The 144,179-nt window shown below is 43.6% G+C and overlaps 1 long non-coding RNA gene across 1 annotated transcript; it reads right to left on the reverse strand.

Annotated features, from left to right (window-relative positions):
* Nucleotides 1–1,078: 1,078 nt before the first annotated feature.
* On the reverse strand, nucleotides 1,079–62,434 carry LOC142760898 (uncharacterized). The gene is made up of 4 exons (XR_012883446.1): nucleotides 62,327–62,434; nucleotides 59,427–59,648; nucleotides 2,925–3,094; nucleotides 1,079–1,129 (listed from the first exon to the last, which is right to left on the reverse strand). It is a non-coding gene; the product is annotated as an uncharacterized LOC142760898 (long non-coding RNA).
* Nucleotides 62,435–144,179: the final 81,745 nt, after the last annotated feature.

Genomic DNA, 144,179 nt, shown 5'->3' on the forward strand with positions numbered 1-144,179 from the left:
AGTAATGAGCGGGATCGCGCTCGAGCGTGATCCCACTCGATTAACCCATTAAATGCAGTGGTCAATAGCGACGACTGCATTTAAGTCATTAGTAAGAGGGGGATGACCCCCACTAACAGCACATCGCCCCCCGCAATGCGATCGCGGTGTGCAGATGGTTGCTATGGCAGCCTGGGGGCCTAATGAAGTCCACCAGGTCTGCCATCTTTGTGCTCCTATTATGCTTAATATAAGCCTGTCAGAAAGACGATATACTGCAATACATTAGTAATGCAGTATATAGTGCAAGCGATCCAATGATCGCTGGTTCAAGTCCCCTAGGGGGGACTAGTAAAAAAAGTAAAAATCATTTCAATAAAGTTTTTTTTTCTGTACAAAAAATAAATAAATATTAAAAGATAAAAAAAAAAACTTTTCCCATTTTCCCCCATAAACATTGTAAAAAAATAAATAAACATAGTTGGCATCACCACGTCCATAAAGTCTGAACTATTACAATATATCATTATTTAACCCGCACAGCGTACGCCTTAGCAAAAAATTTTAAACCACCAGAATCTCTGTTTTTTGGTCACCTCATCTAATACAAAAAATGGAATGAAAGTGATCAAAACCCCTCATGTACTCCAAAATGGTGCCATTAAAAATATGCCGATTAATCAACGGAAAAATAATAAAGTTATGGCTCTCAGAATTTTCAGTTAGTTTTTTACTTGTAAAATATAGAAAAAAACTATAGAAATTTGGTATCGCCATAATCGTATTGACCCGTAAAATAAAGTTAACATGTAGTTTTAATTGCACGGTAAAAGCCGCTTACCGTTTTTTAGTACATTATATGATACAATAAATGGTGCCATTAAAAGCTACATCTCGTCCCGCATAAATCAAGCACTCATAGGACTAAATTGACAGAAATATAAAAAAGTTATGGCTTTTGGAAGGTGGGGAGGAAAAAAATGTAATCGAAAATCTGAAAAATGGCTGTGACGGGAAGGGGTTAAAAGCAGGTTTCTGTTCAACCTTTCTCAATAAAATAAGATAACATAAAACTAATATAAATGTTTAATACTGGATACCTTATTATTGTTCCTTTGCATTCTTTATATCTGATGCACGGTCTCTTTTACTAATAAAAAGACAAAAATCTCCAAGTTATTAAATAAAGAACAAAAGGTCCACTGAACAAGAAATAGCCAATATTCATTAAAACCATAATACCAGTTTAAACAAAACACGCACCAGCTGTTCCACCCGAAATTACACTTTCAAAAACAAAGTAAATCACTCTAGAGCCATTAACAAGTAGAACTGAAGGTTTGCTGTCGGAATAACTTACAGTCTGTGTATGAAAGGCTACATCTGCACTATCTGTCTTCTCTCTTTCATGCATAGCTTAATGCAACACTATACAAACATCCAAGGACAAAAACTAAGACTGAATTTAAAGTCATGAAAATATTTCATGGAAACAAGTGCTTTATTCCACCTATATGAACCACCAAACCTACCCAAAGAGGTAAAGAAATGACCTTCACTGCCCTTCATTTTTCTTGGATCTTTAATTCCTCAGTGGCATGTTGAACAATACTTAGATTATATCCACACGTTTTGTGCCCTAGTATACAGTGTTGTGTACAAGAGTATTTGCTGAGAGTGATTCTGAATACTTTGTGGGAGCTGATCCATTTTCTGAGAGGTCTTCTGCTATACTATATCTGTGTGTATACACCCTCCATACTGCAAGAAGCCAATTAATAAACTCCTTTGTGGCAACAACTTTCTCAATATGGATTATTTCCAGAGCTTGAAAGAATAGAAACTGAAACAAGGACTCATCATATGCTGCTTGACAGAGTGCCTTGCATTGATAACTGTCTGCGGATTGTGATCCTGAATAAGCCGCCAATTAGTTAACTCTCAAGGTCTTCATCTCCATCTCCTGTATTGGCAGGTTAGCTTTAATGCCTTGCTGTGCTTAGACTTGTATTAGTGTATGGATAGGTGTATATGTATATACTGTATAGATATAGAAGAGACTCTTATCGAAGACTGCACAGGGTATCATCTGTGGGGCAGAAGATTATAGTTGTAAGACTCAGTTCACACTAGCGTCATAGCTTCCATTTATAATGGAGCCATGACATCTATGCCGCATACGGTCTTTGGATTCTAGCGAATCTCAACCAAATCCATTGACTGGAAACCTAACCCCTGAACGCATAGACAAAACCTCTGAATTCATATGTAAATAGAGCCTGTATCAGTAGATTAGAGGCAAATGATGATATTGCATTTACATTTCGGTATATACTATTATAATATAATGGTGGTGTATTATAGTAGCAGGCATCATGTTATGTAGATGACCGTCCTTATTTAAAAGAGTAATGCCTCATGCACACGACAGTGTGCGCCGGCCGAGTCCCGTCAGTGATCCGTGAAAAGATAGGACATGTCCTATATTTCCACGGATCGGAGAATCGAGTGAGTATTTATAAAGTGAATGGGTCCGTGAAGACTATCGGATGCCAATCAGATGCTGTTAAAAACGGCGCGAGTGGCACATCGGTCGTGTGCAACTGGCATAAGAAGAGAATTTATCAACTTCTCTACTCCAACTGGCGTAGAAAAGTCCAAAAAGTTGCACTTTGCCTAAAAATGTTTTGATTCTGGTCTTTTTACACCGTTCTTGCCACTTTTGTGAAAAGGGGGCATGGCTTCCCAAAAGAAGGCCGGGCCAAAGCAGTCCGACACATTTATTCTAATTTACGCTAAAGAAAATTGGTATAATTATAGTGGAAATCTACGCCAGCTCCTTGCCTGGCCTCGTAACTTGCCCCACCCTGATCAGACTTTCCTCCCAAACACCCACATCGAACAATGAAATAATAATAATAAGACATTTTTTATAAAATGCTCACCTCACTGCTTCTTTTCTCCAGATCCCGTAAGGCTCCCTCAGCTGCGCCGAGCAGCATCAGGACATTTGTATGTGATGCAGCACTGATGACGTTGAGTGCTGTGTCCCATATAAGGCCCTTGCCCTGCTCGGCGGCAGTACCTTCTATGAACCGCAGCATGCCGAAGGAACCTGAGGGGACACGGAGGTGAGAAGAGGACAGTGAGGCAAGTATACTTCTTTTATTTTACAGTATGTTTCGATGGGAAGGGTGGAATGGATAACGCACGGCTGTGGTCGTTTCGCAAAAATTGTGCCGTTCAGTCAACTGAAAGATGCAACACATTTTTTTAAGAGGCGTGTGCCTTCTAATAAATTATTTAATGTGTTGCATCTCACTCCAGCTTTTTTTTTTAAAATATATTTTGAAACGCCAGTCTTAACCAATTCCCCCTAAGATTCTAAAAGTTTTTTTAGACCTAAAAAAAGAAAAGAATGAATGCTGTCATTACAATGGAAAGGGATGATGCCTGATTAACTTAAGAACTCTGTTTTACACCCATTGTTCCAGGAGAAGGTAAAAAAAACCAGGATATCTTAGTTCACTATTCTCCCACCGTTGTAACGCGAATCAGCCATGTCACGGTTTAGTAAGACTGGATCGGAGATTACTAGAATGCGGTCAAGAATGCTCCAGCAGCTCAAGTTGTCCTCTAGGGAACCTATGCAAATCGGGTCAATGAAACCTACACCTTATAAGAGATCTTGTCGTAGAAATTTAGATCTCTATTTGATGACTGGCCTCACCCCAGTAGAAACAAATGCTTGTCTCAAGAAGCAACAGCTGGAAATCTTTAGCGCCTAGAGGAGTCCAGGGAAGCTCATTTACATGCACAGGTATTCCCCAATTCTAGGCTTATCTTTCAACACATTGTCAGGTTACATGGGGTTCCTGAAAATATTCTCAGATCTAGCTTATTTCTAAAGTCTGGAGGGTTTTGATTTCTGCGGTGCTGTCTCTCTAAGCACAAGGCTGAATGTGTATCTTATCTCCCGTTGCCTGAGTTTTCTCAAGAATCTATTAAAGCTTCCCCATTTTTCTGTAATTTTCCATTCCCAAAACAGTCTCTGTCCATTTGAGATCTAGTTGGAGTTTCAATGAAATCTGGATCAATTCAAAGAGAAACACAAGATAGGAAAAGTTCCCCGGGTAATGTTTGGTTAGCCACAAAAAATCTAAAGTTAAAAATTCCCTCTGCAAAATTAGGTCCGAAGCATATAGATCCATACGAAATTTGTAAGATGATCAATTTGACTGCTTTCTGTCTTCAACTCTATGCATCACTGAGAATCTGAATGTTTTCCATAAGTCCCTGCTGAAGCCTTACCAGTCTCCAGCTCACCTGTTAGGAAAACGCCTGTTCCCTTAACATCACCTTGACTACTGTTCTGGCTTCTGGGCGGTTCTGTTTCACTTTAAGCCTATCACTTTTCTCTGTCTTTCTGGCAATTAGGTGTGGGGTCATATTTATATCTGGCTTCCTCCACCTGGTTTTTGCTTGTGATTTTCCTAGTCTTCTGGTGTTCGGATCATGCTCTGACACTCCCTGTTCTCAGGGCCGTATTTGGAGTTGGTGCTGCCTTAGGCACTCTTAGTGCTGACGCCCCTGTTAAAGCAGCCATACCGCCACATGTACTAATTGTTGCAGGCACCTACCATGAGGCGAGTTGAGCCTCTGGCTTCAGGCGGCACACTGCAGGGTCTCAGAGGGGGCGGCATTACAGAGCTGCTGGCCGACGTTTCCACCACTTATTAGCAGCTGCAAGATGTGCTGCCTCCTTAAGAGCACATCCCTCCTGTGCCACCTTAATAACCCCTGACTTCCCCCGCTGCTCTCCACTCTCCTGTCCCTATTGTAATATGATCCTGCACAGGGTCGGGAGGGAGATGGCGGCGAGCAGCACGTGTCTGCACTGCACTGCTGTCGGCATGGAGAAGCTGAGGGTAAATCCTGCCATGGACTCACCACCTCTTCCTGATTTTCTCTGGTGTCTCCCTGCACATTGAGAGAAAATTCCAGCAGCCTGCACAAAAGGTAAGAGTAATGTGTATGTGTAGTGTGTACTGTATGTGTAATGTATGTGTGTGTGTATATATATGTGAGGATGTACTGTATGTGTAGTGTGTACTGTTTGTGTAATGTATGTACTGTATGTGTGTCTAGTGTGTGTATATATATACGAGTATGTAATGTACGTACTGTATGTGTAATGTTTGTGTGTCTAGTGTGTGTGTGTGTGTGTGTATGTATATATATATATATATATATATATATTTGTGTATGTATCAGAGTGTGTATGTACGTACGTACGTACGTACGTACGTACGTACGTACGTACGTACAGTATGGCCTTATGCACATGACCTTTTTTTCTCAGCTGTAATTTATCCGCATAATTGCGGATCCATTCATTTCTATGGCCCTATGCACACGACCGTGGTTTACACTGATCCGTATGGGGGCTGCAAATCCGGACCGCAAAAACTCAAGACAAGTAATTTTACGGTCCGGATTTGCCAATAATGGTGAATTTTCTGCCTGCAAAAAACTCTGTGTGAACATACCCTTAAGGAAAGTTTTGTTGTATTTTTTTTGTGTTTTAAGTTATGAGCCTATTTTTTCTAACTATTTTAATGTTCCCTAATGTAACTGTATTTATTCATATATTTGTACTAATAAAGATGGGGCAGCCATCTTTATTAGCACCTGTGTACGTGTTTCTGCAAGACACATACACGGGTGCTATATGGTGCACCCAGGGCATAGGGTCGGCTCCCATCCCTACTTTCCTATCTCCTACTGGAGTCATTTTAGCTTTGAACTGTGCTCTGTGGCATGTACGGTTCACAGGGACCCACAGTGACCCTCGCTTCTAGGGGAAAGACTGGCGCCATTTTATCTAAGAGTGACAGCCACTGCAGTCATCGCAGGAGTTGTCTGTCAATTGAAATGAATTGCCAGGCCCTGCCTGCTGTGAATGCAGGACCGCCCGACAATTCATTTGAATTGCCGCCTCCTCCTGCCCCACACTCTTACCTAACACTTCAATGTGTGACTGCTAGTTACCCCGGTCACGTAGCTAATACAGGGACTCTTCTGTCACTTCATATGTGCAGGTATTGGATTGTACCCGGCTCTTCCCGTTACCCCTGGTGGCGTTGGGTACCGGGGTAATAATGGGAGGTTAGTGCTAGCCTTTTTACTGGTTAACAGTAAGCCCCAGCCTTAGTAATGGATGCTGTCAATCAGATAGCGTCCATTACACTGGTGGTAATAATGTATTAAAACACATGGACATAAGAAACATTTTTTAAGGCTGGATTCACACGAACGTGGCGTTTTTGCGGACGCAAAAATGTGGCGTTTTGCGCGCGCAAAAATCACTTGCCAGCTCTGTGTGTCATCCGTGTATGATGCGCGGCTGCGTGATTTTCGCGCAGCCGCCATCATAGAGATGATTCTAGCCGACGTCAGTCACTGTCCAGGGTGCTGAAAGAGTTAACTGATCGGCAGTAACTCTTTCAGCACCCTCGACAGTGAGTTCCGATCACCATATCTAGCAACCTGTTAAATAAAAAAAGAGGTTCGTACTTACCGAGAACTTCCCGGCCGTTGCCTTGGTGACGCGTCCTTGGTGACGCGCCCTTGGTGACGCGCCTCTCTTGACATCTGGCCCCACCTCCCTGGATGACGCGGCAGTCCATGTGACCGCTGCAGCCTGTGCTTGGCCTGTGATTGGCTGCAGCTGTCACTTGGACTGAATTGTCATCCCGGGAGGTCAGACTGGAGGAAGAAGCCGGGAGTTATCGGTAAGTTAGACCTTTTTTTTTTTAACACGTTCATGTATATTGTGATCGGAAGTCACTGTCCAGGGTGCTGAAACAGTTTAACTCTTTCAGCACCCTGGACAGTGACTATCTCCTGACGTCGCGTACCGGATATTTTTTTGCCGGGTTCGGCCAAAACTAGTTTGGCCGAACCCGGTGAAGTTCGGTTCGGTTGTCCGCTTTCGCTCTTCTCAAAGACACTCCGTTTGGATGTTTGTAAACAGAAAAGCACGTGGTGCTTTTCTGTTTACATTCATCCTTTTGACAGCTCTTGCGCGAATCACGCAGTTCGCACGGAAGTGCTTACGTGCGGCATGCGTGCTTTTCATGCACCCATTGACTTCAATGGGTGTGTGATGCGTGCAAAACGCCCAAAGAACGGACATGTCGTAACTTTTTTTCAGCGGACTCACGCTGAGCAAAAATCACGGACATGTCTGCACGGCCCCATAGACACATATAGGTCCGTGCAACGCGCGTGCAAATCACGCGCGTTGCACGGACCTTTTTCACGTTCGTCTGAATAAAGCCTAGTTGAAATAAAAACTCCCTCACACAACCCGCTTTCACCATTTTATTTAAAAAAACAAAAAAAAAAAAAACATAGATCATCAAATTAGTCAAATAAATCTACGGAGTAGTCCAAACGGTCCATTGGAACCAACTGGGAAAAAAAAAAAAGTATGAAAAATAAAAAAATATACACTTTCCTTCTCCCCTGCAATGCACTAGAATCTAGAGGTAAAAAAAAAAAATAATAATTCAGACTCTGCTACCTGTCAACTGAAAAGTCTTTCGCCAGAGGGATTTTTTTTTCCACATGGCAGAGTACCAGGTCCCAGGCTCGGGTGAAGCTTTCTTTTACTCCACCATTGGGAAACATTTTTTCCTCTGGTGGAAGATTTTTCCATTGACATGTAGCAGTTCTATAGCGGTGGTGTTAGGGAGGACAAACTCAGCAATTGCACAATGCCCCCAAAATGGGCCGCTACTCTTGGGAAAGTGCTGTGTGCTTGCCTCCAGTCTAAAATGTGCCAGACAGCCCTGGGCCGTTGGCTCCCTGCCCCACCGTTTTCTCTCTTAGACCACAGCCTGGTTTAGGCCTGCGATCTACAACAGTCCAAGAGCACGCTATTGACGTCAGCGGCCTAGCGCGATTACGTCACTGCATCATGCCATCCACGCTGGGCCGCTGAACTCAGCAGAAAGTCAGAACGTCCGGCTGTGGTTACTTGGATAAATTTGTGGGGGCGGGGCACCTTTCTATAGTTCGCTTCAGGTAGCAAAGGAGCTAGGTTCACTCCTGGTTGCAGGTTTTACTTCCCCAATGAATTCAATGGGGAAAAACTGCAACAGAAAACCAGCGATCTCACAGCATAAATTGACATGCTTGCGGATTTTAAAAAAACGCACTGCAGGTCAATTTATGAACGTTTTTTTCGGTGGGTTTTTTATGCAGCATATCCACTCTGCTGCTACTGTGTTATGCTGTAGATTTTTCACAATTAAAGCCGTTGCGGAAAATCTGCAGTGTTACACAACTTGTGAACTGACCCTAAAAGAAATGCTTAGTACTAACCTGTTAACATTCCCACCCCTGCCCCCCATATGAACACTTGGGCCCATTTCCCCTATTATTGATTAAGTCACAGTTTATTTTTTATTTTTTTAAATACTCCCTTCCCGACTGGAGCAAATTATGCCCTGCCGTTTACATCAGTACATTGTCCTACTTTTAAAAATAGGCCAGTGAACTGACGTAACCTTGGATCGCATGATGTAAACTAACCAATGGACAGCTTAGAGCTGCCACTGCTTAGTTTACTGTCACAGACCCAGGAAGGTAAGTATGATAATGGTTTTGCTTTTTTAGATATTAGTGCTACTAATGTTTTTTTTCTTGTGTTTTTTTTTACAGGTTCGGGCATTGGACTACTTTGGATTTGAGGACTATTTTCGATGACAGCTTTTTTATTTTTAATAAAATGGTTAACGAGGGTTATGTGGGGAGTTTTATTTCAATAAAATATTTTTTCTGAGTTGGTGTCTTTTTTAACTTCATTTCTGCTGCCTTAGTAATGGCGGCTGTCTGATAGACAGCGTCCATTACGAAGGCGGGGCTTAGTGTTAACCGGTGAAGAGGCTAACACTAACCCCCTCCATTATTACCCTGGTACCCACCGCCACCAGGGGTGCCGAGAAGAGCCGGGTACAATCCAGTACCCGACCATCTGAAGTGATGGCTGGCACCGGGGCGGCCGCAGGCTGGTATTATTAGGCTGGGAAAGCCCAAAAACAATGGGCCTTCCCATCCTGGTAATGCTAGGCTGCTGCTGCTTTATTGTATTTAGCTGGTTATAAAAATGGGGAGGGACCCCATGTTGTTATTTTCAATTATTATTATTTTATTATTTTTTATTTTTTTTAAAACAACGTAGGGTCCCCCACACTTTTATTAACCAGCCAGATACAATAAAGCAGCCGCAGCCTAGCATTACCAGGGTGGGAAGGCCCACTGTTTTAGGGCTTTCCCAGCCTAATAAAACCAGTCTGCGGCTGCCCCAGTGCCCACCGTCCCTTCAGATGGTCGGGTACTATATAGTACCCGGCTCTTCCCGACACCCCTGGTGGCAATGGGTATCAGGGTAATAATATGGGGTTAGTGTTAGCCTCTTCACCGGCTAACACTAAGCCCAGACTTAGTAATGGACGCTGTCTATCAGACAGACGCCATTACTAAGGCAGTAGTAATAAAGTTAAAAAAAATACAGACACATAGAAAAAATATTTTATTGAAATAATCCGCACAACCCTCATTGACCAATTTATTGGAAATAAAAACGGTCATCGAAGTAGTCCTCTAATCCGACATAGTCCAATGACCGGACCTGTAAAAAAACACACACACAAAAGAAAAAAAAATTTGTAACACTAATAGCTAAAAAAGCAAAACCATTTTAAGGGTATGTTCACAAGGAGTTTTATTCCTTTAGGGATTTTGAGGCAGATCTTGACCAGCCTGCACTCTCTTTTCCGCGTTGTTTTCGGCCGCTGAGGGCAAAAAAACGCTGCGAAAAAAACATTTTCTCTGCCAAAAGTGTTCAGAGATGGAAACACCTGAAGAAAGGGCATGACACTGCTTTTTCCCGCTAGCATTTTATCAGCTCGCGGGGGAAAAAAAAGCCTCCGCCTCCCATTGATTTTAGGAATTTTGAGGCCGATTTTGAATTGACAGTGTTATCAGATTTTTTTTTTTGCCTGCGTTTTTATAAGCCATTGAAGCTTATGCAAAAGACGCAAAAAAGTACTCCAAACGCGCCGCAGGTATTTTCTGCCTCCTATATATTTCAATTGGAGGTCAGAGATGGAAACCACTTGAAGACCATCAGCCCCCCCACTCACAGTAAAATGACCATCAGCCCGTCACTCACAGCAAAATGACCATCAGCCCCCCACTCACAGATGCCCCCTGTAAATAGTGCCACACAGCCCCCTGTAGATAGTGCCACACAGCCCCCTTGTAGGGAGTACCACACAGCCCCCTTGGAGGTAGTGCCACACAGCTCTCTGGTAGGTAGTGCCACACAGACCACCTTGTAGGTAGTACCACACAGACCCCTTGTAGGTAGTGCCACACAGACCCCTTGTAGGTAGTGCCACACAGACCCCTTGTAAGTAGTCCACAGCATTGCCGACACCGGGGATTCCACTCCAAGAGAAGCCCCTGACGTCTCGGTCTATTTATGGACACGAACGCCAGGAGCTTCTCCTGGAGCCGAATCACCAGCCACCACACCGGCAACGCTGTGGATGGGGATTCCGCTTCAGGAGTTGCCCCTGATGTCACTGTCCATATATGGGCAGAGACGTCCAGCGCTACGACCAGGAGCGGAATCCCCGGCCACAGGGGGATTACGCTCCTTCAGGGCAATACAGTGGCGCTATGTACAGGAAGGGGGGTGCTATATACAGGAAGGAGGGGTGCTATCTACAAGAGGGCTGCAAAACATCTCCTCCTCCTCACATGCACTTCGCGCTGTGAGGAGGAGGAGAGAAAGCACCACTGTGACAGAGGTTCAGAGGAGTGTCGCGGCACCCCTGGAGGGTTCTCATAGCACCCCGGGTGGGAACCACTGCATTAGACAATAAGTGATTTATACATACCTGGCCTGAACCTTGTTCGGTGCCCTCCTGCTCTGCCGCCTGTTCCCCACAGCGCTTCTTAGACTATGAGTCTAAGACACGCCCACTGTTCTCGGATTGGCCACAGCTGCTCATGTGGACAGCTCGGGCCAATCCAATAACAGAGAGTTTGTATTACAGTCTGGGGAGCGCTGGAGAAGCGCACCCCCTACCCCTGCCCTGTGAGTGACCTGACCGCTGGTGGCTAAGACCAATCTGTTATCTCTCCAGCAAGGACTGCATTCTATTGAAGTATATTGTTCGGAATTTAGACGATGGTCCATTCTGTCACAGTTGAAAGATGCTGTACTCCGATGCCAATTCCGCCGAGGTCTTTCGGAGACTTTGAAAGATCTCCTTATAAATAACCCTCCGCCCTTGACTCTAGAGGATACCATGACCCTTGCTGTTCGTTTGAACCGACGACTATGTGAGCGCAGAAATGAAAGACCAATTATGGCTGCTCCCCTTCCCTTCGCAGAGAAAACACAAGGGACTGTATTTCTATTGCAGGGACGCTGGTCATGCACTCAAAAACTGTTCCAATCGTCCAGAACGTCCAGTCCGGAAAACTTCAGAGCCTAGATGGTCCCTAGGAATGCCATCTGGGCAGTCAGGTTTTTCACAAATTTTCTGAAAAAATCCATTTGCCTGGTAATGTATGGTTTAATAATGTTTGAATTTCTGGCCAAGATTTTGTAGATTGTGGATCTGCGGCTAATTTTCATAGATTTTCAGGTTGCAAAAAAATTGGCTATCCCCGTTGTTCAGTTGAGTACCCCAGTCAAAGTCTCTGCTATTGATAATACTCCTCTTGCTAAGGGGTCGGTCAAGTTCTTTACTCCGCCTGTTACATTGGAAGTGGATATTTTGCATACTGAACAAATCACTTTCATTATTCTCGAAAATTTGCCCTCTGACATAATATTGGGTATTCCATGGTTGCAGACATATAGCAGATTTGATTAACCCTTTCAGGACCAAGGGTCATCGATACCTCAATGACCAGCCCCATTTTTTTTAAATCTGACATGTGTCAGTTTATGTGGTATTAACTCTGGAATGCTTTTGCCTAGCCAAGCGATTCAGAGATTGTTTTCTTGTGACATATTTTACTTTATGATAGTGGAAAAATTTGGTCGATAAATTCATAGCTTATTTGTGAAAAACACCAAAATTTAAATAAAATTTGCAAAAATTATAATTTTTCTAATTTTAAATGTAATTTACTTGTAAAACAGATAGTAATACCACACAAAATTGTTGCTAATTAACATCCCCCATATGTCTACTTTATATTTGTATTGTTTTTTTGAACATTATTTTATTTTTATAGGACGGAACAGGCTTAGAACTTTAGCAGCAATTACTCACATTTTCAAGAAAATTTCAAAAGGCTGTTTTTACAGGGACCAGTTCAGTTTTGAAGTAGCTTTGAGGGCCTTATGTACTAGATAGACCCCATAAATCACCCAATTTTAAAATCTGCACCCCTCAAAGTATTCAAAACAGCATTCAGAAAGTTTATTAACCCTTTAGGTACTTCACAGGAATTAAAGCAAAGTAGAGGTGACATTTACAAATTATTTTTTTTTTGCAGAAATTCATTTGTAATACATTTTTTTCTGTAACACAGAAGGTTTCACCCAAGAAATGCAACTCAATATTTATTGCCCAGATTCTGCAGTTTTTAGAAATATTCCACATGTGGCTCTAGTGTACTAATGGACTGAAACGCAGGCCTCACAAGCAAAGGAACACCTAGAGGATTTTAGGGTCTCTTTTTTTTTTAGAATATATTTTAGGCACCATGTCAAGTTTGAAGAGGTCTTGTGGTGCCAAAACAGTGGAATCTCACCAAAAGTGTTTTTGGTAACTACACACCTCAAGGAATTTATCTAGGGGTATAGTGAGCATCTTCACCCGACAGGTCTTTTGCTTTATTTATTGGAATATGTCTGTGAAAATGAAAATCTTTTTTTCTGAAAAAATATGAAAAAATTTCATTTTTACAAGGAATAAATAATAAAAAGCACCCCAAAACTTGTAAAGCTATTTCTCACGATTACAAAAATACCCCATATGTGGTAATACACTGCTGTTTGGACCCACGGCAGAGCTCAGAAGGGAGGGAGCGCCATATGGCTTTTGGAGCGCAGATGTTGCTTGGTATTAGTTCTGTTTGGGGTTTTGCTGGTATTTCAGTTTATAATGTGGGGGCATATGTTATCTGTGCGGAGTACATCAGGGCATAATAAGAGGGTATAATAATGTGGTAAATAAATAATAATTCATAGATATGTGGCTGGTGTCGTACTGATAAATCGTGCCTGATCTTATCCGCTTTTGGACACTATGCACAATTTGTGTTGCTATATTCTGAGCGGCAGAACTTTTTTTTATTTTTTTATTCACCGGAGACGTGCGAGGGCTTATTTGTTACGTTACAATCTGTAGTTTTCATTGGTACCATTTAAGGGTACATGTGATTTTTTTATCACTTTTATTTGATTTTTTTGGCAAGCAAAAAAACCCATACATTTTGACAATCTTTTTTGTTCTTTTTTTTTTACAGTAATCACTGTGCGATATAAATGACATTTTACTTTATTCTGCAGGTCGGAATGATTATAGTGATACCATATGTATATATTTTTTTTTATGTTTTGTGGCGTTTGCGCAATAAAATCACTTTTCTATAAAATTATTTATTTTTTGTGTCCCCATATTCTGAGAGCCATATTTTTTTTATTTTTCAGTCATAAAAGCTGTGTAAGGGCTTGTATTTTGCAGGACGGGTTGTAGTTTTTATTGGTATTATTTTGTGGTACATGCAAATTTTTGATCACATTTTATTCTATATTTTGTGAGGGGTGATGACCAAAAAAAATAGTGATGCTAGTATTGTTTTTTAATAATTTTTTTGCGGTGTTCACCGTGCGGGAAAAATAATATTATAGTTTTATAGTTGGGGTCGTTACGAACGAGGTGATACCAAATATGTGTACTTTTTGAAAGTTTTATTTTTTTTCCTATAATTAAAGACTTATAGGAAAAAAAGCATTTTAATGTTTTTGTAACTTATAACTTATTTTTACACTTTTATAAAACATTTTTTATTACTTGTTCTACTTGAAGACCTACAGCACTGATGGCTGCTATAACACATTACACTACCTAGGTAGTGTAACGTGTTATAAACTGTCAGTGTGAAGTTGACAGTCACACTGACAGGAAGCCTATGAGGACCAGCTGGTCCTCATAGGCTTCCGTGAATGGCAGAACAGAGGCTGTTTTATGGCCTCCGGTTTTGCCATGCAACCGACGGCAGCACCCGCAATCTGTCCTCGGGAAAGTTTGTTGCTACAACAAACTTTCCCTGCGATCACATGATCGGGACCTGAACCAATCAGGTCCCGGTCATGTCTCCGGGACCAGAGGCAGGGGTTGACAGCGCAATCCGGGTGTCAGCACTACTCTGAGACACCCAGATCGCGCTTTTAACACCCACTGTGAATTCACATCGGCGCTTCACAGAACCCTTTAAGCGCCGACGTGAATTTACAGTGGGCGGTCAGGAAGCGGTTAATACCGGTGATCATATTCTCTGACAGCCGAACCAATCGGTTTGGCTGTCAGAGAACAGGTTGCTGGGGAGCCGCAGACACTGACCCAGCCGGCGTCCGAGCGCTTTTCACAGCGCTATACCGGCTGGAACAGACATCTGTACATACACGTCCTGGCAGCACGGGGTATGTGCGAAAATGAAGTTTATTTACAGATTTTCGGCATGAAAGGGTTAAGTGGAATTCTAAATGTTATGATTCTTGCATATCTTGGTCTACTACTAATGTATCTTTCAACGCACCATCGTTGACAGAGTGTATTCAAGATTTTGAGGATGTCTTTTCTGAAATTGCTTGTGAATCTCTCCCTCCTCATAGGCTGTACGACTGTCCCATTATAATTCTCCCAAATGCTAAACTGCCCAAGGGGCAGATTTATAATCTTTCTGCTCCGGAAAGACAGGCCATGAAAGATTATATTAAAGACAGTCTCCGTAAGGGTCATATTCGTCTAGAGATTTTTCTTTGTTGAAAAAAAAGATGCTGGTTTAAGACACTGTATCGACTATTGTGAATTTAAATAAGATTGCTGTTAAGAACCAATATCCTCTTCCACTCATCCCGGACCTGTTTAATCAGATCACAGGAGCCAAGTGGTTCTCTAAATTAGATTTACGCGGAGCCTACAATTTGGTTCGTATCCGCAAACGGGATGAGGGGAAGACAGCATTTAATACTCCAGATGGTCGATATGAGTATTTGGTCATGCCTTTTCGTTTAAGTAATGCTCCAGCGGTTTTTAAAAACCTGGTTAATGATATTTTCAGAAATTTTATTGGACGCTTTGTGGTGGTGTATCTGGACAATATTCTTGTGTTTTCTTCTGATTAATCCTCTCATGTTCAACATTTAACACCGTCCTTTAAGTACTGAGGACAAATTTATTGTCTTTACGCGAAATTTGAAAAATTTATTTTCGGAGTTCAGGAAGTTAACTTCTTGGGATATGTGCTGTCTCCTCATGATTTTCGTATGGACTCCGCTGAGGTTCAGGCAATTCTTGATTGGGTTTAACCCACTTTACTAAAAGTTCTGCAGAGGTTCTTGGTTTTGCTAATTATTACCGAAAATGTATTCAGAATTTTTCCTCCATTGCCAAACCTTTGACGGATCTTATGAAAGTGGTGTAAAGGATCTGCCAGGCACAACTTCTGTGTATACTCCCATAGGTAATCAGTCTGCACCTGAGTCTATGTCTCTGAGACTGACTCCATCTTCCACCACTCAGGATGGCAGGCTTAGGAGTGGGAGAGCCTATCACAGCCTGGCCAGACGGAGCTAGCTCCCGCCCTCTGTCTATTTATACCTGCCTTTCCTGTTCCTCCTTTGCTTGTGATTCTTCTCGTGTGGTTTCCTGGCCCAGCTGCAGCTTCTACTATTTGATCCTGCTCCATACTGACCCTGGCTTACTGACTACTCTCCTGCTCTGCGTTTGGTACCTCATGCACTCCTGGTTTGACTCGGCTCGTTCACCACTCTTGTTGCTCACGGTGTTGCCGTGGGCAACTGCCCCATTCCCTTTGCTTTGTGTTCCCTTGTCTGTTTGTCTCGTGCACTTACTGAGCGTAGGGACCACCGCCCAGTTGTACCCCGTCGCCTAGGGCGGGTCGTTGCAAGTTGGTAGGGACAGAGTGACGGGTAGATTAGGGCTCACTTGTCCGTTTCCCTACCCCCATCATAACATAATCACAAGCCCATATACCTAGTCTACCCTGCTCCCTGACACTACTATGGACCCCCTTGAGACCCTGGCCCAGCAAATGCAGGGTCTCTCCCTACAGGTCCAGGCCCTGGCTCAGAGGGTCAACCAGCCTGACGCTACCATGGTAGTGCCCATCACCTCACCTCTTGAAACCTACCTCAAGTTGCCTGACCGGTTCTCTGGGGACCGGAGGACTTTTCTCTCCTTTCAGGAGAGTTGTAGGCTCTACTTTCGCTTAAAGCCTCATTCCTCAGGTTCTGAGAGCCAGCGGGTGGGTATAATTATGTCCCGGCTCCAGGAAGGGCCCCAAGAGTGGGCCTTCTCCTTGGCTCCTGACGCCCCTGAACTTTCCTCCGTTGATCGTTTCTTTTCTGCTCTCATTTATGACGAGACTGACAGGACTGCCTTTGCCGAGAGTCAGCTGATGACCTTACGTCAGGGTAAGAGACCTGTTGAGGAGTATTGTTCTGACTTTAGGAAGTGGTGCGTAGCTTCTCGGTGGAATGACCCTGCCTTAAGGTGCTAGTTTAGGTTGGGTCTGTCGAACGCCCTGAAAGACCTGCTAGTTAGCTATCCCTCTTCTGACTCCCTAGACCAGGTTATGGCTTTAGCGGTACGACTTGACCGACGTCTCAGGGAACGACAGCTTGAATGTTTTTGTGTTTTCCCCTCTGACTCCCCCATGATGCCTCCCGAGGTCCCGTTGCTTCGCTCTTCCACGGAGGACTCGGAGGTACCTATGCAACTCGGGGCCTCCGTGTCCCCCCGACAACGTAGAGAGTTCCGCAGGAAGAATGGTCTCTGCTACTATTGTGGGGATGACAAGCATCAAGTGAACACCTGTCCTAGGCGTAAGAATAAGCAGCCAGAAAACTTCCGCGCCTAAGTGATCATCGGGGAGGTCACTTGGGCGCACAGGTATTTCCCGTAAATATGAAACTTAATAAAATCTTGCTTCCCTTTCAGGTCTCTTTTGGTGGTAGGTCTGCTACCGGCAGTGCCTTCGTGGATTCAGGGTCTTCTGCTAATATCATGTCTGTGGAATTTGCTATGTCTCTAGCTATGCCTTTGATTGATTTGCCTAAACCTGTCCCGGTAGTGGGTATCGACTCCACTCCTCTTGCTAATGGTTATTTTACACAGCATACGCCTGTTTTCGAACTCCTGGTTGGCTCCATGCATTTGGAGCAGTGCTCTGTACTGTTGATGCAGGGATTATTGTCCGATTTGGTTTTAGGCCTTCCCTGGTTGCAGTTGCATAATCCCACGTTTGACTGGAATACTGGGGAGCTTACCAAATGTGGTAATGAATGCTTGACGTCATGTTTTTCTGTTAATTCTATTTCTCCCCCTGAGGAGGTGAACACGCTACCTGAGTTTGTTCAGGACTTCGCTGATGTTTTCTCTAAGGAGGCCTCCTAAGTGTTACCTCCTCATAGAGAATACAATTGCGCTATCGAATTGGTACCAGGAGCTAAGCTTCCTAAGGGTAGGATATTTAATCTTTCTTGCCCCGAACGTGAAGCCATGAGAGAGTATATCCAGGAATGCCTGGCCAAGGGTTACATTCGCCCCTCTACTTCTCCGGTAGGTGCTGGCTTCTTCTTCATAGGGAAGAAGGATGGTGGTCTTAGACCATGCATTGACTACCGTAACTTGAATAAGGTCACTGTAAGGAACCAGTATCCCCTTCCTTTGATTCCTGATCTCTTTAATCAGGTTCAGGGGGCCCAATGGTTCTCTAAGTTTGATCTACGGGGGGCGTATAACCTTATCCGCATCAAAGAGGGGGATGAGTGGTAGACTGCGTTTAACACGCCCGAAGGTCATTTCGAATACCTCGTCATGCCCTTTGGGTTGTGTAATACTCCTGCGGTCTTCCAGAATTTCATAAATGAGATTTTGAGAGATTACCTGGGGGTATTTCTTGTAGTGTACCTTGATGACATACTGGTGTTTTCCAAGGACTGGTCCTCCCACATTGAGCATGTCAGGAAGGTGCTCCAGGTCCTTCGGGAAAACAAACTGTTTGCGAAAACCGAAAAATGTGTGTTTGGGGTACAGGAGATACCATTTTTAGGTCAGATCCTCACTCCTCATGAATTCCGCATGGACCCCGCAGAGGTCCAGGCTGTGGCGGAATGGGTCCAACCTGCCTCCCTGAAGGCGTTACAGTGTTTTTTGGGGTTCGCTAATTATTACAGGAGATTTATTGCTAACTTCTCGGTCATCGCTAAGCCTCTTACGGACCTCACTCGCAAAGGTGCCGATCTCCTCCACTGGCCTCCTGAGGCTGTCCAGGCTTTTGAGGTCCTTAAGAAGTGCTTTATCTCGGCCCCGGTGCTGGTTCAGCCCAACCAAATGGAGCCATTTATCGTGGAAGTTGACGCATCTGAGGTGGGAGTGGGGGCTGTCTTGTCCCAGGGTACCAGGTCCCTCACCCATCTCCGTCTCTGTGCCTACTTCTCCAGGAAGTTTTCGCCTACTGAGAGTAACTACGATATTGGCAACCGCGAACTCTTAGCCATTAAATGGGCATTTGAAGAGTGGCGCCACTTCCTGGACGGGGCTAGGCACCAGGTAACGGTCCTTACCGACCACAAGAATGTGGTTTTCCTAGAATCTGCCCGGAGGCTAAACCCGAGACAAGCTCGATGGGCGCTATTTTTTACCAGATTCAACTTTTTGGTTACCTATAGGGCTGGGTCTAAAAATATTAAGGCCGATGCACTGTCGCGTAGCTTCATGGCCAGCACTCCTTCGGAGGAAGATCCTGCTTGTATTTTGCCTCCTGGTATAATAATTTCTACTAATGATTCTGATTTAGTCTCTGAAATTGCGGCTGATCAAGGTTCAGCTCCCGGGAACCTTCCTGAGGACAAGCTGTTTGTTCCCCTGCAATACCGGCTAAGGGTACTTAGGGAAAATCATGACTCCGCACTATCTGGTCATCCAGGCATCCTGGGTACCAAACACCTCATTGCCAGAAACTATTGGTGGTCTGGGTTGCCTAAAGACGTTAAGGCCTACGTCGCCGCTTGTGAGGTTTGTGCTAGGTCCAAGACTCCCAGGTCCATTCCCCAGATACCTTGGACCCATATCTCCATGGATTTTATCACCGATTTGCCTCCATCTCAAGGCAAGTCGGTGGTGTGGGTGGTAGTAGACCGCTTCAGTAAGATGTGCCACTTTGTGCCCCTCAAGAAACTACCCAACGCCAAGACGTTAGCTACCTTGTTTGTCAAACACATCCTGCGTCTCCATGGGGTCCCTGTCAATATTGTTTCGGACAGAGGGGTACAATTTGTTTCATTGTTTTGGAGAGCCTTCTGTAAAAAGTTGGAGATTGATCTGTCCTTCTCCTCTGCCTTCCATCCTGAAACTAAAGGTCAAACTGAGAGGACTAATCAATCTCTAGAACAATATTTAAGGTGTTTTATCTCTGACTGTCAATATGATTGGGTCTCATTCATTCCCCTCGCCGAATTTTCCCTTAATAACCGGGTCAGTAACTCGTCAGGGGTCTCCCCCTTTTTCTGTAATTTTGGGTTTAATCCACGGTTCTCCTCCGTTTCACCTGGGAGTTCCAACAATCCCGAGGTAGAGGTCGTTCATCGGGAACTGTGCACAGTCTGGGCCCAGGTTCAGAAGAACCTAGAGGCGTCCCAGAGTGTACAAAAAACTCAGGCTGATAGAAGACGTTCTGCTAACCCCTTGTTTGTGGTCGGGGATCTGGTGTGGTTATCGTCTAGGAACTTGCGCCTTAAGGTCCCGTCCAAGAAGTTTGCTCCCCGGTTTATTGGGCCGTATAAGGTCATTGAAGTCCTCAATCCTGTCTCCTTACGACTGGAGTTGCCCCCATCTTTTCGAATACACGACGTGTTTCATGCCTCCCTCCTTAAACGCTGCTCCCCGTCCTTGGCTCCCTCGAGGAAACCTCCTGTTCCCGTTCTCACCCCTGAGGGGGTGGAATTCGAGGTGGCCAAGATTGTTGACAGCAAGATGGTCCAAGGCTCCCTCCAGTACCTGGTCCATTGGAGAGGATACGGGCCTGAGGAGAGGACTTGGGTACCCGCCCAGGATGTTCACGCTGGGGTATTGGTCAGGAAGTTCCACCTTCGTTTCCCCAATAAACCAGGTCCACTTAGAAAGGGTCCGGTGGCCCCTCATAAAAGGGGGGGGGGGTACTGTAAAGGATCTGCCAGGCACAACTTCTGTGTATACTCCCATAGGTAATCAGTCTGCACCTGAGTCTATGTCTCTGAGACTGACTCCATCTTCCACCACTCAGCATGGCAGGCTTAGGAGTGGGAGAGCCTATCGCAGCCTGGCCAGACGGAGCTAGCTGTCTATTTATACCTGCCTTTCCTGTTCCTCCTTTGCTTGTGATTCTTCTCGTGTGGTTTCCTGGCCCAGCTACAGCTTCTACTATTTGATCCTGCTCCATACTGACCCTGGCTTACTGACTACTCTCCTGCTCTGCGTTTGGTACCTCGTGCACTCCTGGTTTGACTCGGCTCGTTCACCACTCTTGTTGCTCACGGTGTTGCCGTGGGCAACTGCCCCATTCCCTTTGCTTTGTGTTCCCTTGTCTGTTTGTCTCGTGCACTTACTGAGCGTAGGGACCGCCGCCCAGTTGTACCCCGTCGCCTAGAGCGGGTCGTTGCAAGTAGGCAGGGACAGAGTGGCGGGTAGATTAGGGCTCACTTGTCCGTTTCCCTACCCCCGTCATAACAAGTGGGTACTGATCTTGTAAATTGGAAGTTTAGTGCGGTCTACTCCTTTGAAACCGTAAAACAGTGATTTATGGAAGCGCCTGTACTTGTTCAACCTGGCCTTCCAAGTCCCTTTATTGTTGAGGTTGATGCCTCAGAAATATGTGTGGGGGCTGTGTTGTCTCAAGGGTCTTCTGTTTTAACTAATTTGCATACCTGTGCTTTTTTTTTCTCGCAAATTTTCTTCCACTGAAAAAAAATATGATGTAGGTAATCGGGAGCTTCTTACTATTAGGAGGGCGTTTGAAGAGTGGGAGCTAGGGAGCTAGACATCAAATGACTGTACTGACTGACCATAAAAACCTGACTTTTTTTAGAATCAGCCGAAAGACTCAATCCTAGACAGGCTAGGTGGGCCTTGTTCTTTACCAAATTTGACTTTATTGTGCCTGGGGCGCAACTTACAGGGGGGCGCCAGCACCGCACAGTCCATGATGCAGCAGTCTGCCTGGAGAGAGGGAGCAGACACACCAGAGCAGAGCACTGCAGAGGACAGGAAAACACAGGACAGTGGTGAGTACAGTGTAAACAATTTAGTGCCTGGGAACACTAGCGTTTCTAAAATCATAAAATAAATTATATTAGTTTATGATTTTAGAAATTCTTGTGTCTCCAGGCACATTCTTTTTGCGGCTGCCGTGACCCCCCCTCGCGGCCCCTCCTCTCCCCCTTGTGACCCCCCCTCGCGGCCCCCCCTCGCCCCCTCCTGACCCCCCTCGCCCCCCCGCGGCCCCCCCTCACGGGACTGCTGTAAGTTTTCCCTCTTCTGGGAGGAGAGGGAGAATAGTAATAGTAGTAGTGGTGGTAATACAAAAACACATTTCTCCATTAAACATATCTATCTATCTGTCTGTCTTTCTATCTATCTCATATCTGTCTATCTGTCTATCTCATATCTATCTATCTATCTATCTATCTATCTATCTATCTATCTATCTATCTATCTATCTATCTATCTATCTATCTATCTATCTGTCTGTCTGTCTGTCTGTCTGTCTGTCTATCTATCTCATATCTATCTATCTATCTATCTATCTATCTATCTATCTATCTATCTATCTATCTATCTATCTATCTATCTATCTATCTATCTATCTATCTATCTATCATCTATCTATCTAGCTATCTGTCTGTCTGTCTGTCTGTCTGTCTGTCTATCTATCTATCTATCCATTCATCCATCCATCTCATATCTATCTATTATCTATCTTTTACCACCCTTCCGTCTCGGATTCAGCAGTACAGTCCCGTATTCCGGGTGGTGTCCCGTTGTCCCGGGCAGCCAGGGGGTATGTCCCGCTGATTGACAGGGATTGTCATTCTGCCCTGCCAATCAGCGCCTTTCATACACGCAAGCGTCGCTATCACGTCATCGTGCTGCTTGCGTCGTTCAACCCCAAATCCAACCAAGGACAACATCTGCATGGAGTTTGTATGTTCTCCCCGTGTTTGCGTGGGTTTCCTCCGGGTACTCCGGTTTCCTCCCACACCCCAAAAACATACCAATAGGGAATTTAGATTGTGAGCCCCAATGGGGACAGTAAAAAAGAGGACCTCTGTACAGCGCTGCGTAATATGTTGGCGCTATATAAGTAACTGAAATAAATAATAATAAATAATAACCCCAGGAGACCTGCGCAGAATAGAGCAGGTCTCCATTGCCGCCAGACGGTGCTGGAACAAGATTGAGTTGAGTTTGTTTCGTTTGTTTTTTTACCCTAATAAAAAAGTGTGTGGCATTACCTACGAGGGGGGGGGGGGGGGCTTTAGCTACAAGGGGAGGGGGTTTTATCTTCAGGGGGGCCTTATCTACATGGGGGGCTTTATCTACGGGGGTGGCTTTATCTACAGGGGGGCTTTATCTATGGGGGGCCTTATCTACGGGGGGGGGGGGCTCTATCTATAGGGGGAATAAATACTGGGGTGGGCTACATGTGAAGCACTATATACTGGGGTGGGCTATATACAGGGGTGGCCTATCTGTGGAGCACTATATACAGGGGTGGGCTATATGTGCAGCACTATATACAGGGGTCGGCTATATCTACAGGGGGGCTATATACAGGGGTTGGCTATATGTGGAGCACTATAAGGGGAGCTATATGTGGTACACTATATACAGGGGTGGGCAATATGCGTTGCACTATCTGCAGGGGGCTCTATGGGGGGCACTATCTACAGGTGGCTCTGGCAAGCACTATCTACACTGGTCATGGTGTATATGTGGGAAACAGTGTATGGTGCTATTATAATTAGAGGTGCAGTGTATGGCACTATTATATTTAGGGGCGTAGTGTGAGGTATAATGAGAACTTTATTTTTGTTTATAGGTGTAGAAATGTTTGAAAAGTGAGAAGCTGAAGACACCTGAGCGGCAAACTGCAGAAATGGGCTGTTGCCGGGAGAAGTCTTAGAGGTCTGGACCGGATGAAGAAAAATAACTAGAATCTGAGACGTCACCGGTGAGTCACTTAAAGAGGCTCTGTCACCACATTATAAGTGCCCTATCTGCTACATAAGGAGATGGGCGCTGTAATGTAGGTGACAGCAGTGTTTTTTATTTAGAAAAACAATCTATTTTTACCACGTTATGAGCGATTTTAGCTTTATGCTAATTCGTTTCTTAATGCCCAGCTGGGCATGTTTTTACTTTAGACCAAGTGAGCGTTGTAAAGAAAAGTGTATGACACTGACCAATCAGTGACCAATCAGCGTCATACACTTCTCTGCATTAATTTACTCCGCGCATAGTAACACTGGGTTGTTCACGCTGTGCTGTCTTATACTGACACATTAACTTTACTGAAGTGCCTTGACAGTGAATAGACATTCCTTCCAGCCAGGACGGGATGTTTATTCACAATCCTGACACTTCGGTAACGTTTGTGTGGGACTTATAGCAGAGCAAGTGTAATCTCGCGAGATCACGCTGTAAATGACAGATTACAGCGAGATTATGCTTGCTCTGCTGTAAGTCCCACACAAACATTACTGAAGTGTCAGGATTGTGACTAAATGTTTTTATGCTTGAGTTACATAAAAAAGAAATTACACATCATTGATTGGTAGGGAAAACAAACATGGAGAGGGGGAAGAAGATGTCGGGAAAGAGGTTTGGGGGGGGCACCAAACTGAATCTTTGCCCCGGGTGCTGGAGAACCTAGCTACGCCTCTGTTGTAACCTACAGACGCTGGTCTAAAAATGTCAGGGTCGACGCATTATCTCAAAAGTTTCTGTTCCTCTCAGGCCCCCGACATTCTTTCTGAACCTATTTTGTCTTAGGGCATAGTGGTTTCTGCAATAACACCTCATCTTGCAACTGAGATTAAAGAATGTCAGCAACTCGCCATGCAAACCATTCCTGCTGGGAAGTTGTTTGTACCTTCTCAGTTCAGATTTAGTTTGCTCAATGAGTTATATGATTCTGTTATGTGTGGTCATCCAGGGATAACTAGTACTAAAAAATAGTCGGCTCTATTGGTGGCCATCTTTGTCTCGTGATGTGAGTTCCTATGTCTCTGCACTCGTGCTAAGACTCCTCTAATTCATCCTATGGTTGAACTACTACCATTGTCTGTTCCACAGAAACCTTGGTCTTTTCTGTCTATGGATTTTATCACCGATTTGCTTCACTCTGAAAGGAAAACTGGCATTTGGGTTGTGGTGGACCGTTTCACTAAAATGTGTCATTTCATTCCATTGCCACAACTTCCCGATTCCAAAACTCTGTCTAAATTATTTATTGATCAAGTGGTTCATCTGCATGTTATTCCGGAAAATATTGTCTCTGATAGAGGTGTGCAACTTGTGGCTAGCTTCTGGAGAGCTTTCTGTAAGAAACTTGGTGTACAGTTATCTTTCTCTTCGGCATTTCACCCTGTGACCAATGGTCAAACCGAGCGTTTTAATCAAACCTTGGAACAATATCTTATGTGTTTTATTGCTGATAACCAGGTTGAATGGGTCTCATATCTTCCTTTAGCAGAGTTTGCTATAAATAATCGCCACCATGTTTCTTTTGATACCTCTGCGTTTTTCTGTAATTATGGTTTTCATCCTCGTTTTAGTTCATTTTCCGCCTCCTCTAGTGATAACCCTGAGGTAGAAGTTGAATCAAATAAACTGTGCACAGTTTAGGCTCAAGTTCAATTGAACCTGAAGAACTCCCAAGTTATTCAAAAGAAAAATGATAATAAAAAACGTACAGTGGGTCCTGTGTTTAATGTGGGTGAAAAAGTGTGGCTTTCTACAAAAAATCTGTTACTGAAAGTACTTTCCCATAAGTTTTCCCCTAAGTTTATTGGTCCATATAAAATTGTTGAAATTATATACCCTGTGTCTTTTCGTCTGGCGCTTCCTCAGTCTTTTAGAATTCATGATGTGTTTCACAAATCTTTTTTCTACCATCTAATACACTCAGGAAACCTCCTCGTCCAGTTCAGTTAGAAGGAGATATGGAGTTTGAGGTTCAGAGGATTGTGGATTCTAGAAGGGTCAGTGGTACTCTACAGTACTTGGTGCACTGGAAGGGGTAGGGGCCAGAAGAACAAACTTGGGTTCCTGCCCATTCAGTACATGCTAGTCGTTTAGTTAAAATTTTTCATTCAAAATTTCCTTTGAAAAATAGGCCGAGATTTAAGGGTCCGGTGGCCCCTCGTAGAAAGGGGGTGCTGTTAGGAAAATGCCTGTTCTCTTAAGATCACCATGACTACCGTTGTACCTTTTGGGCAGTTCTGTTTTACTTTGAGCCTATATCTTTTCTCTGCCTTTCTGCCAATTAAGTTTTTGGGTTGTGTTTATATCTGGCTTCCTCCACCTGGTTTTGCTTGCGATTTTCTTAGTCTTCTCGTGTCCTGATCAAGCTCTGACACTCCCTGTACTTCAGTTTCCAAGAAGTCCAGAAGTCAGACCACAGCTTGTCTCTCATTAACCCCTTGTTTACTGATTTTGATTATCTGCTCCCAGCTGGTTCTGACCTCTGCTGTACCTGATTTTCACTTTCTCTGTTTTGGACTTTCTGATTAACCTCTGGCTGGCTGGTTCCTGTTCAGGTTTGCCTGCATTGCATTTCTTATCCAACACTGAACTCTGCTAAGACAACCTGGGATCCATGCAGCAAAGACCATCCCACCTTGCGGTCGGCTCTGGCGAAAACCTTAGCGTAGCCTTAGACTCTGTCAATCAGAATTGTGATGGATTTGAATTTCCGGTTTTATTTGCATGCTCTCTCCCGGCAGTCTACAGCAGCCTCTGGGAAATCGCTCAACTTGCAATTCCATAACATTACCCTGTCAAACTACATCCTCCTCTTGTCATAGTCGAAGGACATCAGGAATTTTAAATCCAGCGAATTGTGTATTCTAGAATATTTAGTTCATTGGAAGGGATAGGAACCAAAAGGGAGAACTTGGGTACCAGCCAAGTGCATACTGAAAAATTAAGAAATAAATTTTGTATTGAGAAACCCTCAGAAGCCTGGTCCTAAGAGTCAAGTAGCTCCTCGTAGAAGCGGAGGTATTGTAATGTACTTACATTGCCACGATCCAGCGCCATGTCTTTCTACTGACCGCAACAAGATAAAACAAAGATGAAAGCAAACATACTGATTTGTCAGTCTCTAAGACTTTCGGAAGGGTCCCAAAGAGTTGAGCATTAGGTTCCTCTCCTCCTTATCTCCTTAATCTTCCAGCCACAAACTGATCTAATTTGGTCTGCGATAAGGAGGGAGAGACAGAACATTAGAATTATTTTAACTTTTCCATTAGTAATTTTCTATGAAAGTGCTCTTTATTGTTGCTATAACAGAATCCTTTATTCTATAAAGGCTTTCAAATGGACTCTGGCGTATGACTGCCAGGATTGTATACACTGGTGTACTTTATTATCCACTGATGTTGGACAATAAGGCATAACTTTAGATTGTAATCTCTTAGGAGCAGGAACCTCTACTTTTGCCTCATTGTTTGTTCATTTGTTTTGATTACTAGTCATTTTACTTGCGTTACTTCCATTTGTAAAGAACTGTGGAATAAGTTAATATGAAGAAAGATCATCAATCATCATCAGTCCAAATTATCCAGAAGGTAAGAAAAGAGGTTGTGGTCAAGGAACTGTTCAGACATGTCTTCCACTGCAAACGGAGTAATACATTTCTTATGGGTCTCATTTTATACACAAGAACATTTTATGCCTAAATGCTCACTGTTGTTTCAACAAACTTGTTCCCATATTATGGACAATATACTTCATTGACCAAAAGTGATGTCTTCCTATTGCAGAATCGCTATAAATTCCCGGCCACTAGGTGTCGCCCTTCTGTATAACTTGCTACCCATTGCCTGTTGTCAAGATAAATCTGTCTCTAGTAGCAGAGACGCCAAGACGGATAACAGGAAGTGGGGTGTGTCCTTGTAAGCATTCCAGCTCTCCTCCTTCTCATAAGACATGCAGCAATAAAGAGAGGAGGGGTTTTACAGCATGAGCACTCTCCCCAAGGGAGACGCTATGTATCCTGGGAAGTAAGGGAATGGAAGTTTCAGCATGGCTGCTGCTGGCAGAAGGCTGAAGGAAATTACATGCCCCCTAAAACAGAGTGGATGCCAAAAAGGAGAGCAACAAAATCAGCGCATTTTCCGGCTTTATAGGACAGTTAGGAGCTATGAAACAAGTTACAATCGTTTTAGGTCACGAGTGCTGCAAGCCCTTGCTTTTGCTTTAAATAGGAAAATGCCTTACCCAAACTCTTGACCAAAGGTTGCTGCCTTAAATGACATGTGATTTAAGGTGTGTAGACCATGACAATCATCTCGTATTCTTCGATTGTACAGTATTATTATAACCCCTTAAAGTCCAAGCCATTTTTCATTTTCTACTCCCCGCATTCCAAGAGCCATAACTTTTTTATTTTTATGTTGATGAAGTTGTGTGCAGGCTTATTTTTTTGTGGGAGAAATTGTAGTTTTTATTAGCAGCATTTAAAGTACCATATATTGTACTGGGAAACTGAAAAACAAAATTCTTTGTGGGGTGGAATTTGAAAATCTACAATTCCTCCATTGTTTTCTGTGTTTTGTTTTTCTGTCTTTCACCGTGCGGTAAAAACATCAACTTAACTTTATTCTGATGGTCAATATGATTACAGCGATACCAAGTTTCTATAGTTTTTTTTTTATCTTTTACTATCACAAAGAAAAAACAATTTGTTAATAAAATTAATTATTGTTTGTGTTGCCATATTCTGAGAGCTATAACTTTGTGAGGTCTTATTTTTTGCGGGACGAGCTGTAGTTTTTATTGGTATAATTTTTCTGGTACATACGACGTTTTGATCATTTTTTATTACATTTGTTTTTAGCACAGAGGTGACCAAAAAACCGAGATTATGGCGTTTTATTTTTTATTTTATTTTTTTTAAAGCATTTACTGTTCAAGTTAAATAATGTTATATTGTGATAGTTCAGGCTTTACAGATGCTGTGATGCCAATTTTGTGTCTTTTTTTACATTACAAGAAAAATGGAAAAGGGGGGTTTTGAAGATTTATTTGACAATTTTTGACACTTCTTATCAGTCCCCTTAGGGGATTTGAACCACCGATCATCAAATGTATTGCAGTGAATTGTGATTTTTAAAGGCCAGAGGCAGGGCTTAACAGGAGAAGAGCGCCGCAACGGGGTTGGCTGTCGGAGTGGGCCGACCCCTCTTTCTAATGTCTTAGATGACGCGGTCGCTATTAACAGCGGCATCTAAGTGGTTAACCGGCCAGGAGCACAGCGATCTTTGTTTCTAGCCATTAGTGTGAGGTGCCAATTGACACCCGCAGTGTATGGAGCGGGAGCCCACTCCATACTTCAGCCCCCGCAACAGTGTTGTCATGGTGCATTAATACTAAATATTAGTAATTCATTTCATATTTCGTTAAATAAAGCAGGTTTATTAACAGCATGTCCATATGCCCTATTGTTAGTTTGGGTCTTAAAAATAGTCTTGTCACAGTTAAATTTTTCTTCTAGAATCTGAAATGTTCGCTTTAAGAGCACAGCTTCTATAAAATCTCCTGTACAAAACAAAGCTTTACTTTACGTGACCAATGGCCAATGGCCTCACAGCCCCCTGTAGGTAGCACCCCACCATGTTGACAGCGCTACACCCCCTCTCACTGTAGTTAGCTCCATTGGGGCTCCCTCTAGTCGTGGAATCCCCAGGCAGAGCATTGCCGACGCTCGGGCCGGGGATTCCTCTGCTGGAGGAGCCCCTGACGTCACTGTCCATATGTGGACAGTGACGTCAGGGGCTCCTCCAGCAGAGGAATCCCTGACCCGAGCATCGGCAAAGCTCTGGCCAGAGAATCCAGTCTAGGAGCATATATGGGCAGTGACATCAGGGGCTCCTGCAGCAGAGGAATCCCCGGCCAGAGCGTCAGCAGTGCTCTGGCTGGGGATTCCACTCCTAGAGGGAGCCCCAATGGAGCTATCTATAGGGGGTGTGTGTGGGGCAAATCTATAAGGGTGTATGGCACTATCTACAATGGGGTGTGTGTGGCAATATCTACATGTGGATTGTTAAAATAAGCACGAGGAGTAAACTCCCAAATTTACGGTATGTTTAAACCTAGTGGTATTATTATAGTAATGTAGTAGTGTTATAGTAGTTCAAATAACTAATTGATTAACAATAATTTGTATTGTATCAAATTTGAAAGTAATGCGGCCCGTCAACTTCAAATTTTTTATATTTGCGGCCTATTTACCTGGCTGAGTTTGAGACCCCTGCTATAGATGGAATCATCCTGCTTTCTTACTTAGCTATTGACGTTAACTTCTTAAGGACGCAGCCTAGTTTGGGCCTTAACCCCTTAAGGACGCAGCCTAGTTTTGGCCTTAACGCTCAGAGCCCATTTTTCAAATCGGACATATTTCACTTTATGTGGTAATAACGTCGGAATGCTTAAACTTACCCAAGCGATTCTGAGTTTGTTTTCTCGTGACACATTGGGCTTCATGTTCGTGGTAAAATTTAGTCGATATATTCAATGTTTATTGGTGAAAATTTGCAAAATTTAGAGAAAATTTGGAAAAAAATAGCATTTTTCAGAATTGAAATGCATCTGCTTGTAAAACAGACGGTTATACCACCCAAAATAGTTACTAGTTCATATTTCCCATATGTCTACTTTAGATTGGCATCGTTTTTTGAACATTCTTTTATTTTTCTTGGACGTTACAAGGCTTAGAACATAAACAGCAATTTCTCATATTTTTAAGAAAATTTCAAAAGCCTTTTTTTTTAAGGTAACTATTGAGTTCTGAAGTGGCTTTGAGGGGCCTATGTATTAGAAACCCTGATAAAACACCCCATTTTAAAAACTAGACCCCTCAAAGTATTCAAAACAGCATTTAGAAAGTTTTTTAACCCTTCAGGCATTTCACAGGAATTAAAGCAAAGTGGAGGTGAAATTTGCAAATTTAATTTTTCTTGCTGAATTTCAATTTTATTCATTTTTTTCCCTGTAACACAGAAGGTTTTTAACAGAGAAACACTACTAAATATGTATTGTCCAGATTCTGAAGTTTTTAGAAATGTCCCACATGTGGCTCTACTGCGCTCGTGGAATAAAACACAAGCCCTAGAAGGAAAGAAGCACCTAGTGCATTTTGAGGCCTCTTTTTTTATTAGAATATATTTTAGGCAGCATGCCAGGTTTGAAGAGGTGTTGAGGTGCCAAAACAGTAGGAATCCCCCAATAGTGACCCCATTTTGGAAACTACATCCCTCAAGGAATTCATTTATGGTTGTTGTTACCATTTTGACCGCACGTTTTTTTCACAGCACGTATTTGAATTGGGCTGTGAAATGAAAAAAATGTCATTTTTTCCAATAAAATGTCATTTGTGATCAAAATTTCTTATTTTCACAGGGAACAAAATACCCCATTTTGTTTCCCAATTTGTCCTTAGTGTGGCAATACCCCATTTGTGGTGATAAACTGCCGTTTGGGCCCATGGGAGGGCTCAGAAGGAAAGGAGCGCTATGTGTTTGTTGGAGTCCAGATGTTGCTGGATTGGTTTTCGGGTGCCATGTCGCATTTGCAGAGCCTCAGAGGTATCAAAGCAATGGAAACCCACCAGAAGTGACCCCATTTTGGAAACTACACCCCTCAAGGAATTCATTTATGGGTAATGTGATCATTTAGACCCCATAGTTTCTTCACAGAACTTATTTGAATTGGGCTGGGATTTAAAAAAAATATATATTTTTTCCAATAATATGACATTTTAGCTCAAAAATTCTTATTTTCACAAGAAATAAAATACTCAATTTTGTTGCCCAATTTGTCCTGAGTGCGGCAATACCCCATTTGTGGTGATAAACTGCCGTTTGGGTCCATGGGAGGGCTCAGAAGGAAAGGAGCGCTATTTGTTCTTTGGAGTCCAGATTTTGCTGGATTGGTTTTCGGGTGCCATGTCGCATTTGCAGAGCCCCAGAGGTATCAAAACAATAGAAACCAACCACAAATGACCCCATTTTGGAAACGACACCCCTCAAGGAATTCATTTATGGGTGTTGTGACAATTTTGACCCCATAGTTTTTCACAGAACTTATTTGAATTGGGCTGGGAATGAAAACAAAATATTTTTTTTCAAATAATATGTAGTTTTGGCTGAAAATTTCTTATTTTCACAAGAAACAAAATACCCCATTCTGTTGCGCAATTTGTTCTGAGTGCCGCAATACCCCATTTGTGGTGATAAACTGCCGTTTGGGCCCATGGGAGGCTCAGAAGGAAAGGACCACCATTTGGCCTACTGGGGATTTTCTGGTGCGAAGTCATGTATGCAGAAGCACCTGAGGTACCAGTACAGTTGAAACCTGCAAGAAGTGACCCCGTTTTAAAAACTACACCCTTAAGGCATTAATCTAGAGGTGTAGTGAGCATTTTGACCGGAGACCTACACCCCATAAACTGTAATGTGGGTTCTCCCGGGTATGGCAATACCCTACATGTGGCTGTTATCAGCTGCCTGGGCACACAGCAGGGCCCAGAGGGGAAAGACGAGGGGGGATAAGCTGTGCGGAGTGCATCAGGGTAAGTAAAATTGGGGTAAATTATAAACCATGGGATGTATGATAAATTTTAAAACACTCTTTCATACAGAGCTCTGGTTATTCGGGACACGTGTCACATTGATATATTGTGTCATCCCTTATCGCCATCTTATAGCAGACTTTGCACCTCTTTTGACTTTTTCCCTTCTTGCCAGTTTGGGGAACTTCTCCTGGAAAGTGTTGCCGCCCTGGTGCGATGCGTGTGGCCTCGCTTCCAGAAGTACTGGGTGCCCCCCCTTCTTGGTCCCTAAAGATTAGGTTCTTGATAATCACCTCTTGAAATTCCAGGAAAGTTCCCGTCTGGCCTGCACATCGACGTTGCACGTACGCATTGTACAAAGCCATCTGTATGATGTGCCCGGCCTGCTTATTTTACCACACCGCATGGCGCTGTAGGGCTTCAGGATTTGATCTGACAAGTCCATCCCTCCCATGTACCGATTGTAGTCCAGGATGCAGTCTGGTTTGGGGGTGGCCTTTCCTTCATATATCCTAAACCTGTAGGTATACCCTGATGCACTCTCACACAGCTCATACATCTTCACGCCATACCTTGCCCTCTTACCCGGGAGGTACTCGCGGAATTTAACCCTCCCTTTAAAATGTACCAGGGACTCATCAATAGAAATACACTTCTCGGGGGTGTATGCTTGGGAAAACCGGGCACAGAAACGGTCTAATAGGGGTCTCCGTTTATACAAACGGTCAAAACTGGGGTCATCTCGGGGTGGGCACGGCTCAGGATCAGATAACCAAATTGTACACGAGCAGCAATAGTATGAACTCCAAATATATATCTTTTGTTATGTGTCTATAACAGTCAAAGTGACATAAATAACCATAACTATGGACTAGGGAGAACACACATATAACCCCAATATAACCTGGTACTCTGATCATAAATACATTGAGAAACCTATAGAGAAAGAGGTCAAGTACACTCAAAATGATGTATGATAGAAAAAACTTCTTTATTAACAGATACAAGGACAAACAATTAAAAATGAGTCATACAATGTAAAAGAGGGGTCAGCCCATACGGAATACATAAATAGATGGTAGGACATAATGGTAATGAATAACAGGAACCCAAAATCAGTATTGATAGCAATAGCAGGCTTAGTGTATATAGCATATGTATAGCAAACGTAAATAAATAATTAATTATGCAATGCCAATACGTATAAATAAGGTGATTCTCAAATGAGGAACACCATTACCTGGTATTGGAAATTGTGACCAGTGTATATAATTATGCAGTGCTAATACATATAAATAAAGTGATTCTCATATAAAAAACACCATTACCTGGTATTAGAATTTGTGACCAGTGTATATAATTAGTAAAACAGAGCAATATAGCTAAGGCTGATGTAAATAGAAATATAAAGCCTAGATCTTAATACCAGAGCAGCCACATACAGATGAGGGAAAGTAATGGTACGTACCCGGATTCATGTAACCGCATGGGGGAGACGCCAGTCCCGACGCGCGTTTCGGCTGATGCCCCGGACGAAGTCCCCATAAATCACCCCATTTTGAAAACTGCACCCCTCAAAGTATTCAAAACAGCATTTAGAAAGTGTTTTAACCCTTTAGGCGTTTCACAGGAATTAAAGCAAAGTAGAGGTGAAATTTACTAATTTCATTTTTTTTTTCGAAAATTAATTTGTAATACATTTTTTTCTATACCACAGAAGGTTTTACCAGAGAAACGCAACTCAATATTTATTGCCCAGATTCTGCAGATTTTAGAAATATCCCACATGTGGTCCTAGTGTGGTAATGGACTGAGGCACTAGCCTCAGAAGCAAAGGAGCAACTAGTGGATTTTGGGGCCTCCTTTTTTTAGAATCTATTTTAGGTACCATGTCAGGTTTGAATAGGTCTTGTGGTACCAAAACAGTAAAGACCCCCAAAAAGTGACCCCATTTTGGAAACTATACCCCTCAAGGAATTTATCTATGGGTATAGTTAGCATTTTGAACCCACCATTTTTTTGCTAAATTTATTTGAATTAGTATGTGAAGATGAAAATCTACTTTTTTTGTGAAAATTTTTTAAATATTTACAAGGAATAAAGTAGAAAAAACACCCCAACATATGTAAAGCAATTTCTTACGATTATAGCAATACCCCATATGTGGTAATAAACTGCTGTTTGGACCCACAGCAGGCCTCAGAAGGGAAGGAGCACCATTTGGATTTTGGATTTCTGATTTTGCTGGAATAGTTTTCAGTGCCGTGTCACGTTTGCAATGCACTGGAGGGATGAAAACCATGGAAACACCCCAATAGTGACCCCATTTTGGAAACTACACCCCTCAAGGAATTTTTCTAGGGGTAAAGTTAGCATTTTGACCCCACAGTTGTTTTGCTGAAGTCATTGGAATTATTCTGTAAAGGTAAAAATCGACTTTTTTTCTGTAAGAACTTAGAAATTTTTAATTTTTACAAGGAATAAAGGAGCAAAAGCTCCCCAACATTTGTAAAACAATTTCTCCTGATTACGTAAATACCCCATATGTGGTAATAAACTGCTGTTTGGACCCACACCAGGGCTTAGAAGGGAAGGGGCACCATTTGGCTTTTGGAGCTCAAATTTAGCTGGAATAGTTTTTGGGTGTCATGTCGAATTTGCAAAGCCCCTGCGGTACTAAAACAGTGGAAACCTCTCAAAAGTAACCCCATTTGGGAAACTACACCACTTAAGGAATCTATCTAGGGGTATAGTGAGCATTTAGGACCCACACGTCTTTTGCAGAATTTATTAGAATTAGGCCGTGAAAATTAATATCAACATTATTTCCACTAAAATGTTGAATTTTTTCAATTTCACAAAGGATAAAGGAGAAAATGCACCCCAACATTTGTAAAGCAATTTCTCCCGAGTACGGCAATACCCCACATGTGGTCATAAATGTTTTTTCAATAGAAAATAAATTAACCCTTTCCGGACTGATCCATGTTTTGCTTTTTCTTTTTCGTTTTTCCTACCCGCTTTCCGAGAGCCACAACGTCTTTATTTTTCCGTCAATAGAGTGGTGTGGGGGCTTATTTTTTTGCGGGACGAGCTGTCGTTTTTATTGGTACCATTTTTTGGTACATAAGACTTTTTCAGCACTTTTTATAAAAATTTTTGTTAGAGTGAAGGTGACCAAAAAACTGCGATTTTGCCAGCAATACCAATTTTGTGTATTTTTTTATATTTTTTTACATTACTTTAGAGAAAAAATATGAAAAGGGTTTCTTTTTGGACTTTAAATATTTATTTAATTTTTTCCACTAATAATAACTATTTACTTTTGTTTTTACATATTTTATTAGTCCCCATAGGAGACTTGAACCAGCAATCGTTAGATCACTGGTAGAATACACTGCAATACTAATGTATTGCAGTTTATTGTGATTTTTACAGGCTCCTGTAACAGCGCGATCGCTGTTTCTGTCCGTTAGTCCCGGGTATCAGCTGTAATACACAGCTGACACCCGCAGCGTATGGCACGGGCTCAGTGCGTGAGATGCTCCATATATCACCCCCCCACACCACGACATGCTATTAAGTCATGGTGCGCGAAGGGTTTAATTCGCAGCCGATGGTGGAAAGTGAAAATTAAAATTTTCCACTGATGTGCCATTTTAGTGCACTATATGTTGTGCCCAGTTTGTGCCACAAATACCACAAATAAAATATTAACAGGGTTCTCCCGGGTATGGCGATGCCATATCGGTGGACATAAACGGCTGTTTGGGCAGACTGTAGGGCTCAGAAGGGAGGGACGCTATTTGGCTTTTGGAGCGCAGATTTTGCTTGGTAGAAGCTCTGGCGTTTTGCTGGTATTTCAGTTTATAATGTGGGGGCAAATGTAGGCTGGGCAGAGTACATCAGGGGCATAATAAGAGGATATAATAATGGGGTAAATAAATAATAATCCGCAGATATGTGGCCAGTGTTGCACTTATATTATAAATGGCGCCCGATCTTATCCGCTTTTGGAACGCTCTGCACATTATGCATCGCCATAATCTGGGAGCCGGAACTTTTTCTATTTTTTCACCACCGGAGCTGCGTGAGGGCTTATTTGTTGCGGGACAATCTGTAATTTTCATTGGTACCATTTTGGGGTACATGCGATTTTGTTGATCACTTTTTATTCCATTTTTCAGCAAGCAAGGTGACCAAAAACCATAAATTCTGACAATGATTTTTTTTTTTTTTTTATAGCGTTCACCCTGGGCTATAAGTGACCGTTATATTTTATTCTGCGGGTCGGTACGATTACGGCGATACCATATGTATCTAGGTTTTTTTATGTTTTGCAGCGTTTGCGCAATAAAATAACTTATTTAGAAAATAATTTATTTTCTGTGTCACCATATTCTGATAGCCGTAACTTTTTTATTTTTCAGTCAAAAAAGCTGTGTAAGCGCTTGTTTTTTGCGGGATGGGTTGTAGTTTGTATCGGTACAATTTTGGCGTACATGCGACTTTTTGATCACTTTTCATTGTATATTTTGTGAGGGGTGGTGACCAAAAAATAGTGATTCTCGCTTTGTTTTAAATTTTTTTTTTTTGCGGTGTTCACCGTGCGGGAAAAATAATATTCTAGTTTTATAGTTGGGGTCGTTACGAACGGTGTCCGGTTGCCATGGGTACGCTCGCCAGCCCCCGTGATTTCACATGGGGGCTGCCGATCGGCGCTAAACACCTTAATTGTGGCGTTCAAATCGAACGCCGCAATTAAGGGGTTAACTGCCGAAATCAGCGGCGATAGGCCGCTGATCGGCAAAGGGGGAATGCAGGGCAGACGCCATGCACAGTTAACCGCCGCTGCGGTGTAGCGCCGCGCGGCGGTTAACTGTCAAAGCACAGACGTAACTGCACGTCAAGGTGCACGAACTTACTGCACACCTTGACGTACAGTTACGTCAAGGTGCGGGAAGGGGTTAATAATAAAGGACTGATAAGATAAAAAGGGGGATTTTTACTTTTAATACTTTTAAAACTTTTATTTTCTTATTTTTACACATCTTTTTTTCACTTTTTTTTAACTTTATTACTTTGTCCCACTAGGGGAATTGAGGGCAGGAGGCCCTGATCGCTATTCTAATACACTGCACTACATGCGTAGTGCAGTGTATTAGAACTGTCAGCTACTCACTGACAGCAAGCATAGTGGGTCCTGACGTTGTCAGGACCCACTAGGCTTCCGTCTATGGCATAGCCGGACGCCATTGTTTGGTGTCCGGTTGCCATAGTCACCATCGCCGGCCGCTATCGTGTAGCAGGCCGGCGATGGCAGCTTAACCCCTAAAAAGCCGCGATCTCTATAGAACGCGGCTTTTAAGGGGTTAAACAGCGGGGATACAGTGATCGGTCCCCGCTGTAGGAGCTGTGACAGCTGCTGTACGAGACAGCAGCTGTCACAGCTCCTGTATGTGTCGGGAGTACGGCCGAAATGGCCGTTACTCCCGAGGCGTACTATTAGGTCATGGAGCACGAACGATACAGCTGCCATGACCTAATAGTACGTCCAGGAGCGGGAAGGGGTTAAGGCTCAGAGCCCATTTTTCAAATCTGACATATTTCACTTTATGTGGTACTAACGTCGGAATGCTTAAACCTATCCAAGCGATTCTGAGATTGTTTTCTCGTGACACATTGGGCTTTATGTTAGTGGTAAAATTTGGATGATATATTCAGTGCTTATTGGTGAAAAATTGCAAAATTTAGAGAAAATGTATAAAAAATAGCATTTTTCAGAATTTAAATGCATCTGCTTATAAAACAGACGGTTATACTACCTAAAATAGTTACTGGTTCACATTTCCCATATGTCTACTTTAGATTGGCATCGTTTTTTGAACATTCTTTTATTTTTCTTGGACGTTACAAGGCTTAGAACATAAACAGCAATTTCTCATATTTTTAAGAAAATTTCAAAAGCCTTTTTTTAAGGTACCTGTTCAGTTCCGAAGTGGCTTTGAGGGGCCTATGTATTAGAAACCCCTATAAAACACCCCATTTTGAAAACTAGAACCCTCAAAGTATGCAAATCAGTATTTAGAAAGTTTATTTAACCCTTCAGGCGTTTCACAGAAATTAAAGCAAAGTAGAGGTGACTTGCTGAATTTCAATTGTATTCAATTTTTTTCTGTAACACAGAAGGTTTTACTAGAGAAACACTACTAAATATGTATTATCCAGATTCTGCCGTTTTTAGAAATGTCCCACATGTGGCCCTAGTGGCTCGTGGACTAAAACACAAGCCCCAGAAGCAAAGAAGCACCTATTGCATTTTGGGGCCTCTTTTTTATTTGAATATATTTTGAAGAGGTGTTGAGGTGCCAAAACAGTAGGAATCCCCCAATAGTGACCCCATTTTGGAAACTACACCCCTCAAGGAATTCATTTATGGTTGTTGTTACCATTTTGACTGCACAGTTTTTTCACAGCACGTATTTGAATTGGGCTGTGAAATGAAAAAAATGTCATTTTTTCCAATAAAATGTCATTTTTGATAAAAATTTCTTATTTTCACAGGGAACAAAATACCCCATTTTGTTGCCCAATTTCTCCTGAGTGCAGCAATACCCCATTTGTGGTGATAAACTGCCGTTTGGGCCCATGGGTGGCCTCAGAAGGGAAGGAGCGCTGTGTGTTCTTTGGAGTGCAGATTTTGCTGGATTGGTTTTCGGGTGCCATGTCGCATTTGCAGAGCCCCAGAGGTATCAAAGCAATGGAAAACCACCAGAAGTTACCCCATTTTGGAAACGACACCCCTCAAGGAATTCATTTATTGGTGTTGTGACCATTTTGACCCCATAGTTTTTTCACGTATTTGAATTGGGCTGGGAATTGAAACAAAATTAATTTTTTCCAATAATATGTCGTTTTGGCTGAAAATTTCTTATTTTCACAAGAAATAAAATACCCCATTTTGTTGCCCAATTTGTCTTTAGTGCGGCAATGCCCAATTTGTGGTGATAAACTGATGTTTGGGCCCATGGGAGGGCTCAGAAGGAAAGGACCACCATTTGGCCTACTGGGGATTTTCTGGTGCGAAGTCATGTATGCAGAAGCCCCTGAGGTTCCAGTAAAGTTGAAACCCCCAAGTAGTGACCCCGTTTTAAAAACAACACCCCTTAAGGCATTCATCTAGAGGTGTAGTGAGCATTTTGACCGGAGACATACACCCCATAAACTGTAATGTGGGTTCTCACGGGTATGGCAAAACCCTCAATGTGGCTGTTATCAGATGCCTAGGCACACAGTAGGGCTCAGAAGGGTAAGACGAGGGGGGATAAGCTGTCCGGAGTGCATCAGGGTAAGTCAAACTGGGGTAGATTAAAAATCAAGGGATGTATGATACATTTTGTAGCACTCTTTCATACGGAGCCTTAGTTTTTCGGGACACGGGTCACATTGATATATTGTGTCCTACCCTATCCCCCTTTTATAGCAGACTTTGTACCTCTTTTGACCTTTTTCCTTTCTTGCCAGTTTGGGGAACTTCTCCTGGAAAGTGTTGCCCTGGTACGATGCGTGTGGCCCCGCTTCCAGAAGTATTTGGTCCCTAAAAATTTGTTTCTTGATAATAACCTCTTGAAATTCCAGGAAATTTCCCATCTGGCCTGTACATCGACGTAGCACATACGCATTGTACAATGCCATCTGTATGAGGTGCCCGGCCAGCTTCTTATACCACACCGCATGGCGCTGAAGGGCTTCAGGACTTGATCTGACAAGTCCACCCCTCCCATGTACCTATTGTAGTCCAGGATGCAGTCTGGTTTGGGGGTCTCTGTACTGGTACCTCGTACAGTTACATGGGTACTGGTGTGGGCATGTATTGTTGTCAATACAAGGACATCACTCTTGCCCTTGTACTTGACACACAATATGTTGCTGCTGGATTGTGCCCTGCTCTCACCCCTTCTGAGTGTTTGCCCAAGCAGAGTCTTAGGGAGGCCTCTCAGATTTCTTCTAGCAGTGCCGCATGCCGCAGTACTTCTGGACGCGAGGAACTTGAGGAGTGGGACTCCGGTATAAAAATTATCCAGGTAGAGGTGGTAACCCTGGTCCAACAGTGCACCAAATCCCACATAATTTTTGCATTAACTACCAGTAAGGGGGGGGGGGCATTCTGGGGGCGGAGCACTGGTGTCCTTCCCTTCATATATGCTAAATTTGTAGGTATACCCTGATGCACTCGCACAGCTTATACATCTTCACGCCATACCTTGCCCTCTTACACGGCAGGTACTGGCGGAATTGAAGCCTCCCATTAAAATGTACCAAGGACTCATCAATAGAAATACACTTCTCGGGGGTGTATGCTTGGGAAAACCGGGCACTGAAATGGTCTAATAGGGGTCTCCGTTTATACAAATGGTCAAAACTGGGGTCATCTTGGAGTATGTAATGCTCATTAGGAGAAGCAAAGTATTGCCTCATTTTTTTTTTTTAGGTTCCAGTTCAGTTCTGAAGTTACTTTGAGGGGCCTATATATTAGACACCCCTATGAAACACCCCATTTTAGAAACTAGACCCCTCAAAGTATTCACAACAGCATTTAGAAAGTTTATGAACTCTTTAGGTGTTTCACAGGAATTTAGAGCAAAGTAGAGGTGAAATTTACATTTATTACATTTATATTTATTTTTGTCAGAAAATCCTTTTTTTAACATTTTTTTTCATAACACATAAGGTTTTACCAGAGAAACGCAACTTAATACTTATTGCCACCACGTGGGATAAATAATGAAATAATTTTGTAGTTCAGGCCGTTACGGACGCGGCGATACCAATTATGTATAGTTTATTTTATTTATCTATTTTTATTAATAATAAAAGACTGATAAGGGAAAAAGGGGGATTTTTACTTTTATTACTTTTAACCCCTTCCCGCACCTTGGCGTAAATGCACGTCCTGGTGAGCAGTAACTTCGCGCACATGGGCGTGCAGTTACGTCCGCGCTTTAACAGTTAACCGTCGCGTGGCGCTACACCGCAGCGGCGGTTAACTGTGCAGGGTGTCAGCGCTGCTCTCCCCGTTGCCGATCAGTGGCCTGTCGCCACTTAAATCGGCAATTAACCCCTTCGATGCGGTGGTCGATAGCGATCACCACATTGAAGAGGTTTACAGCGGATTGGCAGCCCCCCACATGCATTTGCGGGGGCTGGCGATCCTTATCATGGCAACCAGAGGCCAGACATGACCTTTGGGTTGCCATGTACGGAAGCCTCAGAGGAGCAGCCTCCGGCTGGTCCTCCGATGCTTCCTGTCAGTGTGACAGTTACGTCACAATGACAGTTAGAACACATTACACTACGTGTGTAGTGTAATGTGTTCTAGCAGCGATCAGAGCTGCAAGTCTAAGTGTCCCCTAGTGGGACAAGTAAAAAAACTAAAAAAAAGATAATAAAAATGTTTTTAAAAAGTTTAAAAATAAAAGTTAGAAGTGACATAAACAAAGAATGCTTTTTTTCCTATAATAAGTCTTTTATTGTAGGAAAAAAATTAACACGTTAAAAAAAGTACACATATTTGGTATAACCGCGTTCGTAACGACCCCATCTATAAAACTGTAGTATTATTTTTCCCGCACGGTGAACACCGCGAAAAAAATAAACGAAAACCAGTGCCCGAATCACAATTTTTGGGTTACCAACCCTCCCAAAATATACAATAAAAAGTTATCAAAAAGTCACACGTACGCCAAAATGGTACCAATACAAACTACAACCCGTCCCGCAAAAAACAAGCCCTTACACAGCTTTTTTGACTGAAAAATAAAAAAGTTATCGCTCTCAGAATATGGTGACCCAAAAAATAATTTATTTTATAAATAAGTGATTTTATTGCACAAACGCTGCAAAACATAAAAAAATTATATACATATGGTATCGCCGTAATCGTACCGACCCGCAGAATAAAGTAAAATGGTCATTTATAGCCTAGGGTGAAGGCCATAAAAAAAAGAATAAAAAACATTGTCAGAATTGATGGTTTTTGGTCACCTTGCTTGCCAAAAAATGGAATAAAACGTGATCAAAAAAATTTCTGGTACCCCAAAATGGTACCAATGAAAACTACAGATTGTCCCGCAACGAATAAGCCCTCACACAGCTCCGGTGGAGAAAAAATAAAAAAAGTTCTGTCTCTCAGAATATGGCGATGCAAAATGTGCACAGTGTTCCAAAAGCAGATAAGATCGGGCGCCATTTATCAGTGCAACACCGGCCACATATCTGCGGATTATTATTTATTCACTGCGTTATTATAACCTCTTATTATACCCTGATGTACCCCGCACAGATAACATATGCCCCCACATCATAAACTGAAACACCAGTAAAACCCTAAACAGAACAACTACCAAGCTACATCTGCGCCCCAAAAGCCAAATGGCGCTCCCTTCTGAGCCCTGCAGCGTGCCTAAACACCAGTTTACGTCCACAGATATGGCATCGCCATACCCGGGAGAACCCGGTTAATATTTTATGAGGTATTTGTCTTCAGTGGCACAAACTGGGCATAACATGTAGTGCACTAAAATGGCATATGAGTGGAAAATTGTGATTTTCACTCTGCACCATCCGCTGCACATTAACCCCTTCGCGCACCACGACATAGCATGTCTTAGTGTGGGGGGTGATGTATGGAGCGTCTCACATGAAAAATAAAGAATTTAAAACGGCAAAATCGCTGTTTTTTGGTCACCTTCGCTCTACCTAAAAATGTAATAAAAAGTGCTCAAAAAGTTGTATGTACCAAAAAATGGTACTAATAAAAACGACCGCTCGTCCCTCAATAAATAAGCCCTCATACCGCTCTATTGACTGAAAAATAAAAAAGTTATGGCTCTTGGAACTCGGGGAGGAAAAAACTAAAAAGGAAAAGAAAAAAATGGATCAGTCCAGAAAGGGTTAATTACTTTCTAATGAAAAACCATATATGACCTCATGTGGAGTATAGCCGTACTCGGGAGAAATTGCTTTACAAATGTTGGCCAGATTTTTCCCCCTTTATTCTTTGTGAAATTGAAAAAATGCAACATTTTAGTGGAAGAAATGTTGATATTCATTTTCACGGCCTAATTCTAATAAATCCTGCAAAAGACTTGTGGGGTCTAAATGCCCACTATATCCCTAGATAGATTCTTTAAGTGGTGTAATTTCCACTTTTGGGGGGTTTCCACTGTTTTGGTCCCTCAGGGGCTTTGTAAATGCGACATGACACCCAAAAACCATTTCAGCTAAATTTGAGCTCCAAAAGCCAAATAGCGCTCCTTCCCTTCTGAGCCTTGCTGTGGGTCCAAACAGCAGTTTATTGCCACATATTGCATATTTCCGTAATCGGGAGAAATTGTTTTACAAATGTTGGGTTGCTTTTTCTCCTTTATTCCTTGTAAAAATTAAAAATGGCTACCTTTTTTCAGAAAAAAAGTAGATTTTTACCTTTACAGAATAATTCCAATGAATTCAGCAAAACAACTGTGGGGTCAAAATGCTAACTTTACCCCTAGAAAAATTCCTTGATGAGTGTAGTTTTCAAAATCGGGTCACTTTCCGGGGGTTTCCACTATTTTGTTCCCTCCAGCGCATTTCAAACGCGACACAGCACTGAAAACTATTCCAGCAAAATCAGAATTTCAAAATCCAAATGCTCCTTCCATTCTGAGTCCTGCTGTGGGTCCAAACAGCAGTTTATTACCAAATATGGGGTATTGCTATAATCGGGAGAAATTGCTTTACATATGTTGGGGTGTTTTTTCTCTTTTATTCCTTGAAAAAATTAAACATTTCTACGTTTTTTTCAGAAAAAAAGTAGATTTTCATCTTCACATACTAATTCAAATAAATGTAGCAAAAAAACTGTGGGTTCAAAATACTAACTATACCCCTAGATAAATTCCCTGAGGGGTGTAGTTTCCAATATGAGGTCACTTTTGGTGGTCTTTATTGTTTTGGCCCCACAAGACCTCTTCAAACCTGACATGGTACCTAAAATATATGCTAAAAAAAGGGAGGCCCCAAAATCCACTAGGTGCTCCTTTGCTTCTGAGGCCGGTGTTTCAGTAAATTAGCGCACTAGGGCCACATGTGGGATATTTCTAAAAACTGCAGAATCTGGGCAATAAATAATAAGTTACATTTCTCGGGTAAAACCAACTGTGGTATAGAAAAAAATTTATTACAAATGAATTTTGTAAAAAAAAAAATGAAATTTGTAACTTTCACCTCTACTTTGCTTTAATTCCTGTGAAACGCCTAAAGGGTTAAAACACTTTCTAAATGCTGTTTTGAATACTTTGAGGGGTGCAGTTTTCAAAATGGGGTGATTTATGGGGACTTTCTAATATATAAGGCCCTCAAAGCCACTTCAGAACTGAACTGGTCCTTGTAAAAATCGCCTTTTGAAATTTTCTTGAAAATATGAGAAATCGCTGCTAAAGTTGTAAGTCTTGTAACGTCCTAGAAAAATAAAAGAATGTTAAAAAAACGATGCCAAACTAAAGTAGACATATGGGAAACGTTAACTAGTAACTATTTTGTGTGGTATTACTATCTGTTTTACAAGCAAATACATTTAAATTTAGAAAAATGCAAATTTTTGCAAATTTTCTCCAAATCTTGGTGTTTTTTACAAATAAATATTAAATTTATCAACCAAATTTTTTCACTAACATAAAGTACAATATGTCACGAGAAAACAATCTCAGAATCGCTTGGATAGGTAAAAGCATTCCGGAGTTATTACCACATAAAGTGACACATGTCCGATTTGAAAAATTGGCTTCGTCTTGAAGGCCAAAACAGGCTCAGTCCTGAAGGGGTTAAAACTTTTATTTTCTTATTTTTACATATCTTGTTTTTATTATTTTTTTACTTTATTACTTTGTCCCACTAGGGGACTTGAGGGCAGGAGGCCCTGATCGCTATTCTAATACATTGCACTACATGCGTAGTGCAGTGTATTAGAGCTGTCAGCTACTCACTGACAGCAAGCATAGTGGGTCCTGACTTTGTCAGGACCCACTAGGCTTCTGTCGATGGCATAGCCGGACGCCATTGTTTGGTGTCCGGTTGCCATAGTCACAATCGCCGGACGCTATCGTGTAGCAGGCCGGCGATTGTAGCTTAACCCCTAAAAAGCCACAATCCCTATTGAACGCGGCTTTTAAGGGGTTAATCAGTGGGGACAAAGCGATCGGTCCCCGCTGCAGGAGCTGCGGTAGCTGCTGTACGAGACAGCAGCGGTCACAGCTCCTGTATGTGTCGGGAGGACGGCCGAAATGGCCGTTACTCCCGTGACGTACTATTAGGTCATGGAGCGCGAACGATACAGCTACCATAACCTAATAGTACGTCCAGGAGCGGGAAGGGGTTAATATGAATCCTTTGGAACTCCTAAAGTGAAATGCTTTATTTCTTGTTAAACTTCCACTGGACTCAATTATATAACTATTGTTGATGTTACTGACCACATTAACTCACCTATTGAAATTCCTGTAACTAACTCTAAGGCCTCATGCACACGGCCATGCCCCTAATCACGGGCCGCGATTGTGAGCACCGCAGGCCGCATTTTCGGGCCATGCTCCCTTACAAAGTATGGGAGCACGGCTCGTAAAAAAAGAAAAGTAGGACATGCTCCATAATTCATGGCACAGTCTTACGGCACGGACACCCTTCCATAGTGATACGGAAAGGTGTCCGCGGCCACTAGAACCGGGCGGGTCCGAAATTGTGGTCCGCAAATACGGAGATTTTTTACAGTCTTCTGTATGGGGCCTTAGTACTTGTCCACACGTAGTGGAATTGCTGCGTATTTTCCGTCCGGAATTGCGGACAGAAAATATGCAGCAGAATATAGTAGCAGCAAAGTGGGAGAGATTTAACAAACCTCTTCCAGACGCTGCGTAGAGTTTCCGAACAGAAATTGACCTGTGGTGTGTATTTTTTGTACCGCAGCATGTCAACTCCTGCTGCGGAAAGTGGACTGCGCTTTTCGGAGGAGATGTCACCATCTCCCAACATTGAGAAAAACGAAGCAAAATCTGCACAATTTTCTGCAGTAAAAAACACAGGAAATGGTGCGGTTTTTCCGCAGCGAAAATCATGCTGGTTTATGTGGAATAGCTGCAGAAACTTTCTGCACCATTTCCGTTACTTGTGTACAAGACCTTATAGTTTAATCGCTTTCTGGGGGACCCATTTTGCTGATGAAGACCCCTGCCTCTGTCAAGCTCCTTTGATGCCACAATCCCTATTGATTAAGTCAGGGGACTCAAACTCAGCCAGGTAAAAGGGCCTCACATAAAAAAAAATTGAAGTTGACGGTCCGCATTACTTTCACATTTTATACAATAAAAAATTATTGTTAATCAATTTGTTATTTGAACTACTATAACAATACTACATTACTATAATAATACCGCTAATAATTCCTGAAATTTGCGAGTTAACTCCACGTGCTTATTTTAACAATCCAGTTTTCCAGCTCAAGTGCCACTAAATGCAGTCTGGCTGCTCAGTTGGCAGCGTTTGGCAGACACAATTATGTGAAGATTGGGCAGCCCCTTTTTAGATAGTGCCACAGTGCCCTCTGTAGATAATGCTACAGTGCCCTCTGTAGATAATGCCACAGTGCCCTCTATAGATAATGCCACAGTGCCACCTGTAGATAGTGCCACACCCCCCCACATGTAGCTAGTTCCACACACACCCCTTTGTAAATAGTGCCACACACACCACCTGTAGATATGCCCCACACACCCCCTATATATAGTGCCACCACCCCTATAGAAAGCTCCATTGTGGCTCCCTCTAGGAGTGGAATCTCCAGCCAGAGCATTACTGACAGTGACTTCAATGGCTCCTCCAGCAGAGGAATCCCTGAACATGCTCTGGCTGGGGATTCCCCTTCTAGAGGGAACCCCAATGAAGCTAACTACCGTGAAGGGGGGGGGGGGGTGTAACGCTGTCAACAGGGTGGGGTGTGTGGGGCGCTATCTACAGGGCGGCTGTGTGGCCATTGCTCACCTACCACCAACGATCCAGCAGCACGGGAAGGGGACTGTACCCCTTCAAGACGTCATGAAGGAGAGCCTGGCGCGCTCCTCCTTCAGCCTGCTCTCTCCCAAGATGACATCCTCAGGGGCTGCATTTGGCACGCGGGTCGCGTATTTGAGACCCCTGGTCTACATCATACTTCTTGTCATAATCCACATTACTCACTGCAATGTGCCTAGCTGTATCAGTCTTCATCATCACTTGTACAGTCACTCTTCATGTCAAAATCTATGCCTGTATATACATACCATTCATATCAACTTACTTGTAACCACCTGGTTCAACATTCTTTAACACATTCTTCCATAGCTCTGCTTTTCCTATCAGTTCATGGTCATTCCATTCATCGTTGTCAATTGGTATACAATGAGAATGAAGAATGAAGCATTCTTGTTCTATGAAAGTTTTCCATCTTGAACTATGTAAACAACCTCCCTTTGACATTCCTGCTCGTTATAACATTATGTCACAACCTTCTACCGCCTCCTTTTCTTCTCAACTGGCAAATATATAAACTGCTAGATGTCCACCATCCCTGGGACAGTGTTCACTTGAAAAACTACCCTTTTGGAACTCTTCCTAATACCAGTTCCCAGAACTTGGCATTCTATTCTAGTCAGTACTTTTTATAGTCTTTTCAGTCTCCCTAAAACAACAAGGTAGTAAGATGTCTCTACTAGCCACTATATCAACCGCTAGAGGACCACCGTCCCCCAGAGTTTTCAACTTTTGGAGTTCTACTGTACTACCAGTTCCTAGAATCTGGAATTAATGTAACTTTCTAGCCAGTCCATTTTAGTGTCTTACAATAAGATATACTTTTTTCTGGTCTTTAGTAATCTTTATCATCAAACACAGTACAAACAGAAAGAAACAACCTCTAAACAAGACAAATGCAGTCACATACAGTCAAGCGTTAAAAGAGACAGATTCTGATCACAGTTCGTCACAATCATACCGTTCCGCAGGCTGGAGGCTATGGGACCTAGCTTGGGACAGTCCACCGGCTAATGCCACAGGCACGAGGGATGGGTGAAACAGTTTGTAAGAATCTAAGTTTCTTACCGCGGTTTTGTAGCATCGAGCATCCGGTTAAACTGGCTCGTTGTGGGTCCCGGGTTTTGGCACCAATGACATCTCAGAGTAGCCTAACCTTTGGGAGAGCTAAAGGTACTCTGAGCCTTGACAAAGAGCTTGTAGCGTGAAACGGTCGTTGGCATCCTCCACATCATTACTGACTGAGATCAACCTCAATAAATCTTTTTTATTGCCACTGCGGTGAATGCCTCGTAATTCCTATCTTTCTTCAATCAAGTTACATATACCACTGATGAGCACCCCGCCGGCAACATTTTGACAGCTGTATTCCCATGTGTTCTGAGCCACACAGCGTTTATATGTAGAGACTGTGTCTTTCCCTGCATTGGAGCAGTGCCAGCCCCTTTTTTCTCCACCTACTATTACGCTAAGAATCCAGCCTCTGAGTCCAAATCAGGATATCAATGCATCGGAGAGAAGACACAGACGAGTGCTTCAGTATCTCATCTGTCATTCTCTGTACAACCACGCCCTGTTCGGTTTATTTATACAGGACAAGATTCCCAAAAAAAGATAACATACAAAAGTCAATAGAAGACACACACGATTATAGGTAAAGCTTCATTGCAGAGGTAGCTTAATCTATTTAGGTTTAAGATCACTTATGGTACATACATACATGTTAGACAAAAGAGGGGGTCTGTCAGAAACACCCTGTGCCCCCACCTTTGGAAAAAAGTTAAACTAAACTTTAAACTTTCCTAGGAGTTTTACAGCTCACGTACACACATCTAACAGTCATTACCTCTCTATCTCATTCTCATAGCCTTAATTATACAGGATAAACTACTTAACCCTTTGGTTACTTTCATAACAGTTAGATGGGGGGGTGCAAGGATGGAAAGTTGCGTTACCCCTGGAGGTCTTCTTTAAACTAATCCATCCCCCTTATACTTACATAGCAGCTCACAGTCTTCTCTATGGAGTTTTGCTGCTCTACTAGGATCTGCCTACATGGACATGTGACCTGCAGGTCTTTCAACAGTAACGAGTACTACAAACATAAGGTCATCTGACCTTATGTCTGCAGCTCCTTTTGCAGTACATACACAATGCAGTTTTATCATGGTTGTACAACTGCAATGTACTTCGGGCGGCCATGGACCCCCAGGAGTCTTGGGCCCGGGCGGCCACCCCAAACACCTCTATGATGATCCGCTACTGGTTACATGCATGTAAACAAACACCAGGACTTCCACCGGAGATCTCCGGGGGCACGGATAAGTAAGTATTACTTTTTGGTTTTATTTATTGCATTTGCAGTTAAGATTCTCTGTATAAGTCACGTAAAGTTCATAGTTTCATGTGGCGTAAACATACAGGATGAGAGAGAGAGATAGAGAGAAGCATTCCAAAATCTCTCATGAATGTTTCATTTTGGTATGCCTTATAAAACATTGTGAAAGGGAAAGCTTTCAGTGAGAAATAGAACAGCATTATTGAAGCTTGGGAAACTAAAACCAGTAATGTTGTTTATACCAACTGATAATTGTTGACCTTTTGCTGAGGCCAAAGCTTTTGGCACCACTGGACCTTTTTTCAAATGAAAATGTATTTCTCTTATTCTCATACTAAAATGACTATCTATCTATCTATCTATCTATCTATCTATCTATCTATCTATCTATCTATCTATCTATCTATCTATCTATCTATATATATATATATATATATATATATATATATATATAATGAGATTTTAATATTTATTTTGCATGTGAGAATTCTAAAGAAGACAATTTGGTAATATCCCATTTTGCATTCTTTATGCAATGTTTTATTTTATTTTTTAAATTCAGTTTTTTATTATTATTATTATCAAAGGTAATAAAAGAGCCAAATACAAATTCAAAGCTTAGTGATATACAAGAGCAGCATATAAGCACATGAGAAGAACAATAAAGGTCTAAATGTTATTAAAAGCCAAACAGTTTAGTTGTGCATCTAAAACTGGACTGGTAGAGACCACAAAGAGGGAGTAAGTAGAGGAAGGGGGGGGGGGGTTGGTATGGAAGGTGGGAGGAAATGAAGAAAAGGGGGAGGGGAGGAAAGGGGGTGGGATGGGAAGGGAGGGAAATGGGAACGTTCCTCAGCATCTAATCCTCCCCACACCGAGGGTTACGTTATGACAACAAGGGGATGTACTCAGGTGAGTTCTTGAAGCACACCCAGTGGGACCAGGAACTCACAAATTTGTCATGGGAGTCCCGTATAGAAGCTGTGAGTTCCTCCATGCGTTTCACCTCCTGCATCTTCTGAAACCAAGGGTGCATTGTGGGTGGATCATCTTGTTTCCACAAGGCTGGGATACATGCGCGATCCGTGTTAACTAAATGACGTACCACTGATTTCTTGTATATAGAGATAGGAATGTCACACAGATGAAGCAAGAAGAAGTCAGGTGTCTTGGGGAGCGTGAAGTTGGTGAATTTGTAGGTGACGTGCCAGACATTGTCCAGAAGGCAGCCTGGGGCAGCTCCAAATGGTATGTAAGAGGTCATCTACCTGGGTGCCACATCTCCAACACATGGGGGAGACCTCGGGGGAAAAAATGTGGAGTTTGGAGGGGACTCTGTACCATGTTGTCAGAATCTTAAAGCCGGCTTCCTGAATCATACTCAATTTTGAGGATTGATGTGTCATGGTGTATACTCACCTATGGTGGTCTGCTGTAAAAGTTAGGTTAAGGTCTGATGCCCATTTGGACAATGACTTTATGCAATGTTTAAGGCAAGGGTATCATTTGCTGTAGTGTTGCTAGAATGCAGTAAATGCTCCTAGTTCATATCTTTTTTAAATTTTTAAATTTTACATTTATAACAAAGTACACAGGAATTTTTAATAATTATACAATCCATAAAATAGCAAAAAAAAAACACCTGGACTACCCCAGAAAAAAAAAACACCTGGACTACCCCATAGAAGACCCAAAAGAGGGGGGAAAAAGATTTTGTTTTTAGTTTTCAATTCGATTTCTTTTCTTGCGTGACCCCCATATTGTAACGTCTATGGCCATGGTCCGTCGTTCGGTCGTTAACCTCGACGGCCGTGGCCATGGACATCTTACCTCGCTGCAGCGTCATCCTCCTGGGCTATAAAAAGGGCTCTGTCCTCTTGCTCTTTGCCAGAGGGTTGTTTGTTGTCCTTCGTTTGTTGTGCGTATGGTCTCCCAGTGTCTTCCAGTTTCCCAGTGTACCTTGCTCCTGTATCCCGTATCCTGTTTGCGTACTACCTAATGCTATTGCCGTGCTGTGCTATTGCCGTGCTGTGCTAAGTCTACGCTTGATTGGCTATGCCTCACCTGACGACTTCCTGCCGCCTGGTCCTGGACGTGCCTGCCTCGCTACTGCCTACGATTGCCTCAGGTATCCTCGCTGAACTAATTGAACTCTGTACTTACCTGTTTGGCCAGCTGCCATCCCGCTACGTGGTACGGCCCAGTGGGTCCACACTCCGCATCGTGACACATATTCAGTGGCGTAACTACTGCAGTAGCAGCCATAGTGACTGCTACGGGGCCCGCTAGCCGATACACCCTTCCCCATATGTCCGGTGGGGCCGCTAGCAGCCATAGTGATGCTACAACGGGGCCCGCGCCGCCAAGCCTCTAACATTTATGAGCCGGGCGACATGGTCCCCCTCATGCCCGGAGGCGTCGCTAGCACCGGAGGTGGCCCCGGTGCTAGCGACAGCTACCCCTCTTGCAGTAATTGTACCTGTGTCTATAGCACGCAGGTACAAATACATGCATTAGCTCTGAATGTCCAGGCATGTTTCGCGCCCGAACATTCAGCGCCTTACAATTACGCTTTTTGGCAGGGCAAAATTACTTGCCCTGCCAATCGGCGCCATTCAATTATTACTAGTTATACTACTATTATTATTAGTACTATTATAATCAGGGACACAGTGTATGGCGCTATTGTAGTTAGAGGTGCAGTGTATGGCATTTTATTATAATTAGAGGTGTTGAGAATTTTAACTTTGTTTATAGGTGCAGAAATGTTTTAAAAGTGAGAAGCTGTATACATATGAGCGGCAAACTGCAGAAATGGGTCGTGGCCGGGAGAAATCCATTATAGAGGTCTGGACTGGAGGGAGAAGAAAAGAACTAGAATCTGCCTCTAATCAGCACTGTAGTCACTGCATGATCTGCAGCGAGATGATGGATGGTATGATTTTTTTTGTAAAACAGCATCTCCCAGCATATCCTTACTACTGTTCGGGTCATGCTCGGAGCTGTAGTTTTACGCCATAAAAACCTATACGGCAGGGGTTGCACTAAATTGAGCTGTATTTGTTCTGGTGTTGTATATGTGTACTGCGCTTGGTTCTGGGGCTATATATATGTACCGAGCTTGGTTCTGATGCTGTATTTATGTATGAGCTTGGTTCTGGTGCTGTATATATGTACTGAGCTTTGTTCTGGGGATGTATTTATGTACTGAGCTTTGTTCTGGTGCTGTATATATGTACTGAGCTTTGTTCTGGCTCTGTATATATGTACTGAGCTTGGTTCTGGGGATGTTTATATGTACTGAGTGTAGCGTCCATGGCCACGGGCCGTCGGGTTTACTCACCTCCCGACGCCCGCAGCCATGGATCTGTGAGCGCTTGTCCCCATCTCCTTCCTAGGAGACGCCAGCGCTTACTTCCGCTCTGTTCTGCTGTGTCCCGTAGGGTGCGCACGCACGCTCGTGCCAGGCCTTAAAGGGCCAGCACGCGCACATCCGGAAATCATCATAATCAACGGCCCATGATTTCCTGGTCTATAAGAGGACCCCAGCCCTTCTGATCCTTGCCTGAGCGTTGTTTGTTTTCCCTGTCTGTCTTGCAAATGGTCCCTTAGTGTTTCACATTCCAGTTGTTACCAGTGCCCAGTTACCTGTTCCTGTATCCCGTGCTGTTCTTCTTCCTGTGCCTATTAGTGTTGGAGTCGTGTCACTTCTTTTGTCATCTGCCACGTCCGGAGGAATTCGCCACGTCTGGTGCAACCTGCGGCATCTATGTCATCCGCCACGTCCTGTGTCTTCTGCCACGTCCAGAGGAATTCGCCACGTCTGGCGCAACCTGCGGCATCTGTGACATCTGCCACGTTTGGCCATACATGCTGCACCCATCTCCATCAGTGCCAGAGCTACGGCCACTGTCTGGACTATCCAGGTACCCTTGTGCGGGACTTTGTATTCTGGGGTTCCTGTTGTTTGGTCAGCTGCCTCCCTGCTACGGCGGTGCAGAATAGTGGGTCCACTAACCCGCTCCGTGACACTGAGCTTGGTTCTGGGTATGTGTATATGTACTGATCTTGGTTCTGCTACTGTATTTATGTACTGAGCTTGGTTCTGGGGCTGTATTTATGTACTGATCTTTCTTCTGGTATTGTATATATGTACTGAGCTGTGTTCTAGTGCTGTATATATGTACTGAGCTTGGTTCTGGTACTGTATTTATGTACTGAGCTTGGTTCTTGGGCTGTATTTATGTACTGATCTTTCTTCTGGTATTGTATATATGTACTGAGCTGTGTTCTAGTACTGTATATATGTACTGAGCTTGGTTCTAGTGCTATATTTATGTACTGAGCTTGGTTGTGGTACTGTATATATGTTCTGAGCTTTGTTCTGGTGCTGAGTATATGTACTGAGCTTTGTTCTGCTGCTGTATATTTAAGTATATATAGAATATGTTTATAATGACAAAATTGCAGGAGAGATGGAATTTTTCTCAATTCATTGTATATTTAATGGGAACCTGTCTGGTAGTTTTAACCCCTTGGACCGCCACCATGCGGTAATACATGACCTGACAATATTTCCACTTGTATGTTTTTTTCAGATGCAGCAAAATCCACTTTTAAAATGGTGCACACTATATGTTAATTACTCATTAAAGGGTCATGGGGCGGTGCCGCTATCCTGAAGAGTCACATAGTCCTGCCTCCAAACCCAATTTTCCATGTTTGATTGACACCCCCTGGCTGATATAACTTTCTCGGATGCTCATTGCCTTGTGGCACTATACACAAAGGGGGGCTGTGTGGCACTATACACAAGGGGGAGCTGTGTGGCATTATACACAAGGGGGAGCTGTGTGGCATTATACACAAGGGGGAGCTGTGTGGCACTATACACAAGGCATAGCTGTGTGGCACTATACACAAGGGGGAGCTGTGTGTCACTATACACAAAGGGGAGCTGTGTGGCACTATACACATGGGGGAGCTGTGTGTCACTATATACAAGGGGCTGTGTGGCACTACTAAGGGGGGGCTGTATGGCACTATGTACTAGGGGGGCTGTATGGCACTATTTACAAGTGGGAGGGCTGTGGCTCAATCTACAGGGGGCTGTGTGTGGCGCAATCTACTGGGGTCTGCGTGTGGCACTATCTACTAAGGCCTCATGCACACGACCGTATTTTTTCCCACCCGTAAATACTGGCGTAAATACGTGTCCGGTATCACACGTATTCGACCCGTTTTGCACCAGTATTTATGGACCTGTGCCCGTAAATATGGGTCCGGTGTCACCCGTATTCCACCCGTATTTACGGGCACGTTTTTGGCGGCAAAATAGCACTGCACTAATCGGCAGCCCCTTCTCTCTATCAGTGCAGGATAGAGAGAAGGGACAGCCCTTTCTGTAATAAAAGTTAAAGAAATTCATACTTACCCGGCCGTTGTCTTGGTGACGCATCCAGCCCGACATCCCTGGATGACGCGGCAGTCCATGTGACCGCTGCAGCCTGTGATTGACCTGTGATTGGCTGCAGCGGTCACATGGGCTGAAACGTCATCCAGGGACGGCCAGGACGTCGGGCCGGATGTCGAGAGGGACGCGTCACCAAGGCAACGGCCGGGAGACCGGACTGGAGGAAGCAGGAAGTTCTCGGTAAGTATGAACGTCTTTTATTTTTATTTTTTACAGGTTGCTCTTTATTCTGATCGGTAGTCACTGTCCAGGGTGCTGAAAGAGTTACTGCCGATCAGTTAACTCTTTCAGCTCCCTGGACAGTGACTATTTACTGACGTCGCTTAGCAACGCTGCCGTAATGACGGGTGCACACATGTAGCCACCCGTCATTACGGGAGCTCCATAGACTTCTATGGACTGTCCGTGCCGTTATTACGGCCTGAAATAGGACATGTTCTATCTTTTTCAACGGCACGGGCACCTTCCCGTTAGAAAACGGGAAGGTACCCGTGGCCAATAGAAGTCTATGAGCCCGTTATTACGGGTCTTAATTACGACCCGTAATAACGGGAGTTTTTACGGTCGCGTGCATGAGGCCTAAGGGGAGGGCTGTGTGGCACTATATACAGTGGGATCTGTATAGCGCTATATACAGGGGGGCTTTATGGAGATATCTACAGGCGGGGCTGTATGGCACTATCTACAAGGGGGAGATGGGGGCGCTATCTACAAGTGGGGTGTGACACTTGTAGATAGCGCTGTCTACAGGTGGGCTGTATGGCACATTCTCCAGGAGGCACAATCTATAAGGGGGGCTGCTTGTGGCACCTGGGGGGGCCCAGTCAAGAGTTTGCTATGGGGCCCAGTCTATCCTAGTTATACCCCTGTACTTATTTGTTAAATATAGCACAACCTTCTTTTATAAACTTTATATATACTGCTAGCCTTCTTTAATATAAAGTTTTATTATACTGACTAAGTGGTGGCTCAATTTCCAGTTGTGTATCAGCCAAGTATTTCTGTTCTTGAGAGACTGGCTCTTTCACTAATCATTCAGACTGTGAGCGTCTCAGACAGAGTTTTCAGTGATAACAGAGGCAGAGTGTTCCTTTGAGTTGCCTCTGTTTGAGGAGCCACTTTCAATCAAAATGCTATCGTCTATAGTACAATTTGAAAAGATTCATGAGATAGCAATTGACACATCGCAAGCTTGTAAAGTAAAATAAATTGGTTGGTAGTGGAGAAAAATGGCAGGGGCTTCATTTATTACTCATTTAGGCATTTTGGCACAAAATGTTTACTTCAGTTTCAACACTTTCTGCTTAAGCTGTGTCAGCTGAAGTTATTCTATTGAAAACTAAATAGTGGTAATAATTTGCCACTATTTTATAATGTTTCGCCCTTCCTAGTCTATACATATAGCCGGAAACATGTACTGTAGTTTAAAACTTGTTTTAAAAAATGAGAGTCTGGCAATTAAGATGGTTTTAATAGACAGGGTACAAGGTCTAAAACAATTAAAGGGGTATTCCAGGTGGTAAAAAGAAATCTTGCTGCAAAACATGTAATAAAATGATAAAAACACACATTACTCCCCTGTAATTCTGTTTCCGGATCTTTTTAGGACTCCTGGAAAACCTTGTTAAGGTCTCCTACACACACAGAATCGTTGTAGCACTTTAAACTGCATAAAAAAAACTATTCTAAAAACCCTAGCAAGTTTCAAACGTAATGCATTTTTTATGCCGTTTTTCGTGGCGTTTTTCATGTGGTGTCCTTTTGTGCAGGCTTTTTTCCTGGTGTTTTTGAAGTCCTATAGAGAAACCTATGCGAAAAACGCCCGAAAAAAACAACCCACCATACCCAGAGCATGCTGCATTCCGAAAAAAATGCCACTGACCACAAAATTGCCTCAAAAATGCCACAACCCAAAACGCAGATGTATGTAGTGCATTTGATATTTTACTATAGACTTTAATGTAACATCTGGCCGCAGTTAAAACTGCATGAAAAAACACCACGAAAAAACATTGTGTGTGAATCCAGCCTAAGTCTCTGTTCGCATCACAGTACAGCCCTATATCAGAGATATGTGTCTGAGGGATCTCGATGTATACATCCGCCAAAGGCTCCAATGTATGCCATTGTATAGGCAAACTTGGCTAATAGGCACCCACATAATAAAAACGAATACCACCAGTATACATTTTTATTGTATCTATCTGTATAAAATAACGTAGTCTACAGCAGTGTTCTATACAGCAAAAAGGAGAAGCCCTGTTACAGCCCTGTTAGAAAGGGGAGCCCTGTTACAGATTTTGAATTGAGGTCAAAGAACTTCAAGTTCCCTCTCTGCATATTTTCCATTGGATAAAAAAGTCGAGAGGGTACAATTTGAGTTTTATGGACCAAAGGTGTAACTTGTAGACCCTAGGCCTTAATGCAAAATCTGTAACCCACTAACTATCACTTTTAATTTAGAACATATGGCACAGGAGGACCATTTGGGGCCTGGGTGCAACTGCAACTTCTGCAACCCCAATAGTTAAGCCCCTGGTATGGACTTATGAGAAGCCCTTGATTTCCTTGTCCCAAGATTAACTGCAAGCAGGAATACTATGATGACATCTAAAGAATTAATGCAATTTTTTTTAAAGAGATGTTTTGAAGACCACATAATTTATTAAGCTTTAAAGAGGCTCTGTCACCAGATTTTGCAACCCCTATCTGCTATTGCAGCAGATAGGCGCTGCAATGTAGATTACAGTAACGTTTTTATTTTTAAAAAACGAGCATTTTTGGCCAAGTTATGACCATTTTTGTAGTTATGCAAATGAGGCTTGCAAAAGTCCAAGTGGGTGTGTTTAAAAGTAAAAGTCCAAGTGGGCGTGTATTATGTGTGTTACATCGGGGTGTTTTTAATACTTTTACTAGCTGGGCGCTCTGATGAGAAGTATCATCCACTTCTCTTCAGAACGCCCAGCTTCTGGCAGTGCAGACACAGCGTGTTCTCGAGAGATCACGCTGTGACGTCACTCACAGGTCCTGCATCGTGTCAGACGAGCGAGGACACCGGCACCAGAGGCTTCAGTTGATTCTGCAGCAGCATCGGCGTTAGCAGGTAAGTCGATGTAGCTACTTACCTGCAAACGCTGATGCTGCTGCAGAATCAACTGAAGCCTCTGGTGCCGGTGTCCTCGCTCGTCTGACACGATGCAGGACCTGTGAGTGACGTCACAGCGTGATCTCTCGAGAACACGCTGTGTCTGCACTGCCAGAAGCTGGGCGTTCTGAAGAGAAGTGGATGATACTTCTCATCAGAACGCCCAGCTAGTAAAAGTATTAAAAACGCCCCGATGTACGCACATAATACACGCCCACTTGGACTTTTACTTTTAAACACACCCACTTGGACTTTTGCAAGCCTCATTTGCATAACTACAAAAATGGTCATAACTTGGCCAAAAATGCTCGTTTTTTAAAAATAAAAACGTTACTGTAATCTACATTGCAGCGCCTATCTGCTGCAATAGCAGATAGGGGTTGCAAAATCTGGTGACAGAGCCTCTTTAAAGTCACTAAATCCAACAAAACTTTTTTCATTGCTATTTATGCGCTTGCTTGACTTTTAAAGTGGTCTTTAGCAGACTCACTTCCAGTTCACAGTTCTGAAAGATTCAGACTAGACCCCTTGTGGACTCCAATATTGATTAAGTAGTTATTTATTTGTTTACCATTTACAAGAAATTACCTTTTTTGATTATTTGATGGCTGTTCCATAAGATTATAGTGATGGATGAAGAGATGTGGCCCCAAGAGATGTTCCCTGTTCCAAAGTAATGCTACTATCGTGAAGCTCCCTTTTCACATCAACTGCTGAATAAGGGACTATAACTTGGATCTCTACAATTCCAGGTGATTTGCAAACCGATATAAATGAAGTTCATACACTGGTGCATACTTCTATTGATACCGGTGGAACGGGGTTTAGTTTGTTTGTCTCTAATGCCGTCCCTATATATTCCAGTTCTCCCTACTGCATCTCAGCTTGAGGAGGCTTGTCTTTGTGGCAAGCCATGCTCATCAATTACATAGACAGTTGTTTTGTTACCTGCGTGATGAACAGAGCAGGAGAAATCAAACGTGTTTTATATTTTTTTATAAATAATTGCTCAAGCTGTTTTAAGAATTCCCTACAGACTAGAAGAATTTATTAAAACAGCGCAGGAATATTCTGTAGTATAATTACAGAATTAGAAAGCTGTTAAGTAATGAATACAAATAAAAAGTAAACATAATGTTTGGAAACAAGCACTGAAATATTATAGAGGGACAAAGGAATAAAATAAAACAAAAATAAATTATACTTACAGTCAGAGCACCTGCACATGGTCGTATTACGATTCCGTTTTGTACAGAGCCATAATAGGGCTTCCACAGAAGTGCATCAGCCATCTCCTGTACTTCCGTATTCCTTCAATTTTATATGGAGAGTTTTTCGTGCCATGCCCATCTTACGGCGTAAGTATTGGGGTATAGAAACATTGCACGCACTGATCTGCCGTACAGTCTCTCTGTCTGTGTGTATGAGCCCTGAAATGATTAATAGATTCAGTAATTTTCATATGTATGTAGCCCAGTCTAAAAAAAACACTGATATATGTATATATATATATATATATATATATATATATATATATATATGTCATAAAAATATACAATACAATGCAAATCGTACAATAGAATGTTGCAACAATTATAATAAATCCGAAATTATACAAATTAAAAAAAAAATGTAGTCATGCGCCTTGGCACACAAATTAGTCCACACATTCATACTAACTTGAGTTACTACATTAACCCAGTATGTATGTTTGGATGCACCCTTATAGTTCCTTGTAGTCACTTGTACTTATCTTTTATGTCATTTTATGTAATAGGATATTAAAGTCCAAATATGCAGTGCCTTGCGAGTATTCAACATTGTCAACTGATTTCTCAGGATTACACGACACTTACACACTCTGTTCGACACAGTATTGACATTGTAAACCAGTATGCTTTACAATAAAATTCATTAAAAAAAAACAAAATGACAAACTGAGAGATGCTGCTTGCATAAGCAATGAAGAAGAAGGTATTCCACTGCACTCACTATTCAGTTAAAATACTCTTCTTTATTAAGGCAAGAAAAGGCAGAATGGATGTGGAGCACAGGTCTACGTCCGTTTCGCGTATATACCCACGCTTTCTCAAGGCCTACTAGTACCTGGTAGTAGCAACTTTTAGTTGTTTATTAGAGAAAGTTTCTACCAGCTGTGCACACTGTTTAGCAGTGATTTCCCCCCATTCTTCCTGGCAGATCTGCTCCATGTTGTTCAGGTTGGTTGGATGACTCTTATAGACTGCAACTTTGAATTCGCACCACAGATCCTCATTTGAATTGAGATCTGACTTGACATTGTAAAATATTCGCCTTTTTTTGGGTTTGGCAGCAAAATTCTTTCACTATCCTCCAATATTAATGTAGATGGAATAAACAGTAGTGTAGTTCGTTTTCCTACTGAGATGATTCATATGTGAGTTATCTTCTACGTTTCAGTCTGTTGTCTCATGTGACCACATACTCTCAGCATCCTATATCCTATTATGTGTGGACCCGGTAGCCAGTTTCTCTTTGCATTCCTATGAGAGCTACATTGAGCCTCTTATATGAATGCATAGAGAATGTTCTGTAAGATACTTGTCCTGCTGAAAGGCGAACTTCATCCCAAGCTAGACAGAAGTTGTCATAGAAATTACAGTAAATGCGCAGTGCTATGGTGTCCACACCCCTTTGCTAAGCTCCGGCCACTTTTTCAAATTCTGTCGAGAGCAGGGGAAACACCCCAATTTTTGTAAATTTTGGGCCATTTGCGACATTTCTAGAAAAATGATGTACAAACGTTGCTAACTTTCCTCTCCGTATATATATAAAATGCAATTGTGACACAACAAATAATTCTTAGTATAGTTTTATAGCCTTGATAGGCTTGGACTCATGGAAAACTGCATAATGTTAAGTGCTGGATAGCTCTAGACTAATATATGTTCGGTTAGAAAGGAACTTACATTAATCAGGCAGACACAAAAAGTGACTTAGGCCTCACACGCAAAAGCATATATTATGTCAACAGTATATTAATTCTGTATTTGGAAGGTAAGTCAAAGAGGCTAGTCACACTGCCATATTTTATGTACAGTCCATATTTTGTATCTGCAGTGTATTCTATCTTTGTCTGCAGTGGTAGTTGTTGAATTGCATTGACTGAAACACGTGTGTAATATGGATGAAAAAATAATGAAAAAGCACACCGCATAGAGCTTAAAAAACCTAAAACGTGGAACACAGATTTTTCTGCTGAATTAAATTTAAAAAAAAATGTTGTCATTCTTCATTGGAGGCCATATTAAAGAGATATTCGTCCATTATGGTATCATATGGAGGCACTATATGATTATAAATGAATTGCCCATGGGTCCATAATATGTTTAATTGTTTATATAATTTAGATTTTAGCATTTTGATCTAATCTTTATTGATCTAATCTTTTGTACATTCCGTTTGCTGGGAGTATGATTTTTTTAAACAAAGATGACTTTTAGATCACATGGATTGCTACTATTTCTTGACATTTTGATTTTAAATCCAATATTCAGTATATACATACATACATACATACATACATTTCCTTTTTTAAGTATTAGAAAAACTGCAGCAAATGTTAGCAGCAACCCATATTGTCTGTTATATAGATGCAACATGTAAATAGAAATCTATGTACAGTATGGTCAGTATTTTGTTCATATAGCAGAGCCTAAATAGTTATGCATATGTAAATAATAATTGCCCACAAACCTACAGTTTTGGTCATCAAGTTTTTGGGGACAGATCTTCAACATGGTTTATGTTACAATAAAAGAGAATTACAAATTCCTTGTAAATGTAGCATTCATTTCTTAAATCTATAAAAATCCTTTTAAACAGAGTTAGTGCATCAAGAAGCCTAGAGAAGATACAATATTTGGATAACAAAATATATTATTTCATTCTGCCCACAAAAGTTTCAAAAGTATAATGAGTAAAATCGTCACATACATTTTTATTGCATCCTCACATTGTCTTGTGAACTTGTCAATGAAACACTGTAGCAATAAAATAGGTAGTGGAGTACATCAAAGGAAGGAAAATAGAATACAATACACTCAGCCGGCAAAACAATCTAATATACCTTATCTTCTATATAGTGAGAAATCGATGATCTCAGTTCTCTTTTAGGTCTATCACATGAGGTCCTTGATATGCAGGGCACAGATGAAGAAACCACAGCATTGTCAGCTGTAACTAGGATAAATGTTACCAGGAGCCCAAGAGTGTGGAGCGAATCAAACTTGACTGAATCACTGCAGACTGCGAATTGAACGTCTAAATTACTTCATATCTCAAGGACACTCGTCTTGAACAGAGGTCACAGCTCAAATTGTGTATTCCAACAATAGAAAATAGGGAGTTCATGTGCTGTCAACAAGAATGCAATGCCATCTAGATTTCTAGTTGATATCTAAATATTATGTATGTGCCAGAATATTGCAGGAGGTAAAATGATTTAAATGCCTGTACCTGTTCTTATTGTATTCTTCTTAGCACTTTATTTAGGGTCAAGCTGTAAGATATAAATCAATTCTTAGAACAAAGTGTGGATGGATAATATAATAAACTGAGATAAAAGGTATTCAGAATATACATTTAGATCTCCTATTTAATGCCTAATTTCATAAGATTTTTCTGCACATACCTACAAAATCCTAGTAAATGTATTAATGGTCGATCAAAACAGACAATGAAGGTAGATTTTACTAGAAAGCACGGTCACTGTACTGTATTTCACTGTGGTAATGTATTGTCTGATATCTTAATGTATTCCATGATCCCTACCTACTCATTAAAGGGTTGTTTTTATCTTATCACTAGGACATGTCATAACTGAGACCCCACGATCCTGAGAATGAAGGAGCCGCAGCGCTGATTTAGCGCTGCATCTCCTTTAAGTAAATAGGGTTGGCTGTGTATAGTCTGTGCTGCTGGCGGCTCATAACTCTGCTTTAGGAGACAGAGCGTCCTGCTCGTCTCTATGGCTCCCGTATCCAGAATGGCCACGAGCGTTGGAGAATGTAATGTGATCCTATAGCGCTAGCGGCCGTTCTGAATACGGGAGCCTAGGAGACGAGCAGAATGCTCCATCTCCTAATGCAGAGTTATGAGCCGCCAGCAGCATGGACTATTCACGGTCAAAACTGTAGTTAACCCGTTAGTGGCCATCAATACGCCTTTTCACGGTGGCCACTAAAGGGCTTTATTCTGATACATACGCCTTTTCACTGCGCTGCATCAGAATAAATAAGCGTCGCTGTGAAAAGGAAAAACTCCATACTCTCAGCTACCTCTGGAAGCTGAGGGCTTGGAGCAGCACCGCTCGAGCGGGTGGATCGAAATCCGCCCACTTAGCCCCTTCGGTTCGGCGCTCAATAGCGAGCGCCGCATCTAAGTGGTGCATGCGATCACAGGGTGTCGGTGCTTTCTATGGCAGCCTTAGAAAGGCCCCCAGGTCTGCCTCTAGTTAATGCCTGCTAGGCCATGCCAGAAGCATGACCTAGCAGGTGCCTGTCAGTTTTACACTGACAGGTAATAATACGCTTCAATACAGAAGTATTGCAGTGTATTATAGAAGCGATCACATAGTAAAGTCCCTAGTGGGACTAATAAAAAAGTTGAAAAAAAAGTTCAATAAAGTTAAATAAATAAAAACCCCAAAGAAAAAAAAATGAAAAACACACTTTTTCCCTTTGCTTAATTATGGAAAAAAAAAAGAGTAAAAGTTACACGTATTTGATATCGCTGCATCCGTAACGACCCCAACCATAAAGTTATGTGGTTATTTAACCCGCTCATACCGATGAAAACTACAAGTCATCCCGCAAAAACAAAAGCCCTCATACAGCTGCATTGGCAGAAAAATAAAAAGGTTATGGCTCTTCAAATATGGAGACACAAAAACAAATAATTGAGCAAAAATTTTTTTTTTACTGTGTAAAAGTAGTAAAACATAAGAAAACTATATAAACTTGGTATTGACGCAATCATAACTACCTGCTGAATAAAGTTATTATGTTATTTATATCACACGGTAAATAGCGTAAATTAAGGACGCAAAAATATAGTGGCGAAATTGCTGGTTTTTTTTCTATTACCCCCAAAAAAAGTTAATAAAAAATTGAATCAATAAATTATATGTACCCCAGAATGGTGATATTAAAAAATACAACTTGTCCCGCAAAAAAAAAGTCCTTATACAGTTATGTTGACGCAAAAATAAAAAAGTTATAGCTCTTGGAATGCGATGAAATTTAGACGAGTGTTCCAACAGACACTCACGACAGGAACTTTATCCAGCATCCTAATAAGAAGATGTCATATCGATATATATCGAGGGAGGAGGAATAAAAAACACAGACATTGCTTATATGCTCAAAATGCTCCTCTGAGGTTTATTGCCAAACTCAATTACAATAATATAATTCAAAAGGTGTGTAGGCTTGAGGTTAACCAATCAGAGGCAATGAGACAATAACTGTTACTCAGCCAATGAGATTTCACATCAGGGGGCATATTTCTCTTGGCAAGAATATAATAGATTTGTTCTTTTAAGATGGGGAGTTACAGGGAGTTTCATTCCCGTACGAGAAAGCTTTGTACATCTAAGGTCATAAGAAGAACATAGTTCTGCTTGAGTCTGCAAGAAATAAGTTGTTATCTTTAATCAGAGAGTAAAGGTCATTTTAAAATGAAGGATACATCTCTGCATAATCCGGCCTGCTTTATAATTCACAATGTAATTTAATACAGAGAATATAAGTAAATTGACCATCCATCACAAACCCCCCTTTTTCTCATATTAAATTACAGAATCTATATATTAGGATTATAAACTTCAAACAATACAACTAATAATATACTATCACCAATCTCATGCATTTCCACTCAGATTTTGGGTTTTGGGTCCCATCATTGCATTGACAAGTCCTGTACATTATCATCCTCTTCTGTCTTCTGCTCTTCACTGACTGTCGCCCTTAGGGTAACCCACACAATTGTGGAGTCAGACTGTACGATGGTGTCCAGTGGGGAATTTATTATTACCCACCTCCTGGTCACTAATCTTCTGCTGTAAAACACTTGGATGTTGCTGAGAGGTTCACTCAGGTCTTTGGCCTTTGCTTTACTTTGACAATTGCTGATGTGAGCAGGAATTGGTTTGGTCCTTCTCATCTGTCAGACACCATCTCTTGTTAGTATACATCACCGGGCTTTACACAGCACCTTATACTGTGAGCCTGGTGTGAGTTCCGTCATAGGCGGATTAGTGGAGTTTTATTAGGACTGCCACAAAACCCTCCGCTCATCTATCCTATTCCATCGGCAAGTTGCTTGTGTGCACGGCTGCTTAGAATTTTGACACTGCCGTCAGTTCATGACAAGCATGTTGTATTGGCTCAGGCTGTGTCTGCCACATCTCAGTGATGGAGTTCAACATGCTAAAGTCTTTTAGTTCATGTTTACTGGCACTTGCTGGGAACCCAACCTTTATCAATTGTTAAAATAAATGTTCATCTTGTGATGACAACATCCGCATACACTATAAAAGTTGTTCTAAGTACATACAATAGCAATGACAGGCCCTTAAACTAAATCAAAGAAACTCCTTTATATTAGAAAACGTTTTCTGTCCCACTGGACAGGGCACCTAGAAAATGTGTAGCTACTGGGTACATTTTATTTTGCAATTGGTGTTACTCTTTTAAAGTGAGATTTGTACCTTGATCTGAGCTGATTACCTGTGACAGCTCCTCCCCACAGAAATATTCACAGATACCATATGTTTTATCTGACAAGTATCTCAAACCAATTTTTTTGTAACTTACTCTGAGATTCATATTAACACCCATATACATATTCCTAATATCTTAGGAAGCTAAAAACAACTTGTATTACCTGGGAAGGCCTCTCAAGGTCTCTTCTCTTTGTGGGAGGCGGGTGTGATGATAAGGTTGGCACTGGTCTGCCAGGACTGTTCCGTAGGCAAATCAAACAGCTCTAACAGAATTTAGCACCATCAGCTGTAAAACCTGGGACATACCAATTAGATCTTACCAAATCGATCCTTGAAGTCTTGGGGGCATATGTGAGGTCACATACCATCAATGCAAGTGCCTCGGATGCTACCGGTTTACCTTCCTTTATCCGTCCGCATTCTGTTAGAATCTGGTTTTCACGCCTTCTGCTCCCAGTTGTACACATTCTGTGGAGAACAATCTTTTCATCGCATAATCATTAATTGAACTTAAGATAATTCAATTGAAGAAAAACATTAACAATTACATATTTACATTAAACATTCACATTGGGCCGTAGCTAAAAGTGATACATACAAACAGATTTTTCTTATTTTTATATATACTGCACAGAATTTTATTATCAAACAGCTGGTTCAATGCTCAGAAAAACTAATACTGTGCAATGGGAATCTACTTGCACTGAGAGGTTTATCATTTACAAGTTATAACACTGATACATGCCTCCAATAGTCCAATTCTAAGGCACGCTAATCTAAAACTTTACATAAAACTTAACCTCAGTATTTAATATTCCCACAACACTTCTTGAATACGATTATCAAACAAACGAACTTTGGGATAGCATCTAGAGAGCTCTTGATATCTTATCATTGTACAAATCCCAATTAAATACTTGGGATTGAAGCTATTCCCCTGTCACTACACACAATTTTTGTAGTGGGGGAAATACCAGCAAGGCTTCAGGCCATCCTGAGAGCAGGTCTACACATAAGAGCACATTTTCATACACACCTACCTCGGGTAATTGTATGTTCTGCAGTCGATGGAATGGGTAATCTGGCCGGGGTGCACTTTTTATAGGTACCTTTACTGTTTTACCTATGTCATGCCGTGCGCATGTCATGCAGGCTGCTACAAACTTAGTGGTGGCATTATTGAATCCAGAGACAAGCCAATTTGCTGTTACCTGGCTGCACATACTTTCCTTGCCGGGTTTGTCATCTCTTGCACTCTCTATTGGCTTACCCAATGATCCAACAAAGGTTCCTACTGCCAATGGGCCCATAATCGTGGACGATGCCAAAAGCGTATCTAGATTCAGTGTAAATGTTGGCCGTCTTATCTTTTGCCAGATTACATGCCTCAGCGAGCACCTCCAGCTCTGCTTCTTGAGATGAACCAGAAGGTGGGAGTGGTTTATGGATGAGTTACCTCGTGCATCGTAACTATCGTGTATCTTGTCTTGTACATACTGTATATGATGAAGTATCTCTACATTACAAATTTACATTGGAAACCCATGTTGCATATAGATAGACTATTTCAAAAGGGTGGAGTTTTATTTTTCCGCATTCATCTGATAATCCAGAACACTTGTAAATCCCACCCCCATCAGGTCTTGTAAATACCGGATTAATACAAAAACAAACAAAAATTATTTTACTAAAATCTGGCAGAAAATTAACAATGTTCAGACAATTTTCACATCCTTCCCATCTAAATATGTAAAGACTCATCTGTGAGTGACGTCACCTCGGCCTCGTGTACAGATTTGCTGGAGGGGAGTGATCTGTTACACAATACCTCATATTGAGTGACTACAGTACAGCATACCCAATTGCGTATTTACCGTTCTGGGAAGATTTGGAACCATCTAAACAGAAAAACCTCAAAATCTGGGTTACTCTCTTAGGCTGGGTTCACACAGAGTTTTTTGCAGGAGGAAAATCTGCCTCAAAATTCTGTTTGGAATTTTGAGGCAGATTTTCCTCTGCCTGCACGGCGATTTTCGCTGCGTTTTTCGCCCGTGGCCATTGAGTGCCGCGGGCATAAAACGCAGCGAAATACGCTTTCTCTGCCTCCCATTTATGTCAATGGGAGGTCAGAGGCGTAAATGCCCGAAGATAGGGCATGTGCCTCCTCTTTCCCGGGAGCCGGTTTTTCCGCTCGCAGGAAAAAAATGCCTCCGCCCCCCCATTGAAATCAATGGAAGGCATTTTTGGCCAATTTTTGGCACATTTTCCAACGTCGTTTCTGCGTCAAAAAAAGTGTCAAAAAACTCTGTGTGAACTGGCTCTTACACATTTAATCTGGATTACTCATTAGGGTCTCATACACATTTTGTAGACCTCCTAGAAACAAATTCATTAATTCAAAACAAAACAAAATACAAAACAAAACTCAAAACAAAACAAAATTGTACCGGATCAGTCTCATCACTACTCCCTCCTTTTTGTTCAAAACTACATATCAACATAGTGAAGTTGGGCACTCTAACTGGGGGCACTAGTTTGGTCCCCTGTAATACACAACAGCCCAGAACAAAACTGACTTTCTCCTGACAAAGCTACATCTTATCTTTTAGATACCTTGCAACCATTTACTTTTAAAACATCATACATTTTAAAACATTAAAATAACATTTAGGCAGTGCTATACCAGTTGCCTACAGGTGTAAAAACGAAAAACATTTGTAAGTCTTTATCCAATAAAACAGAGAATAATATATCTGCTAATATTAATTACTGCAAACCAATAAACTGTGTGTGGGCATAGGGAACAATAGGGGTACATAAATTTAAGACCCCATGTCTCAGAATATCTGTACTTTATTTCATTTGCATTAACTTCAAAACATTACAACATTAAATCTTATCATAACACATGAATAATTTGTAACTTTTATCTTTGTTTCTTCATACAGCTGTAACATTTTTACTCACTCTGTAATTACGGACAACAGCGCATGTGTAAAAATAAATCATTCCTTTAAACAGAGGAGAAGAACTGATTACATTAACAACTCTAATTATTTAACCCCATACACAAGACACTAAAAATTCTACACAGTACCGCTGTTAAGAATGAAAGCATGCAATATAGATCTGCTATATTATGGCCACTAGTCTCAAACTTCACACATATTACATTACACACATCTCACACATTGAACAGATGTCACTTCACACCCGTTTACATTCAACCCCCCCCTGTTATGACCCACATTAGTCACTGCAATGTACCTTGCTGCTCTGTATTTTTCACACTTCCTATTAAAATTTACACCTGTATTCAAATATTTCACGCTCACATCGACTTACTTGTAACCACCTGTAATCACTTACTTTGTCATTTTAAATTACGCCTAGTTAACGGAGTTAACTCCTGGCCATCCACCATCCCTTATTAGACTTTCCACAAACCATTCTATTTATCACATGCAAACAATCATCTTACCGGCATCCCAGCCTTTTCAACAATTTTTCTTACAGTGTGTTATTTTGCCTTCACATTCTTCCAACATCACAAGATCCAACTCCCATCACTCTTTAACATTCTTTACAATTACAGCCTCAGCTCGTTTTGCTCATTCCACTATAGTGATGGCCGGGACCCATACCCCATGGCTGTCCTGCATTTTTGTCTCACTTTCTCCTGATCCCATGGTTGGAGAGCAGTAGGGTGATTTCCAGTAAATCCCCCACCACCAGGCAAACTGACATTGTCTGCCGATAGATATCTCAGACCAGTCTATCTAATAGACTGTCTTACCAATACGATATCAAAAGTCGTTCCTCCAGACATTCTAGCAGTGTGGTAACCTTTCCTCTTATCACTCACTGTTTAGACCATCAAGAACAGTTAAAATGCTACAAATGAACAAATTGCAAGAGCAAATTCTTCAACACAATCAACATTCGTGAACCTCCATTGATTGAAGCAGTAGTTGGTCACATTCATTTCTAACATCTACAAACCCCTCGCTGCTGGGGTATAGCTTTTGGTTCATACAGCCAGTGATGTATTTTGGTGATGATTTCTTTAGGGAACCTGGGTGTGAGCCAATATCAATTCTCTTTTAATGTAATTTCTGTAGGTAGTTATACTACTATGACACAGATGGCAATTGTGGTATGTGTCAGGGTTGTTCATTGAACACAGGTTGTTATTTTACTACAGCGGTCAGATGTTATACTACTACACACTTACTTTGGATGTTCTGCTACATCAAGGTCCATGCCGGATTATCAAATGTGTGCTAGAAATCAGTCTGTACTGATTCCTACCTTTTGCCGGTCTGACAATGCATACAACTTGTGTTTTTTTTAAGGACCCTTACACACAGTATTACATGCTGTTAGTGTGCTAAAAGCGTATCATTGGTTATTCAAAACAACATTCAAAGTTTTCCCTATTGCACTGGGTTCTCCATTATCAGGACTTAATCATAGGAGCCTTTGTGGTACTACAGGATATTACTCACAAATATCCAACTTTTCTGTCACCTATGTACAGACAGAATCTCGCCCGACATAATCTCAGAGCAAACGGGCAACAGGATAACTTTTGATCCTTAATGATTTTACACAACAGCTAAATAACAAATGTCACACTACAACAGAGCAGCACATGTTTTTTCCTCACTGTCCAAGCTGCAATCTTTTCATTTCAAAACTTCACATGGAATTTACAACTTCTCACAACCATGCGCTACATCACTACATTCCAAAGGTTGAGGTCATATTTTCTCACAACTTTTTCTGGTTAACAATGTAATTACCGGCAAAAAATCTCTCATGTCTTTCATATCAACAACTCAAGATTTATACATCTCAACAACAACAACTCAAGACCACGTGCGCACCTGCAATCTTTCACCAAACAAAAGGTTTCAACATACCTTTTTGGATCCAGCCTTTCATACCATTACTGGATAAAGTACCCCATCCAGAAGATGTGACGTTATGACAGCTAAATTCTGAGGCTTACTCAATACATGTGTGAATGGTGTAAGAATGAGGCCCCATGCACACGACCGTGCCCGCAATCATGGCCGATTGCGGGCACGGCCGGCCGCCGACTGCCACCCACATTTTTGGGCCGTGCTCCCATACAAAGTATGGGAGCACGGCCCGCAAAATGCAAAAGAACGGACATGTTCCATAATTTTCGGAAACATTTCTACTGCACGGACACCCATCCATAGCGATACGGAAAGGTGTCAGCGTTCAATGGAAGTGAATGGGTCAGTTTTTGAGGACCGCAATTGCGGTCCGCAAAAATTGAGTTTTTTTAAGGTCGTGTGCATGGGGCCTAAGCTCCTTACCTACCATGTTTTTTTAGTTCACAAATGTAAGTCCAACCTCTCGGTGACAGCTATCAGATGAGCAATCTCCCGGGTTTCGGCATCATTACTGTTGTGGAAGTCAATGACTCAAAATATATTAGACTGAAATTTAGACGAGTGTTCCAACAGACACTCACGCCAGGAACTTTATTCAGGATTCTAATCAGGAGATTTCATAACGATATATAATCGAGAGAGGAGGAATAAAACACACAGATGTTTATTGTATGTCCTCTGAGGTTTATTGCCAAACTCAATTACAATAATATCATTCCAAAGGGGTGTAGCCTTGAACTTAACCAATCAGAGGCAATGTGACAATAACTGATTCAGCCAATGAGAATATTGCATTCTCACATCAGGTTTGCAGGTGGCTTATTTCTCTTGGCAAGAATATAATAGATTTGTTCTTATAAGATGGGGAGCTACAGGGATTTTCATTCCCATACAAGAAAGATTTGTACATCTAAGGCCATAAGAAGAACATAGAGATAACATATTTCTTGCAGACTCGAGCAGAACTAAGTAGAGGAAAGGTCATTTTAAAATGACGGATACATCACTGCATAACCCGCCCTAATTCACAATGTAATTTAATACAGAGAATATAAGCAAATTGACCATCCATCACTAGGTGCAATAGCACTGGGTGAGCCGCCGCCAAATTCTCATTTGGGGTGCATTGCAAAGTATGCTCTTTGTATAAATGATGCAGCCTTCTGAACTGACTGTCCAAAAGGGACCATCTATGGCACATTAGTAAGCAATGGCAGTTCTGGGCTTGTATTCCTTATGGCATCAAAATAGATACCTTACAGATTTAACCATCTTTATCTTGATTTTTAACACATTAAATACACAGTTCAAGAAACTTTAACTTTACTTTTTCAATGGCCTTTGTTGTGTGATATCACGCTTCAGCAAGTTATCAGAGTCAAGAAAATCTTGGCTACATCTGTACGTTAAAGTCCCTGCAATAGAATACCTATATATAGACCAATGGTTTGTTAGTTTAATACAGAGCACCAATGTGCTGCTCCCTTATCTAGTTTTGATAAGGGGGCTGATCCATATTCAGTTGAATACAGCTTCTGTTCAGGTGAAGAGAAATGTAATCAACTGAATATTCATAGGCTCCCGTCAAAAAATGTCAATATGGGGGCGAGCTTCTCAATAATTTTCCATCTTTTCTTTCCAGCACGCTGAATAGATATTTTTGGGGCTCTTTTGCATTCAAAAGGTTAATAGCAGCAGTGTTTATAACGAAGAGGCTTAATGGCTGCAAATGACCCCCAGTGTACCAGTACATCAATCGCCTGATGAATCATTAATGCAGTAAGGAAGATTGCTTAGAAGTTGGCCTGCTGCTTGCCAAGAAACTATCAAAAAACTGCATTTTGGCCTCTACCTGACTTGCTTATATTGATTTAAGCTCTTTACCCATTCAAAGCTGAAGAACTATATATTGTATCTTGTGATTAGAGACATGAATAAAACTTTTAAGTAATGTTGATGAATACAAGGCTCAGTGTAGCGAATTCCTTGCCTGCAAAATCGTTTAGTACTTGTTTAAGTAACTTTACAACTCCTGCTCTGCAGATATGATGCGGTGGCTGTATTTGATAGGCCACAATGGAAGAATAAAAAATAATAACCAATTCACAGCAGACATGTTTACATAGTATTGTTTGTTGGCCTAACTTACAGTGTTCACATGTTGCTTGGATTACCTGCAAAGGACCTACACAATGATTCATTTTTTTACCTATTAATCAAACGCTTTTATATAAGAAACAATAGATAAAAGAATAAAAGTGGATCTTATCATGGCTGTCTGCCTGGCCATCACTCCCCGCTCCCGCCGACTTCCAACCGGTCCCAAGAGGCCTCTATGTCTGCGCCATCGCTGTACCATACCCCCTGGCCTCCCGGTTAACAGACTCCACTGCTCTCCTCTTGCTTCTCTGGCAACTCCTAGTGCGCGCACGCTGACCCCTGCTCCTTTAAGTGGCCAGCACGCAACAAAATCCACCCATCATTCCGAGATATATAAGGTACGCTCCCCAATTTCTCTTTGCCTGAGCAATTAGGCTTTATTGTCTAGCCTGCTAGTAGTACTCTCCTATGTTTTCTATTTCGATTATCAGTTACTGGCCCTGGCTGAACTTGACCTCCCCTGCCTGCCGCCTACCCTAATCTCTTGTGTGTTCACCGTGATAACCATCTGTCACCTGCCTTGATCTACACTTTAATTCACACTTTGCATCTGTGTTTTTGTATTCTCTCTTACTTGTCCATGTCAGCCGTTGCCAACGGAGAATACACTGGAGGTAGAAATCTGGAGATTCCAGCGACCAAGTCCACATCTCCATGGAGAGATTTAAGGGTGAAAACCTAGGTTATCGTTAGACTCCGCTCCCCAGTTTAGCCCTACGCCAAATCTGTTGGCAGCACAATGGGTCCAGAACACCCTCTGTTGGCCCTGTGACAGTAACCAATATCTACAGGCCCTGTAAAAGTTACTCAGGCCATGGACCCCGCTGATGTACCCCTGCCTGAATCTTATAACCTGTTCCAAGAACTTTCAAGACAACGTGACCATCAGGAGCAATAGTTTCAGTTGTTGCAGAAGAAGTCTTCTCGCTTATATTCCTTGTTATCTGAAGCTGTGCCTGCTTCATCAGCTGTGGCACATACACCACCACATCAAGCAGCTGCCTAGAGCACTGGTTTACACCTACCGACCCCCTCTTGCTATGAGGTGCATGAGTTTGCTTTTGATAGGGCCAATTTGGCCTACATTTTGTTGCTACTGTTTGGAGAAGCCCTGTCCTAGGCATTGCCTTTATGGGAACAAAACAACTTAATTATGTTTGATGTACAAGCATTCCTGTCCACTTGGCTATTGAGTTATAATAGAATAACAAGGCTCTTATGGCAACTTTTTGGGAAGATCTGGCAGGCTGCATCAAGGATGACAATGTGAAACGGACTGTACACTGGCAGGCACCCACTTTTCAGAAACCTCTAAAAGTGAAAAGTCAATTTCCAAGTGATTGTCTGGTAAGGCTGGGAAACTCCAACGCCTAGCGCAAGTAGATATGTATCCTTCCTTATAAGCCCTTCCCTATATCTCACCATATCCTGAGATGTGTGCAGTGAGATGACCAGCTTTTAAAAAATAAAATAATTTTGTGATACTCTGTTACAAGATGTCTATGCTATATGTGTCTTTGTGTGGCCACCCTCTGTTGTCCCCGTGACAGTCACCAATATCTACGGGCCCTGTGACAGATACACACTTAGGCTGGGTTCACACGAGCACATTAACGTCCGTAATGGACAGACGTATTTCGGCCGGAAGTCCCGGACCGAACTCAGTGCAGGGAGCCGGGCTCCTAGCATCGTAGTTATGTACGACGTTAGGAGTCCCTGCCTCTACGTGGAAGTACTGTCCCGTACTGTAATCATGTTTTCAGTACGGGACAGTAGTTCCACGGAGAGGCAGGGACTCCTAGCATCGTACATAACTACGATGCTAGGAGCCCGGCTCCCTGCACTGAGTTCGGTCCGGGACTTCCGGCCGAAATACGTCCGTCCATTACGGACGTTAATGTGCTCGTGTGAACCCATCCTTACAGTCACTTCCTCCTACTTGACTGAAGGTAAACATTTTTGTTTTCCTCGTTTACAAACTATACAGTAATGTCTGTATTTGCTTTATATGAATACATTGATGTCAAAATTCCATACTTTTGCTCTAAATAATTGTCTATTCAGGTTGGTATGTACTCTTATAGGAATTACCCTACATGAAAGATAGCTTAACCATGGATGTAGATCAACCTTTTAACCCCTTCCCGACATAGCTGGGTAGGGGAAGTATGAAACGAGCTCACGGAGTGAACCCGCTCCATACGATGCGGGTGTCGGCTGTATGTTACAGCCGACACTTCACAGTAACGAGCGGGATCATGCTCGAACGCGATCCCGCTAGTTTCCCCCATTAAATGCCGCGGTAAATAGCGACTGCGGCATTTAAATCGTTAGAAAGAGGGGGCGACCCCCTCTAGCAGCTCATTGCGCCCCCCGCAATGCAATCACGGGGTGGCGATGGTTGCTATGGCAGCCTGGGGGCCTAATAAAGACCCCCCAGGTCTGCCATCTTTGAGCTCCTATTAAAAAAATAAAAAAATATATATATTAAAAGTTAAAAGAAATAAAAATTTCCCCCCTACAGCATTGTAAAAAAACAAATAAACATAATTGGTATCGCCGCATCCGTAAAAGTCTGAACTATTCCAATATATCATTATTTAAATTGCCAAGTTGGGTGATGATGCGAGGGTGTCGGTTTCAGAAATGGCAGCCCTAGTGGATACTGATCTCTTTAACAGCCGGGAGAACAGCCCAGCTAGTAGTCGGCGGGATGGTAATGCAGGTAAGGCCAGACAATTAGTAGTTGTAGGGGATTCTATAATCAGGAAGATGGATAGAATAATTTGTCGCCAAGACCGCCTCAACCGAATGGTTTGCTGTCTCCCTGGTGCCAGGATTCGGCATGTGGTGGAATGGGTGGATAAATTACTGGGAGGGGCTGGTGATGATCCAGCTGTCGTGATCCATGTGGGTACCAACGACAGAATAAATGGTAGGTGGAGGAGACTTAAGAATACTTTTAAAGAACTAGGCTACAAGCTGAAGGGAAGGACCTCCAAGGTTGTATTCTTACGAATATTGCCTGTGCCATGCGCATCACAGGAAAGACAGCGGGAGCTCAGGAAGTTAAATGCATGGCTTAAGTATTGGTGTAGAGGAGAAAGCTTTGGGTTCCTAGAGCACTGGGCTGAATTTTCATTGGGGTACAAACTGTATTCTGCAGATGATTTGCACCTAAAAGGAAGTGGGTCCGCTGTGCTGGGGGAGAGAATTCTAGCTGGGGTGGCTCAGTATTTAAACTAGGGCAGAGGAGGGAGGTCAATGTAGAAAATAAAGGGGTAGTCAGGTTAGAGAGGGGTCACACTATATTGGTGGGGGGAGAAACAGACTGTGGGGAGAGGACTAGACAACAGGATAAGGACATCCTTTTGTTATAAAACAGCAGTGAAAATAAAAATGCCCAAATAATGTAAAATAATCACATTTCTGATAATAAAAGTGAAAAAGTGAAAGGCAAGTTAAAGTGTATGTTCACAAATACCAGAAGTCTAGCAAGCAAAATGTGGGAGCTGGAGGCCTTGATACTGGAAGAAAATATAGATATAGTTTGTGATGCTGAAACATGGCTGGACTCTTCACATGACTGGGCTGTAAATCTATAGGGCTTTACATTGTTTTGGAAAGACAGGACATATAGGAAAGGCGGTGGAATATGTCTGTATGTGAGAAGTGATATGAAGGCGAGTGTGAAAGAGACAATAGTGGGGGAAGATTGTGAGGAGTTTGAAACCTTGAGGGTGGAACTAGAAAGGGAGGTAAACACTGAAAAAAACTTTTGGTGTAATCTATAGACCCCCCAATATAACTGAGGAGATGGAAGTTCAGCTATATAAACAGATGGAGCGGGCTGCACAGGCGGGTACTGTAGTGATAATGGGAGATTTTAATTACCGGGATATTAATTGGCGTCATGGTTCGACTTCAACTGCAAAGGGGAAAAACTTCCTCAACCTGTTGCAGGAAAATTTTATGGGCCAGTTTGTGGAAGACCCGACTAGAGGTAAAGCTCTGTTGGATCTGGTCATTTCTAATAATGCAGAGCTTCTTGGGAATGTCAATGTTCGTGAAAACCTCGGTAACAGTGATCACAATATAGTTACATTTTACCTATACTGTAAAAAACAAACACAGGCTGGGAGGGCAAAAACACTTAATTTTAAGAAAGACAATTTCCCCAGGATGAGGGCTGCAATTCAGGATATAGACTGGGAAGAACTAATGTCAAATAATGGGACAAATGATAAATGGGAGATTTTCAAATCTACTTTGGGTAATTATAGTGCAAAATTTATTCCTATAGGTAACAAGTATAAACGACTAAAATTAAACCCCACATGGCTTACACCTTCTGTAAAAAGGTCAATAAATGACAAAAAAGAGCATTTAAAAAATACAAATCTGAGGGTACATCTGTAGCCTTTTAAATGATAAAGAGCGTAATAGAATCTGTAAAAATGTAATAAAATTAGCAAAAATACAAAATGAAAGGCAGGTGGCCAAGGATAGTAAAACAAATCCCCAAAAATTATTCAAGTATATAAATGCAAAAAAGCCAAGGTCTGAACATGTAGGACCCTTAGATAGTGGTAATGGAGAGTTGGTCACAGGGGATCAAGAGAAGGCTGAGTTATTAAATGGGTTCTTCAGCTCTGTATATACAACAGAAGAAGGAGCAGCTGATGTAGCCGGTGCCAGTGCTGTTAATATATCAGTTGATATACTGAATTGGATGAATGTAGATATGGTCCAAGCTAAATAAAATGAATATGCATAAGGCCCCGGGACCAGATGGGTTACACCCTAGAATTCTTAACCCCTTCCCGACATTTGACGTAAATGTACGTCATGGAAAGCATTGACTTCCCGCAAAATGTCGTACATTTACGTCAAATGTTTGGCACCGGCTCAGAAGCTGAGTCGGTGCCATCATCGTCGGATCTCAGCTGTATCTTACAGCTGACATCCGACTGTAACGGCGGGGACCGAAATTAGCTTTGATCCCCGCCATTAACCCCTTAAGTGCAGCGCTCAAACGCGATCGCTGCACTTAAGGTGTTTGCAGCTCATCGGAGCCCCAGCAATGAAATTGCCGGGGTTCCGGTGGCTGCAATGGCAACCGGAGGCCTAATACTGGCCTCCCGGTCTGCCTAGCACCGAAGCCGGTCAAGATCCGCCCGGCGGCGGAGCCTGATTGGCTTCCGTAGCTGCCGGCAAGATGGCGCCGGGTCAGGAGCTGATCCGGCGTCATCAGCGGTGGAAGTCAGCTGTACTGTACAGCTGACATCCACCTGTAACGGCAGGAACCGGAGCTAGCTCCGATCCCTGCCATTAACCCCTTCGATGCAGCAATCGAAAGCGATTGCTGCATCGTAGCGGTTACTAGCAGATCGCCAGCCCTGAGAGGCAATCGGGACTGGCGACTGCTGTTATGGCAACAGGAGACACAATGGTCTCCTGCTCTGCCATTACGGAAGCCGATTTAGGCCCCGCCGGGAGGCGAAGCCTAATCGGCTTGCTGTCAGTGAATGACTGACAGATCTAATACAATTGCACTACATAGGTAGTGCAATGTATTAGAAAAAAAAATCTGACCGTTGGACCTTCAAGTCCCCTAGTGGGACTTGAGAAAAAGTGTAAAAAAAAATAAAAAAAAGTGTAAAAAAAAGTGCACAAAATAAAAGTTTGAAAACAATAACAGTTTCAAGTAATCAAATAAAACACAATCCCCTTTTACTCTTATCAAGTCCTTTATTATTGAAAAATAATAATAAACCATATGTATTTGATATCGCCACGACCGTAGCGACCTGAGGTATCAAAATATTATATTATTTATTGCACGCGGTGAACAGCGTAAAAAAAAAACGTCAAACACTTTACCAGAGTTTCTGTTTTTTGGTCACTTTGCCCTACAAATATTAGAATAAAAAGTGATCAAAAAGTCGCACGTATCCAAAAATGGTACCTATAAAAACTATAGCTCGTCCCGCAAAAAACAAGCCCTCATACACCTCCGTCGACAAAAAAATTAAAAAGTTATGGTTCTCACAACTTGGCGACAGAAAAAATACATTCTTTTTACAAAAGTAATTCTATTGTGCAAAAAGTTGTAAAACATAAAAAAGTGCTATAAATTAGGTATCGCCGGAATCGTACTGACCCACAGAATAAAGTTAACATGTAATTTATAACGCATGGTGAACGCTGTATACAAAAAAGGAAAAAAGCTGTGCCAGAATTGCGTTTTTTTGTTTACCTGGCATCCCAAAAAATAGGATAAAAGGTGATCAAAAAGTCACATGTACCCCAAAATGGTACCCATAATAACTACAGCTCATCCCGCAACAAACCAGCCCTCATACCGCTACGTCTATGAAAAATAAAATTAGTTATGGCTCCAATAAGTCAGGAAATAAAAAAATATGCAGTTGTGCCCGAGGGGAACATTTCTTCTGTTTCAAGAGGCGATTTATCAAGGACCTAAAATTAGGGAACCAGGAAGGGGAGAGCCCAAACATATCCGCTGGAAGCGACGGTGCCCGTATTATACCAGGACAACACTTTCCCAGCAAAATTCCCCAAACTACAAAAGGTGCGGAGTGTGGTCCAAAAGGTGGATAAGAAATGACACCATTTATCAGTGCGACACTTGCCTGTGCGGAAATTATTGCTTCACAGCGTAACACACATCTATGGATTATTTTTATTTTTTTATACCACCTGACTATTCCCCTTATATACTCCGCCCCGCTTACATGTACCCCCACATTATAAAACACCAGCAATACTCAAACAAATATAGTACCAAGCAAAATCCGCTCTCCAAAAGCCAAATGGTGCTCCCTCAGCTCTGAACCCTACAGCGTCCCCAAACAGCAGTTTCCTTCAACATATATGGCATCGTCATACCCGGGAGAACCCTTTTAACAATTTTTGGGGTGTGTGTCTCCAGCGTCATAAGCTGGGCATGACATATTTGCCACTGAATGGCATATCTAGGGAAAAATATAAATTTTTAATTTGCACCATCCGCAGCGCATTCATTTATGGAAAAGACCTGTGGGGTAAAAATGCTCACTACACCCCTTAATAAATGCCTTGAGGGGTGCAGTTTCCATAGTGGGGGTCACTTATCAGGGTTTTTTTTTTATTATTTCACATCTGAGCCTCTGCAGTTGTGAACAAATACTTTGTAAATCGCCAAATTAGGCCTCCACTCCGCATGGTACTCTTCACTTCTGAGCCCTGTCATATGTCCAGACAAAAGATTAGGGCCACATGTAGGGTGTTTCTAAAACCGGGAAACACCGCATAATAATTAGAGAGCTGTCTTGTTATGGTGGCACAAGCTGGGCACCACATATTGGCATATCTATGGAAAAAAATCCCATTTTCACTCTGCAACATCGAGTGAACACTAATTTCTACAAAACACCTGCAGGGTTAAAATGCTTACTACACCCCTTGGTAAATGCATTGAGGGGTGTAGTTTACAAAATGGGGTCACTTCTGGGGGGTTTCCACTGTTTGGGCCCACAGGCGCCCAGAAAGCAATCCAGCAACATCTGCACTCCAAATGGCGGTCCTTCCCTTCTGAGCCCTGCTGTTTGCCCAAACAGAGGTTTATGACCACATATGGGGTATTGCCGTACTCGGGAGAAATTGCTTTACAAAATGAAAAAATTTGCGCTAAAGCTACGTCTTATTGAAGAAAAAGCACTGTTTTTATTTTCACTGCCTAATTCTAATAAATTCTATGAAACATCTGTGGGGTCAAAATGCTCACTACTCCCCTAGATGAATTCCTCAAGAGGTGTAGTTTCCTAAATGGAGTCCCTTTTTGGGCGTATTCATTGTTTTGTCCCCTCAGGGGCTTTGCAAATGTGACCTGGCCTCCGCGAATCATTCCTGCTAAATGTGATCTCAAAAAGCCAAATAGTGCTCTTTCCATTCTAAGCCCTGCCGTGTGTCCAAACGGCCGTTTATTACCACATGTGGGGTATTGTTTTACTTTTTCTCCTTCAGTCCTTCTGGAAATTATAAAAAATTAGCTAAACCTACATTTTCTTTGAAAAAATTTAGATTGTCATTTTCAGGGCCTACTTCCAATAATTTATGCAAAAAACCTGTTGCGTCAAAATGCTCACTATACCCCTAGATAATTTCCTCAATGGGTGTAGTTTCCAAAATGGGGTCACTTGTGGGGGTTTCCTCTGTTTTATCCCCTCAGGGGCTTTGTAAATGTGACATGGCCTCCGCAAACCATTCCTGCTAAATTTGAGTTCCAAAAGCCAAATGGCGCTCTTTCCCTTCTCAGCCTCGCCGTGTGTCCAAACAGCCGTTTATTACCACATGTGGGGTATTGCTTTACTCGGGAGAAATTTCTTTACAAATTTTATGGTGCTTTTTCTCCTTTAGTCCTTGTGGAAATGAAAAAAAATTAGCTAAACCTACATTTGAAAAAATGTAGATTTTCATTTTCACAGCCTACTTGCAAAAATTTCTGCAAAAAACCTGTGGGGTTAAAATGCTCACTATACCCCTAGATAATTTCCTCAAGGGGTATAGTTTCCAAAATGGGGTCACTTGTTGGGGGTTTCCACTGTTTTGTCACCTCAGGGGCTTTGTAAATGTGACTTGGCCTCCGCAAACCATTCCTGCTAAATGTGTAATCCAAAAGCCAAATAGCGCTCTTTTCCTTCTCAGCCACGCCGTGTCTCCAAACAACCGTTTATTACCACATGTGAGGTATTGTTTTACTCGGGAGAAATTGCTTTACAAATTTTGCGGTGCTTTTTCTCCTTTAGTCCTTGTGGAAATGAGAAAAAAAATCGCTAAACCTACATTTTCTTTGAAGAAATGTTGATTTTAATTTTCACGGCCTACTTCCAATAATTTCTGTAAAAAACCTGTGCGGTCAAAATGCTCACTACACCCCTAGATAATTTCCTTGAGGTGTCTAGTTTCCCAGATGGGGTCATTTTGGGGGATTTTTACTGTTTTGTCACTGCAAGAGCCCTTCAAACCTGACATGGTGCCTAAAATATATTCTAACAAAAATAAGGCCCCAAAATCCACTAGGTGCTCCTTTGCTTCTGAGGCCGGTGCTTCATTCCAGTAGCATGCTACGGCCACATGTGGGATATTTCCTAAAACTGCAGAAACTGGGCAACAAATATTGAGTTGCATTTCTCTGGTAAAACCTTCTGTGTTATAAAAAAAATTGTATTAAAAATTTATTTCTGCAGAAAAATATGAAATTTGAAAATTTCACCTCTACTTTGCTTTAATTCCTGTGAAATGTGTAAAGGGTTAAGACATTTTCTAAGTGCTGTTTTGAATACTTTGAGGGGTGAAGTTTTTAAAATGGGGTGACTTGTTGGTGGTTTCTAATATATAAGGCCTTCGAAAACCACTTCACAACTGAACTGGCCCCTGTAAAAATAGCCTTTTGAAATTTTCTTGAAAATGTGAGAAATTGCTGCTAAAGTTCTAAGCCTTGTGAGGTCATAGAAAAATAAAAGGATGTTCAAAAAACGATGCCAATCTAAAGTAGACATATGGGTGATGTTAATTAGCAACAATTTTGTGTGGTATAACTGCCTGTCATACAAGCAGATACATTTAAATTGAGAAAAATGCTAATTTTTGCAATTTTTCGCTAATTTTTGGTGTTTTTCACAATTAAATACTGAACATATCGAGCAAATTTTGCCAGTAACATAAAGTCCAATGTGTCACGAGAAAACAATCTCAGAATCGCTTGGATAGGTGAAAGCATTCCGGAGTTATTACCACATAAAGTGACACATGTCAGATTTGAAAAATGAGGCTCTGTCAGGAAGGTCAAAAGTGGCTAAAGAGCTTAGTTCAGTTATTTCTATCCCCCTCTTCATAATATTCAGAGAATCTCTAGTGACTGGTATAGTGCCAAGGGACTGGAGCAGGGCAAATGTGATGCCTATTTTCAAAAAGGGTTCTAGGTCTTCCCCGGGTAATTATAGACCAGTAAGCTTAAAATCCATTGTGGGGAAAATGTTTGAGGGGCTATTGAGGGACTATATACAGGATTATGTGACAAAAAATTGTATTATAAGTGACAGCCAGCACGGTTTTACTAAGGACAGAAGTTGTCAAACTAACCTGATTTGTTTTTATGAAGAGGTGAGCAGAAGCCTAGACAGAGGGGCTGTGGATATAATGTTTTTGGACTTTGCAAAGGCATTTGACACTGTCCCTCATAGACGTCTAATGGGTAAATTAAGGACTATAGGTTTAGATAGCATAGTTTGTAATTGGATTGAGAATTGGCTCAAGGACCGTATCCAGAGAGTTGTGGTCAATGATTCCTACTCTGAATGGTCCCTGGTTATAATTGGTGTACCTCAGGGTTCAGTGCCTGGACCGCTATTATTCAACTTATTTATTAATGATATAGAGGATGGGATTGATAGCACTATTTCTATTTTGCAGATGACACCAAGCTATGTAATATAGTTCAGTCTATGTAAGATGTTCGTGAATTGCAAGCGTATTTAAACAAACTAAGTGTTTGGGCATCCAGTTGGCAAATTAAGTTTAATGTAGATAAATGTAAAGTTATGCATCTGGGTACCAACAACCTGCATGCATCATATGTCCTAGGAGGAGCTACACTGGGGGATTCACTTGTTGAAAATGATCTGGGTGTACTTGTATATCATAAACTGAATAACAGCATGCAATGTCAATCAAAGGCCAGCAAGATTTTGTTGTGTATTTAAAAAGGCATGCACTCGCGGGACAGGGATGTAATATTGCCACTTTACAAAGCATTAGTGAGGCCTCATCTATAATATGCAGTTCAGTTCTGGGCTCCAGTTCATAGAAAGGATGCCCTGGAGTTGGAAAAAATACAAAGAAGAGCAACGAAGCTAATAAGGGGCATGGAGAATTTAAGTTATGAGGAAAGATTGAAAGAATTAAACCTATTTAGCCTTGAAAAAAGACGACTAAGGGGGGACATGATTAACTTATATAAATATATTAATGGCACATACAAAAAATATGGTGAAATCCTGTTCCTTGTAAAACCCCCTCAAAAAACAAGGGGGCACTCCCTCCGTCTGGAGAAAAAAAGGTTCAAGCTGCAGAGGCGACAAGGCTTCTTTACAGTGAGAACTGTGAATTTATGGAATAGCCTACCGCAGGAGCTGGTCACAGCAGGGACAGTAGATGGCTTTAAAAAAGGGTTAGATAATTTCCTAGAACAAAAAAATATTAGCTCCTATGTGTAGAAATTTTTCCTTCCCTTTTCCCTTCCCTTGGTTGAACTTGATGGACATGTGTCTTTTTTCAGCCGTACTAACTATGTAACTATGTAACTATGTAACTATGTAACTATGCCAAAGGTACAAATTAACATTTTTCCCTAGATATGCCAATTCATTGTCAAATATGTCGTGCCCAGCTTGTGCCACTGGGGACACACACCTCAAAAATTGTTAAAAGGGTTCTCCCGGGTATGGCGATGCCAAATATGTGGACGTAAACAGCTGTTTGGGCATGCTGTAGGGCTCAGATGGGTGGGAGCGCCATTTGGCTTTTGGAGCGTGGAATTTGCTTGGTAATAGTTTTGTTTGGAGTATCACTGTTGTTTCCGTTTATAATGTGGGGCATATGTGAGCTGGACAGAGTACATCGGGGCATAGTCAGGTGGTATAATAATAAGGTAAAAAAAATAATAAAATAATCCATAGCTGTGTGTTACGCTGTGATCGATCCTTTCTGCACAGGCCGGTGTCGCACTGATAACTGGCGTCCTTCCTTATCCCCCTTTTGGTCCACACTCTGCACCTTTGCAGTTTGGGGAATTTTGCCGGGAAAGTGTTGTCCTGGTATAATACGGACGCCCTCGCTTCCAGCGGATATGGTTGGGCCCTACCCTTCCTGGTTCCCTAATTTTAGTGCCTTGATACATCGCCTTTTGAAACAGAAGAAATGTTCCCCTCGGGCCGGCACAACTGGATATTTTTCTTTCCTGACTTATTGGAGCCTTAACTTATTTTATTTTTTTCATAGACGTAGTGGTATGAGAGCTCTTTTTTACGGGATGAGCTGTAGCTTTTATTGGTACCATATTGGGGTACATGCAACTTTTTGATCACTTGTTATCCTTTTTTTGGGAGGCAAGGTGACAAAAAAACAGCAATTCTGCCATAGTTTTTTTTTTATATATACATATATATATATATATATGCGTTATAAACTACATATTACCTTTATTCTGCGGGTCAGTACAATTCCGGCGATACCTAATTTATAGCACTTTTTTATAACTTTTTGCACAATAAAATTACTTTTGGAAAGAGAATGTATTTCTTCTGTCACGATGTTGTGAGAGCCATAACTTTTAAAATTTTTCGTCGATGGAGCTGTGTGAGGGTTTGTTTTTTGCGAGACAAGCTATAGATTTTATAAGTACCATTTTTGGATACATGCGACTTTTTGATCACTTTTTATTTCAATTTTTGGAAGACGGTGACCAAAAAAACAGTAATTATGGCAGTGTTTTTGTTTTTTGTTTTTTACGGCGTTCACTGCGCTGGCTAAATAACATAATATTTTTATAGTTTAGGTCGTTACGGTCGCAGCGATACCAAATATGTATGGCTTTATTATTTTTTTCAATAATTAATGACTTGATAAGGGAAAAAGGGCGATTGTGTTTTATTTTATTACTTGAAACTTTTATTGTATGTTTTACAACTTTTATTTTTACTTTTTTTACACTTTTTTTTACACTTTTCTTTAGTCCCACTAGGGGACTTGAAGGTCCAACTGTTTGTTTGATGTTCTAATACATTGCACTACCTATGTAGTGCAATGTATTGGTACTGTCAGTTGTTCACTGACAGCAAGCCGATCAGGCTCCGCATCTGGGCGGGGCCTAATCAGCTTACGTAATGGCAGACAGGAGTCCATTGTTAGGGCTCTGTTGCCATAGTAGCAGTCGCCAGCCTTGCCATCGCGTGGCAAGGCTGCCGATTTGCTACAAACCTCTAGGATGCAGCGATCACAATGGATCGCTGCATCGAAGGGGTTAATGCCAGGAATCTGAGCTAGCTCCGGTTCCTGGTGATAGATCGGGGTGTCCGCTGTAACATACAGCGGACACCCACTGCTGTTGACGCCGGCTTAGCTTCTGAGCCGGAAGCTGAGCCGGCGCCATCTTGCCGATGGTACCGGAAGCCTCCTGGGCCCCGCCGACGACGGGGCATAGGAGGATTCCATTACTGGAGGACCGGGAGGTAAGTATAAGCCCTCCGATCGCCTTTGCAGTCACCGGCAAACCAGCGATCACGTTGCTGGGGTGCCGATGGCTATAAACTCCTCACATGCTGCGATCTCTATTGAGCGCAGCATCTGAGGGGTTAATCGGCCGGATCGGATGCTGGTTCCGGTCCTGGCCAATACCTCAGGGTGACAGCTGTAACATACAGCTGTCACCCGGCGGTGATGTCGCTGGCTCGGCTCCTGAGCCAGCTTCATCTCCATGACGTACAGTTACGTGAAAAGGCGGTAAGCCACCAGTTTTAATCACGTAACTGTACGTGATTGGGCGGGAAGGGGTTAACCCCTTAGTGACCAGCCCATTTTAGGCCCTAATGACCAAGCTATTTTATTCGTTTTTCTATAGTCGCATTCAAAGAGCTATAACTTTTTTATTTTTTCGTCTACATAGCTGTATGAGGACTTGTTTTTTGCGGGATTAGTTGTACTTTTTAATAGCACCATTTTAGGGTACATATAATTTTTTTATTAACTTTTATATTTAAAAAAAAACAAAAGCTTTTATTAACTTTTTTTGGGGGGATTATAAAAAAAACCTGAAATTCCACCATTGTTCTATGCGTTTTTAAATTGACGCCGTTCACTGTGCAGCGTAAATAACATCGAGGTCAAGAAATTTATTCTGCACACCTTGATTGTATTCAACAAAGATTTTTATTTCTTAAGGTTAATGCCAGAGGCTATGCGTAACGTTTCGGTCGTGAGACCTTCGTCGGGCACTGAGCCGTGCTGGGGATTGAATCAGCGTAAGAATAGCGTTGGTGGTAGCGCTGCTAGCAATTGAATCTGGCGGCTTACCTCTCTTCAGGGCGCTTGCGTTTTTTTTTTACGGTGTTCACCTTGCGGTTTAAATTACATATTAACTTTATTAATGGAGTCATTACGGCCGCGGCGATACCATATATGTGTACTTTTATTTATTTTTTACACTTTTACTAAATAAAACCACTTTTTATGGAAAAAAATGGTTTTATTTATTTTTTTACTGTAATTTTTATTATTAATCTTTATTTCACATTGATGACTTATTTTATTAGTCCCACTAGGGGACTTTACTGTGCGATCTTCAGATCGCTGCTATAATGCTTTGGTATACTTCGTATACCAGAGCATTATTGCCTGTCAGTGTAAATCTGACAGGCAATCTGTTAGGACGTGCCTAACAGGCGCGTCCTGACAGGCATATGTCCAGGGCAGACCTGGGGGCTTTTATCAAGCCCCCGGCTGCCATGACAACCCATCGGAGACCCGCAATTGCATTTGCGGGCCGTCGATGGGTGACAGAGGGAGCTCACTCCCTCTGTAAACAAGTTAAATGCCGCGGACGCTATTGACGGCGGCATTTAACGGGTTAAACGGCCGCGATCAAAGTAAACTTCGATCGCGGGCGTCGGAGCAGGAGCTCAGCTGTCATCAGACAGCTGGGCCCCGGCTCCAACCTGCACGGGAGACCCGTGCAGGACTTAGACTAGGCTCACGTGAAAAGGCGTCAGCCTAGCCTAAGGCCCCCCGAACGTGAAAAGGCGTATTGTTGGTCACTAAGGGGTTAAACCTAGCGGTATTATTATAGTAATGTAGTGTTGTTTTAGTAATGTAGTACTATTATTATAATTATGTAGTATTGTTATATTAATGTAGTATTATTATGGCAATGTAGTATTATAGTAATGTAGAAGAGGCTGGACGCAGCCCGCAGGGATTAAGGGAAGCCGACATGACCGTCCTGGTAGGGAAAGGGTTAATTAGGTGAGGGAGAGTTGGAGGGAGTTGGAGGGGGGACGGGGAGGAGTTAAGGGGGACGGGGGGCCGTTACTGAGCTTCCCGCTGTTTCTCGGCATTGAGCCGGAAGCAGCGGGAGGAGTAACACAAAAACAGTAAGCTCCCCGTTGCCCGTGCTTCTCAGGATGGCAGAGACTTTAATGTTAGAGCGGCTGCGTGCCGCTGCTGTGCACCACGGTCCCGGATGGCTAGAGGAGACCGTGGCTGCAATAACGAAGATCCCGGACGCCGTTTCGCCACGTCGGGCCCGGCGTTCGGGGTCTGTTGCAAAGGACAGGCTCCCCTCCCCCGGCCCCCTTACAAGCATGGCTATGGCGGCGGGGGGGGAGTCGGCAACAACCGCTCCTGCGCAGAGCAGGCAGAGAGCGTTGCCGGGGGTGACGGCGACGCAGGCCGGGTCGACCCGTCCCTCTCGGCGGTCCCGACCTCCAGAGCGCCTCAGTCCAGAGGCAGTCCCGTGGACACGGCGTCGCAGAGGGAGCCCGATCCCGGACGCTGCAGGCCAGGCAGCTGGGAGGACCGCCCCTTCCCAGGCCCTGCGTCCTGGCAGGAATCCCAGGCCGCGACGGGGTCCGGCGGTAAGCAGGGAGTCGCAGGCTGGGCTCCCTGTCACCCCTCCCCCATCAGATGGAAGATTTGGAGGACAAGGTACGGCCGCCCCGCCTGGTGATGTTCCGGCCAGGGGGCAGGCTTCGTCAGGATCGTCTAGACGGACGCCTAGATCTGCAGCGACATCGAGGCAACAGGTCCGGTCGGAAGTCTGGGTCCCGGCGGTCGGGCGGCAGGTTGCCGGCCCATCGGTCAGCGCGTCCTCATCCCCGTTCCGAAGATGTCGTTGGGATGGACAGTCGTCGGCGAGAGAAGAGCTGGAGGAAGGTGAACTGGACGTGTATCGTCGAGGTCAGGATGGTCCGGCTGACGGGAACACAGCGCCTGTGCAGCCCGGTGAGTGTATAACTCCATCATTGTCTTATCCAGCGATTTTTATGTCGGGTGTCGGCGGGGGGGGCTGCTAGCATTGCATCGGGGGCCGGTAGTGGCGCAGGCGGACGCGACGGAGCGGGTTTGGCAGACTTAGTGGGTTGCTTACGGGAGCTGGTGGGGCGCCTAGACAGGGCCGCGGTGCCGGTAGTAACGGAAGTGTCCCCTGCGGTAGTTTGGGAAGGCCCCAGGGACGTGGGATCGTTACAGGCGCGTCCCGTGATGGCGGTTAGAGAGGCGGTCGTGGTGTCGGTACAGACCGAGGCACAAAAGGATGGCGATCGAGTGCGTATGGATGATCGTGCTCGGGGGGAGGTGTACGTTTGTTTTGAGGGTCCGTTGGGGGCGCATTTAAAGCAGGAGGTGCGCGATCGGATCTGGAAGGACGAATATGTTGACATTTTTTCTCTCTTGCCGCTGGCTAAATTTAATTTGGATAAGAGCAAGCGGGATGAGAGTAAAAAGGACGAGGAGGAACGGCGGCGGTATAGGCTTATCCCGCAGACGTTCGTTAATTGGTCGCAGGCGTTCGCCATATTGGCTAGTGTGATAGGGGAAAAGGCGCCGGAAAATTGTTCGGCGTTGTTTTGTTATTTTGATGCCATTGGGGAGGCTCATAGGGCGTATGGGGGTCAGGCGTGGCTGCGATACGATGAGCAATTCCGTCAGCGGAAGGCGGTTCGGCCGGCGATTCGGTGGGACCAGAAGGATATTGCTCTCTGGTTACGGGTTACGGCTCCGGTTAGGCAGTCCTTTCCCGGGAGCGCCGGCCAGGGAGGCCAGTCTAGTCAGGTTGGACAAAGCGGCGGGGGAAAGGCGGGGTTTTGCTGGCAATTTAATGAAGGTCAGTGCAAGTTCGGGGCCACGTGCAAGTTCAAGCACGTGTGTTCCGAGTGTAATGGTGCATCACACGGGGCGGCAAAATGTCTGCGAAAAAAGAGGTCAGGGAACCAGCACGCGGCTGGTCAAGGGGGTGTCGCCGGTGAGGGTGGAAAAGATGGCCCCCTATCTAAATGAGTATCCGGATAGGGCGGCGGCTAAGTTGCTTTATGAAGGGTTTCGTGTTGGTTTTGTTATTCCTCCGCCTCCTTATGAGGTTCCGGTTACGCGGAGGAATTTAAAATCGGCTTACTTGCATGCGAAAGTCGTGTCGGAAAAGTTGTTAAAAGAAGTTTCGTTGGGCCGCATGTCGGGGCCGTTTGTTGAGTCGCCGGTAAAAGATTTAGTTGTGTCCCCGTTGGGTATTGTCCCTAAACGCGAGCCCGGAAAATTTCGTTTGATTCAACATTTATCGTATCCCAAGGGTTCGTCGGTAAATGACAGGATTGATCACGAGTTGTGCTCCGTAGTTTATACCTCATTGGATAAGGCGGTGGGGTTAGTGCGGGCTGCGGGTCCAGGGGCGCTGCTAGCAAAAACCGACATCGAGGCGGCGTTCAGGTTGTTGCCGGTCCATCCAGAAAGCCAACGGCTGTTGGGTTGTTTTTGGAATGGGGCCTTTTACGTGGATCGGTGCCTTCCGATGGGGTGTTCCCTTTCTTGTGCATACTTCGAGGCGTTTAGTAGCTTCGTGGAGTGGGTAACGAGGGGAGTATCCGGGGTCGACTCGTTGATCCATTACTTAGATGATTTTTTGTGCGTTGGCCCGGGGGGTTCGCCGGTTTGCGGTAATTTGCTTCATGCACTACAGAAGGTGGCGAGGGATTTTGGGATTCCTTTGGCGCCGGAAAAAACGGAGGGCCCGGTAGCGACGATTTGTTTCTTGGGAATCGAAATAGACTCGGTGGCAATGGAGTGTCGTCTCCCGGCGGATAAGTTGGGTGCTTTGAGGCTGGAGGTTCGACGGGCTTGTAGAATGAAGAAAATGACGCTGAGGGAGCTTCAGTCGCTGCTGGGGAAGTTGAATTTCGCCTGCCGGATTATGGCGATGGGGAGGGTGTTTGGTAGGAGGTTGGCGGCGGCAACGGCGGGAGTGCGTGCGCCGCATCATTTTGTGCGGCTCAAGGAGGAGCACCGAGCTGATCTTCAGGTTTGGGATGACTTCTTGGGCCAGTACAATGGTCGCTCGCTATGGATGGCCCCAGCGCAGGATACGAGTGATTTGAATATTTTTACGGATGCGGCTGGGGCGGGTGGTTTTGGAGCTTACGGGGGAGGTCCGTGGTGCGCGGGTCAATGGCCGGCTAGCTGGGTGTCCAGTGGACTCACGCGGAATCTGGCCCTGCTCGAGCTGTTTCCCATCGTGGTGGCGGCTACCATTTGGGGGGACAGGCTCAGGGATAAGAAGGTCCGTTTTTACTGCGACAACATGGGGGTGGTGCTTGCCATTAATAACATCACAGCATCCTCTCCTCCGGTAGTTCAATTGTTGCGACATTTAGTGTTGGTGTGTTTGTCGTTGAACGCGTGGGTGGTGGCGGTGCATGTCCCGGGTGTACGGAATTGTATCGCTGATGCTCTTTCTCGCTCGCAGTGGGACCGGTTTCGGCAATTGGCACCGGGAGCGGAGCGTCTCGGTTTGGCTGGTCCAGAGCATCTTTGGGATCTGGTATCGGTCCCGTAGAGCAGCTGTTACAAAGGTCTTTGGCGCGCACGACGTGGAGTGCTTATGCTGCTTGTTGGAGGCAGTGGGAGGAGTGGGTAAGAGAGTTGGGTGACGTCAATACGGATAGAGACAGGTTGGTGGCACTTTTGTACTGGTTAGGGGACGCCTGGGAGGCGGGGTTTTCAGTAGCGAAGGTGAACCGGTTCATATCTGCGGTGGCGTTTGGGTTTAAGTTGCGGGGCTTTCGGGATGGATCGAAGGAATTTCTGGTATCGCAGGCTTTGAAGGGGTTGCGCCGAGGTAGGGTGGAGGCGGATAGTAGAAGGCCGGTGTCGTTTGCTTTGCTTAGCTCGTTGGGCGGTTCATTAGCATCGGTATGTCGTTCTTCAGATGAAATGGATTTGTTTCGGTTGGCTTTTTCGTTAGCGTTCTTTGGAGCATTTAGAATAGGTGAGTTGGTGTCGCCAAGTACCAAACAGGCAGGGGGGCTGAGATCTGGGGAGGTGAGCTTATTTGCAGATCGGCTGGAGGTATGGTTGCGTCGGTCTAAAACTGACCAAGTAGGGAAGGGTAAACTGATAGTTTTGTTCGCTCTCCCGGGGTCGGTCATGTGCCCAGTAGAGTGCATGCAGGGTTTTACGCAAAACAGGGGGTCTCCAGATTTGCCTTTGTTACGTCATGTGGACGGGTCGTTTTTGTCCAGGTTTCAGTTTGGAGCTGTATTTAAAAAATGTTTGACGGCGGTTGGTGTTGCGGTAGGCTCATATTCATCTCATTCCTTCAGGATTGGCGCAGCAACAGAAGCGGGGCGCTGGGGGTTGGATGATGAGGGGGTGAGGCGTATTGGTCGTTGGGAGTCTAAAAGGTTTAAGTCCTATGTCCGCCCCCATATGTTATGATTTTGGTTGTTTACGCTTTGCAAATGTTATATGGTGGTGCCTAATTGTTTTTTCCGTTTCAGATTCGCCTCCGTGTTTGGTGTGGTTGATGGGTTATTCGTACGTGCACTGGGGGGCTTTGAGGGCGGACGTCCGCCCGGATGGTCGCCAGTTGCGCATTCCGCGACAGGACGCGGTTGTGCATTGGCTGGGTTTTAGAGGTATGTCATGGAGCAGGGTGTTGGCGGAATTCCAGACATATGCGCGGCTTGATAGGGTTCCGGAGGTCTTAGTGTTGCACGTGGGTGGGAATGACTTAGGAGTCCGCCCCTTTCGTGAGTTGGTGCGGGATATCAAACATGATATGTTGTGTTTGTGGGTATCTTATCCCAAGTTGGTGATAGTGTGGTCGGACATAGTCCCAAGAAAGCATTGGCGGTTAGCTAGATCGGTGGAGAGAGTCAATATGGCTCGCATAAAAGTTAACCGGGCGGTGTCCCGTTTTGTGGCAAAGAACGGGGGCATTTGCGTGAGGCATAGGGATTTGGAGTCAGGAGTGGGGAATTTCTGGAGAAGTGACGGGGTTCATCTGACCGAGGTTGGCATTGATCTTTGGAGCTTGGCGATAGCAGAAGGCATAGAAAGGGCGGTGGTGGTGTGGAGGAACTCACAGGCTTAAGGTGGTCAAGGCCTGTTTCGCTGTGGCGGGGGGAGTCCTTGAGGCCAGTCAGTACAAAATGGTGGGGGGGTCGCATCGGGGGTATGCGTCCCCCAAAAAAGGTACATGGTTGAAGACTTCATCGGGTGTTATCCCTTTGAAGTGGTCTTCTGGTAGAAGGTATATCACTTGAAGGCTTCATCGGGTGTTATCCCTTTGAAGTGGACTTCTAGTGGTCGGTATATCACTTGAGGGCTTCATCGGGTGTTATCCCCTTGAAGTGGACTTCTAGTGGTTGGAGCCATCTGCAGAGGTGAACGGTGCTTCCGAGCTGGTTTACGGCTGGAGGTAATTGGTGGTTTGCAGATGGCTAATTCGGTGTGTTCTTAAAAAAGGAATATCTGAAGGGGCTTCAAGGACTTCCTCTGCTCGGGTTAATGTTAACGTTAAATTGTTATTTATGATTCTGACCCATGTTGGGTCATGTGAATTATTAGGAGGAATTCTCTGGTGGATTCCTAACTAGTTATCCGAATGTTTCGGATTTAAATTGTTTTTATAAAACTGTGAAATTAATAAACGGCTGCTGTGGCCATTTCACATCCAACCTCGGTGTCATGTGTCTTTACTAAAGTGGGGGTGGGGGGATAGTATGGTCTAAGGTTAACACACGACTCTACTTAGGCAGGTCAAGAAGAGGCTGGACGCAGCCCGCAGGGATTAAGGGAAGCCGACATGACCGTCCTGGTAGGGAAAGGGTTAATTAGGTGAGGGAGAGTTGGAGGGAGTTGGAGGGGGGACGAGGAGGAGTTAAGGGGGACGGGGGGCCGTTACTGAGCTTCCCGCTGTTTCTCAGCATTGAGCCGGAAGCAGCGGGAGGAGTAACACAAAAGCAGTAAGCTCCCACCCTCCCACCCTTGGTTTGTTACTCCTTAGGTCTTATGTACGTCCGTCTATGAGCGTTGTGTTTTATTTGTGTGCTTATTTAACATGTTTTTCTTTTTTCCGGAGTAGGTTCTGTTGTCATGGCAGCTGGCGGGGGGAGTCCTTGAGGCCAGTCAGTACAAAATGGTGGGGGGGGGTCGCATCGGGGGTATGCGTCCCCCAAAAAAGGTACATGGTTGAAGACTTCATCGGGTGTTATCCCTTTGAAGTGGTCTTCTGGTAGAAGGTATATCACTTGAAGGCTTCATCGGGTGTTATCCCTTTGAAGTGGACTTCTAGTGGTCGGTATATCACTTGAGGGCTTCATCGGGTGTTATCCCCTTGAAGTGGACTTCTAGTGGTTGGAGCCATCTGCAGAGGTGAACGGTGCTTCCGAGCTGGTTTACGGCTGGAGGTAATTGGTGGTTTGCAGATGGCTAATTCGGTGTGTTCTTAAAAAAGGAATATCTGAAGGGGCTTCAAGGACTTCCTCTGCTCGGGTTAATGTTAACGTTAAATTGTTATTTACGATTCTGACCCATGTTGGGTCATGTGAATTATTAGGAGGAATTCTCTGGTGGATTCCTAACTAGTTATCCGAATGTTTCGGATTTAAATTGTTTTTATAAAACTGTGAAATTAATAAACGGCTGCTGTGGCCATTTCACATCCAACCTCGGTGTCATGTGTCTTTACTAAAGTGGGGGTGGGGGGATAGTATGGTCTAAGGTTAACACACGACTCTACTTAGGCAGGTCAAGTATTATTATAGTATTACAGTAATGTAATATTATAGTAATGCAGTATTATAGTAATGTAGTACTATTATAGTAATGTAGTATTAGGCCGGATTCACACGAGCGTGTTTGGTCCGGGATATACCGTCCGCAGGTCGGCCGCATTTCCCGGACAGAGCACAGTGCAGTGAGCCGGGCTCCTAGCATCATCGTTATCTATGACGCTAGGAGTCCCTGCCTCTCCACGGAACTACTGTTCCGTACTGAAAACATGTTTTCAGTACGGGACAGTTTTCCCGCAGCGAGGCAGCGACTCCTAGCGTCATAGATAACGATGACGATAAGAGCCCGGCTCCCTGCAGTGTGCTCAGTCCGGGAAATACTGCCGACATACGGACCGTATATCCTGGACCAAACACGCTTGTGTGAATCCGGCCTTATAGTAACGTAGTATTATAGTAGTGTAGTATTGTTATAGCAGTTCAAATAACTAATTGATTAACAATAATTTTGTATTGTATCAAATTTGAAAGTAATGTGGCCCGTTAACACCTTAACGACGAAGGACAGATATATCCGTCCTATGCAGGATCTGGTTCCCGCATAAAGATGGATATATCCGTCCTTTGATTGCGCGGGTACTACCAGTGTACCCACACGATCAGCAGCAGGAGCATCGCTGTTATACACAGCCTGGTTCCTGCCCCATCTGCCAGAATCAAAATGCCCTCCGATTCCAGCAGCTTAACCCATTAGATACCGCTGTCAATAGCGGCATCTAATGTGTTTGACAGAGGGAAGGAGCTCCGACTGTCTCCCCATCGGCGCCCCCGCAAAGTAATCGTGGGGCCATGTCGAGATTCCATGGCTGCCGGGGGCCTAACAAAGGCAGAGGCATGGCCTAATAGATTGCCTGTCAGTATTACACTGACAGGCAATAATACTAAGTATGACAGGCAATAATACTAAGTATTGTATACCAAAGCATTATATCTGTGATCTAAAGATCGCAAAGTAAAATCCCCTAGTGGGACAAAAAAAAATTAATAAATAATATGTTTAAATAAAGTTTATGAAAAAAAAATAAAAAATACATTACAGTAAAAATAAAACCACTTTTTTCCCCCCAAAAAGTGGTTTTATTTAGTAAAAGTATCAAAACAAATAACACATACACATATAAGGTATCGCCGCGATCATAACGACTGGAACAATACCAATTAGGGCATGCCCACACGTGGCGGATTTCCTCCGCAACTGTCCGCATCAATGCCGCACAGAATCTGCGTTGCAGATTCTGCGGTGGATCTGCCCAAAATGTGCAGTAAATTGATGCGGACTAGCTGCTGCGGACTGCGGTCAAAGTGCTTCCCTTCTCTCTATCAGTGCAGGATAGAGAGAAGGGCCAGCACTTTCCCTAGTGAAAGTAAACGAATTTCATACTTACCGGCCGTTGTCTTGGTGACGCGTCCCTCTTTCGGCATCCAGCCCGACCTCCCTGGATGACGCGGCAGTCCATATGACCGCTGCAGCCTGTGATTGGCTGCAGCCGTCACTTAGACTGAAACGTCATCCTGGGAAGCCGGACTGGAGACAGAAGCAGGGAGTTCTCGGTAAGTATGAACTTCTATTTTTTTTACAGGTTGCTGTATATTGGGATCGGTAGTCACTGTCCAGGGTGCAGAAACAGTTACTGCCGATCGCTTAACTCTTTCAGCACCCTGGACAGTGACTATTTACTGACGTCTCCTAGCAACGCTCCCGTAATTACGAGAGCCCCATTGACTTCCTCAGTCTGGCTGTAGACCTAGAAATACATAGGTCCAGCCAGAATGAAGAAATGTCATGTCAAAAAAGCAAGACGCATCCGCAGCACACATAACATGTGCATGACAGCTGCGGACTTCATTGTGGAAATTAGAATCTCCATTGAAGTCAATGGAGAAATTCCGCCATGAGTCCGCAACCCGTCCGCCACAACTCCGCAACATCCATTGCATGCTGCGGACACCAAATTCCGCACCGCAGCCTATGCTCCGCAGCGGAATTTTCAGCCTCGTCTAAACGAACCCTACTAAATAGAAGTGGAAGTCAATGGAGAAACGGCTCCGCTGCGGATTAACGCTGCGGAGTGTCCGCAGCGGAATTCAAGAGCAATTCCGCCACGTGTGGCTTTGCCCTTAAACTGCCAGATGAAAGGCGTAGAAAAAAACAAAAAAAAACAATGGCAAACATTTTTTTCACCCATTTCCCCCATAAAAATTATTAAATAAAAGTTAATCAATAAGTCCCATGTACCTCATAATCGTACTAATGAAAACTACACCTTGCCTCGCAAAAATCAAGCTCACATACAGCCACATTGACGGAAAAATTAAGAAGTTATGGCTCTTGGAATGCAGCGATGCAGAAAACATGTACATTTTTTCTAAAAGGGTTTTTATTGTGCAAACGTAGGAAAACATATAAAGCCTTTACATATATGGTATCCCCGTAAACGTGCCGACCCATTGAATAAAGGTAACATGTTATTTACGCTGCTTAGTAAACGGCGTAAATTTATAACGTGAAAATCAATGATGGAATAGCGGCTTATTTTAAATTCTCTCCTAAAATAGATTTAATAAAAGTTATTATATGCATCCAAAAATGGTGCAATTGTAAAGTACAACTCGTCCCGAAAAAAACAAGCCCTTATACGGCTATGTCGGCGGAATAAAAAAGTTACGACTGTTGGAATGCGACCGTGAGAAAACAAAAAATAATCCTTGGTCATTAACGCGCAAAATGGCCTGGTCATTAAGGGGTTAGCTTCACATTTTTTTTTTTTTCATATGTGGCCCACTTACCTTGCTTGAGACCCCTGGACTATTCTATCTGTAAAGAACCCTTTCCTAAATTGACATCTGAAATGCCTTTCTTCCACACACTATGAATGTCCTCTGTTTGTTTATAAAGTCCTTTGAAAGAACAAATCATGTTCTAGTTCTCTGTGTTGATCACACATATAATTATACATGTTAAAAAGATCACCTCTAAGGCGTCTTTTTTCCCCACACGGAACAAGGCCATTTAAGCCTTTCATGGTAAGAGACACCTCCCATCCCATTTAATTTCTGAAAATCAGCTCAGTATGCAGAGGACTATCCTGAAGGTCAAATACATATACTGTACTATAAAATATTAATACTTTAATTTTTTGCATTTTTTTCACATCTTGTAACATCTAAGAGCCTGTACACATCAGCGTTGGCTTTCAGTTACGGGGTTCCATCGGAGGTTTACGTCGGGTGAACCCCGTAACGGAAAATCAAACTGAAACCACAGCTTCCGTTTCAGTCACCATTAATATCAATGGTGACGGAAACATTGCTAATGGTTTCCGTTCGTCACCATTCTGACAAATTTCAGTTTTTCAGATGGAATCAATAGTGCAGTCGACTGCATTATTGATTCCGTTGTTAAAACGGAAACCTGCCAGAATGGTGACGAACGGAAACGCTGATGTGAACAGGCCCTAACACAACACACATAAATCATCCAAATGAGGTCTGTTTAATTGTAAAAACAATTGCTTATTTACCTCTTAGTGTAGAGTTTACTGTTTTTGTATTGATGTGGAATGAAGAATATGGATATCATAACATATGTATATACCCATGATCTTACTTTCTTTTACTACCTGCCCAGCAATATACAGTCACTAATCGCAGCATCCCATTGAGCGCTATTATTGAAGTCATGAACGCTTTTTAGGTCCAATGTGCCAAGGAATGGTGTTAAAGATGATCCTAGTAGAAACTGGCCAGCTAGATAATTTTGAGTGATACCATTATTGATAATAATAATACGAAAATGTTGTTTTTGGATTTCCGAAAATATTAGTTCAAATAAAACTAGTGTTCTTTTTCAATTGCAGTTTGACTAATGCCAATATCAAGGGATTACTGGAAAAAAAAGTTGTCATTTTTTTAAAGGAACACTCTGGGCAAAAAGTATACACTGTGTTATTTCTAGTGCAGGTCCTGAGGAAGTGGTGCATGACATAGGGATTTATAGAGCACTAAAGAGAGAAACCCTATATCCTGCACAAAATATTTAGATACAGGGATGGGGCACCTCTTTGATACTAAGGCAAAGTAGCTTGTTGGCACCTCCCCTGCCACCAAGCAACCAGGACACATGCCAAAGAAGCCCCTTTACCTACACCCCAGCATGCACTGCCCCTGGAGGCCCTGCACCGGTGTATCAGTATTAATTTTTGTTTTGGGCGCAGTGTTGGTAATCCCCCTTAGCCATTCATGCATTGATAATACAATTTATATCAACAACTAGACTAATATTGTAGAGTTTAACGTCTCAAAACCACTGGAATGTCTGATAATGGAATTAAGATATTCTAGATAAAGAGGACTTATGCTCTCCCAGCAGTAACACGCTATTGTGAAATTGGTTTATTTATGGAAAAAAGTGATGAGATATGGCTATTCAATCCCGTAGGACTATCATCCAGTACTGTATTTAGAGCCAATGACCGGATTCAAAAAGATTTCTGGATCTCCCAGGGTGGCACCTGATCCCGTCCTTAGCTCAATATAAGGCATATGCACAGGTCATGAGCACAAGTCCTAAGATTGATAATGAAATATAGTTGCTGGACAATAGAATGTAGGGTCTGCTGAAAGGCTATCTTTACAACTGTATAATCCAGGTCTTCGAAGGCTGAAGGTCACAAACATTATATAATGTATTTTCATTATGACCTGTGACAGATGTATTCATTACACATTAGCCGTTCTATCCAGCATAACACCATACGTGTCATATAATATATACATGCTTGGTAAATCTGGTCAAATCTAATATAACATTTTTACTTACCTACTTTTAATTCCAGCATTTTTACCTCACATACAGTGCTCATAAAGAAAATGCTAAAACCAAACAGTAAAAAATTACTACTGTCCTCAGTAACCGCGCTGCTGTTCTAAAGCTAAATATTCTGCTCACTTTATGTTAATCATAATTCATCAGAAGGCAAATATTAAACATTAGCAAGCTGCAGTAAACTGACCGGTATGAATTGAGGTAACTTAGTCGTTTGGGTCCTGATTGGCTGATACATTTATTATATTATTTGAGATGAATTTACATGCTCTCTGTTTTAGTCTGTGCTGCATCTATTTTCCTAAAGTGTGCTCTGCCGTATTTAATTAATATCAGTCAACAGCTGTTAAATGGTATATAGACCTGATGTTCCCCTCATGTATCAACGCACAGGCATGCTGATTTCCCTACCTAAATCTGCACACATTAACAGAAATTGTCCATCTAATGACAGAATGAAAGTTAAACGGAAATAAATGGTACAGAAAGTGCCTCTCTTAATTGAAATATATTCACCGATCAGCCCATCCATTTCACTGCGTGCTTCAAGTACACAACTCAGTCTTTGAATGCAACTACAAAGGAACATCCTTGTTTAATTCTTCATTACAAACTATCTCTAGTCAAAATAATTTGCTTTGTAATTAAAGTAAGAAAAGGGATAACGAACCTTTGGTGAAAGTCTTCTCTTATATTACGGAATTGTATATACACCATACTCTGATGACTAGGAGCAATTTTGGGAAATTAAAAGAATTGTCTAACCAAGATAACCCCTTTTTCAAAAAAATCTGGCTGACAATGAAGTGAAACCCTGAAGTTGCGACTGGCCATATATCACATCTCCCCTGCAGGGAAAATTTTGTGTTACATGTCAGCCAATTTAACGTCAGATAATGTATTAAGTAGCTGCTCTGGATAATAAAATAGTGTCCCCCACGATTTTACCAGCCCTTTAACAGTGTCCTCTCCCTATTAGAGCTTAGGGTATGTTCACACGAGGGCGTCCGTTACGGCTGAAATTACGGGGATGTTTCAGCCTGAAAACATCCCCGTAATATCAGCCGTAACGGCATGTGCAGGCGCTTGAACGCCGCGTCAATTACGGGCGTAATTGGCGCTGCTATTCATTGGAGTCAATGAATAACGGCTCCAATTACGGCCAAAGAAGTGACAGGTCACTTCTTTGACGCGGGTGTCTATTTACGCGCCGTCTTTTGACAGCGGCGCGTAAATTACGCCTCCTGTGAACAGACAAACGTCTGCCTATTGCTTTCAATGGACAGATGTTTGTCAGCGCTATTGAGGCGCTATTTTCGGACGTAATTCGGGGCAAAAACGCCCGAATTACGTCCGTAAATAGGCCGTGTGAACATACCCTTATGGAAAGGACTGAGACAATTTTCTGATATACAAAATAATAATTCCCCAAATTGAGCCTTCATAATAATAAAAAGCAGATATTATTGGAAGTCAGATCTGTATAACGCTATATACAGATTGCAACACTTGAGGTTATGTTCACACTGAGTTTTATGCAGGCTGCCTGGAAAAAACAGCTGTTTTTTTTGAGTGTTTTTTCGCCACACGCGTTTTTTGCCGCGATTCTTTACACGGTTTTTGCTGCGTTTTTTTTTACTTATTTCTTCAGACGGAGGGTATGTTCACACAACCTATTTTCAGCCATTTTTCGGGCCACAAACTCCCCAAAAAACGGCTAAAAATGCGGGGGCTGAATGCCTCAACATCTGCCCATTGATTTCAATGGGAAAAAACGGCGGTCGGTTCAGACGGGGTGTTTTGTGCGCGGCAGTTTTTAAAAACTGTGCATAAAAAAATACCCTGTAAAAAAGAAGTGCATGTCACATCTTGAGCCATTGACTCAATAGAAAAATAGCTCCAAAAACAGCCACAAAAAATGCAAGTTCCTTAAAAAACGGCTGAAAATCAGAGGCTGTTTTCCCTTGAAAACAGCTCTGTATTTTCAGCCGTATTTGGTTAAGCGTGTGAACATAGCCTTTCCCGCCAGTGGGAAAAAAACGCCTCCACCTCCAATTGGAATCAATAGGAGGCAATTTCGGCCATTCAAAAACTGTGTGTGAAGAGGGCCTTAGTGGTTAGATGCATTGCCATTTAAAAAACATAACTCACTATTGGGTTTATGTAGAAAACAAAATATTTGCACGTTAGCAGAGTTAACGGCTTTGGATAATATTTCTTTGTTAGAAGGGTCCCCTTACAATAACCTGATTACAGGGTGTCCTGCTGCTGCAGTGTTGGATAACTAGACCATAGGCCCTGGGCAAACTTGGGCCCCCCTTCTCCACCGCCGCCCTGCCATAACTATTGTTAACACTACATTTTTGTGCAAGCATTAACAAATGGGTGTTACGATTCACCTCTTGAAAGGGCTGTGTCCCTACATTCTAACAGTATCACACTGTGCAGGGACATATCCTCCTGACAAGGGGAATGGTAACACGCATTTTTCTATCAGTCATGGACTGCACAAATACTTCTTGTGAAATACAAGGATTTCCTATAATAAACATGTCAGGAGAGGTGACAGAGTCTCTATAAATCTAGTGTTTCACAGGTGACGACTTCTCAGACTATTCGTTATTTTTTCCTTCTTTTCTTCCCCATCTGGTCCTGACTTCATGACGACTTCTCCTGGCCATGACCCATTTCTGCAGAATTTGCCACTCAGATGTCCTCGGTTCCTCACTTTTCCAACATTTCCACACCTATAAAAGAAGATAAAATTATCATGGTGCCACACACTGTGCCCCTGAATAAAATAGCACCATACACTGCACCCCTGAATAAAATAGTACCAAAGACTGTGCCCCTGAATATAATTGTGTAAAAAACTGTAGAGTAAAGCACCAGATACACACAGTCCCCTGTAGATAGCGCCACACACACACACACACATACCCCTGTAGATAGCGCTACCAGTCCTCCCCCTCTTGTAACTAGTGCCACACAGCCCTCCTTGTATATATTGCCACACAGCCCCCCCTTGTATATAGTGTCACACTGCCCCTTGTATATAGTGCCACTCAGACCACCTTGTATATAGTGCCACACAGACCCCCTTGTATAAAGTGCCACACTGCCCCCCCCCTTGTATATAGTGCCACACTGCCCCCCCTTGTATATAGTAACACACTGCCCCCACTTGTATATAGTGCAACACAGCCGCCCCTTGTATATAGTGCCACATAGCCCTCCCCTTGTATATAGTGCCACATAGCCCCCTTCCCTTGTATATAGTGCCACACTGCCCTCCCCTTGTATATAGTGCCACATAGCCCCCTTACCTTGTATATAGGACCACACATGTAATCCCCCCTGTATATTGCCACACAGCACCCCCCCCCCACAAAAATATTGTACTTAGTTTGCACCGTTCCCGCGATGGACAAAGCACTGCACATCCTCCAGGCAGGACGCCTGCACAGAGAGTCTACCAAATGCCTAACGTGGCCTGCAGCCTATAGTATTAATTTGTATCTGGGTCCTGAGGACGCAGATACAAGTGAATGTGCCTGTCACTAGCACTGGGGTCCCATCCGGTGCTAACGATGCCACCGGGCATGAGGGGGCCTGTGACGCCTGGGAGCCACCCTTATAATGATCTGTGACTGTGTTGATGGGACCACTTGCAAACAGATCTAATTTGTGCGGGAACCTGGAAACAAGTGTTTATTTATCTTGCAGCGCCATCGCAGGGAAAATAAAGCATTACATAATTCTTATTCCAATTAATTTACTGTGTGTGTGTTATACACAGACACAATGGATCCTCCAGAGGTTATATCCACCCTCTGACTAAGGGCTCATGCACACAGCATAAAGGAGCTGTACAGGTTTCCGAGCAATGCAATCCAGATGTATGGAGTCCAATGGAACTTCCCACAATATTTTTTCTGCTAGATTTACACGGAATCCGACAAAGAAACCTACATATGCCTGTGTGTAAGCCCTATTATGGCTCCATAGAAAAAGGAACCATAATACGAGCAAGTTCAAATATATGAGGATCCGGAGCAAACGGCCCTCCTCTATTAACTCTGCATTCTCGAATAGGGTGTTAAAAAAATAAGTTTTCTAATCCACACAATCCCCTTAAGGGCCTTAAGCAACAGCAATGTAACATTTCAGTAACACTATCCTAAAAAAATAAAACTTAGTCTTGCAGTTTCCTGTCTTCCATCAGATCACCTCGGTAAAAGGGTCAACAGACGTTCATTGAAATGTGAAATGCAGTTAGGTCCACTTGGTATACTGGAGAAGTGATTCAGTCAAAAGTAAATTTGTTTTCTAGACCAAATTAAAATCGCTTTTAGAAAAAAAATAAAGCTTTGTGTTGTTACATTACAGACAATTTGATCAAGTTCAGGGGCTGTGTTTGTCGTATTAGGAAACACTGTGAAGTGTCTTACAGGTTATATAAATATTACTCTAATATTACAACACTTGCTCGGTTTTGTAGGCCTGCAGAAGGTTTCCTATACACAGCACTAACAACTATGCAACACTTGGTCGGGGTCTTAAAACCCAAAGGAAATCGACCAAGAATGATGGATGAAGATGTGAAATATATTTGTCACTCCATTGGGAAAGGAATTAATCAAGTGTCAAAACTGCTAAAGACGGCTGGGAAGCCTTGAGAAGGGAACAACCCAATATGCTGAAAACATCCCTGACATCCTGATTATTGCATAGGAGCGTAGACTCAGGGGTATGGAGCTAAGAACAACGCTCCACTTATTCAATCATGGACTGTACATAACGTACAAGCTATAGATGTGTGTAAGGTAAACTGATCATGAGCAAATATTGCAGTTTATATAGTAACATTGAAGTGCAGTGTATAGTATATAAAGATGCCTGCTGTGAGAGCTTTGATAGACATTAGGGGTCTGAGGCAGAGACAGACTGCAAAGGGCCCCTGTGCAAAAAATGTGCCTGGGCCCCCCATAACCTGACCATGCCCCCGCGCATATAAAAATCTATATTGCACATCTTATTACTGGTTTAAAGCACAAGTAACAAACATAAATAATACAAATAATGTTACTGAATAATACCACCACACAATAACCACAGTGACTGAATAATACCACCATACTATTACTGAATAATACCTACACACCATAACCACATAGTGACTGAATAATACCCCCATACTGCTACTAAATAATACCGCCACACCATAACCACAGTGAGTGAATAATACCCCCTAACTGTTACTGAATAATACCGCCATACCATAACCACAAAGTGACTGAATAATACCACCATACTTTTACTGAATAAAACACACTATACAAAGACCAATATTACCACCATATAGTGACCATATAGTGGTAGATGTGCAGTTATACACAGGAGCTCTGCAGACCGTATAAGTGATTACAGCACATTTATATCTAGTGACTCACAAGTGAGGTTTCCTCTGATTAGAGACGTTCACTTTCCCTTTTCTTCTCCATCCAGCTCAGACCACTTTGACGACTTATTCCAGCCACGACTCGTCTCTGCAGAATATGAAACACAGACATGTTGGTTTCTTGCTTTTCCAGCATCCTCCCCACCGATACCCCATCCTCTAAACAAACTAGTAATCCAGAGTACCCCAGATGGTAATAATGATCCCTCATTGCTCGACACAATAAAAGTGCCCCACCAGTAACCATGCCCTTTTTGTGCCCCCACAGTAATAATACCCCCTTTGTGCCACCTTGTATATTTCGCCACAACATCCCCTGTAGATAGCGCCAAACACAGCCCTCCCCTTGTATACTGTGCCATATAGCTCCCCATTTGTAGATAGTGCCACACAGCCCCCGTCTTGTAAATAATGCCACCCAGGCCCCCTTGTATATAGCAACACACAGCTTCCACCTCCCCTTGTATATAGTGTCACACAGCCCCCCTTGAATATAGTGCCACACAGTTCCACCTCCCCTTGTATATAGGGCCACACAGCTCACTCTCCCCTTGTATATAGTGCCGCCCAGCTCCCCCTCCCCTTGTATATAGTGCCACACAGCTCCCCCTCCCCTTGTATATAGTGCCACACAGCCCCCCTCCCCTTGTATATAGTGCTACACAGCCCCCTCCCCTTGTAAATAGTGCCACACAGCTCCTCTCCCCTTGTATATAGCGCCACACAGCTCCCCCTCCCCATGTATATTGCGCCACACAGCTCCCTCCCCCTCTTGTACATAGTGCCACACAGCGATCCCCCCCTGTTTCAGGTAGTGCCACACAGCTTCTCCCCCTCCCCTTGCAAATAGTGTCACACAGCTCCCCCCCTTTACATTGTCACACAGCCCCCCCAAAAAAACAATTCTACTTACCTTGCCCCGTTCCCGCGACGGATGGAGCGCTGCATAGATTCCGGGTGGGACGCTTGCGCATGCCATCATCATGCAGTGACGTCATCATGCCGGCCTGCGCAGAGTCTTTTCAGCGCCTTATAGGCTGCAGACCTAACGTGGCCTGCAGCCTATAGTATTCAATTGTATCTGCATCCTGAGGATGCAGATATAATTGAATGTGGTTGTCGCTAGCACCGGTCGCTAGCACCGGATGCCCAACCCATAAATGTTATATGCCAGGCGGCGCGGGCCTCCTTATGCTTCGGGCATGGGGGCCCAGAGAGGATGGGGTCCCTGTGCCGATCTATGCGCATAGTGTTTAGGGTAGCTGAGCAGGCCCCCACCCCTCCGGGCCCCTGTGCAGCCGAACCGCCTGCACTGGCGTTATATTGCCCCGAATAGGGGTCATGAATGAAAATTAGAGCAAATAATGCTGCAATGTAGATGTGCATGTAAGGTTTGTCTATTGTTTTATTTTTTCACATTTACACTTGGCGGAGAGTTTTCAAATTGTGGGCATTGCTTAAAACGGAGCAGCGGTGGGCTTCATACAGTGGCGTTACTACCGCGGTAGCAGCCATAGCGGCTGCTACGGGGCCCGCGGCTTGAGGGGGCCCGTGCCACCAGCCGACACGCCCCCCATATGCCCGTTATGGCTGCTGCAGCGGTAGCGCCGCTACTATGGGGTCCGCTCGCCGAGCTTCCAACAAGTATGGACCGGGCGACACAGGCCCTCTCATGCCTGTAGGCGTCGCTAGCACAGGAGGGGCCCCGGTGCTAGCGACAGCCAAATACATGCATTAGCGCTAAATGGCTGGGCATCCAGCACCTCACAATGACGCTGATTGGCTAGCGGCGTGATGACATCATCGCGCCGCTTCCATGCTTGAAAGGCGCTGATTGACGGGGCAAGTCATTCTGCCCCGCCAATCAGCATAATTGGACGACGCTCGTTCAGCTCCAGTAGACCTGCTCAGAAGAGAGCAGATCTGCATTGCCAGCGAACAGCATGGGAACGGGATCATGTGAGTATGCAGTGGCGTAACTACCGGGGCCCGCGGCTGCTACGGGGCCCGCGGCATAAAGGGCACGGGCCCCCACCATGGCCGGAGGCTCCGCTAGCAGCCGCTATGGCTGCTACAGCGGGACGCCACTGAACACGACTACGGCAGAGCAGGGAGGTATCTCCCCGCTCTGCCATTAAACAAAAGACATGTATCCCCTATCCACAGGATAGGGGATACATGTGTGATCGCTGGCAGCGATAGGGAGAATGGGGGACTGAAAGTCCCCTGAAGTTCTCTATCACAAACCTCAGACTTCCGGGGTCTGTGTCGGCAGCTCCGTAGAAATGAATGGAGCGCTGGTCGCGCTTGTGCGCATGCGTGACCAGCGCTCCTTTCATTTTTATTGAGCTGGGCAGACGCCGGAAGTCAGAGGTTAGTCATTGAGAACTTGGGGGACTTTCGGTCCCCCCTTCTCCCTATCGCTGCCAGCGATCACACATGTATCCCCTATCCTGTGGAGAGGCGATACATGGCTTTTGTCTTCTCACACTGTAGGTCGCATTTTTTTGGGGGGCTGGGGACGCTGTATGGTGTTCCCTACAGGGGGGGCTGTATGGTGTTCCCTACAGGGGGGGCTGTATAGCATTCCCTACAGGGGGGGACTGTATGGCGTTCCCTACAGGGGGGCTGTATAGCGTTCCCTACAGCGGGGGCTGTATAGCGCTATCCACAGGGGGGGCTGTTTGGCGCTATCTACAGGGGGGCTGTATGGCGCTATCCACAGGGGGGGCTGTAAGGCGTTCCCTACAGGGGGGGCTGTAAGGCGTTCCCTACAGTGGGGCTGTATGGCGTTCCCTACAGTGGGGGCTGTATGGCGTTCCCTACAGGGGGGAGCTGTATGGCGTTCCCTACAGACCCCCCTGTAGGGAACGCCATACAGACCCCCTGCAGATAACGCCATAGAGTCCCTCTGTAGATAACGCCATACAGTCCCCCTGTAGATAACGCCATACAGTCCCCCTGTGGATAACGCCATACAGTCCCCCTGTGGATAGCGCCATACAGCCCCCTGTAGGTAACGCCATACAGCCCCCCTGTAGATAACGCCATACAACCCCCCTGTAGATAGCGCCATACAGCCCCCTCTGTAGATAACGCCATACAGCGCCCTCTGTAGATAGCGCCATACAGCCCCCTGTAGATAATGCCATACAGCCCCCTCTGTAGATATTGCCATACAGCCCCCCTATAGATAGCGCCATACAGCCCCCTCTATAGATAGCGCCATACAGACCCCCCTGTAGATAGCGCCATTCAGCCTCCCTGTAGATAGCGCCATACAGCCCCCCTGCAGATAACTACAGGGGGGGCTGTAAAAAAGGCACGTTCTACAAGGGGGGGTTATGTGACACCCAGGGGAGGGGGAGCCCCAGTCAAAAGTTTGCTATGGGGCCCAGTCTTTCCTAGTTACGCCCCTGTGAGTATGTAAAGGTTTTTTTTTCTCTTAAAACTGAGTGGCATTATCTATAGTGGGGGCTCTATCTACAGGGGGGGACTATATGTGGGGATGTGGAGCACTAGGTACAGGGGGGTCTATATGTGGGCCACTATCTACAGGGGGTCTATATGTGGGGAGGTATCTACAGGGGGTCTATATGTGGGGCACTATATGTGAGACACAATACAGGGGTGGGCTATATGTAAAGCACTATCTATAGGGGAGCTATTTTTAGGGTACTTTCTATAAGGATGGGCTATTTGTGGGACAATATATACAGGGGTGGGTTACCTGTGGGGCACTAGCAACAGGGTGGCTATATGTAGGGCACAGTCTACAGGGGTGGGCTATATGTGGGACACTATATACAGGGGAATCTATATGTGAGACACTATCTAAGGAGGTGGGCTATACGTGGAGCACTATCTATAGGAGAAGCTATATGTAGAACAGCACGGTGACTCAGTGGTTAGCACTATTGCCTTGCAGCTCTGGAGTCCATTTGTGGGCACTATCTACAGAGGGTTGTATGTGGGATACTATCTACAGTGGCTTCTATGTAGGTCACTATCTACAGAGGCTCTGTGTGGATCACTATCTACAGGGGGCACGGTGTGTGTGTGCATGGTACTATTATAATCAGGGACACAGTGTATGGCCCTATTATAGTTAGAGGTGCAGTGTATGGTGCTTTATTATATTTAGAGGTGTTGAGAATTTTAACTTTGTTTATAGGTGCAGAAATGTTTTAAAAGTGAGAAGCTGAAGACATCTTAGCGGAAAACTGCAGAAATGGTTCATGGCCGGTAGAAATCCATCATAGATGTCTGGACCGGAGGGAGAAGAAAATAACTAGAATCTGAGACGTCACCGGTGAGTCACTTAATGTAAATGTTTATTCTGCCTCCAATCAGTATTGTAGTCACTGTGTGATCTGCAGCGAGATGATGGTGGTATGATTTTTTTTTGTGAAACAGCATCTCCCAGCATATCCTCACCATTGTTTGGGCCATGATGGGAGCTGTAGTTTTACTCTGTACAAACCTATACGGCAGGGGTTGCACTAAATTGAGCAGTATTTGTTCTGGTGTTGTATATACAGTATGTACTGATCTTGGTTCTGGTGCTGTATATATGTACTGAGCTTGGTTGTAGTGCTGTATTTATGTACTGAGGTTGGTTCTGGTGCTGTATTTATGTACGGAGGTTGGTTCTGGTGCTGTATATATGTACTGAGCTTTGTTCTGGTGCTGTATATATGTCAGAGCTTGGTTCTAGTGCTGTATTTATGTACTGAGCTTGGTTCTGGTGCTGTATATATGTACTTAGCTTGGTTCTAGCGCTGTATTTATGTACTGAGCTTGGTTGTGGTACTGTATGTATGTCAGAGCTTGGTTCTTGATCTGTAGTTATATAGGATATATTTATAATAACAAAATTGCAGGGAAGATGGAATTGTTCTCAATTCATAGTATATTTAATGTGAATCTGTCAGGTAGTTTTAACCCCTTGAACCGCCACCATGCGGTAATACATGACCTGACAATATTTGCAAACATTCCCTTGTATGTTTTTTTCAGATGCAGCAAAATCCTTAAAATCCACTTTTAAAACGGCGCACACTATATGCTAATTACTCATTAGAGGGTCATGGGGCGGTGCCGCTATCCTGAAGTGTCACATAGTCCTGCCTCCAAACCCACCTTTCCATGTTTGAGTGACATCTCACTAACATATGTTAGTACAGCGACATTTCTGATATTTCTACTTCAGTTCCACTAGAAGACTACAGTGAATTACACTGATCGACTGTGAAAAGTTTCTGTGTTTTCACACAATTAATACTTCATTTTGTCAGGCACTGGTGTTCGGGTGGTCGGTCACCAACGGTTGTCAATATAAAAAAACATCTGTTTTTTTCAACATGGAGCACTGCAAAGGACCTCAGGATTGTGAAGGTAAGTAACATAGTGAGTAGGATTCAGAAAAAATAAACAAATCTAGATCTACCCAATATCCTGAGACAAAAACAACCCTTATGCGGCAGGAGTCAATTTTCGTTCCCCACTCCAACTACGGTGATCAGGATAAATCCAAGGATTAATGCCCCATCCCAAGCAATCTAGTACAGGTCACTTGTAATATTATATCATTCAAGATATGCATTTGGAGCCCTTCTAAAATCTTTCAATGAATTAACATCCTGTTGCAGGAAGTCACTTAGTCTGACTGCTCTTAGGTTAGTTCACATGTTGAATTCAATGGGGAGGTAAAACTCGCAGCAAATAGCAGTTGTTGCATTTTTTTCAGGCTGGTTTGCAGCGATTCCACCGCAAAAAACGCAACTCAGAAAAAAAAAAGTCTGTGTTCCTCCCTCCAGCACGGCCTCCTGGGATAACGTTTCATCCCATGTGACTGCTGCAGGCAATTATAGGCTGTAGCAGCTGTCACATGGGATGAAACGTCATCCCAAGAGGCCGGCCTGGATGACGTCAGAAGGCCAGCCTCTTGGGATGACGCTTCATCCCGTTTGACCGCCGCTGCAGCCAATCACAGGCATCATCCCAGGAGGACGGCCCGCTAGCTAAGTACTGCAGTTTTCCGCTGCGGTTTTTCGCCCTGAATTCCCTGTGGCGCATAGGGCGGATACACTGCATGCTCTTACGCAGCGTATCTGCCCTGTGTGAACTCAGCCTTACAGTAAAGGATTTAATACCTAGAACAAAATGTGAGGACAAATAGTATATCCAGAGAATAAACCACACATAGCACCAATTATGTACCATGAGAATATAAAACGAGCTTTATTATAATACACATAACAACATATTGGCCATCAAATGATAAAAAACGTAGTACACAGAATTTAAAAGGATAGTGAGGAGATACGGCGTAAACCATCCAAATAACATGCTAACACAGTACAAACATCATGTGATGCGGTAAGGTACAGAAATCTACATCCAAAAGAATATATCACAGACCATATTGTAAGAAAAGAGCCATAAATGGACTCCACACCTGATCAAAAAACGCACAATTATACACAAACTGTAAAGTGAAGTGCACAACTAAACTGCATAAGTTTAGACAGGGATGGCCCTACATCAAGGGCTAAAAGAGCTGTACAAACCAGTGGATTGCATGGTGGATCGGACACAGAATATCTCCACGCTAAACGGGGGCGTTTAGCGTGGAGATATTCTGTGTCCGATCCACCATGCAATCCACTGGTTTGTACAGCTCTTTTAGCCCTTGATGTAGGGCCATCCATTTCTAAACTTATGCAGATGTAATAGATGCCCCCTTATTTACAAACTCGGATATAAAAAGACAATTAGACAGACTCTGTACTGTCCATTGATATATCTTATGCATAGTTATTATGTAACCCCTAAACTGTCTTTATTTCCAAACGGAAAAAAAAGCCATACATAGTATTGCTGAGAACTGCAGTCCACCCATTTAATTTATTTGTTATACACTAGTGCCCAAAACTTGACACAAAGGAGTGAATTAATATTTGTTCTACTCCAGTTTTCTGGCATAGGCAAGTTGCAAATGCCTCAAAAGTCACAGTACCGTATGCACAAATTTTTTTTTGACTTTGAGGCATTTGTGCTACTCACGCCACTTTACAAAAAAAGTCGGCAGGGCCTCACGTCTCTTAGTGAATTAGGCACATCTTACTCTAGCACTCTTTAATACTGAAACGCCAGTCCTAATAAATTCCCCCAACATATCTATGTATGGTCCAATGATAGTATATATCCAGCGACTGCTAATTCATATCCAATGCTGAATCACCGCTAATATCACTGACACTATACTTTGGTATAGATCACATATAAACCAGACCATTGAAATTTCTTAACAATCTTGGGGATATTCAGTTTGGATTCCAAGTTTGTATCAAAGGGACTGTTTTATTATTTACATCTATTGTTTGTCATTTTTCAGTAAATAGTACTACTGTGCCTCCAATACCCTTTTAGAATAAATTCATTGGGACTGCTGCAACTTCTACCATCTTCCCTATCCTGGGATTTTTCATTGCTGTCATTTATTACATCAGATCTAAGTAAGTATTGTAAATAATAATTGTATGTCCTGCCTTTCCATCTACTCACAAACCAGAGTTTGCAAAAGAACATTCTGTAAGTCCTTTCACACTCTTCTCTATATATAAGAACAAGAGGTTAACAGATAAAATTCTGTCTGATTTTCCAGGATTTCGTATTATATTAGAACAGCGGATTCCAAATGCTCTGAAGTGCATAGCACTAAAATGTGACCAACATATCCTAACCTGAAGTCTTAAGTTGCCCATACATTTTAGCTGTCAGCCAAACGCTTGTTCCAATTTCCTACAAGAACAAAGGACCAGGCATGTGGAAATCAAACATGTAAATCCTTTTTATGGGGTAATCTGTGGTTAACCCTTATGTGGACTACTATTACTGGTGTTGAAACTATTTTGATATCTGAATATTGGAGGGTAAAAGAGTCATCAGGTCCCGCTCTGCCTGTTATCCTTGGGGTGCCGATCTCATACCATCCATAAATGCAAACAGATCACAACAACTCAGGAACTTCTTGGCGCGAACAAAAATGCTGTTTATTCCATTACATCCATATAACAGTGCAACGTTTCGGGCAGAATAAACTGCCTTTTCAAACATGCTAGAAAAATGCAGTTTATTATGCCAAAACCTTGCCCTGTTATATGGATGCATTGGAATAAACAGCAATTTTTGCCCCAAGAAGTTCCTGTGATGCTGTAATCTATTTGCAATTTTGAGTATTGGAGGGTGTGTAATTGTGTTCCCTATCCACGTTTCCACGAGCACATTCCTCCTGGATGCCATATTTATGGCTACACAGGAGTCTATCTATGAAATGCTGTACCACCTCTTATGTCTTATAACATGTTCCAGCAAAGGGTATATTTCAATGTAGACCATTTGTGGATAATGAAAATGTCACTCTGGTGTTGTACGCTCGTGGCGGTCTAGTGGGGACACAGGAGACCTCTATTGTACGTAATAAAATCATTGCCTATTGTCATATATGTAAAAATGACTTAGGGGTAATGTTTCGACAGATCGAAATAGATAAAATAAATTATTAAACAGAAATCTTTGTGCCCTGAGTTGCACCCTCTGCAGGTGCTGTGTTGCAGTGGCATTCGTTGCCATGGGATACTACACTGGGTAGAGTAGGGACTCACTTGAAAGAGGTTGCCGTGAAGTGGCTATTCGGCTTATTCAGTTTGATCAAAATGTCTACTAAGAACCTCATGGTCATACATTTTATTTTGCTGAGCCGCAATAGATCAAGTAAAACAAGTGGATGTGTGGTCTAGGTTTTCTTTCTCCCCATGGATATATAAATCTTTATCACATTTTACAGAAAACAGATATATTTCATTTCACTAATCCACAATATTTCTACCCTTATTACAATTTTAAAAAAAATAAATAAAAAAATAAAAAAATAAAAAAAATCGAGAACAATAAATCCAGGAGAGATGTTGAGCCTGGATGTTCCACCTACGCAAGTAGAGAGAATGAACCAATGTATGTAGGGTAAATGTTGAAGTGCTGTACACGGATATATAAAAGAGAGGTTTCATTTCAATTTCGGGTGAGAAAGAAGGAAACTATGTATTAATGACCAGTTCCCCTCTAGAGGTACGCCATGGGCCCCACAGCCTTATAAATTTAGAATGTTACCGGTCCTCCCAGCTTGCGAGCTCCTCCTGGTAGACACTTTACTATGTTTTCCTGCTCCACCCAAAAAGGATACTGTCTAAAATCTATTTTGACCTAATCCCATGAAAGGCCCCAAGTAAACCCAGCTATATTCTAGCATGAGAAGAGGAACATAACACAGAATTTATGTAAATTCCACCCACACAGTGCGTTACTTTTTGCTGCAATTTGGCAACAATTTAATAACTAATAAGAGTTGCTGTTTTTATATTCTATTTAATCACAGGATACTAAAAATTTAGTGTCAACTTCAATGAGTAACAGCTACAATGGAAACAATTTTGATCATACACCTGTGTCAATGACATATATGAGGTGTGAAATGTCACTCTAATAAATAATATGTTCTAGTTTCAGCACAACTCTGGTACACCGGACTTTACACTAAAAACATGTGATGATAAACTGTATAGTATTTCAATGACCTGAACACCAGTAACACTAGGAATAGGAATCAAACGTAATGTCTGACATAGTACAAGCAGCTGCACAGAAGTGAGATTATGAAATCACTTGGTCAGGGAAGATGAAGAATCACTGGATAAATGCATGAAGAGATACGTTTTATTTCTGAAAATACAACTTGATTCGAATCCAAACCAGCTTGTGGGAATTTAGCTCAGTTTTCAGCTGTTCTCTATTTGCCAAATTGCAGCATATTGAGTTGGGCTGTGATCAGGGGCGTAACTAGGAAAGACTGGGCCCCATAGCAAACTCTTGACCGAGCCCCCCCCCCTGGTGCCACAAGCAGCCCCCCTTATAAATAGTGCCCCATGTAGAATGTGCCATACAGCCCCCCTGTAGACAGTGCTATATAGCCCCGCCTATAGACAGTGTCACACCCCATTTGTGGATAGCGCCCCCACCTCCCCCTTGTAGATAGTGCCATACAGCCACCTGTAAATATTGCCATAAAGCCCCCACTGTATATAGCGCTCTACAGCTCCCACTGTATATAGTGCCACACAGCCCCCCCCCTAGTAGAATGTGCAGCACTGCCCCCCTTAATAGAAAGTGCCACACACGGACCCATGTAGATTGCGCCACACTCAGCCCCCTGTAGATGGAGCCACAGCCCTCCCCTTGTAAATAGTGCCATACAGTTCCCCCATGTATATAGGGCCACACATCTCCCCCTTGTGTATAGTGCCACACAGCTCCCCCCTGTGTATAGTGCCACACAGCTCTCCCTTGTGTATAGTGCCACACAGCCCCCCTCTTGTGTATAGTGCCACAAGGCAATGGCGCATCCGAGAAAGTTGTATCAGCCAGGGAGATGTCACTCAAACATGGAAAGGTGGGTTTGGAGGCAGGACTATGTGACTCTTCAGGATGGTGGCACTGTCCCATGACCCTCTAATGAGTAATTAGCATATAGTGTGCGCCGTTTTAAAAGTGGATTTTAAGGATTTTGCAGCATCTGAAAAAAACAACCAAGGGAATATTTGGAAATATTATCAAGTCATGTATTACTGCATGGTGGCGGTTTAAGTGGTTAAAACTACCTGACAGATTCCCATTAAATATACAATGAATTGAGAATAATTCCATCTGCCCTGCAATTTTGTTATTATAAATATATCCTATATAAACTACAGATCCAGAACCAAGCTCTGACATATATACAGTACCACAACCAAGCTCAGTACATAAATACAGTACAACAACCAAGATCAGTACATAAATACAGCACTAGAACCAAGCTCAGTACATAAATACAGCACTAGAACCAAGCCCATACATATATACAGCACCAGAACCAACCTCAGTACATAAATACAGCACCAGAACAAACCTCAGTACATAAATACAGCACGATAACCAAGCTCAGTACATATATACAGCACCAGAACAAACCTCAGTACATAAATACAGCACCAGAACCAACCTCAGTACATAAATACATCCCCAGAACCAAGCTCAGTACATATATACACAGAACCAAAACCAATCTCATATGTATATACAGCACCAGAACCAAGCTCAGTACTTACATACAGCATCAGAACAAAGATCAGTACATATATACAACACCAGGACAAATACAGCTCAATTTAGTGCAACCCCTGGCGTATAGGTTTGTACGGCATAAAACTACAGCTCCCAAAATGGCCCGAACAATGGTGCTGTTTCACAAAAAAAAATCATATAATAATCTCGCTGCAGATCATACAGTGACTACAGTGACTACAGTGCTCATTAGAGGCAGAATAAACATTTACATTAAGTGACTCACCGGTGACGTCTCAGATTCTAGTTATTTTCTTCTCCCTCCTGTGCACACATCTATGATGGATTTCTACCGGCCATGACCCATTTCTGCAGTTTTCCGCTCAGATGTCTTCAGCTTCTCACTTTTAAAACATTACTGCAACTATAAACAAAGTTACATTTCTCAACACTTCTTGCACCTCTAACTATAATAGCGCCATACACTGTGTCCCTGATTATAATAGTACCATACACCGTCACACACACACTGTGCCCCCTGTAGATAGTGCCCCTACATATAGCTTCCCCTATAGGTAGTGCTCCATGTATAGCCCACCTCTGTAGACAGTGCCCTACATATAGCCACCCTGTTGCTAGTACCCCACAGGTAACCCACCCCTGTATATAGTGTCCCACATATAGCCAACCCCTATAGAAAGTGACCTAAAAATAGCTCCCCTATAGATAGTGCTCTACATATAGCCCACCCCTGTATAGTGTCTCACATATAGCTCCTCCTGTATATAGTGCCCCACATATAGACCATCCTGTAGATAGTGCCCCAAATATAGAACCCCCGGAGGATAGTGTCCCACATATAGGCCCACATCCCAACATATAGACCCCCCTGTAGATTGTGCGCTACATCCCCACATACAGACCACCCCTGTAGCTAGTGCCCCACATCCCCACATATAGACCCCCCCTGTATATAGTGGCCCACATGTAGACAACCGCCCTGTAGATAGAGCCCCCACTATAGATAATGCCATTAACAGTTTTATGAAAGAAAAAAAAAAAAAATATTTACATACTCACATGATCCCATTCCTGTTCACTGGCAATGCAGATCTGCTCTCTTCTGAGCAGGTCTGCAGGAGTTGAACGAGCGTCGCCCAATGACTTGCCCCGTCCATCAGGGCCTTTCAAGCATGAAAGCGGCGCAATGACATCATCGCGCCGCTAGCCAATCAGCGTCATTGTAAGGAGCTGAATAGTCGGCCATTCAGTGCTAGTGCATGTATTTGGCTGTCGCTAGTACCGGGGCCCCCTCCGGTGCTAGCGACGCCTACAGGCATGAGAGGGCCTGAGCTGCCCGGCCCATAGTTGTTGGAGGCTTGGTGGTGCGGGCCCCATAGTAGCGGCGCTACTGCTGTAGCAGCCGTAACGTCTGCTAGCGGCGCCACCGGGCATATGGGGGGGCGTGTCGGCTGGTGGCACGGGCCCCCTCAAGCCGTGGCCCCCGCTACGGCTGCTACCGCGGTAATTACGCCACTGGCTGTGATGCAGAAAAGACATTATATCACAGAATTTTAAATAGTAAACTCCGCTCTGCTACATTTGTGCATTATACAGTTAGTACAAACCAAAACATAGTAAAACGCATCATATATGGTCTGTACACAAGTATGCATTTTTTTTAAAGTGTACGTCTTGCTGGAGTTACTTTACACAAACTATTAAAGAGCCGTCATTTGTTACATTTTGATTAATTCAATTGTGTTTGCTGTCAATGGGAGTGATACAAACATAGAGGAAGGTAACTGGTTGAACTTCAAATTCTTTATGGTTGCCCAGGATTCCCATCTATAAGCAATAGACAGGTTGGAAGGGAAGCCGCTGGGAATTAAAAAATTCCACTGCCCTCATTGCTCTTTTGAAATTAGCCAAGAGAATCTACTAATAATATATAAGGAATTTCTGGACATACAGTTTACTAATATTATGTAAAGTAACTCCAACTGGACATACTCTTAAGCAAACCGATAATCTCAGCAGCCAAAATGTCAAAACTTTGCGTATGATACCAAATATAATGAGCATGTGAATGTGGATATACCGGAAAGAAATTATTGAAAAGACTAATGAGACAATTTACTATTGGTAATTATGATCATAATCTTATTGGTGATTAAGACCCACTCATAAATTAAGATAAATTTATAATAGATAGTCTAGGAGTTGGCACAAATCTCAGCAGCTCATGGTAAATAAATTGGAGAAGACTCTTCTGTCACCTTGAAAGTGACGGCTCCCTGCTTGTAATCAATCAAATGATTTATACATTCGAAAGTTTTTCTCCCTCTGCCCAGTGACAGTGACAGAGTTCATTTCTTGGGCTTAAGCAGGACACATAGCAAGTATGTCCTGAATTGCTGCAGAAACATAATTACAGAGAAACATCACAATTCTCTTTACACTAACATATATTATGCCCAATACGGCTCTAATTTACTGTAGATCTGTTTTTTTCCCAATGGGCAGTTTAGGGTAACTAAGCGTTAAACAATCTTCTGACATATCACAGTGACATGTCAGATTTTTTGATCGGTGGGGATCAGAACACTGAGATCGCAAACCAATCACTAGAACGAAGCCGCAGAAGCACTTGTGCGAACGGTGAGCTGCTTCCTTTATGATCTGCTTTTTTTCTGAAAGCCAATGTAGCAGTGTATGGGCCCATAGACTTTCTATTGAGTCTGTACACCGTTACATTAGCTTTCAGAGAAAAGCCCATCAAAAACCAAGCGGCTCAGCGCTCCCCCGAGAACTTCTGCCACTTCGTTCTAAGGCCTCGTTTACACGAGCGTGATATACGTCCGTGCGACGCGCGTGCTTTTCACGTGCGTCGTACGGACCTATGTAAGTCTATGGGGGCATGCAGACAGTCCGTGAGGTTTGCTCAGCGTGAGTCTGCCGAAAAAAACTCACGACATGTCCTATATTTGTGTGCTGTTTACGCCTCACGCACCCATTGAAGTGAATGGGTGCGTGAAAATCCCGCAGGTCACACGGAAGCACTTCCGTGCGACCTGCGTGATTCGCGCAACAGCTGTCAAACTCTGAATGTAAACAGAAAAGCACCACGTGCTTTTCTGTTTACAAACATTAAAACGGAGTGTCATAATGATGGCGGCTGCGCGAAAATCTCGCAGCCGCCCATCATACGCTGATGACACATGGAGCTGTTAAGTGCCTTTTGCGCACGCAAAACGCAGCGTTTTTTGCGTGCGCGGCTGCGTGATTTTCGTGCAGCCGCCATCATTATGACACTCCGTTTGGATGTTTGTAAACAGCAAAGCACGTGGTGCTTTTCTGTTTACATTCAGAGTTTGACAGCTGTTGCGCAAATCACGCTCGTCCCACCGAAGTGCTTCCGTGCGACCTGCGTGGTTTTCACGCACCCATTGACTTCAATGGGTGTGTGATGCGCAAACAGCGCACAAAGATAGGACATGTCGTGAGTTTTTTTCAGCGGACTCACGCTGAGCAAAACTCATGGACTGTCTGCATGCCCCCATAGACTAATATAGGTCCGTACGACACGCGTGAAAAGCACGCGCGTCGCATGGACGTATATCACGCTCGTGTAAACAAGGCCTTAATCACAAAAAAATGCAGATTTGTTATAGAGATTTCATCCGTTGCAATTAGTGACAAACATATTAAGATTATAGCTGTCAACTCAAAATAGTGTTTTGCAATATCATATTACTTTCTGTGAAATCTTCTAGATTTCTAGTGTTAACAACATGGGTGTAAGAACTGTGATAGTAGCTGCTATGGGGCACCAAGGCTATGTGCAGGAACACTATTTTTGTGGATTAGAGATGAGCGATTTTATGAAAAGTTCGGTTCGGCTAGTTCGCCGAATTTCACGAAAAAAGTTTGATTCGGACCGAACTAGTTCTGACCGAACCTGTAATTTCCGTGCGCCGAGCATGGTACTGTCCAGGGTGCTGAAAGAGTTAATGGGCTGCACTAACTCTTTCAGCAACCTTGACAGTACCATGCTCGGCGCGCGGAAAATACAATTTTAATGTAATAATAAAAATTAAAAAATACGTTCATACTTACATTCCTCCTGTCCGGCCTCCAGCGATGACGTTTCATCCATGTCGCCGCTCGCTGCAGCCAATCACAGGCTGTAGTGGCGGTCGCGCACGTCACGTGACCGCCTCTGCAGCCAATCACAGGCTGTCGCGGCCTCTGCAACCAATCACAGGCTGCCGCGGCCTCTGCAGCCAATCACAGGCTGCCGCGGCCTCTGCAGCCAATCACAGGCTGCCGCGGTCTCTGCAGCCAATCACAGGCTGTCGCGGCCTCTGCAGCCAATCACAGGCTGCAGCGGCCTCTGCAGCCAATCACACGCTCCTCTCCTGAAATATTCTGTGCTGCTGTGAACTCTGCTCTTACCATTACGTAGCTCTCAGTCTGATACCTCTCCTCCACTCCTGTCCTCAATAACACCTTCACATGATTGGCAAGTCACCACCCCGCACAAGATCCGCACGCTCATCTCCTGAAATACTCTGTGCTGCCTTAAACTCTGTGGACAGGTCAGGATCCTGTTTCTTTTAAATGCTGCTGGGGAACCCGCTCGATTCACTATATAAGGCTGTGCCTCCATCCTCTTCTGCCCCAGTCACTTATTCCCAAGCACTGTAGCGCAGCCTTATATTGTGGATCAAGCGGGTTCCCCAGCAGCATTTAAAAGAAACAGGATCCTGACCTGTCCACAGAGTTTAAGGCAGCACAGAGTATTTCAGGAGATGAGCACGGCCGGGCACGGCCGGCCACGGGCAGCCGGTCGTTTTTCCGAGCCGTGCTCCCATTATAAAGTATAAGAGCACGGCCCGTAAAATAAAAAAATAGAACATGTTCTATCTTTTTAACGGCACGGGCACCTTCCCATGAGAAAACGGGAAGGTACCCGTGGCTAACAGAAGTCTATGGGCCCGCTATTTCGGGTCGTAATTACGACCTGTAATAACGGATGTTTTTACGGTCGTGTACATGAGGCCCCATAATGACGGGTGGCTACATGTGTGCACCCGTCATTACGGCAGCGTTGCTAGGCGACGTCAGTAAATAGTCACTGTCCAGGGTGCTGAAAGAGTTAACTGATCGGCAGTAACTGTTTCAGCACCCTGGACAGTGAATTCCGATCAGAATATAGAGTAACCTGTAAAAAAAAAAAGACGTTCATACTTACCGAGAAATTTCTGCTTCCTCCAGTCCAGTCTCCCGGCCATTGCCTTGGTGACGCGTCCCTCTCGACATTCCTGGATGACGTTACAGCTCATGTGACCGCTGCAGCCAATCACAGGCTGCTGCGGCCTCTGCAGCCAATCACAGGCTGCAGCGGCCTCTGCAGCCAATCACAGGCTGCCGCGTCAGGAAAGAAGGTCGGACTGGAGGAAGAAGAGGGACTCGTCACCAAGACAACGACCGGGTACGTATGAAATGCTTTTTATTTTATTTTTAATCAGCAGCCTCTTTTCTCTATCAGTGATTGATAGAGACAAGTGGCTGCCGATTTGTATAATATTTTTGACCGGGTTCGGTCAAAACGTGTTCGGCCGAACCCGGTGAAGTTCGGATTCGCTGCGAACCGAACTTTTCCCGATGTTTGGACCGAAACCGGGTTCGGTTGTCCAGGTTCGCTCATCTCTAATGGTAATATTTCAGTTGCAAATGGTTTCTTGGTCTCTGTTCCGTAAGGTTTTTTTTTTTGGCGGAAACAATAGCACAGTTGACTGCGCTATTGATTCCGTCCAAAAAGGGAAACCTTACGGAACAGAGACAATCGGAAACTATTTGAGATCAATGGTAATGCAAACGGAAAGCTCTGGTTTCCGTTTGGTTTGCATTCATGGTTTTCCCCTGATGGAAAGGTCTGACGGAACCCGACGCAAATGTGAACACACCCTTACTGTATCAATAATGCAGTCAATTCAGAAGGCGAGGGTTGTTCAGAGAACTGCATCACTGATTTCTAGCGCCTCCAGGAGTGTTCCAAGACCCAAAGCATATGTCCCCCCTCTCACACAAAAAATTATCTATATACATATACAGTTATTAAATCATACCACTATACCACATTAAATATTACCTGCATTCTGTTAATGAACAATACCCCCGTACAGTTACTGAATAATACCTCCACACCATAACCACATAGTGACTGAATAATATCCCCATACTCTTACTGAATAATACCGCCACAACATAACTACATAGTGACTGAATAATACCACCATACTGTTACTGAATAATACCTCTACACCATAACCACATAGTGACGGAATGATACCCCCACACTGTTACTGAATAAAAACCACTATACAAAGACCAAAATTACCACCATGTAGTGACCATATAGTGGTAGATTCCAGTTATACACAGGAGCTCTGCAGATGATATAAGTGATTACAGCACATATATATCTAGTGACTCACAGGTGATGTTTTCCCTGATTAGAGTCGTTCACTTTCCCTTTTTTTCTCTATCCGGCCCAGACCACTGTGACGATTTATTCCAGCCACGACTCATCATTGACACACGGACATGTTGGTTTCTCACTTTTCAAGCATCCTCCCCACCTATACCCCATCCTCTCAACAAACTCGTAATCCACAGTGCCCCAGATGGTATTAATGATCCCTCAGTCCTCGTCACAATAAAAGTGCCCCATCAGTAACCATGCGCTTTTTGTGCCCCCACAGTAATAATGCCCCTTTGTGCCTCCTGTAGATAGCCCCACAGTCCTCCCCTTTATATATAGTGCCACACAACCCCCCCTTAGTAGATAGTGCCACACAGCCCCTCTTGTATATAGAGCCACACAACCCCCTCCCTGGTATATATTGCCACACAGCCCCTTCCTTTTTATACAGTGCTGCACAGCCCCCCTCCCTTGTATATATAGATATATATATATATATTTTTTTTTTTAAATATATATATATATATATATATATATATATATATATAGTGCCACACAGCCCCCCTTGTATATAGAGCCACACAGCCTGCCCTTGTTTATAGTGTCACACAGCGCCCCTTGTATATAGTGCCACACAGCCCCCCTTGTATATAGTGCTACACAGCAATTCCACATCTCTCCTGTTATTGCCACACAGCCCCTTCCTTGTATATAGTGGCATACAGCCCCTCCTTGTATATAGTGCCACACAGCCCCCCCTTGTATATGGTGCCACACAGCACCCTCCCTTGTATGTAGTGCCACACAGGCCCCTCCCTTGTATATAGTGCCACCACTGGCGTAGCTATAGGGGTCGCAGCGGTCGCAATTGCGACTGGGCCCCGAAGCCAGGGGGCCCACGGCCCCCCGCATCACATCAATAAAAAGTTACTATAGTAACTCGGGCCGCGGGCCCCTGTTACTATAGTAACATACTTTACTTACCTTCCTGGTTCCGGATGGCAGCGGAGGTCCTGACGTCAAGCGCTGTGCGCAGCGCATGACGATACAGCGCTATGCGCCGCGCACAGCATCGAGACGACAGAACTCCCGCCGCGGCCGAAGAGGAAGGTAAGGTTAGCCCTGACTGGCGGGGTCCGACTCCCGGGACCCGCCAATCAGCTGTTTTGAAGGGGCCGCAGCACTCGTACGAGAGCTGCTCCCCTTCATTCCTGTCACTTCATTCCGGTCACACTGTGAATCGGTGTCGGCGATTCACAGTGTGAGCGAGTTGTGAAATGAAGGGGCCGCAGCTCTCGTACGAGTGCTGCGGCCCCTTCAAAACAGCTGATTTGCGGGTCCCGAGAGACACATCAGCTATTGATGGCCTATCCTGAGGATAGGCCATCAATGTTTAGGGACTGTACAACCCCTAAGCCTACGATGTAGCAGGCTTAGGGGGCCCATGAGACAGGATCACAGATTGTGTGATCCTGTCTGCTGGGCACTGTATCTAAGCCAATTACATGGTAGGCTTAGATACATGGCCCATGCGTGATCCTGTCTGCTGGGCCCTGTATCTAAGCCAATCACATGGTAGGCTTAGATACATGGCCCATGCGTGATCCTGTCTGCTGGGCCCTGTATCTAAGCCAATCACATGGTAGGCTTAGATACATGGCCCATGTGTGATCCTGTCTGATGGGCCCTGTATATAAGCCTACCACACTGTCGGTTTAGATACAGGGCCCCAGCACACAGTAATCTTATACTGTATAAGATTACTGTCTGCTGGACCCTGTATCTAAGCCTACGTTGTGGTAGGCTTAGATACAGGGTCCCACAGACAGTATCACACATGGGCCCTGTATCTAAGCCTAACACATGTGTTACTAATCACTTTTTGTGTGTTTTCTTACAGGTTCGGTCGTTGGACTACGTCGGATTCCAGGACTACTTCGATGACGGCTTTTTTTTTATTATCAATAAAATGGTTAATGAGGGCTGTGTGTTTTTTTTTTTATTTCAATAAAATATTTTTTCTATGTCTTTGTGTTTTTTTTTTTAAACTATATTACTACCGCCTTAGTAATGGCCGCCGGCTGATTGACCACGTCCATTGCTAAGGCGGGGCTTAGTGTTAGCCGATGCAGAGGCCAACACTAACCCCCTTTATTACCCCGGTACCCACCGCCACCAGGGGTGCTGGGAAGAGCCGGGTACGATGCAGTACCTGACATCTGTAGTGATGGTCGGCCACTGGGGTGGCCGCAGGCTGGTATTATCAGGAGGGGAAAGGCCAGATACAGTGGCCCTTCCTACCCTGGTAATGCTAGGCTGGTGCTGCTTTATTGTATCTGGCTGGTTATAAAAAATGGGGGGGACCCCACGTCATTTAAAAATAAAATAAAATAAAATAAAAAATAATTGCAAAGAACGATGTGGGGTCCCCCCCAATTTTCAGAACCAGCCAGATACAACAAAGCAGCAGCAGGCAGCATTACAAGGGTGGGAAGGGCCACTGTTTTTGGCCTTCCCCAGCCTAATACTACAAGCCTGCGGCCACCCCGGTGCCTGCCCGTCACTGCAGATGGTCGGGTACTGGTTCGTACCCGGCTCTTCCCAGTACCCCTGGTGGCGGTGGGTACTGGGGTAATAATGGGGGTTAGTGTAGCCTCTGCACCGGCTAACATAAGCCCGGCCTTAGTAATGGAGGTTGTCAATCAGCCAGCGGCCATTACTAAGGCGGTGATAATAAAGTTTAAAAAGATACAAGCACATAGAAAAAATATTTTATTGAAATAAAAAAACACAACCCTCATTAACCATTTTATTGAGATTAAAAAAAACGCCGTCATTGAAGTCCTCGTATCCGAAGTCCAACAACCGAACCTGTAAAAAACCACAAACACACAAAAATAATCAGTAACACATAAAGAAGCAAAATTATTATTCTTACCTTTCCTGGGTTCAGCGCTGGAGACGCAATGTCAGCGAGCTGGGCCCTGTATCTAATCCAATCATGTGTTATACTGTCTGCTGGGCCCTGTATCTAATCGTATCTTGTGTGATACTGTCTGCTGGGCCACTGTATCTAATCCTATCATGTGTGATACTGCCTTCTGAGCCACTGTATCTAATCCTATCATGTGTGATACTGTCTGCTGGGCCACTGTATCTAATCCTATCATGTGTGATACTGTCTGCTGAGCCACTGTATCTAATCCTATCCATAGTTTATAGGGTTGTAGTGCTATAGATATGCTATGCTGTCTCCTATACACACTTTTTTTTGGGCGGACACATATGTATTGGGGCTATTTCCCCTGACATTTTAAGTCCTGAGGGTATGTTCACACGGCAGCGTCCGTTACGGCTGAAATTACGGTGCTGTTTTCAGGAGAAAACAGCACCGTAATTTCAGCCGTAATGGCATGTGCAGGCGTCTTTCGCTGCGTCCATTACGGACGTAATTGGAGCTGTTTTTCTATGGAGTCCATGGAAAACGGCTCCATTTACGTCTGAAGAAGTGACAGGCACTTCTTTGACGCGGGCGTCTTTTTTACGCGCCATCTTTTGACAGCGGCGCGTAAAAAAAATGACCGTCGGCACAGAACATCGTAAGAGCCATTCAAATGAATGAGCAGATGTTTGCCAACGCTTTTGAGCCGCATTTTCGGACGTAATTCAATGCTAAAACGCCCGAATTACGTCCGTAAATAGGGTGTGTGAACCCAGCCTTAGTGACGCCGCGGCTGCTAGTGCTGCATTGTTGGGTCACTTAGGAGACCCAGCGATGCAGCTGAAAGCTACGGACCGTCGGCCATGAGAAGTTTGCGGGGGGGGGGGGGGCCCAGTAAGAATTTTTGCATCGGGGCCCATGAGCCTTTAGCTACGCCCCTGAGTGCCACACAGCCCCCCTTTTATATAGTGCCACACAACCCTCTTTGTATATATTGCTACACAGCAATCCCCCCTGTATATTACCACAAAGCCTGCCTCCCTTGTATATAGTGCCACACAGAAACCCCCCTTGTATATAGTGCCACAAAGCAATCCCCCTTGTATATTTCAACACAGTCCCCCTTCCCTTGTATATCTCTGCCAGGGGCAGTCAGTGTAGATAGTCACTATGGCCATTACTTGTGAGGGACTGAAGTTGTTACTTGTAGAGGTTTACGCTGTCGCTTACAGGGGACTGGGACTGATGTCTTTAGGATGCATTTACACATTGCAAAATTGAAGCACATTTTTGCCCAAATAGTATACTAAATGTAAGTGAATGGGGGTTTTCTAACCTTATGACAGTGAAAAAAATCAATGCAGATTTTGGAGTATGCTGCAGAAATAAAAGGTACAGCACGCCTAATGGATTGTAACGGGTGGAACCTGTAACAAAATCTGCATGGGGATTCTCGTGAAAAAAATAATTTCTGCAGCATGTGAACCTACCCTTATAGAGGGCTATACAATGGGGAGGAAACCTCCAGCTCACCAGCTCGCCTCCTGACAGTCCTGCTTCGCCCGGATCTCCGCAACGGTCCACGGTAGGCAATGGTACAAAAAGAAAGGATTTGATCCAGCGCTGCAGTGATGTACTTTAAAAAGGAACGTATTCCCACTTTTATTAGTATCAAAAGACTTGTTTAAAATTTCAATAACAGGCTTGGCGTCAAGGCAGTATTAGGTAGTGAATGAATGAACTCTGAGTGAATGAATGCCATGACTAAGAGCACCAGCCGTGCTTGAAACGCGTAGGCCCATTACACCTACCTAATACTGCCTTGACGCCAAGCCTGTTATTGAAATTTTAAACAAGTCTTTTGATACTAATAAAAGTGGGAATACGTTCCTTTTTAAAGTACATCACTGCAGCGCTGGATCAAATCCTTTCTTTTTGTACCTTATAGAGGGCTGTTGCTGTCACTGTTGTATGTGCTCTGAAAGAGAAGACTAATCTGAATTGACAATAAGATTCTCTTGTGATGTCAAACAACCGAGTGAACCGAGAGACCAAGATTAGAAATAGCACCACTCCTGTCCATTAGCTGAGTCTAGTATTGCAGTCATAACCATTCAGGTGAATAAGGCTGAACTGCAATTAAAGATACAGCCCATGGACAAATGTCGCACTGTTTATGGGGAAAAATCCAGCAAATCCTTTTTTACAAATTTTGGTCAACCCCTTTAGTTCACGTTTGCAATGAGTGGCGTAACTACCGCGGTAGCAGCGATAGCGGCTGCTACGGGGCCGCGGCTTGAGGGGGCCCGTGCCGCTAGCTGACACCACCCCATATGTCCGGTGGCGCCGCTAGCAGCCGTTATGGCTGCTACAGCTGTAGCAACGCTACTACGGGGCCCATGCCGCCGAGCCTCTAACATTTAAGGGGCCGGGCGACATGGACCCCCTCGCGCCGCTTCCGTGCTTCAAAGGCGCTGATTGATGGGGCAAGTCATTCTGCCCTGCCAATCAGCGCCTTTGAACGACGCGTCATTCAGCTCCAGCAGACCTGCTATGAAGACAGCAGGTCTGCATTGCCACCGGACGGCGCAGGAATGGGATCATGTGAGTATGTAAAGTTTTTAGTTTTTTTCTAATAAAACTGTGAGTGGCATTATCTACAGGGGGGTCTATATGTGGGAATGTGGGCCACTGCATACAGGGGGGTCTATATGTGAGGATGTGGGCCACTATATACAGGGGGGTCTATATGTGGGGATGTGGGGCATTATATACAGGGGGGTCTATATGTAGGGATGTGGGGCAATATATAAAGGGAGTCTACATGTGGGGATGTGGGCCACTATATACATGGAGGTCTATATGTGGGGCACTATCTACAGGGGGGTCTATATGTGGGGATGTGGGGCACTATATACAGGGGGAGATATATGTGGGCACTATATACAGGGGTGGGCTATATATAGAGCACTATCTATAGGGGAGCTATTTGTAGGGCACTATCTATAAGGGTGGGCTATATGTGGGACACTGTATACAGGGGTGGGTTACCTGTGGGGCACTAGCTACAGGGGTGGGCTATATGTGGGACACTATATACAGGGGGAGCTATATGTAGGGCAGCACAGTGGCTCAGTGGTTAGCACTATTGCCTTGCAGCTCTGGAGTCCATATGTGGGAATTATCTACAGAGGGCTGTATGTGGGGCACTATCTACAGGGGCTTCTATGTAGGGCACTATCTACAGAGGCTCTATGGGGTCAATATCTACAGGTGGCTATCGGGGCACTATCTACAGGGGGCACGGTGTGTGTGTGGGACACAGTGTATGGTACTATTATAATCAGGGACACAGTGTATGGTGCTATTATAATTAGAGGTGCAGTGTATTGCGCTTTATTATATTTAGAGGTGTTGAGAATTTTAACTTCGTTTATAGGTGCAGAAATGTTATAAAAGTGAGAAGTGAAGACATCTGAGCGGAAATATGCAGAAATGGGTCGTGGCCGGAAGAAATCCATCATAGAGCTCTGGACTGGAGGGAGAAGAAAAGTACCTAGAATCTGAAACGTCACCGGTGAGTCACCTAATGTAAATGTTTATTCTGCCTATAATCAGCACTGTAGTCGCTATATGATCTGCAGCGAGATGATGGGTGGTATGATTTTTTTTGTGAAACAGCATATCCTTATTATTGTTCGGGCCATGCTGGGAGCTGTAGTTTTACGCCATACAAACCTATAAGGGCTAATAGTGGGTAGGATAGGAATAAAGGGTCTTAACACTTGAACAATATTCCTTGCGCCTAACTTGGATGTGCTGGACTTGGATTGAATTTATTTACCCTGTGCAGACATCTATAGGTGTGGTTATTGGGCCCCACCTACACTACCGTTCAAAAGTTTAGGGTCACTTACAAAATTTCCTTATTTTTGAAAGAAAAGCACAGTTTTTTTTCAATGAATTTAACAATAAATTAATCAGAAATACACTCTATACATTGTTAATGTGCTAAATGACTATTCTAGCTGCAAATGTCTGGTTTTTAATGCAATATCTACATAGGTGTATAGAGGTCCATTTCCAGCAACCATCACTCCAGTGTTCTAATGGTACATTGTGTTTGCTAACTGTGTTAGAAGGCTAATGGATGGTTAGAAAATACTTGAAAACCCTTGTGCAATTATGTTAGCACCGCTGTAAACAGTGTTGCTGTTTAGGTGAGCTATAAAACTGACCTTCCTTTGAGCTAGTTGAGAATCTGGAGCATTACATTTGTGGGTTCGATTAAACTCTCAAAATGGCTAGAAAAAGAGAGCTTTCATGTGAAACTCGACAGTCTATTCTTGTTCTTAGAAATGAAGGCTATTCCATGTGAGAAATTGCCAAGAAACTGAAGATTTCCTAAAACGGTGTGTACTACTCCCTTCAGAGGACAGCACACACAGGCTCTAACCAGAGTAGAAAGAGAAGTGGGAGGCCCCGCTGCACAATTGAGCAACAAGACAAGTACATTAGAGTCTCTAGTTTGAGAAATAGACACCTCACAGGTCCTCAACTGGCAGCTTCATTAAATAGTACCCGCAAAACGCCAGTGTCAACGTCTACAGTGAAGAGGCGACTCCAGGATGCTGGCCTTCAGGGCAGAGTGGCAAAGAAAAAGCCATATCTGAGACCGGCTAATAAAAGAAAAAGATTAATATGGGCAAAAGCACACAGACATTGGACAGAGGAAGATTTCGAAAAAAGTGTTATGGACAGACGAATCGAAGTTTGAGGTGTTTGGATCACACAGAAGAACATTTGTGAGACGCAGAACAACTGAAAAGATGCTGGAAGAGTGCCTGACGCCATCTCTCAAGCATGGTGGAGGTAATGTGATGGTCTGGGGTTGCTTTGCTGCTGGTAAAGTGGGAGATTTGTACAAGGTAAAAGGGATTTTAAATAAGGAAGGCTATCACTCCATTTTGCAATACCCTGTGGACAGCGCTTGATTGGAGCCAATTTCATCCTACAACAGGACAATGACCCAAAGCACACCTCCAAATTATGCAAGAACTATTTAGGGAAGAAGCAGGCAGCTGGTATTCTATCTGTAATGGAGTGGCCAGCGCAGTCACCAGATCTCAACCCCATAGAGCTGTTGTGGGAGCAGCTTGACTGTATGGTACGCAAGAAGTGCCCATCAAGCCAATCCAACTTGTGGGAGGGGCTTCTGGAAGCATGGGGTGAAATTTCTCCCGATTACCTCAGCAAATTAACAGCTAGAATGCCAAAGGTCAGCAATGCTGTAATTGCTGCAAATGGAGCATTCTTTGACGAAAGCAAAGTTTGAAGGAGAAAATTATTATTTCAAATAAAAATCATCATTTCTAACCTTGTCCATGTGTTGACTATATTTTCTAGTCATTTTGCAACTCATTTGATAAATATAAGTGTGAGTTTTCATGGAAAACACAAAATTGTCTGGGTGACCCCAAACTTTTGAATGGTAGTGTACATCTCTGATATTCTATGTCCAGTTTACAAACATATACAAAATCAAATAAAAATATATAGCTACTAAGATACAAACTGGACATAATTATATGTGATATGTTACATTTTTTAGCCACACTAGATTAATTTATTTTGTGTCAATGACAAGTGTGAAAGCACTAGACACATATTCTTGATATATTTTATCATTTATCTTATATAAGCTGACATATCTACGATACAAACATTGGCAGTGAAGCGTTGACTACCAAGTTATATATCCCCTAAACGACTCAGTGAAAATAATCGTACAAACCTATACGGCAAGGGTTGCACTAAATTGAGCTGTATTTGTTTTGGTGTTGTATATATGTACTGAGCTTGGTTCTGGGGATGTATATATACACTGAGCTTGGTTCTGGGGCTGTATTTATGTACTGATCTTTCTTCTGGTATTGTATATATGTACTGAGTGTCACGGCACGGAGTGTGGACCCACTGGGCCGTACCGCGTAGCGGGATAGCAGCTGGCCAACTAGGTACAAAACAATGTCTATAATCCAGAAAGGGTACATGAGGCATTGTAGACAGTAGCGGAGACACAACTTGACTTTCACTGTAGATGGCACAGTAGATGCAGCGGAAGACACAACTTGACTTTCACTGTAGATGGCACAGTAGATGCAGCGGAAGACACGACTTGACATTCACTGTAGATGGCACAGAGGCACGGTAGCATGAGGTACAGGCAGCAGGAACAGGTAACACTGGGAACTGGAAAACACTGGGAGACCATTTGCAATACAAACTTTAGGTATACAACAATGCTCAGGCAAGGTCAAGTGGGCAGAGCCCTTTTTATAGTCCAGCAGCATTCTGGGCTAAATATTGACTAATGACAGCTGGACGCGTACTGGCCCTTTAAGGCCGTGCACGCACGGGCGCGCGCGCCCTGCGGGAAACAGTCCCAGAACCGGGAAGTGAGTGCCGGCATCTCCTTGGAGGGAGATGTCGCCGAGAATACATATGTCCAGGGCCGTCAGAGGGTAAGTCTGAACGATGGCCCTAGGCCATAGACGTTACACTGAGCTTGGTTCTAGTGCTGTATTCATGTACTGAGGTTGGTTCTAATATTGTATATATGTACTGAGCTTGGTTCTGGTGCTGTATATATGTCAGAGCTTGTTTCTAGTGCTGTATTTATGTACTGAGCTCTGTTCTGGTGCTGTATTTATGTACTGAGCTCGGTAATGGGGATGTATATATGTATTGAGCTTGGTTCTGGAGTCGTATATGTCAGAGCTTGGTTCTGGACTTGTAATTATATCGAATATATTTATAATAACAAAATTGCAGGACAGATGGAATTGTTCTCAATTCATTGTATATTTCATGGGAACCTGTCTGGTAGTTTTAACCCCTTGAACGGCAACAATGCAGTAATACATGACCTGACAATATTTCCAAATGTATGTTTTTTTTAGATGCAGCAAAATCTTTAAAATCCACTTTTAAAATGGCACACACTATATGCTCATTACTCATTAAAGGGTCATGGGGCGGTGGCGCTATCCTGAAGAGTCACATAGTCCTGCCTCCAAACCCAACTTTCCATGTTTGATTGACATCTCCCTGGCTGATACAACTTTCTCGAATGCGCCAATGCCTTATGGCACTATACACAAGGGGGGGCTGTGTGGCACTATAAACAAGGGGGAGCTGTGTGGCACTATACACAAGGGGAGCTGTGTGGCATTATACACATGGAGCTGTGTGGCATTATATACAAGGGGCTGTGTGGCACTACTAAGGGGGGGATGTGTGGCACTATCTACTAGGGGGCCTTTATGGCACTATTTTCAAAGGGGAGGGCTGTGGCTGTATCTACAGGGGACTGTGTGTCTCAATCTACAGGGGTCTGCATGTGGCACTCTACTAAGGAGGGGCTGTGCTGCACTATCTACTAAGGAGGGGGCTGTGTGGCACTATATACAAGGGAGAGGGGCTGTGTGGCACTATATACAGTTGGAGCTGTATAGCGCTATATACAGGGGGCTTTATGGTGATATCTACAGGGGGTCTGTATGGCACTATCTATAAAGGGGAGGTGGGGGCGCTATCTACAAGTGGGGTGTGACACTGTCTACAGGCGGGGCTGTATAGCACATTCTGCAGGGGGCACTATCTATAAGGGGGGCTGCTTGTGGCACCTGGGGGGGCCCAGTCAAGAGTTTGCTATGGGGCCCAGTCTTTCCTAGTTACACCACTGGCAATGATCATCATTTTATAGCCCACTCTCTCATAGGATGTGCTTTAATACAAGGAAATGGATCATGGTGGACAGATCATTCATATCTAGGGTTATTGACTACGCTTTCTGCATCTAAGAAAAGCACTAAGGCCCTGTTCACACAGTTTTTTTGCTGGCAGAAAAATCTGCCTCAGAATTCCTTCAGGAATTCCTTCGGGAATTCTGAGGCAAATATTAAACTGCCTCACGTATTTTTCCGCGTTTTTCCGCTACGTTTTTTGCCTGCGGCTATTGAAGCTAATGCAAGGACCGCGGTAAAAAAAACACAATGAAAAATGCTCAGAAACGAGCACCACAGTTTTTTTTGCCTCCCATTGATTCAATGGGTGGTCAGAGGCGTAAACCGCGGCAAGAAAGGTTATGTCACTTTTTGTCCCCACAAGCGGCCAAAAGCTGGCCGGGGAAAAAAGATGCCTCTGCCTCCCATTGAAATCAATGGGGGGGTGATTTCATTTTTTGGTGCTGATTCTGACGCGGTTTCTGCATCAAAATCAGCGCCAAAAAACTCTGTGAACTGACCCCAAATGTTACTTCCATATCAATAATATCGAAGATCCTTGTGTTAGACCAAGGATGTTATCATTATCTCTATATTAGCTTTCTAAGTAATTGAGTGCTAATTTTTGAGAATCTTTTTTTCTCTATATGTTCATGCGTCAGCGATCATTAACATTTACTTTTTTTTTGTGTCACTTTACGAGCTCATGTGTTAGATTATCAGTTATTTATCAATTACTTTGTGTTCATGAGTCAAATCATCAAAGTCAACCGCCATGTTTTTTTCCCCCTTAAACCTGTATGAGAGCACCCAGGAGAGGACAGAAACAGTTTTTACTACTTCTACTCTGATTTCTCATATACAGTGTTCAAAAGGGCAGATTTACTATTACTGGCGCACCATACGAACACCAGTTTTTCCCCAGGGCAATTTGGGCCAGGATGGACCTAACAATGTTTTCTGACAATTTTCTAGTAAGAAAAGTGTTGTACAACTTTAGTAAATAAGTCAATGCAACTCTAAAGCTCCACCCTCTTTTCCCAATGGTCACATGATTGATTATGTGATCATTTGAAACCTAGTACATATAGGAAGTTACATTAAAATAAAAATATTTTAAAAATAATTTTATATTACAGACACTTGAAATGTTATATAACACCCTTTTATAGGGTTAGGAAAGACCTTCTAACTTAGCTTAAATAAAAAATTATTTGCATTTCCAGTAACAGCGAGTCATAATACATTTCTGTTTATAGTTTGCACTTTTGCAGAATCAATTTATATTAATGAAATGAAAGTATAAATTGCAAATTGCAGGTTGTCATTGCCTCACTGTGGACTAAAAAACGGTTGAGTAGAATTTCACATCTAGAATTTTTGGGAAAACATAAAGTGAGAAGTTTGAGAGCATTTAAAAATAACGATGTCTATCTTTCAGCATTGTAAAGAAATAGCATATATGTAGGCTAAATGGGTAAATTGTGCAGCATGCTCGCCTTCAAGGAGGATGCCATACTCTGTTCACCTTTTTATTTTTCCCGATTTTATAATGCAACAGATTATCCAATAATTGTATCCCATGGTTGTAAGATCAAGTATATTTAAAGCTTGTGAGCATTGCATATAGCAGGGGAATTTCTTAGGCTCAATGCATAGCATGTCTGGGGTACAGGTTCAGTGTATACCTGAGAAAATCTCCTGATGTATATACACCAAAGTGCCTATAAAGCTTCCTTTTAGAATAAAGTTGGCCGGTATACCTCGGGACTACATTTTTCAATACATCTGTATGCAAGTTTTATTTATGAGAGTCAGGGGCAAACATATGCTATATTATAGACATGTCGTTGTATGGGTCCGGTGTATACATTTAGAGGACAAATTCAAATAATCCAGTGTAATCAAAGTGTAATCAAAATGTGAACCTAACCTTCCACATGTATTGAAAGGTGCAGGATAGGTGATAAATATATGATCACTGGGGCCCCACTGCTGAGAGCCCCACCGATCACTAGAACAAAGATTTAGAGCCCCCACTACTTCTAACTGCACAGCAACGTGAGGAGAAGTTTGAATGGAGCGGTGTGCTCAGCTGTCACTGTCGGCCCCAGGGGCGTAACTAGGAAAGACTGGGCCCCATAGCAAACTTTTGACTGGGGCCCCCCCTCCCCTGGGTGTCACACAACCCCCCCCCCTTGTAGATAGTGCCTTTTTTACAAACCCCCCCTCTTGATAACGCCATACAGCCCCCCCATAGATAACGCCATACAGCCCCCCTGTAGATAACGCCATACAGCCCCCCTGTAGATAACGCCATACAGCCCCCCCGTAGATAACGCCTATCTACAGGGGGCTGTATGGCGTTATCTACAGGGGGGCTGTATGGCGTTATCTACAGGGGGCTGTATGGCGCTATCTACAGGGGGGCTGTATGGCGCTATCTACAGGGGGGCTGTATGGCGCTATCTACAGGGGGCTGTATAGCGCTATCTATAGGGGGGCTGTATGGCGCTATCTACAGGAGGACTGTATGGCGCTATCTACAGGGGGACTGTATGGCGCTATCTACAGGGGGAACTGTATGGCGCTATCTACAGAGGGGGCTGTATGGCGTTATCTAGAGGGGGGACTGTATGGCGTTATCTACGGGGGGGACTGTATGGCGTTACCTACAGGGAGTATGTATGGCGCTCCCTACAGGGGGGGTCTGTAGGGAACGCCATACAGCCCCCCCTGTAGGGAACGCCATACAGCCCCCCCTGTAGGGAACGCCATACAGCCCCCCCTGTAGGGAACGCCATACAGCCCCCCCCTGTAGGGAACGCCATACAGCATCCCCCCTGTAGGGAACGCCATACAGTGTCCCCCCTTGTAGGGAACGCCATACAGCGTCCCCCCTGTAGGGAACGCCATACAGCGTCCCCCCCTGTAGGGAACGCATACAGCGTCCCCCCCTGTAGGGAACGCCATACAGCGTCGTCCCCCCTGTAGGGAACGCCATACAGCGTCCCCCCTCCCAAAAAAATGCGACCTACAGTGTGTCCTTATAAAAGACATGTATCCCCTATCCACAGGATAGGGGAGACATGTGTGATCGCTGGCAGCGATAGGGAGAACGGGGGACCGAAAGTCCCCCTGAAGTTCTCCATGACTAACCTCTGATTTCCGGCGTCTGCGCAGCTCTGTAGAAATGAATGGAGCGCTGGTCACGCATGCGCACAAGCGGGACCGGCGCTCCATTCATTTCTACGGAGCTGCCGACACAGACCCCGGATGTCCGAGGTTTGTGATGGAGAACTTCAGGGGACTTTCAGTCCCCCGTTCTCCCTATCGCTGCCAGCGATCACACATGTATCCCCTGTCCTGTGTATATCCTGTGGAGAGGGGATACATGTCTTTTGTTTAATGGCAGAGCGGGGAGATACCTCCCTGCTCTGCCGTACTGTTCAGTGGCGTCCCGCTGTAGCAGCCATAGCGGCTGCTAGCGGAGCCTCCGGCCATGGTGGGGGCCCGTGCCGGCGGGCGACACGGGCCCCCTCATGCCGCGGGCCCCGTAGCAGCCGCTACTGCTGCTACGGCGGTAGTTACGCCACTGGTTGGCCCCATAGACATTGACTGGATCAGTAGCGCTCATGTGTGACCACCACCCCTTTCAAACTCCTCTTCACTGCGGTTTTGCAGTGTGGAGGGCCTGTGGGCTCAGGATCCCCACTTGTTTTACCTTGAACGGGATAACCCCTTTTAGGTAAGATGTTCATGCTCAAAGGTAAGCTACTTTCATCACAAAACGAAACTTAGCAAACATGTTTTCAATCAGAATATCCAGCGTAATTATTTAAAAGCCTGAAGATGGAAGCAGTGGCTTTAATTAACCTGGCTTTGAATAACCAAATAATCAGTTATAATTATATTTAATGGCAGAGTGGAGATATTGTGTCCAACATCATTTTTGGAGACACTTATTTGTCTGCATCAGATCAGCATAGAAATGCAAGAGAAGATTCCGGGCACCAGCTCCACACTGAGGATATTGTCGTGTACAAGTAAGTTCCTATTCACAGATTTTTTTGGTGTAGTTTAGAATTGCACATTTATGGCCTCCAATATTACAGCAAAAAAACACCAAAAAAAACAACAAGTTTTTTATGTTTTTTTGTTACAGATAAAGTTCTAAAAAAATTTCAAAATTGCATGTGCGTTAATGCATGCCAAAGGTTCCTAGTAGTAAATATGGACTCTTTGTAGGACAACACTTTTGAGACAATGTATTAGTAATAGACTATTTTTTTATGCCCTTAAACTTAGGTAACGTACTCATTTGAGAATAGCGTTTTACTGTAATCACTTATAAATCCATTTTACTACTGGACCGCCGCTGTAGTATCAGACATACATTAGTTTAGTCATTATTATATTTTCTGATTACTATTACAGTCCATTAGGGTTATGCTAAATAATAATAATAATAATTAGTAATAATAATAATAATAATAATAATAATAATATTCTTACATTATATAGCACCAACATTTTTCACAGCACTTTACAATTGTAAAAGAAAAATGACAAGTATTACAAATAGAAGCGGTCAGAAGAAGCGCGATCTCCAGCGCGAAACAGGCTGTAACCTACAACTAGCTGTCCTCCCTGTAATGCTTTTACCCTCGCCAAGGTGACACAATAAAGTTAAGAAGATTTGCAAACGGGTGAGTGCCGCATTTTCATTTCTTTCATCTATATTATACTACAAGACCGTCTGTTTTTATGCTGAGCACCGCCCGAAGTTTGCTTAAATGAGAAAAACCCTGATTCCACTTGCATCTATCTGCCTGTTCCATGCTGTGAGGATTGAGAGTGGTGCCGACTTCCTTCTACTGTGCTTAGTATTACAAATAGGTGAACAACTAATGAGACTAAAGGACAGAGGTCCCTGCCCATAAGGCTGGATTCACACGAGCATGTTCGGTCCGTAAAGGACAGAACGTATTTCGGCCGCAAGTCCCGGACCGAACACACTGCAGGGAGCCGGGCTCCTAGCATCATAGTTATGTACGACGCTAGGAGTCCCTGCCTCTCCATGAAACTACTGTCCCGTACTGAAAACATGATTACAGTGCGGGACAGTTGTCCCACAGCGAGGCAGGGACTCCTAGCGTCATACATAACTATGATGCTAGGAGCCCGCCTCCCTGCAGTGTGTTCGGTCCGAGACTTGTGGACGAAATATGTTCCGTCCTTTACGGACCGAACATGCTCGTGTGAATCCAACCTAAGAGCTACAAGTTAAGTGGAATGGGGGGAGTGACAAAATAGGTACATGGTGCTAATTTTGACACAGGGACATCCCTTTGTGTTGGCAAGGGGTACATAAATAAAGCTGTATAAAATATTCACTCTGCCAGTTTCTCAACCAGCACGGTTGTAAAATGTGGCGTTATGTGACAGAGGGTGCTACAGTAGTTGAGGAGAGGGTGGAGTGAAAATATATCCTCTGATAGTCTGACAAAATTGGATTGTGGAAGAAAATATAGGAGGGGGCCCAACACCGAACCTTGGGGAAACTCTGACACAGAGATAATGGGAGAGGAAGAAGAGGCTGTAAAAGACACACTGAAAGTGCAGTCAGAGAGATAGGAGGAAAACCTGGATAGGACATGAGCAGAGAGTGCAATGGAGCATTGCGTGATCTACAATGTCAAGTGCAGTAGATAGAGCTAGATACTTTGGTTAATGCAGTTTCAGTAGAATGTAAAGCACAGAAGCCAGATTGTGATGGGTCTAACAAAGGGTTAGTAGAGAGGTAATTGGAAAAGTATACCGCAGATTTTCTAGTACTGTAGTTTAGAAGCAAATGGAAGGTTAGATATAGGGTGACTTTTAGCAGAGGTAGAGGGGTCGAGAGTGGGCTTCTTGAGAAATGGGATGACTAGAGCATGCTTAAAAGTGCAAAGGAAAATTCCTGATAGATAAATTTTGAAGATTTTAGTTAAGTGAGGAATGACAGCTGGTGACACAGTATCTGAGGTAATAGGATCGAGAGGACGGGTGGTTAGGCGGGCAGAATAGAGAAGTGCAGAGATACAGTATCTTCTTCTTTTACAGGGTCAAATAGAGAAAAGGTACAATATGGTGCAATGATTGTAGGATAACATTTTGGGGAGAGCTTGACAGAATATCTTGATGTGTTTCATCATAGATAATTCACAGCACTGTATAAATACTGTATGTTTTGTATGGAATTTTAGAAACCATTCCATCACTAGACTACTGATTTCTATTAACTGAAATGCATAGTGAACTTTCGAGTCCAATCAAAAAGCCTGGCAAAGGTCAATGCCAAACAGGATTTTCCCTCACCATCTCAGAAAATGTTAAGATTTAATACTTAATAAATGGACACTACTACATCGGACATAAGCTTTTAATAGACGTTGTCCAGCTTATACAAAGAACCACAGTAATAATGATGATCATCTTATATGTTTGTTTAACTTGTCCACATTATTAATGCCTACAGGCATATTTTATGGAGGTTGTTTATGAAAGCATTAAATATATTGGCCTGCAGCACTAATTACATTTCATGGCACAATGAGCACGTAAAATAGTGTTTCCTGTTTAAAGCAAGAGCATCTTCCCTTTACATAAAAAACCTAGTCATTACCCAAAGTGCAATGGGATCTTTTTCAGTGCACTCTATACTGTATGGACACTGCATTTATATAAAAAAAATCCTAACAGTAGAAAAAAGGTACTCAATTGTTCCATAGTGGCAAGTGTAAAAGACATTCCAAATGAGCATTATCTAGCAAAATAATTGAGCATTGCCAAGTGTAACGCCGGCGGCGGGTGGCGCTCCTGCCAGTGGTCCCTGCTGCCGGGTCTCCTATCTGCCCTGCCGGGCAACCTGGTTCCATTGATGTGCGTGGCCGCCGGCGTCTCCATCCTGCCTCTCCTCCTGGCCGCATCTAAATCCCTGTTGCTCCAGACCTATTTAAGGCATCTCCTCTGATCACCTGGGGCCTGAACAACTTTGGTGCAATATAGTTGTTTCCTGCGAAGGTTCCTGCTTGAGTCCAGATGCCAGTCCACACCTCGCTACCGCCGGCATCTACATCAGTTGTAGCCAGCTATCCGCTACCAGTCTGTATCCAGCTACACCGCTACCAGTCTGTATCCAGCTACCTGCTACCAGTCTGTATACAGTTAACCTCCACCAGTGTGTATCCAGCTATCCGCTATCAGTCTGCATTTAGTTATCCACTACCAGCACCTACTCATTACCAGTCTGTATCCAGCTACCTGCTACCAGTCTGTATACAGTTAACCTCCACCAGTGTGTATCCAGCTATCCGCTATCAGTCTGCATTTAGTTATCCACTACCAGCACCTACTCATTACCAGTCTGTATCCTGCTGCCTGCTATAGTCCATATCCTGTTACCCACTATCAGTCTGCATCCAGCTATCTACTGCCAGTCTTTATCCAGCTACCTGAAATGAGACTGAGGCTTACTACCTGTTATGAACTGTGACTCCTGATCCACACCCACCTGCCAAGGTATTATCTGTAAGTGCCTGTGCGCTCGGTGTACTACATTATTGTCTCCTGGTCTGCTGGGCCAGCTGCTACTAACACAGAGACTACCTTAAGAGATAACGACTTGGTAGTCTCCCCGCAGCAAAGTCCAGATCCCCGTATGGGAGTTAAAGGGTGAACACTGGGGAGGTTACTTAGATACCCTTAAGGCTGTGTTCACATCAGCATTGCTTTCCGTTAAGGGGTTCCAACTGAGCTTTCCATCAGGGGAAACCCTCAATGGAAAGGCAAACGGAAATCTTAGCTTCCGTGTGCATCCACATTGATCTCAATAGTGACGGAAACTTTGCTAATGGTTTCCGTTTGTCACTGTCGTGACAGGGATCCGTTGTTTTGACGGAATCAATAGCGCAGTCGACTACTATCATTGCATCCGAGACAATAGCGGGACTCATCGCTGAAGAGGATAGACCACCATTTAGTGGCGTAGCTATAGGGGTCGCAACAGTCGCAGTTGCGACAGGGCCCCCGTTGCCACACAGCGCTGACCGCGCTTATAACTGTATTTGCGTCCTCAGGACGCAAATACAGTTCAGTGCAATGCTGGAGCGACATCATCGTGTAGTGACGTTATCGCACCTGTAGTGACGTCATTGCACCTGTCTGTGCAGAACCACTCACAGCACAGACCAGAGGTGAAGGATTCTACACCCGTCGTGTTATTATTTTTCTATTAGGCACATACATATGGGGGCATTATACTGGGTATGGGAGGGGAGCTCATATGGGGGCACATATTGGGTATTATACTGGGTATGGGAGGGGGGCTCACATGGGGGCATTATACTGGGTATGGGAGGGGGCTCATATGGTAGCTCTGAGGGGGCATTATACTATATGGAGGGCATTATACTCTATAGGACATCTGAGTAGGGCATTATACTGTATGGGGCAGCTATAAGGGGCATTATACTGTATGGGGGCATAATACTGTATGGGACAGCTATGGGGGACATTCTACTGTATGGAGGTCATTATACTGTATGGGACAGCTATAGGGGGCATTATACTGTATGGCGGCATTATGCTGTATGTGGCAGCTATGGAGGGCATTATACTGTATGTGGCCGCTATCTAGGGCATTATACTGTATGTGGCAGCTATGGGGGCATTATATTGTATGGGGCATTAGACTGTATGGGACAGCTATGGGGGCATTATACTGTATGGGGGTCATTATACTGTATGGTACAGCTATGGGGGCATTATACTGTATGTGGCAGCTATGGGGGCATTTTACTGTATGGGGGCATTATATTGTATGGAGTGTATTATTCTGTATGGGGCATCTATGGGTGGCAATATACTGTGGGGACTGCTATGGGGGGCATTATACTGTGTGGGGGCATCTATGGGGCATTATACGGTGTGGTCAGCTATGTGGGGCATTATACTGTGTGTGGGCAGTTTTTGGGGGCATTATGCTGTGTGGGGGCAGCTGTGGGGCATTATAATGTGGTGTCAGCTATTGGGAGCATTTTACTGTGGAGGCATTCATGGGGTCTGTCGGGCAAGGCGGCTGGGCATAGGCGTGCGCAGGGGTCTGGTGCTGTTGGGAAGGGGTAGGAGGGCCCACGCTGACTTCTTGCACCAGGGTCCATGAGCCTTTAGCTGCACCTCTGCCACCATTCCAATCTCCATTGCCGTCTTGCTGTGCACCATGATAGCCTTTGAGAGCGGTGGTGTGTGATCAATGGAACATCTGTAGCTGGACGTCTGGTTTGTAGCCCAATGTTGTGCAAAAGCCTTCTGATGGTTTGTCTCGACACTGGTTGCCGCCCTAGGCTTGGGATGTGATGTCCAATTTCACTTGCAGGACAAAATGAATCACTACGTGCCATTCTTCCATTCAGACGATCCGTACTTACAGAGGTTCGCCACCTCTTTCTGTTTCGTTGTTCTTCTCCCAACCTCCGAGGCACGCAACATTGAACAGTGCTGAGATCTTTGCCCAGGCAAGTAACGATCTGCCGGAGTGATAATCCAAGGTCTCTCAGTTCAAGGATTCTGTCCCTCTCAGTTTGCGAGAAGCGTCTATAGCTGGCACTTCGACGAACAGGAGGCATCGCACAATCATCCCCCACCACATTTGAGGTTATATGTGGCTAAAAAACTTTGCTTTAGGGCTTATTCAGATAAACGTATAATACGACCGTGCTACGCGCATGATTTTCACACACGTCGCACGGACCTATGTTAGTCAATGGGGCCGCGCAGACAGTTCGTAAAACTCACAACATGTCCTATATTTGTGCGTTTTTTGCACATCATGCACCCATTGAAGTCAATGGGTGCGTGAAAACCACGCGCAGCACACGGAAGCACTTCCGTGTGACTCGCGTGATTCGCGCAACAGCAGTAATAACGATGAATGAAAACAGAAAAGCACCACGTGCTTTTCTGTTTACAAACATAAAAACAGAGTGTCATAATGATGACGGCTGCGCGAAAATCATGCAGCCACGCATCATATGCTGATGACACACGGAGCTTTTATGGAGCTTTTGTGCGCGCAAAACGCTGCGTTTTTTGCGCGCGCAAAACGTACACGCTCGTGTGAATTCGGCCTTAATCTGGCTTATATGCCCCTCCCACATGCCACAGATTGGAGCTAGGTGCTTGAATATTTGATCATTTGCAGATCTTAACGACACCTGCTACTTACTCGATTTGCATAACCTTACGGCTTGCCCTTCTTGGTATTGCAATTTCAATGTTGAGGAGTGTACTACCCTATGCAGCCTACACAATACAGCGATATATTGCCCACATAACTGCAGTATCCAAATAATACTGCTTTAAAGAGCTCTTATAATATTTCCATAAAGATCCAACAAAATACTGCATTTCGAATCCCAAATAATACCACCATACAACGCTTAATACTACTGGGTGGTGTCAAATTGCTCCTGGAAGTTTCCCTTTGTCAGGCGCCTCCTG

This window comes from Rhinoderma darwinii, chromosome 4 (assembly GCF_050947455.1).
Source record: "Rhinoderma darwinii isolate aRhiDar2 chromosome 4, aRhiDar2.hap1, whole genome shotgun sequence".
In the NCBI taxonomy this organism is placed as follows: Eukaryota; Metazoa; Chordata; class Amphibia; order Anura; family Rhinodermatidae; genus Rhinoderma; species Rhinoderma darwinii.